This window comes from Athene noctua, chromosome 1 (assembly GCF_965140245.1).
Source record: "Athene noctua chromosome 1, bAthNoc1.hap1.1, whole genome shotgun sequence".
Lineage (NCBI taxonomy): Eukaryota > Metazoa > Chordata > Aves > Strigiformes > Strigidae > Athene > Athene noctua.
The window spans coordinates 58,660,597-58,804,775 of record NC_134037.1 but is presented as its reverse complement, the minus strand read 5'-3'; the positions used below and the strand labels follow the sequence as shown (position 1 = coordinate 58,804,775).

The window sequence follows — 144,179 nt, the reverse complement described above, 5'->3', positions numbered from 1 at the left end:
TCCTTGCTGGGTCACAGCAACACCCAGACTCCAGAAAACATAAAGATAATGAGAACTGGGGCAAGAGTTAATGGGATAAGAAAAGAAATTAAGAATTGAAAATACAGAGCCCTAAGCTTTCTAAATGAGCTGGCATAAGTCACAAGATGGGGTACTGCAGAGAAAACTAGAATATGTCTTTGAGACTCCCCTACATCATATCCCAGAACACAGTTTCTATTATCAGAGTTTTTTGCATGATGCAAAGTTCATTGTGTCTTAATGAATTGTACTATTTACACTCTATATGAAGTTAGGCTAATAGCAAACTGCTTTATCAAATAAAGGTTTTAGGAAGCAACTACCTATGAAACAAATGAAAAAGAAACCCAATATCCCTTGAAGCGCACTTTTTTTTTTTTTTTTTTTTTTTTTTTTTTAAGAATGGTACATTACAAAAATGTTATTGCTGGACATAAAGTTGTTCCAAGTTTCTGGCAATCTCAAGCCCCTTTACTTCTGTGAAGCCAATGAAGAACATTATTTTCCAGATTACTAATGCACAGTTGCTGGTCCTTGAAGTCAGGCTTGGTCATGCTAACATTATTATTCATCCCAGGTGGTGCTGATATGAAAAGAAATAAAGGTGGAATGTTTATGAAAACGAATTTTCAAATTGGCCAGTAAATGTATTTAGCACACAAAAAGTTGATAACATTTACTGGATCACAAAAAGGCAAAGTAAAGCTATGAAGCATTAATAGACCATACTTAAAACTTTCCAGCCCTCTTAAGAGCTGAAACAGGACTACCATCATTAAATGACCAGTGAAATGTGAGCAGTAAGATAGACTCGTAAAAGAAAACATCTGATGGTGCCATACCTCTACACGTTCACAGGAGAACACTTCAGAGACAGAGTAATTTAGCAACTTGAATCCTTGTGGTCTTTGTTCAAAACTCACTAAAACCCTTTTGAAAATGCATGAATATTTCTATTCAGCTAATGGTGATTCTACACAGTCTTTCAGGGGAAGAAAGACTTCTTCGTGTCTTTAATCTAGCAAAGTTCTCATTAAGTTCATAGGCCCATAAACCACTAGGTCAAAGTTTCCCACTGGCATTTTATCGTGGCCCTGATTCAAAGCCACTGAACTCAGTGCAAAACCTCCTGTTGACTTCATAAGCTTTGGATCAAGGCCCAGGTGGCTACTCAGTGGAGTGTATAAGAGACTTTCTAACCTGAAAAAATGATCTCATTTATAAACAAGCTCTCTTTTGGGGAAATCTCACGTTTTCAGTGACTATTGAGAGTCTTTGGTAGGTACAGTTGGTACGTGAATAATTAATACCATGTACCAAGGTTGAGATTTCTCTGTCAAAAATATGTATGTCTGTGTACTGTGCAGGGAATATGGGGCAACTAGGAAGCAGCAGACCTCCTGTTCACATATGCAAAGAGAGTCATGTATGTCCCATACGCAAAGAGAGTCAGGTATAAAGCCTGTTATGCAATTTGTCTATGGAAGAAATACCATATCTGATGATTAGTTAAAGAAACTCACTGATGCAGCAAGTACAATGCATTGGAAAACAAAGGTAGAAAATGATAACTAAGTTAACTCCAAACTTGAAGCAGAGGACATAATTTTAACAATATTGTGATTTGCTGCATAGTGCTGCTGCTGATCTTGACATTCTGTTTGTGTGGATGCATAAGAAATAAATCTTGGTTAAATCCTTCTAAAGATAAGTGCAATCAAGATTTCATTTTTGATGGCAGGTATGTCAGGAGTCTGTTCTCTGAAGTCATTCTTTCAATTTCCTATTTAGATATATTAAATGCATTCCTGAAGAGGCAAATGAGACAGCTTCTGAAGAGAAAGCATGGTATTTGTGGTGACACACGTCTTTCTTCATGTCAGTGTTCACAATTCATGAAGGGAACCAGCACTATTTTTTTTTTTCTTTTAATGAAAAAATAGTAAGAAGGTATGAAAAGAGCAGGTGGTTCAAACAAAGGAGAAATTCGGTGAGATACAAGAAGAAATTTTATCTGAGCATTTTTCCTGAAATTAATTACTCTTAAAATTTAAGGTAAAGAAACACTATAGTGTAGTTTAGTCAGATTTGCTATGTTTCAGTGTCCATTAAAATTCTACCCTAAAATGAGAGTATGAAGCCAAATATTTTGTATTTAACCAAAGCTGAATGTCTGATGAAATCTATCTAAAAGAAATAGTTGAGACTGACTGCAGTTTATTTATGTAAATGAACTGTTCTTAGCTGATGAAATTAGATGAAGCACAGATTATACAGAAACAACATTTAAAGTTTATTTTTCCCTATGAACAACCAACTTCAAGATTAGAGAACAACAGTGAACACTACTTACCTGCACTACTAAAACCTATAATAATTATAAAAATAATATTTTAAAAAATGATATTATAGTCACTTATGAGAAAATGAAACAAAACAACAGATATGCCCTGACATATATAAAGGAATTCTTTGTCTCCCTGTTCATGTCTTCCAGAATATTATATGATGCATAATCCACAGGAGAGTACAGATGTTGGAAGACAATTTCTTGGGAATTTTATCTGCATGTGATTTGTAAAAGCTCAAGATCTGCTACTAAGGAAAAGTATTCCTATTTAATAGCTTACCCAGATGTCAGTGGTTAGATATGTACCACAGTTGCATCTTTTAGAGATGTTTTCAGTTTGGGAGACAATGATGCACACTTTTAGAAATTCTTTGCTGGAATAAAGCCTTTTCTTAATGGTCCTACTGAAGTCCATTCCTATTTTTAAAACTTCTGAAACTTTTAAATGTAATTCCAAGACTCAGTCATCTAGGAAATTAATGCTCTGATGATGTGATAAACTCCTCTGAGCTGTAGCAGTTCCATTTGATTTACTTTAGCTGAGACAATAAAGAGCTTTAAATTAAAACAATAAAGGTAATTTTATTTAGACAAGGATGATTCTTCACAGAGCAGTGTCTCTTAAGCAAAGAAAAGTGGAGAATTATTGTTTGCAAGACAATATTTTTCCCTTTGTTTCAAGTTCAGTGATAAACCAGTAGCCTTCCCACCTCTTTCTTTTGCTAGGGTTAATATTGGTTAAATGAAGGTGAGTTCAAGCATTTAAGTGAAGTTTGTTAGAAAAGCAACATGTTGCTTTTCATTATTTGAGTGGAGAAGTTGGGTGTTCTGTTATCCTTCAACACAAACAGTTATGACTTGACTGACAGAAATACGCCATAAGTTATTGTTAAAAAAAAAAGAAAAAAGAAAAAAGAAAAAAATGCTATGGCAGATGTGACAATATGCTCTGTTCTGTTGTTTCACTTCTTTGAGCTTGCTCTTAGAACTTGACAGTGAGGCACTCTCCAGAGCTGCTTTCATGCTGTGAGAAGGATGGGAAGAGAAAGAAATAGTGAAGCAAGCTGTGAGAGTGTAGTTTTACTTTTGAGTACACGAAGGAGCCATATTTCTGAATATCAGCACTTACACATAAGGATTACAGTTCCACAGTGTATAAATGGGGAAACTTTGGATGGAAGTCTCCATATTGTCATGTGTTCTCCTCAGGGCAAGAATGTTTTCACTCTTATATTTTGACAGCCAAAATAGATTTGCTGCAAAAGAACAGTTTGTAGACTTTTCCATTTTAATTGAGCTAGAGCCTAAAATGAAATCTATATCATTTCCTTGTGTCTTCAGAAATATAATTTTGAGGGGTTGGTGTAATCCTGGATTTCCACACAGACTTCAAAGTCCACATCAGGTTACCAAGATTTCATCTCCAGTATTTCCACAGATTGGTGGACTGGTTCTTGCAAAAGAACAAGAAACAAACACAGAACAATAAACAAGAAACAAGAACAACTACATCAAGAACTGCTGCCACTGCACTGAAATGCTGACCTCATTTGAATGTGTCTTTGAATTATGAAGGATCTGGACATCCACTCTGAAACAATCTTACATCTGAGCATAGATGAGAGCTCTAGTACCTTACAACCAGTAACTAGGAACTGCTTTGCTCTTGTCACTTAAAGGTGCCAATGACTGAGTCCCTTTGCAGAACAGCTGGTGCTGATAATACATGTAGCTATTTAATATAGACAAAATAGTCCAAGATCTACAGTTCTTCTGAGGGCAGGGAAAACCATGGACTCGTCCCCCAATTTTATCCATACATGTACAAATAGCATTGCTAGACATACATCTGTACAGCTTACACCCTGAAGAAGAACAAAGGATACAGCTTCCCACTCACTTGGTTGCTAAAAACACCATCAACAATTGTATAGAGGACACAAGCTCCTTGAACTCAGGTCTTGGCAAACAATGCAGTTCTTTTGTTCGTCTTTAACTGGACAACTGATGCAGAATGTCTCCTATTATAATTTCAGTTGAGTTTTACTCTACAAAACAGAAACAGTTTTTCTGGATGGATGGGACATTTCTTACAGACAAAGAGTACATTGAGAGTAAATTAAGCACATCTAATTGGAGAAGCGAATCTCTCAGTTTCAGAAGACTTTGGTCTCCATAAATAAGCAGCTCTTCCCATGCCAGAACTAGCAGTATCATAACAAAGGGCTTCTTATGCTTTGTACAAGCTAAATGCCAGCAGTCCCAATATGATTGCCACACCTTTTTTTATCTAGAATGGATGAATACAAACCCTTTACACTAATTCCTTTTCCAGTTCTTGTCACTGTGGTTGGTACTTATACACTAATTAGTCCTTTAGTAACCTTACCTTTTATAGTTCTGCAATTCTCTCAGATGCATAGCACAATTTGTCTTTTAGAGTATGGGCAGAAGCAACAGGTGACATGTTCCATTGGAAAGCAATAGATATTTGCTGAACAATTCCAACTGAAGGTGTCACTGGGCAGAACAGTCAGTCTTAGACTCAGAGCAAAGTTGAATCATGATGTCCCCTGTCAAGTATTTTTGGAGAAGGGTCTGTTACAAATTAAGTTCTGTATGGAAGGAGGTTTTTCTATTATTTGTGATGATGTCTCACAAACCAAGTCCTCAATCCTTTAGGCTGATTTCTTTGCAAACATAAGACAGAAGGCTGATGTCTGCTTTGCCAAGCTTTATAGTCTATATACAAACCAGAAATAATTAGTGCGTAAAGGCAGGATGGCAAAGATGCGCAAGGTGATAATGAGACAATGCATGTACATGCCTAATGCTAGCATATAGCTTAATGTGCTAAAAGAACCATATTCAACAGAAATCTAGTTATATTACTTGTGAGAAATACTGTTGTAATTAAGATTACATTGCTGTGTGTGAAGAGGTTTCATAATAACATCAGCTTCACGTAAAAGGACTTTTAGGTTTTAATTCGTCATTAAAGCAGATCAATTTCAAAACCTCACTAAGCAGACACTTAAAAAAATTGTGTTTTTAAACTATTAGATTAACTTAATTATTCAGTGACACTCCATTCTTGCATAATTTTGGCAGAGACTTTACTACTCTTGCTTTTTTATTTTTTTACTAATAAAAGAACTAAAGAAGAAAACAATGATCACATTCAAACTGAAGAGCCAGAGGCAAGAAAAATAAGAATTCAGGTTCTCAAACCACCTTAATCCAGTTCTACTCTGGTATCCCTTTTTGGGTGAAACATGACCAGTATGACTGAAGATAGGTGTGACAGAGCAAGTCCAGGTTCTAGTCCAATATTTTTAAGAAAGCATATCAGTTAGTGTCTTGAAAACATGAAAACAACCCTGCTTTGCTTGTTTGTTAAATGTAATCTTTCTTCAATGAGGCAAGGGATTTGTGACATAAATGTTCCATGGTCATGTAATTAAAGCTTTCATTATAAAATGAGGAAGATGATTTAAGGTTGCATGGGCAACCCCCACACTGGCATTTCCTAACTCGATTTTTCTCCCAGTATTGTACAAAAGATACTTAACAATTACAACAACACAAAACCCCCAAAAATAAAACCTTGAGGCTGTATAGTTGCAGTGGGTCTTATTGTAAAGTCAGAGTATGCCTAGAGCTATCTTAGTCATGACAATTATTGTCTTTTCTCAGAGGTAATTCTTGGCAAACATTGGCTATACAAAACACATATTGTAGACATAAGTTGTGGACTGTATCTAAGCACTGACACGAGATTTTTTTTTTTTTATGTCTCTTTCCTTTCACAGCATCCTTAAAATATAAAGGCAGATGTCATGATGTCAATCCAGTTAGTTAAACATGGGTGTGCTTTGCCTTTTTAGATGCCCCGAGATACTCTGCATGACATTTAGATGCTAGTGCAGAAGGACACAGGTCTTCCACACATCCTGTGTCTTGTCTGCCATCCGGCTGTAGATGTCCTGAATAACCTACAGCATCAGACACATCTGTTTATGGAATTTTATCACACTCTATGGGTCTGGATTTACACAGTGACTTGTTTTCATTTCAGTGAAACATTGACTGAAGTTTCCATGGCAAATCACTACTATTCCATGTGTGACTTCCTGCATATATTATAGAATGACAAAAGTCACCAAGAAGTGTCAAGAAGTGCTCAAACTTGTGAACACACCAGTCTCTGAGCAAAGAGAGGAGTCCAAAGCATTTCTCTGCTATTGATAGACTGGGTGACGAAGTCCAAACTGCTATATTTCCACTTTCACTTAACAGCTCCTTTCTAAATTGCTCTGAGCTCAGGCTATTGAAACATGTAGGACTTTTCTTATAGAAAATAGCCCATATTTGGGAATATGTGAAAATATTGCAGACCAACAAGTTAGCACATTACTCCTTTACGAGTGAGGACAGTTAGCTCTTCCAGGTAACTGTAGATGGTGGAGGGGAAAAGGGTACCAGCATGCTAACTGAGGGTTTGCCAAGTTTTAGTTTTCTCCTTTTTGAGGAAAGAAATGCAAGGGATGGAAATGGTGTGAGTAGAAAATGCTTGCCAGAAGCCAGTGGTAAATGAAGCTCTGGCTAGAGCCAATTGTAAAGATTTTTTTCTGGTTTATAAAACAGTGAATTTGGACTCTGGGCTGCCATTCTGATTGTCCTTATGAGGGTGAGCTGAGCCAACAGCTTCTTGTTTTAAAATATCTTTTCCATAACTAACAAAATCCCGCATAGTTTCTCTAGAACTGTTGCTGCAGACTGATATTAGTGGTCTTGCTTTGAAGTTAGAAAACATGGAAAACTTCTGTCAGAGCCAGCCTGATGATGTGTTTGTGCTTTGTACTGTTGTTCAGCTCAAGATGTCACTCCTTGGACTGGCCACAATTGGCAATGCTGCTGAAATTGTGGATTCAGGTCTCCACAGAGAACTGACCTGAAAAGCAGAGTAAATTAGGTCTTTCAAAGATCCCTCCTGCTTAAAGTAAGTGAGTTTTGGAAGTACACTAACCTACTTACCACTAGCATGGGGGTCTCTCTTGTTTTGAAATCTTCCATGAGGATGTACCTATAAAGTCAGATTTAGGACTACCTCTGATCGATCTGAACAGCAGAGATCAGTAATAGGCAATACATATTAATTTCCATTCTCCTTGTCCAAGAGAAGTTGATTTTTGGGATCATGTTTCCAGAAACTGGTGAATACAGATGCTAGTCCACAGTAGAGATGCAGCAGAACAGAGAATATAGAAATTGTGTGTGATTACGACTGCAATTATATGTACATCTCAGTACTGGGTAGAAGCTATTTAGTCCACAAGGATGGTGAGTTAAACCAGGGCTGCAATTTCATGAGGGTGGATAAATTGACTTGGCAGCTCATATGTCCCAAACCCTTCTGCTCCTCTTCCTGCTCTCTGCTCTCAGCTCCCCATGCTTATTGTGCATCAGCTGCAGTACTCTGACTGACCACTAAATCCCTATAATGGAAGGCTCAGAGAAGATAGATATTCCACATATTTTTTACTGGGAAGTGGGGTTGCCCAATGTCATGAGAGTGAACATACAGGCCCTGGTAATGGAATCATTTCTGTATTTTAATTTAACTTCATGTTGCAATTTCTATACTGTGCTTGTATTGTGTTTTCAGTACACTGTTGTTTCACTGTGTTAAATCAAAATACCATGTGAAGTGTCTTCAAATAGCTAAATTTGATATTAAACATTAAACCCTCCTTATCTGGAACATGTCACAGAACCTAGTCAGAGTGTATGGGACCTTGACAAGCAGATTTAGCAGACTTAGCTCACTGACTCACTGATATTGCCAAAAAGTACCCTTGCAAAAAGAAACAGATGATTTTCTGTCAACTCAGTGATGTTGAGTTTTCTCAGGGATATGTTTTATTGGAGTTGTGAGGCAGTGGATGAGGTGGAGGAAGGGTGAAGGCAAGGAGAAGGAGGAATAGATGGGGAGAAAGTAAGACAAGTCCCTCTGGCTGTAGTGATCAACTAACTGATTCAGTTGCTTGTGAAATCATAGCCTAAGGTTTTATTTTTGAGGGCTGACTGTGCACCCAGGCATTTTCTGTTGGTATCTGGTAACTTGAGATAATTGGAGCCCTAAATGTTGAGCCCCAAAACAACATCTGCAGCAGGTATAAGTAAAATATGGCAGAAAGTATTGGAAAAGTCTTTGCAGATCATCAATCCCATCCCTTTCACAGCTGAGCCTTGTGAAAACAGAACATTCTTGAGGACAGTTACAGTCGTATTTGCTCCTCAACAAGCAGATGTTTACTCCAGAAGTTAAAATATGGACATTCTGAGTTCAATCATGTGAGAAATCACAATGATGCTCCCAGCTCTCTCTAGAGACTGGTCATTCTGGCAGAGTCACGTCCCCTAAGCTCTCATTTGTAAGTGCGAGACTAATACCTCTATTGTGAGTGATTAAGTCCAGACATGGCCTAGAGAATGAGAAATAAAACAAAACAAGTTGATGAAAGGGGCATATTACATTGAAGTGTATTAACTAATAATCGTCCAGCTTCTTGATTACATTTTATTAACCCTGGCAGTCTTTGTTGTAAAGGCACAGTTCTTAACAGCACTGAGTGCTCTAGACCCACTGAAAAAAGTGTGCAAGCACGTATTAGCTACTGGACAAGTACTGTTGTGCTTAACACATGTAAAATTTCTTCCTAAATATCTTACAGAAAAGCAGATGTGAATCATACTTTGTAACAATGTAGTTGTCACCCTTGACACAAATTCTTTATAATTTGTTTTGTTTTTTCTTTTACTGCTTCTAGATTTGTGCTGGTGAATGCAGAATCTTTCTGTGTGCATTGCATTTGGCATTTAACATTGAGTAATCATAAGACACTAACCTCTCTATTCCACCATCACTGCTGCTGCTGCTGCTGCTGCTGCTGCATTATTCTTTGTTCTATGATGATTTTGATGCATCCTTTATATGCAGCTCCCTGGGATCTGTTGTTCAACCTGCAGAGCTTCATTTCCTTTTCCCCTGTCCCAATTAAGTGACTCAGTCTTAATTCTAATTACACCAGTTAGTTTATGTTTAATTCTAACAGCCATTGCTAGTCCTAAAAAAGTCCAGGACAGATGGACATACAGGTTCCATGATGTTCTTGGTTTTCAGAGGTGGGGAGCCACTACCAAAGTGTCTTAAAAACACATAAAACATTTTCCAAATCTAACAGTAGCCACACCATTATTATTGTCCTAAACTGTTCCTAAAATGTTCCAGTTACAGAGGTAGAAACAGAAGTGTGTATTGTGGGCTGCTTGAGACTTCCTCTTTTCCCTTCATTTCCCTTTTAATTATGAAAAAAAAAAAAAAAAAAAAAAGGAATACATTAAAAGGAATAATTCCTTTAATCACTACTTCACTGCAATAATTCAGACCACAGCTACCTCATATTATTTTAATCAATAGTCTTCTGAATAGGAAACATATAAAGTACATATAACATTATAGAAAAGGAAGAAGGGAAGGGAAGGAAAGAAAGGTACTAAAATACCTTCAGTAATATTTTCATAACACTGTGTTTAGTCATAAAGCTCACCAATAATTGTTTGTCATCATCTCAGTTAATATTCTTTCTTTCCTTGAAATGTTCTTTGTAAAAGCTGATTAAAACAGAATTATGAGGCTACTCTATTTAAGTTGTAAGGATTAAATTAAAGAAAATGAAAGCTCTGCTTTGCAATTGTTTACCTTTATATCTATGATAGAAAAGATATTTTTCTATTTTAAGTTCTGATTGCTAATTTAAATTCTGAGTATGACTATCTGTTCCTTTTACTGACAATATTTTACCATGCATAAAATTTTCATAAACACAGTGGACTTAACCAAATTCTGCTAACTGAGGTAACGTAAGCTGGCAAAATATTGTGTGTCCTTAAATAGAAAATAGATTCCTTTAACAGTGAATAAAAGAAAGGATTCAATCAAATCCCATCCTTCTTTCCTGAATGTGAAGGAAGCTCAAATCAGCCTCCAGAAGTAAGGTTTGTAGTTTGTTCCTATTTCCTTAATAGAACAAATATGAATCTTGGCGCAGATCAGCCATAACTCTAGTTTCTGATCCAACTATGTGTGGAAGCATACACTTAATTTCAGATTTATGAATAATCCCATAGATCTCATAATTCAGGGACTAAATGTGGAACACAGTTTTGTGGGTCAGGTGTATTCCCAAACTGAATAAACAAAGTCCAAAGTAATCACCTGCTTTTCTTCAGAGATGAACTAAATGAAATGTATGGCATAATAGATTCTCATAGAGAAGCTGAAAATCTGCCCCAAGATGCCTAACAAAAATATATTAACAGATAAAAACATATGTATGGATGAAATGACTACACGAATTAATATGAAACAAAGAGTTATGTAAGGGGCAATTTGCCCCACTATGTGCCTGGTGTAACAAGGTTGTGCTTATTTTTTTTATTCAGTTTTCTTTAAGAAAGTAATGAAATGATCTGGCAAAACACATTTCCAGACAGATCTCTTTTGGAATGAGTCTGAAGTCCTCTGAGAGGGGAGACAGTGCAGCCTGAGAATTCTGGTTCCCTGTCTGCTTTGGAGGCCTCCTTGCATTCCTTGTTTCCCACTCAGAACAAAATTTAAAGATGCTGAGGCAGCTTCTTGCAGTCCCTCTGCCTGAGAAGGAGGGAATGTGTGCTTGAATCCAGCCCAGTGGACTCAGAAGAAAATCACTTGCTGACTTCAACAGTCTCATTAGATATGACTTGTCCTCCACAAATTAATAATTTATCTGCTCAAAAATCTGCTGCCTGAAAGTGAGAGAGCTCCCTGATACTTAAGTTGAAATAGTTGTGGAAAAACACTGGGTCCATTCCCTAGTTCCATTGAACTTGATGGAACACTATTTCCAAAGCAAGTCCATGGTACCTGGGTTGCATTAGTGTGTAGTAAGTTTCCTCCTTTCAAGGAAAATTTGATTCTGTAAACCAGGACATTTGAAAATACAAAATATGTCAATGAAAATAAACTTTTAGAAGAGTCTAAATCTGACTAATTGAACTCCTCCCATGGCCCATTAATTTTTATGTTCAAGACTCAGCAATTCTGCTGTTCAGCTGATACCAGAAACAGAGAGCATTTGAAATGTAACGAGAGGGTGCTTTTAGGAGATTTCCAGACCAATGCTGATACAGTGGATCCAAATCTTCATCCAAATCTTCATATGTACACATGAACCAATGTGTTTGGACAAAGGTCCACTACTTTTCACATACAAGTTTCCCTTTTCCATCTTAATCTGTCTGTGAAGCATTGAGAACAGAACATATGTTTTAAATTAATAACTTGACCATTGTTATGAAGCCAGACTATATAATACTTATTGTTCTTTCCCCTACTCTCTAAATTTTGTCTTCCACTTTAAAACAGCAGTTTCTTCTGTGAACAGCAAAGTGAATGAAGTCCAGTTTCCTATGAACTGTCTTTTGTCCCATGGACACTTTGTTAGTCAAAGACAGCATACGGAGATATTTATATGTGGTCTGGTTGCTGGCAAGTGTACAGTTTCTGGCCATGAAACTCTGGCCAAATGGAGTTAATTCTGCCTGCCTTTCTTCAGTGGAGACACTAATTTGGGCCTTTCTCCCTAACCTCACATTTAGTTTGAAGGAATTTTGAGTCCTGCATGCCTTTTTTAAATACATTGCTCAAGAGGTTCAAAATACTTTTGAAAATAGGGGTTGCAGGCAGATATCAGATAAAAAATATGGTTATATCTTTAGAAAGTTACTCCCCCTGCTCCTCACCCAAAGACTACTAATTTCAGTGGATTACACAGGTATAATTTCTCAGAGGGTTATTGAGAATGGGCAAACCAGCTTTGATGGCAGTTACTGGAAAGATCTTAGTTTGTTTCCAAGAGATATGAAGGAAGTCATAAGGGGAAAGAAATCTTTATTTTTCCTCCTACTCTCGGCAAAAATGAAAATTTGGTGGAATTTAGTACAGCCTGTACCAAACCTGTTAGTCTGCAAAATCAGCCTAAACATGGGATAGTGATGTGTTTCTGCTGTTGAACTGAGCTGTTAAGAGTAAGACTGGTGTAAAGAGATACAAACCACTTAGCAGCTCATTCCTTTCAGAAAATGTGTTCACCTACCTTAGCTCTGTATTTCAGATTGGACTCTGTTAGCTCTGCATGTGATCTTTAAACATAAATACTTTGGAAGTATGCTTCAGTATGCTGTGGCAGCTAAACAGCTTCTTCATCAAGTCCAGTTGAGGGAATTCCACCTCTGGAGTCATCTGGCAGTAAGTCATTCATGTGCTTAAGGTTCAAGGCTTCCCAGGGAAAACCAACCCTTTATTGCATGCTACCATGTATACTAAAATAAGCCCATGAAGAACAACTACACTTCTTTTTTTCTGATTGAAGCCATCTTCAAGTACCGGAAGAATTATTATGAATAAAGTTTGAGACCAAATTTCGTTTCATGTACATTTAATTTCTAACCTTCATGATTTTCAATGACTCTTTTTACTTCACCGCAGTGAAGTCTTTCTCTAAGCTTCCTAATTAAACAAACTCTAAGTTTTGTTGGTCTCACTGTACCGGAGAGCACAGTGGCAACAAGTGTTTGCTGGGATAGCTGAGCAAGGTTGTTCATGCACTTTCTCAGCAGAGACAGGACAACACTGAGCTCTTTTGCTTTTAGTACCTGAACAGTACCTGAATAGGTATATATATCCATTGCACTGCTGACAACAGCTTAAATATTAATAACGTTTCCAAATTGTGGAATTCGATTCAGGATAGTTTATAGATACTGAATATTATAAACTAAGGTAATGAAGATGTCTAGTAACATCTACAGAAAGCCCAGCCAAGCAGTCACAGATACACTTCTGTCTGCTTTTTCTTTTTCCCCCAAGCAGACCTAAATAAGAAGAAAATGAGTTAATTGACTATAGGGAGGAAACTGGGCTTCAACAGAGTGAAGGTATGCATCAGCTGAAAATTCTGACTTCTGCAAATGAGTTATTTTATAGGGTTAGGTCAGAGTTTTCATCAACACAACCATATTTTTGTCAATCACAAATATTTTCCTATTGATGTTAGTCTACAATTTGTTCAGAATTTACTAAACAAATAATAATAGTATATCAAAAGAAAATGCTTCAGCCTAACTTCATTTTAGTCGGTCTCTATTCCTCCATGTTTATGATCTGTTTTCAGATTCAGCTTTACATTTGAGACATAATTTGACCGTAACTTCTGACAAAGAGCAGTGTTGGGCCATAGGCTTCCTATGTCTCCACACTAATACCTTTAGGTTTTTATCCAAGCTATGACATCTCTCTGTGCAATGTAAACACCCTGGTTATCAAATTTTCACTGGTGTATCAGCATTTGGGAAGAATTTGCAGTTCAGTGGAAACGAGCAATTCTGCCTGAGATAGAGCAGGATCCAGCTCACATGACCTTACCATTGTCAGCTTTGGTGATGTAGCCCACTCTCCGGCATGTCCTCTTTACCCCTGTATGCCTTAATACAGAGGTTTTCAGACTTCTAACACTGCAAGTCTTTATGTAAATGAAATAGGTTATATGAACACAACATTGAAGGGTTCTGACGAAAATCCTGTTGTAATGCTTCACATTTGTGCAAAAGAAATAGCTGTTTTTAGAGAAATCACTGTTGTGTATGCTACAGGGGTGCACGTGTGAAAACAAGGCAGAAAAAAAGTTAATCTAAATGATGGAGCAGTTTATAAGATGGGAGCACTGGGAAAAGAGAACTAAAATGGCAGCTTTTCATGAACCATAACTGAACACTCAGAGGACAAAATAGAAAGATTATTGTTTGCAGATGTGATTGTGGCAATAAAAGAAGGACATAATAAACTGACAAACAAACCAACCACTCTTATTTAAAATTGCTACAGAATTCCTCAATAATCATCCCAAACACTGCAGTGTACAATTGTCATATTGATAGGGTAATTACAGCGACTCTTGTAGTAAAACCTTTTGAGTAACTATGCTTTGAGAATGTTATTGCAGGAAGTTTTAGACTGTTTTAATAGGGAATGAACCAAAATAAAGTGGTATGGATAGACTGGGAAAGCAAATCAGTATAATAAAAAACAAATGCAAAGAAATGTTGGAAGATAATCATGAATCGTTAAATATGTCCACATTTTCTCTGGAGAAAAAAAATTACTGGGTGACATTCAAACAAACGTGCTATGCTGAAGAAAGTTAAACCAGTACAATGGGTCAATAAGGAAAATAAAGGTACAGTTGTACCATGTGCTATCATAGTTTGGTTAATCCAATATAAGCTAGTACAGGTAATGGTAACTGTTAAGATGTTGTATCAGCTTTAGCATATGCTAGTAACCAGAGTATGAGCTCTTTAGGAGATCTAGGTCAGTGGCATAGGTGCTTTCACATGCTGGCCTCATGGTATCTCATCTTCTGCTGTTCTTACCTGGACCAGGATTAGACTAGCCATGGCAGACACCTGCCACAGTCATCCTTAATTTTGCTGGACAGACATAGTTTCAGGGTGTAGTTCTTGTCACCCATAGTTAGCTGTCTGAACTCTAGGGATGTAAACAAGTAGTTTAGGTTCCCTCTTTAGTCAATGGAGAGGATGTGTCTTCCAGAGAGTGATTCATTTTATCCCAGAACAATTGTGCTGCTGGGGAAATGATCCAGTTGCCTAAATATAGGAGCTCAGTACCATTTGAGGTGCCCTACAGTATCCAAAACATCATCATGGGGCTGGCAGGCATGACACAGGACTTATGAGAAACCTTGGCCTTCTGGACAGTCAGTAGCTGAAGGCCGGGTTCCTATGGTGTCTAAACCAGCACTAGATGCCTATGTTGAGGCAACTGAAGAAATCCTGGAGTATAATTTTTCTTTAGCCAAGGACTAGTTAACAGGAAATTCTGTGCCAACAGCACAGCACCATTTTAGATACAAAGGAGCTGTTTGTTTTCTAGGGGAGGAGGGAAGAGAAGTTTTTCTGTTGCTAGTTTTCTGGTTTATTTCCAGGAAAAAAAAAAAAAAAAAGGAAAAGTTCAAGACTGAAGCCTGTCCTGAACTACACTTTGTCTTGCTGTACTCAGGGTGAGGAACAGACTACAGAAATAGAATAGTTATTGTGAGAAAAGTATTGCTGTAGAACAGATTAAATTAGATGGCAGAAGTTGGGGGAAGGAGAGTGTTTGACAGAGTGAGAAGAAATAAGGAATTCAGGTGTGGCATTTGAGGCATAAAGAGTATGTCACAGCTGAAACAATGGGAAATTCAGTCTTGGGACAGGAAAGATCTACAATAAGACCCTAGAAAAGACAGAAACCAAGATGTGGCAAAACATCCAGTAAATCAAACTGTCAGATTAGTGCCCCAAATGGAAACAAGAAATCAAAAAGCAAAAGTAAATTTATCAGAAGGAATAAAGATTCTTGGAGGAAAGCCCCTATCGGTCAGACCAGATTTTGACAAGCTGCTTGAATTCTACAATATATTATTTAAGGCAGAATAGGGACAACAACAATGCAAAAGCCTATAATATGCCCTTGAGGTGGCCAGGAAAACCACACTTATTTCATCCTTGGTCCTGAAAGTCTCAAGAAAGACCTCACTGCATTTCCGAGAAGGGCATTAATGTTACAATCAATAGCTAAGATAGCTAGCATGGTATGAGCATGCTGTGATAGACTATGAAGGCTAGTGCTACCACATCTCAAGAACTTCACTGTACACTGGCATTTTCAGATTCTCCAGTGGGTAACTCTACTTTACCCACATCAGCTGAGGTGGTATGATGTGATTATCATTCATATTATTAATTGCCTGTCCCAAATTCTCAGATGCAGATATGGGTCACAATGGATCTGTCTGGAACAATCATGTTCTGGTTTTTATGCAATGGCAATCCAAGCATGTTTGTAGGAAGGTTCACTTTACATGACCCTTGCTTAGTAAAAAATCAGTATGGCAGGTCACACTGTGCAGTACAGACATAGCTTAACTAAATGTGAACTTAAGGTACAAAATTGAATCTATAGTGGACACTGTTCATGATGCAGGTTTTCATAAACTTTTTTTAATAATCTTAAAAGTACTTTGACAACCTAGAAGGTCATAGGACTCCAGGCAGTGATTAGGGCCTTAATTAGCTACATTTGTAGAAAATTCAGTGTGAAAATAAAACTATATGAGAGAGAAGAGAGTTCCTCCTAGAACAGAGGAACAGAGGGCAGAGATCTGAATTTTTTTAAGGGAAATGAAAATGTGTTTTCCACCTTCCTTGAGGGACAACCAAGGAAGAACTGTTAGAAGTAATCTAGAATAGAAAAGTCTCTAAGCATAAATACTTATGCGATTAATTATTTGGAAACTCAATAACAAGTGAGAATAAGAACAAAAATCCTTCTTCACTAGAAAAAACTTCCTGTTTCATTCTCCAGCTAGTACAGTTTTTAAAAAGATAACTGGCAATTTGGAAATGCTTAGGTTTCCGCAGCTGTGAAGAACCCAGAGCACAGCAAAATTATGGACAAACCTGTCAGGAGAGTGCATTTTCAGAACTGCATCTGCTGGGGAAAAATAGATGCTCTAAACCAAGAAAGCATTAAAAAAGAATCTTCCCTGATGGATACTAGCTGGTACTCCTCTAGCAGCTGCAAGACACTCAATATTCCTTAAGTCATCTACATCAGAAAGCAGACAACCATATTCAAGGCCTCTACATTGCAATGGATGTCTGGGATATGAAAAATCAATAGAGCTTTCCTCTGAGCCTCTAAACGATGTGTTTAAATTCCCTGATGCAACTAAGAGCAGAATCTAGTACTGCATTTTACTTAAGTCTTTTACTACCAAGTGCGACTTGTACAGCAGTTATTACATACGGCTACATTTCAGTGAGAACACTGCTTAATACACTATTGCAAATTGTTATGAGGGCCTCAGTAATGAACTGAAGAGAAAGACCTAAGATAAAAAACCAAAATGAGTGTGCAGCAGTACATGTTGGCCAGAGCTTGGATCTAGTTACACCTTCTCTTTATGGCAACCTACCTGAAGACAACTAAAAAGACATTTTTTATTATAATATCTAATAGGATAATTAGCTTTATAGACAAAACTCAAAGGGATTAGAACAGATAGAACAGGAGTAGGAAGTGCTTATAGCTAACTTTTCCCCTACATACTCTGCAAACAAAGCCCTGCTTCCAGGCTTAGTTTTAATTCACTCAGCGACTTTCTGAGTCTCAACAAACTCTTACCAGTCCCCTCTGGTCTGGTCTGGCCAGGGAACAGACCAGGGAACAGCCAGCCAGACCCTAGAGCAGATTAAAAAAAAAAACAACCCTCTGGGTACCAGAGGGGCCTGGGCAGAGTTTGCTGTGACTCAGAAAGTCAGTGAGTGAACTAAAACCATCTGTTGCCTGCTGTCACTGCAGTCCCACTGCCTCCCTCCATGAGGAGCAGGCTCCTGCTCCCCGCTGAGACTCTTTCCCACTCTTTCCCTGTCTTTCCTCCACACATGGCTGCCTCTGCATGCTTTTCTTCTCCCTGCTCTCCTCATTCCCCTTCCCAAACCAGGCCATGTGACTGTATGCAAAAGAGTAATCTCCTTCCCTGTGGGCCCACCTGGGTCTTCCTAAATAATCATAACACAAGCTGAGAGGCCAGTGACCACCTAGCAGTGTGTCATCTCATGCACTTACACTGTTCTCAAAGCCCTCTCTCAGCCTCTCCTTTTAGCCAATGTTGGGGCCAAGAAAAAAAACGGTTCAAACTTTGCTCCAACCCAACATAGCGAGTCCTGCCTATATCCCAGGCCAGCCCTCACAGGTACTAATCAATCCGGTACTTTAAACAGGACACAGGAGATATGAGGCATGTCACCTTTTTCCAAGTCAACACACAGATGAGTGGCTCTGACACTGTGACCATCGCTACCATCCCAATATATTTGGTGACTTCAGTGACCTGGCCATGCTGAGTTTCCCCTATGATTGTTGCAAAAAATAATCTGTTTTTAAAGTGGGACACCAAAAGCAAGATGCAGTGTACAAAAAATTGCCACATAAGTGAGGCTTTTTTTTTTGATTATTCAGTCGCTCATTGTTTGCCAGCATGATCTTTAGTGTGTGTCCCAGTTCGGTATTGGACTCTAACAGAGCTGGATTATTAAATCCAGAATTAGGAAATGTACTGATTCCAATTAATGTGCATTTTCCTTTGTTTTAATGTCTCTCTTCTATCATAAATTAAAAGACCTGCTGCTTCTCAAGATCGGTTCAGAGGTATTATGACTGGTAAAACATCAATTAGTAAAGCATACCTCAATATACTCAAAAGTAAGATATTCAGTGCAATATATTTATTTTTTACACCATTTTATAAAGCAAAACAAAAAAGAAGGGAGGGACATTCAGTGATGCAGTGTGCAACGTGTACATTGCTTTAAAAATCATTAAATAAAAAATTAAAATTACACAGCAACATTGTTATATTTGCTAAGAAGATAGAGAGACACAAGGGATAAATAAAGCCAACCCTCATTTTATGAGAATTGCAGCCTACTTGTTGCCACTGAGGATGACATTTAAATTAGTCTGATTATAAAGTTTGTTACTTTATTCCTCTCCTGTTCCAGTATTCCCTTATAGTCCTAGTGCCTTATGCACCATGCAGACATATGGTGAGACTATGACCATACCCTAAGGATTTAGAGCCATAAAGAAATTTATGTGCCTACTTCTCACAGAAATTAGTGCCTAAGAGGGTGGTTACGATGGCCTGGGTCTTCTAATGTAAGTCGGTAAATCAGATAAGCCCCAAAGGAACATAGACCCCTAATGGTCTTTTGCCTCACTCCCACCAACTGGAGCAGGGTTTGAGAGAGAGGAGGAGGCTGCAACAAAAGGTTCCTCTGGTGGATGGGAAGGTGTGTCAGCAGCACTGGGGCAGAAAGATGCTACTGTGTAAAGCCACAAGCTGACTTCAAAATTTGTTTCATTTTTTAAGTATGTGGTCTGTGCCATTCCTTTGGATACTCCTGCTGTTACAGAAAAATCTTATTCCCATTTTACAAAGCAAAAGGATTCAATATTCTGCCAAGTGTTATACATGAAGCCAATGGCAGAGCCAGAAAATGAAGGTATAACTTGTAAATTGCCATGTGGTACCTCAAAGAGAATACTTTTTTTTTTTCTATGAAGGTAGACAGCAAATTGATGAATAAAACAAGCTTTATATACCACCAGAGTACCTTCACTCCAATATTAAGAACTTTAAAAGTGTGCATTAAAATACTAAAAGAACTTAGACAAAACCATACTTCATCATATAAAACCAGTTTCGTACACACTGCAGTGTATAGATGTATATCTGTGTCTGTGTGTGTGGTAGAACATATTATTTTAACTGGCAGGAAACTCATAAAAAGAAAAGCTTTGGGGGTTGACTCAAACTTGGAGTGCGCTTTAACATGCTGGTGGTACTTTATGAAGAAATCTCAAATGTATCCCATGTGTTGCAAATGCTTAAGAATGGGCTCAAGATGAGCTTTTGTATGTCTGAGCCATACAACTATTTAAAAAAATATCTTCCAATATTTAGAAGGAATTTTTAGCAATATTTAGAAGTAGCACCTTTTTTTTTTTTTTTTTTTTTTTTTAATGTCATTTTTGCAGCTTGAATACTGGATTTGAGTTTTCAGTTCTGTCAAAGAGAGAAGTGAAAAAACCCAAACCCTTAACAAATAGTTTCAAGACTATTTTCCATGACTGAAATTTTTTTTGTCAGAATTTTTTTAGAACAGCTGAAATATAATTATTGTCTTCCTTGTTTTAGAATATTGGCTTTCCAAAGGTGTCTAATCCATCCTTGAACTAAAAAAGGAATATGTCTTCAGAGGCTTTGTTTCTTTTTTAGGAACAATAATGTTTTTTTCCCCTTTCCACCACCATTATTGTATTAAGTGATTGCAGGTTTCTGGGATGTGAATAAAAATGTACATAAAGAACTGCCATAACTACCTGATTGTTCTCCAACTGTGTGAGATCAATATGACTTGAAGTAACTTAGGAGGTGAACTCCCTTATTATCCTCAGTAGTCCAATTCCATCCTCCTAATTCTCCTCTGCTTTTAAAACTGATTTCATTCTTTCTTCATCATCTGATCTCTTCTGCCTTCTCTGTCATATTCAGAGGAAATCTTTATCGATGGCTACAGTATCATATCACATCATCCATTAGTTTTTCTCAAGTGACTTTAGAAAATGGTTTCAACTTAAACAGGATATTTCAGCCCCTTGATATCAATGAGAGTTTGAGAATGATAAAGTTTTGGTCAAAGCACAGGTATGACCTATGGACTGAGGAGTTTAAATGCTTCTTTTATGTTTTAATTACTGCTTTCTCAAATGGAAATTGAAAAAACCCAAACTTATCCCTCCAATTAGTTGCTTCTCCCAAGCAAAGAAACATTAGAAATAAAACCCCAAACAACTTCCAAACAAACACTGAACAAACCATGAAAACCTTAATACTCCTACTGCATTTTTCTAAATTGAAATCACCAGGAAGCCTAACTGCACACTTTTTAATATTTCAGCAGCAGATGCATGACCTTTTGTTGACAAGAAGCCTGATTCTGTACGTTCTAATTTTTCAGTAGCTCCACAGAAGTCCATAATCATTCTCTTTGAGTGCATTAGGGCTGAAAAAGCAACAGGAATCTGTGAAAAAATCAGATGGGTATCCAAGCTTTTGGTGGGACCGAAGGAACATAAGCTGCATTTTTAAGTCTTTAACTGAATTTTCAAAAGATCTTGTGACTATTCAATTTCTTCTTCAGAACATCTGTCAAGCAGCACACTCATGAGCAATTCAGTAGTGAAATAAAAGATAGCAGCACTCTGAACTATGGAGTTTAAATGATGATTAAGAAATTCCTGTGACAAAGGATTATGAACACAGAAACAGAAAGATCACTTGTGTGTAGAACGTGGGCTAATAGAAAAATTGCAAGGACTTACTATCAACAATTTTAAGTCTTCCTTTTCAGTGACTCTATAATTCAGTCTTTTTGTGATGCTTCTGGTTCTTTTGGAAAATAATTAGAGCTTTACGATGGATAGTCCAAGGAGTGCAAGTGAAAAGCCTATGGTTTGGCATCTATTTTGCCTGATCTATTCATCTAACCTTAGCGGGAACAGGGTTATCCATCTAGAGGTCTTCATTGTTTGTATAGGAAACACAGGTATTGACACCAGGACTGCCTCTGTAGGTGTTTACAACCTGAGCACATACAAGATACCTAAGTCAGAGTTCATTTTATGAGCTCAGCACAAGACTATGTGCTTGCTGGTGTCCTTGACTCTCATAGGTTTCCCCACAGAGCTGGCAGTAATATTACAGTTTCTTACAGTTATCCCTGCTCTACTCTTACATGCCTGTTTAGATAGTCTGGGGAATATAGGCTGGCATCCCATATTGTCTATTATAAGATAGAGTGCCCTCTTACACATTCTGTATGGTAAGCCTGAAGCATGGGCCTTTGTTACTGAGTTTTCTTGCTAGATCTCTATGTTTCTCTTACATTTCCAGGACTTTGATTTCTGTTACTCACTATGGGAGCTGAGCTGGAATCCTAATGATAGCAGTGCCTGTCACTCTGCTATATTCATTTTCAGACCTTCCTGTGCTGTGTAAGTGTTATTGTTTAATTGCCCATTTCCCAGTGTAGCCTGATTTTTTAAATTAGCTTGACATTTTATGTGTTTCTTTTACAGCTCATCTCAGCTGTTAATGAGCCCTTTGCTAAGTGTCTTCAGTACAGATCATTATAGCTCTTTAGTACTGTCATTTGAAAGCTAATACCAATAAACAGAAAAATTACTCAGCAGGAGGCAGGTAAGTGTGCTATGTTCCCAATTTTTAGTTTGAAAAGGTTAGGAACTATTCAGTGAAAGGAAGCTTTTTTTTTTTTTTTTTTTTTTTTTTTAAAGTTAACAATAACCAATTAATGTGATTTGCTCAGGTGGCCATTATGGGTTGTCTGGGTGCCAGGCCTGCATTATTCCAGCCCTGAAAGGCCCATGCTGATACAACTCGAAAGATATCTCTAAAATGTAGGCTAGCCCTCTCCCTATGCTAGATACCATGAGCAGGTTTTATTTTAACATCCTTCTTTAAACCTAAATCCTGTCAAGCGAAGAGTATCACATGGAATAGGAGAGCCTAGACCTTGACAAAGGTTTGAGCCTGCCTTGGTACATGCTGAGATCTAAGGAGAGAGACTGCCAACCAGACTAGGAAACTGTTTGAAAGCTGCCAGCCTGACCCACAGGTGTTTACAGAGGTTATCTCAGCTGCAAACTCTGCTTCTGAAAATAGGGAAATCAGGAGTTTCTTATAGCAGGGTTTTTTGTTGTTTTTGTTTTAATTTTAAAGTTTTCATCCATGCAAGTACATTTCTCTAGATACTCTTGGAGCCTCGATAACAGTAGATCTGCGGACAAAAATAAACAAAGCCCTGATCGCTTTTTCATAGGCTATCAAGACTTACAAGGGCACATGACTAAGAGAAAAGTGATTGAACTGCTAAGTCTCTAAGGAATGATTCATGATTTCAGAAGAGTTGGATATTAACTGGAGAAACCTTGTGCAAGGTCATAAGTGCAGATGTCTTATGGTAGTGATTCTATATGCTTTTCTCCACAGTATCTTTAAATACTGTTTTAGGAAACATCGCAAGGCCAGGCCAGTGACAATTTGACTGTGTTAACTAGAGCTCCAAGGCTGTGAAGCTACAATATTTGAGTCCTCTTGCTAATGTTGGTAAGAACAACTAATAAAATGCCTTTCAGTACAAAAGGCAGCAAGAGCTTAAATTGAAAAAAAAAAAAAAAATCTGCAAGGTTCTGTAAAGCAGTAAAAGGTTGAGGACTCTGGCAGGATTGTTCTCTACTGATAGACAGATAACTAAACTGTAGTATGAATACATTAAATTGTACACTGAATATAAAGCAAACACACAAAGATTAACAGAACTGTAATTATGAAAAGTGCTGACCTGTGAGATAGTAAAAGTATAAAGAGACTGGATATTCAGGAGAAAAACAAAAGATATCAGTAACACAGATCAGGAGCTACAGAACATGACTGTGTAAAGTAGGCTTTTTGTAAAGTAGCAGTCAGAAGAATTTATTTTTTGCATATAAAAGAATGGCCAAGAATGGTGGAATGACAGCATTTTATAGGCTGTGACTAAGTCTAAATCAGTGTAATTCTCCTTGTAACACTAAGACCTGTTATAAAGTTAAAATAGAGAGATAAAAAGACTCATGATAAAAATGCTGGTTAAGAAGAGAGTCATGAATAGAAAAGCTGACTACTGTGGTACAGTACCAGAACTCTCCAGAGCAAGTATTTCTGCTACATTACCTTTGAAATAAAACAGGATTTTGAAGGGGGAGGCCTGGTATTGTCAAGGCCTGAATGACTTTTAAATAAAACAATGCTTGGAGTAGTACATGGTGCTGTGATTTTAAGAAAACAGATTTGTTTCACAGCAGAAAGCTGAAATGTTTGTAGAAAAAATGATAATAAAAGTCACAGCTTTCCAATAAATGAAATAATACTGCATGGAGTTACAGAATATTCTGGTTAAAGGCATAATGGCAGTCCTGGTTTTAAATTATTAGATGCTTCTATCTGAAAACATGTGTTTGGGAACAATAGTACTGGCTCATCTGCCACTGATTTTAATGGTGTTATCCCCATTAAGCTGAATAGCTGGTTCTATTGATTTCAACAATCCTGGGAACATAACCAACCATTCAAACCTTTAATGGTCCATCACAGTTAGAATAGTTATGTTTTGTAGGTATATGCACAGCTAATGGGAAAGCTGATGGCATAATGAATGCTCAGATGCCAACAGTAATGGAGTCACCAGACATCCACATTACATGAGTTCCACACAGCATTAAAAAAAAGGATGGCCTTATAGAAGACAAGAAAAATATAGGGTAATTTTCAAGTAAATTTGTGTCCTCTCCATCATAAACAACCCATTAAGACAAAGTGATCATGCCACTTATTAACCCCCTTATTATAGATCTCATTGTCACATGAAACATGTTAAGATATATTTTACAACTCTGATACAATCGATTTCATAGATGTACAGATTATTAACAATATTACTAAATATTTTTAAGGGGAAAAAAAAAAAAAAAGCCTGACATTGGAAAGTGTGCAGCAGTCCCTTGGAGGGAGAAAGTTACATTAACAGGATCTTTCAATTGTTCTCAAGCATTAAAATTCCAGGAAATTCAGAGATAAGTATGCGTTTAAGAAAAAAAAAAAAAAAAAGCATTTAACAGTATAAAAATGAAGAGGTAGGTCATCTGCACATACTTGTCTTTGTCCTGAAGTGACATCATGGTTCATTAGAATGAGACAATAAACCAACAACTCCTTAAAAAAAGCAGCTAATATGCCATTAAAAGTCAGATTAATTTAATCCTAATCATTGTGAGGAGTTTCATTGCACTGCATAAATGACATCTTTTACTTTCTGAAAACATTACAGAACCTTTAGTTGTTTAAACGATTGTTTTCAGTTCTGTAATAGAATCTTGTGCTTGAACATGGATAATAGGTTTTGATATTATTGTTCCCTTGATAGAAACTTTTAACAGAAAGAGAACTGAAACAGTGGTGGTTTGTGAAAGGTTATGATGCATGGAGCCAAATCCTTATCGGGAGAAAACTGTGAACCAGCTCCCTTGGTTTTAATAGATTTGCAACAGCTGATGAGATGGCACATGATATGGAAACATCACATACTTTCAAAGACTTTTGTGAGACATAAATTATCTTTTACTAGTGCTTGAAGACTTTCAAGAGAAGGAGATTGCTAGGAGAATCAAGTTGGTAAAACTGAGACTGTGGGTTTACAATATAGTAAATCATACTTAATGGCTTCTAGAACTAGTTTAAAACAGGTGTAACTACACAACAGAAACGGATAAAACAGTATAAACTCTATTTGCCAGTTCTGGTGTGTTCAAAATTTTGTGAGGGACTGTCATAAGTAGCTTCTGTGCTGGATCATGTATCATCTGTCCAAACTACTATGCCACTTCAGGTATTTGCTCTATCACATCCCAGCAAGAAACAAAAGCTTAACAATAACATGATCTCTGTATCAAATATGCTGGCTAATTCAACAGCAATGCAGTCCTGTGCCCAAGATGAATCTAGACTACCTTTGTATTGCTGGACACACTGACCTAGTTTAAGGATAGCAGACCCATGGCTGGAAACTCAAGGTGGGGTGGGAATACCTCATGATGTTGAATGGAAGTGGAGCAGCCACTTATCAAGTAAACCCACATGCAGCCAAGTAGGGTTAATGCAATGCTAACTCAGATTCAGGAGCAGGTAAGCCATATTATGCTGCAAAGCATCTGTCAGGAGGCTTTGATCAACATCTGCTCCAAGGCAGAAGCTGAAGTGGCTCTGCAGTGCATTTTGTAGTGCTCCTCATGCAAAATTTGCCAGGCTGAGTGCATCTGTAACCACAGCATGCCCTGTGCCTTGTGATTGCTTACTGAGCTGCTGTGCCATTAAGTAATTTTGATCACCAAGGCTGAAGTACAATAAACATCAGAAGTCCAAAAAAACCAACCAAGCAAAAAACCACACACAGATAGAAAAGTTGCTGGTTACTCAGAATATTAATTACACTGGATGAAAAAAAAAAATGGGAAAAACTGACCTTTTACAGAGAAAAATACATTTGGTTGTTAACAAATTCTTCTGAATGTTGCCCGTTCTTCAAAATTTAGATTAAGCAAATGAATAAGAACCATCTGTTCTTCTAAATATTCTACCTTCTGATAGGGTGTTAGTAACATATATTTAAAGAGATCAGAACATTGTTTCCTTTGAGAAATTGGGTTGTATACAGGATCCACTGTTTTTTAACTCTCCAGCCTGATGTGGTTCCCTGGAGACTGAAAGCCAACACCACTGTGTAAGTGGATTTAGGTAGACTGTCCTTTGGTAAGCATTATGGATTTTGTTGCCTTGTATTACTGATTTAAGACAGGAGTTTTGAACAGAAAGTTGTAATAAAAAAGCTGCATTGTAATCAGATCTATAGCAATTTATAAACAGCACATCAGAAATGAGAGATTTCCCACTACTGACAGCCCAGGAAATTTATCAGTTTGTGTAAATGTGGGTGCTTCACAAAGAGCAAAACACAGGAGAAAGAAGAGAGATGGAAATCAGTTCTTCAGCCAGAATTTAATCTTCGAGGTCCTCCTTCCTCTCTGGGTAGCTCTATGTTTGCAGATTTACAACAATACATCACCGATTTAGGAACTCAGACTACTGCTGCCTGTGGTTTGGATTAACAACAGATTAGAGTGGCTCATGTTTTCTTAAATCTGATACAAGCTTTATCAGAAAGGAGATGTTAAGGAGATTAGATTTAGCTAAAGTCTATTAAGTTATCTAAAAGGAAAGTAGGTTCCACTGTAAATTGCTGAAGGTGAAGCAGGCAAAAATTTGTTAAAATGAACAAACAAAAGAGATATAACTATCTTATACAATGGGTAAATGTCAAGGATGGAGAATCAGGTGTAAAACCATCCTAATGTACACAACCTCACTCCTCCCATCTACTGGACAGGAAGGTTCCCCAAGTCCATAACCATGTGGCGGTCAACCATGAGAGTCGCACAGCAAGAAGCTGAGGAGCTTTTTTAGAAGGAACTTAAATATTTCAGCTGATACTAACATTTCATGGTTTAGAGTATTGTGAAACTGAAACTGTGTTTCCTGTCAGTGCTGTCTGATAACTGGGACAGAAGAGCAGAGCTTAATGAGAAACATTTTCTTGATACATTTCCTTGAGGTTTCTTAAAGTCTTTAATGAAAAGCTTTTATCTATTTTTTGAAAGAAAAAAGAAGCATGGAAATGAAAAAAAAAAAAAAGGAAGGAAAACTAAATCAGAGCCCCTCTGAGAAAACCCCAAAGGACACTTGATTGAATTACTTGGATGCTAAACAAGAAACTCTGAGTCAGTGGCAGAAGAGATTTGGAGGAGCAGCGTTAGAGCAGTCTTGCTTCTGAGTCCAGTCCCACCTTTTCTGTGGGGAGGGGCCTGGGCTAAATCAGACTGAGCAAGACCTGGCAGTGCAATGCTCCTTATCATCTCCCAGTCCATGCCCTGAGAGCAGCTGGTGAGCACAGTCTCCCCTTGTACCCCCAGTTACAAACCCACCTTCATTTATGCCTTTTCTATCTCTGCAGCTACAGGTGGCCAGTGCAGATGTGCCAAGAAGATCTGGCTGGACTGGTGTAAGCCAGGTGCCAAGTGAGTCGCTGCATTGTTGCTTTAGTGTTTTTCTATTGCTATATGCTCAATGTGCCTGCAGAAACCTCACGTCAGCCTTGTGCCAGTTCCTCGTTTCCAGGCAGAGACGACAGGGGATCAGGCCTGCCAGCACCTCCCATGTCCCCTCACTGCACCTTGACCTCTCAGCTCCTTCCACTGACCTCAAGGGCCTCAGGGGCTGTGGAAGCAAGGCCGGTACGCAGAACTGGTGTGGGCAGAGAAGGCATGCATTACCCTTCTGTCAGGAGGCTCAGGGCAAAACCTGTCACTTGAGTTTGGGCTGTATGGCGGGGTGTTGCATGGCAGGGTGTTGCATGGCGAGGTGTTGCATGGTGGAGTGTTGCATGGCATGGCAGCCCGGCGTGGCCGTGCGGTGTGGCTGGCATAGTTGGCACAGTGTAGCTTGTGGACCCTGAGCGCTGCCAGGCTGTTGCTGCCTGCAGCAGGCGGCCTTGCTGAAAGAAAAGGTTGAACAGGATCCCGCAGAAAGTGTTGCAACTCATATTTGGTCCACAGTCAATAAATGAAAACATAATAGAAACCAGAACCTATGAACAAGAGCATTAAATGAAACATGGGTCTAAGGCAATAGTCCAATACATATTTAAGAGCAACCTGCCAAATGGTGTTTTCAATTACGATCATTTTATTTTGTATTAAAGTAGCACCAGAGGTCAAGTGATCCAGTCAGGCCTGATGCTCCTTTCACTGCATTAGATGTTGTAGAAATGTGTAGGACATTTCCCTGATGCATTTGCTAACTAAGATGAAATAAAAAGTAGTCTAAAAGAAATATAGCTATTCCAGTATTTAAGTCCACGGCTCTGCAGAGTGGTGCGTGTTGAACAGAGATCCACTGACAGGAAATGTCTTCCAAATTCAGGACCAAGCTGAATGATATCTCTGGAATATATTGTCAATGCTCATGCATTATTTCTTCATTCAAGTTTCAGAGGAGTGTTTGACTTCTACTGTGAAACCATAAATCACTGTCATTCTTGGCATCTCAGATGTTTTCCTGAGTTAAACACAATGAGTTTCCTCCAAGGGAAAAAGGAACAGTGTAAATAGTGTTTAAAATGTGTTACTAATTTATTGCAAGGTCTTGCTGGATATAATTAATTCAAATGGGTTTCTATATCCCAACAGGAGACATACATCTTTTAGTAATACCTGTACTTTGAGACCCCTGCACAGTATGCATGTATCTTACACCAAATATTCTCAATAGATCTGGCAGATGTATTTTAGCTGCAGTGGCTGTGAATAATGGCCCAGATTTTTGTTGTCTTTATTCATTAGTCTGTTAGGAACTACTTGTTATTGAACTGAAAGCTAAGAGCTTTTCTTGCCCTTTTCTTTCACTGCAAATATATTTTAAAGCAAAACATAAGAAAGAAATATTTATAAAGAAAAATAGTATTTACAGTGGCATAAATTGCTATGGCAGACTATTTTTGGTGGTAATTATAAAGAAATCTTTTCTACCAGACTTTTTGTATTACTGCCTGTAAATATGATAGTTTTCTACTAAAGCACATTACTAGAGCTACCAACTTTGACAGTTCTTTGGCACATTTTGGAGCAATTGCTTTAAGAAAGAAAAATAACTACCTGCTTTCATCTGACCCACTTCAAAAAATGTCATCTACACTGTTCACTGAGTTGTGGCAGACCCTGTGGCTTCGCCTAGCAGTGCTTGTTCTACAGCCTCTTACCCATGTTACTACTTCTTATCTCTTGGGGTGGGCTATTCCAGTGGACTACTTCAGGTTTTAGCTTTGTCTTTAGTGCCAAGCAGACTGCTGTTTTTACAAGTACTCTTATCAACTCAATTTCTATTGATTTTTGAGAGTACTGTAACTAGAGGTATGGAGTGTGACTTCCATTCTGCTGGAAATTTATGGGTGTGATTTTCTTCTTGTTGCAGACAAGGGATGAGGAACAGATTTTCCTTTCTTTGCTTATATCAGGGTTAATGAAAGCATACACTTGAAAGTGTTTTGATCAGTATATTATAGAGCCTACTATAGTCTGACACAGTAGCAGTCTCTTTTTAGCTGGCAGGTTTTGAAATGTTTGTGAAAGCCAATGTATTATGGATTAATATAAAAGCAACTTCTGCACAGCTTTCTATCATAATAAATATGCTCAAGGAAACAAAGACTTAGTAACATCCTTATTTTATTCCATCTAGCAACACTGGAAAGGTACTACTAAATGTAACGGTTAAGGTGATCCAGGATTCTTGATTTGGGCTGCTGTGTTCTGTATTTCACCAGACATGAGTCCTTTTCTGCACTTAACGTTTGAGACAGATGGATTTTTGGCATGTGCAGCTCATGATTTTGAAATCTCTACTAGAGCAGGAGCCAGGATTTTGTTTCTGAAAAAAACAACAAAAAACCCCACCAAAAGAAAAACAGGTGAGCTTCCACCTCATCTAGCTGAAAGTGTTCTACAGAGCATCTGCAATAATTATCAGTCACCAGTCAAAGTGTGGAAAGAAAAATGAGAAAGGCCTGGCATGTCTGGGCATGTAAAGCGAGAAGGGGGGAAAAATAAGCAAAGTGAACTTCAGGATTTTGAGGGGAGAATTAGGAGAACTGGAGCTTCTCAGAAGAAGATGAGGTGCTTCTGGGTGCAAGCAACTCAATGATATGAAGAGCCGGCTTGTTGTGTGGACAGGTCTTTGTTTCCTGTACTGATGCTGTGAGCAGAACTGTTGTTCCCTCTCTTCAAACTCATGCCCTTGCTTTTCTGTCACCTCCCAGCCTTCTTCCCATCTTTCTACTCCCTGTTCCTCTTTGCTGTTGGAAATGTTATGAACTATTTTTTGCTGGTTCTATTCCTAACATGGCTGAATGTAAGAAAGTAATTTAATATGTCTGAATGAACCAATGAGTCTAATCATATGCAATTGTCTCACAGGAGGGTTTTGTGGCTCACAGGATGTTTGTTAAGTGATTTCTGGACCCTTCAATGAAAGATTTTTTTCTAAGTGTCATTATTTTTGTGTAAAATAATGCATTTCCTGTATAGTTAATTTTAGAAAGGCTCACTCTTTATAGTTCCTCATTATGTCATTTTTATTTTAAAATATATAAATATTATATCAAGAATATGTGTGTATGCATACATTACTTTTAAAAGCTGTTGATTTTCTTTGAGCCAAAAAGAAATTAAAACAAAACTTCAGAACAAGTTAAAATTTGCTATTGCTAATTAGTGTTCATATGTTTTTGGAAAAGAATGATAGAGTCTTTGCTCTGAAACCTAAAATGAACATCTTAAAGGAATGCCTTATTGTCAGTAGAGAGGGAACTGGTTCAGAATGAAGCATCAGTTAAAGTTTACCCATAATAATTTTAAAGATATATTCTCATGATCAAGGTGTTAAAAAGCATTGCATTTGCATTTGTTGTGTACATGTGTTTGGAACAAATCTGGCCTGTGCTTTAGGATATCCAGTCATTATTAGCCTCTTTTGCACACTCATTCTCTGAAGCATTAAAGATGTGGGGTTTAACTCTGACATTAAAGAACTCAAATATGAGATCAGTATTCTGATGTGAAAGTTTGTTTCTGCAGATCTATTAAAAATCAAATAGTTTCAAAGCAGAGTTTATGAGGGCTTGAGTTGCACTACAAGTTTTCTGACATGTAGTAAACCACAAAACATCCATTTAATTTGTGAACATTGATGGGCTGGTGTAAACTGGCATTGCTTCTTTGATGTTTGTGGAGTTGTGCCAATTTACACCAGCTCAGGAATCTGGTCTATTGTTCCTGCAAACATCCTATGACATTTTAAATTATCAAGACGATCATCTTGCAAAGACAGCCAAAGTATTAGAATAACAGTTCCCTGCCAAATTCTCTTGGGAGACTTGGCTTATTAAAAAAATAAATTACACGTGTTCTTTTTATATAAATACAAATTTCTTTCATAAGAATGCATGATTTACTAGGAGGTTGAAGCCATGATTTCCTAGTTATGGATGTAACTTCATGAATCAGAAAGGGAGACAATGTTGTCCCATATCTCAGTGAAGCAAGGGATGTTTGCTCAGACTGTTAGGATATAAACAGTTTTAGTGTCCTCAACTAAAGGCATCCAAAAACTAATCTCAGCTTCTTTGGTCCCCTTTTAGGGGTTTCTCCTTGTCTTTTCCAGCTTTTCCTCCTCATCAAGGGTGCATGTAAAAACATCTGAGAAGTAAAGAAAGGCAGCAAGTATTTAATCTTATGTTTTCTGTCCCTATCTTTACAGAGTTAACAGGTTTTTTACTATGATGTCATGTTTGATCTTGAAGCGGATTTCAAGCAATCCAAATGAAAATGGATATTCATTTAAGAGAGTGGAAAGATATCAGAGGGTACAGAAATATTCTACAGAGTGCAAAGCAAGTACCCATGGGACATTTGTGTGTGAATCTCAAGGGTCTACATATAGGATGATAAGTGCCAGTAAAATTTTCTGTGTCCAGTATTAGCTGGAGCCTTTCAGAAAGATGGGAGAAATGAGGGGAAAAATGCTGAAAGCTAGAGCTATATCCTTTCTCTAAGTAAAAATAAGTTAGGTTGATGGCAAAAGTGAGTAGCAGTAAAAATTCAACCTGAGAAGATTTAATGTGCCCAAGGGAGGACACATGGATATGGGGAACTGGTAGTAATGAAGCTTCAAGAAAATCTATAAAACAATGTGAAGATATTGCCAACTCTGCCACAAGGCTCACAGATCTGGTTTGGCGACAAATTTTTGCTAAGGCTTTTTCACATCACAAGAAAAAATCTAGTTTTTCTAATAGAGGGAGTCTGTAAAAGGAAAGAAAAAGCAGTAGAAAAAAAAGCTAAAAGATTAACGGAACCTTTTAAAAATAACAGTATCTGGAGATACATTTATGTGTTTTGGGTATTGCTTTATTAAAATGGTAAAGATCACGACAGATCTATTTATCAAGAATTCAACCTTGGAGAACCTTTGGTGCAAGAGAATATTAATCCCCTCCTACATGCATTTATATTCATTTTGAGTTTATGCAGATACAGACAAACCTGGAGGCCAAAACTGCTACCCTGAAAATGAAATTGCACCGACTGTTTCACTGTTTGGATGTTTTCCAACTGGCAGTGAAATGTAATTTTGGTAAATTCACTCATGTTTTTGCTTCAACATTTTTCTAGGAAAAAACTGTCTTGCAGAACACTAGAGATGAACATTTTTAGGATTCAACTTGGATAAGCGTCATGCTGGACAAAGGAACAGTTAGCCAACATAGTTCTGGGAAGCTGGTATTTTGCTGGAAATCAGTGGAAACAGTCATTCATGGAAACATGTCATGGAGAGTTTGCTATTTTAAGATTTGATTTGATCTCAATATGGGTTGAAAAACAACAGTTTAGAAATTCTCAGATTTGGAGAATGGAGAATGGAGAACTGTATGTCATTCCATTGTCGTGGGGTCATTATATATTCGAAACCCTGGAGATATTAATGGAACTCATTGTCTTGCAGAAACTGGACAAATGAGCAGCCAAAAATTTGGTGGGAGAAGTAGACAGAAAGTCATGAAATTTTTGATTAACCCCTCTTTTTCACTCCTGACCAAGTTTGTCTAAGTGCCATAGAATAGCAGCCACAGCTACCTTTGGGAAATGTTTCAGTTTTGCTAAATCATTAACCTCATTTTGTGCATCATGTATATCATATAACAATACACCAGAAGCTGGTAAAGATTGTATGGCTGTATGACAGAGATGATTCATTATCACTGTGATGTCGTAGGACAGTGGCAATGGCAAATAAAGAGCCGAGCTGAATAAATTCTTCTCCTCCTAAATATTCAGTTATTAAGACCTTTGTCCCTCAAACCCAGCTGTAATTTTTTTTTTAATAGTCTGATGTTACTGAAGCAATATCTGGGAAACAGAAGGATACATTTGAACTGACACTGATGCGGGTTAACTATCAAGCTGACGCTTGGAAGGAGACACATGTAATGCAATTAAAGGAATGCCCAGATGAACAGATATTTTTGATAAAAGCTATAGGAAGTGCATATGAAAATGAGCTCAAACTGTACATAGAGCAACATTGTGAAAGTAGAGAACTCATCAGAGACTGATATTCTGTTATTTTAGGTTTGTGTTGCCCTATCTACTGCCTGGAAGAACTGGATTGCTGGTTGACTCAAGATGACTGAGACCTGGATTTGGAAATATTTTGACCTGTGATGTCTCTAGAGCAGCACCATTTCAGATGTTCTCTGTCATTTCAGGACACCTCAGAAATCACGTTATGTGTTTGGGTTTACTATTTCTTGATAACAGAGGAAGGTGGGAAAGCAGTAAGTGAACTCTGCCTGAATTTTGTAGACAGTTCTCTACACCACTGAATATTTAAAAGGAAAATTTATTTGCCCCCAGATCTTTATTTGGCCCTCCTCTGTTTTCCTTGTTGGCTAAAATTTGTTAATTTATTTTAGAGGAAGACGACAAGGAGGATTGTAATGGAGTTGTGAAGATTTAGCAGTAAACTGCTGAGAGTGTTGTATTGTAAATTTCTAGAGATAAATATATGATTTCATTGATTGTATATAAAGGAATACAATGGTATTATTCTAGATTTCTGATCAAACATCATGTACTTGCCTTAACGTGACAAATCAGCATGTATTTCAGACAAAATATATACTTGTGAGATAGTATAGTCTAGCTTGAACAGGATAGGAGAAATCCTTTCTGGCACCTTGTAATGATCATCTAATTTGGGGAAGAGGCTTGAAAAAGCCAGCTGAGGCAGGAAAACTAGAGTCACAGGAAACAACTGAAGGTTTATTTTGCAGTCTGAGACACCTATTAGGTGCAACCTCTTAAGGCAATAAAGCTGCGGTTGTTTTGGATTTAAGAGAACTGGATGTTGCTTACTGATCATAAGGCCATTCAGCACATACTTGGTGTTGGGGGGTGATGCTCACCCTACTGAAGTATGAAGTGAATTATACTTCTCACCCTGTGCCTGCATTTCTTCTGTTCTTAGGCACCACTACCAACTGTACAGCACATAAAAGATTGCTAAGATTTCAGATACGGTTATCCAACTTCATGCAATGTTAACTTCCTTCACTAAGTGAGAGACAGTTTTAGCTTCTGACAAGAAGCGTTTTGTAGCATTGACCAGATAAAACAGTGGTTTCCAACCTTGTTCTCAGATCATTAATGTAGTGTAAATACAAATATTATAACTTTGGTGGGAAACTGGGATTCTCTCAACATCATAGCTTCACTTACAACTGTAAGACCTCCTTTGGTTGTAATATATTCACTTATTCTCATACAGACATGAAACAAAAAATACAGTAAACCAGTTTCCATTGTAAGCCTAATTATGGTTAGCTATCTGTATAATGATGAAATTTGTTATGGTGAGTCTTAAAGTTAAGAGAGAGAAATATGAACTATTTCTGACTTTAAACAAAATGTAGAAAGTAGTAATTCTTAGCAAGCAAAATTCTCCAGTAATACCTTCAGTGATTTTTTTTTTTTTTTTTTTTTTTTTTAGAGAAAGTAGATATGACTCTGTTATAAAAATCTTTAAGTGGCAGTTTCTAGATTTCCTGCAGAAATCATAGAATCTCGTAGAATTACAGAATAATAGAACGGTCTGTGTTGGAAGGGATCTTAGAGATCATTTAGTTCCAACCTCTCTGCCATGGGCAGGGACACCTTCCACTAGACCAGGTTGCTCAAAGCCCCATCCAACCCGACCTTGAGCAATTCCAGGGAGTGGGCAGCCGCTGATTCCCTGAGCAACCTGTTCCAGTGTCTCACCACCCTCACAGGAAAGAATGCCCTCCTTATATCTTATCTAAATCTACCCTCTGTCACTTTAAAACCACTACCTCTCATCCTATCCCTACACTCCCTGATAAAAAGTCCGTCCCTACCTTTCCTGTTGGCCCCCTTTAAGTACTGGAAGGCTGTTATAGGATCTTCTCGGAGTCTTCTCCAGGCTGAACAACCCCAACTCTCTCAGCCTGTCCTCATAAGGGAGGTGCTCCAGCCCCTGATCATCTTCATGGCCTCCTCTGGACCCACTCAAGCAGGTCCATGTCCTTGTTATGTTGGGGGCCCCAGAGCTGGACACAGGACTCCAGGTGGGGTCTCACAGGAGCAGAGTAGAGGGGGAGAATCCCCTCCCTTGACCTGCTGGCCACACTTCTCTTGATGCAGCACAGGACACAGTTGGCTTCCTGAGCTGCAAGCGCACATTGCTGGCTCACAGTCAGTTTTCCACCCACTAATACCCCAAGTCCTTCTCCCCAGGGCTGCTCTCAATCCACTCACTTCCCAGTCTATATTTGTGCTTGGGATTGCCCTGACCCATGTGCAGGACCTTGCACTTGGCCCTGTTGACCTTCATGGGGTTTGCACAGGCTCACCTCTCCAGCCTGTCCAGGTCCCTCTGGATGGCATCTCCCTTCCCTCCAGTGTGTCACCCGCACCACACAGCTTGGTGTCATCGGCAAACTTACTGAAGGTGCACTCAATCCACTGTCCATGTCTTTGACAAAGATGTTAAACAGCGCCTGTCCCAACACCGTCCCCTGAGGAATGCCACTCGTCACTGCTCTCCACTTGGAAATCAAGCTGTTGAATGCAGCTCTTTGAGTGTGACCATCCAGCCACAAAGGAACATTACAAATGAATTTGTAATTTTTGAGCATCCATGTTCTTGGAGTGATTAAGTGTATTCTAGTGATAAATAGGTTTTCTCTGCCTCCTCTGTCCCTCTGCTGCTCTGTTAATATTGCGACTCACAGGATTATAGAATCATAGAACTATTTAGATTGGAAAGGACTTCAGTAGGTCATTTGGTTCAAGCCCCCACCCTCAAATCAGGGCTTACTTCAAAGTGAGTTTTTAACAGGCTGCTCTGGGATATATTGGCACTCCCTGTGCGGCATGAGAGAATTCTGCTGCACAGGTGGTGACTGCATATAGCAGCCAAAGAGGTTTTTGAAACCAGCTCTGATTCAGTGGGCTCTCCTTTAGCAAGGCTTAGTGATCAAGAAGCAATTTGCAGCGTAATGAGAAAAAAAAAAAATGTAAATCACACAGCATTTTTGCCTAGAACTTAGGTTACATCAAATCAGGTTTTGAAGAAAACTGTATTAGGAGGTATGAAGGATGTCAGGAAATGTAGTGGTCCCTGTTTTAAATCCTTCTGGAAATTCTTGGAGAGAGTGTGCTTTAAATGTCTCTGTCTGTAGGTCAGCAAAGGCAATTATATAGACTTCAGCGGACCTGTGATGTATGTGACCACTTTCTGTTGAAAACCCTGTTGCCCCAAGGGGCCACTCTAGCAAGCAGTCTAGCTCTAAAAAAGAAACTTGAAGCATAAATCGCTAACCTTCAGTGAACTGCACAACATTCCATCAATAAAATCCAGCTATAAACACGGGGAAAGGCCACGTCTTTGATAGATTCCTGAAATGATCGCAAGTTTCTTTTTACTCCTTCCTCTCGCTTAAGCATCTCAGAAGGTCAAGGTGTAGGTTACTCTGACTTTTACTTTTAAATGTTTACCCATGTGACTTCTATTTTGCTAGGGCTATTTACTCATTTTTTCCTGTGCCTTCTTCATATGCTTTCTCCCTTTTTCATAAGCTTAGTTACATGAGCCCTACTATCCCCTCACAACGGGAAGCCACCATGAAGCCCGTGTAATTTTTAATTCAATTTAAATTCTTCTTCATGGACTCAAGGGACTATTACACAATGTATTAGTTTTACTCACTGAAGGGATATTACTTTCCTTATATTTATTTTTTATTTTATATTCCTTGCCTTCTCTCATTCGTTCACACATTTCACCTGTCCTAATTATTTTTAAATCTAAAACGATGTGGCTAATATAGGTCTTTTATGTCTTTTCTGTATGTGTGTCTATATCAGACCATTTGTTAAAGGAAAAATGTTTGGCTAAACAAGAATAATGTTGTAATAAGGGTGGAGTAGATTTCTTGTTTTTAAAAGTTCCTTCCAAGATTTTAATCTTCATTTTTACTCCAAATGTTTAGCCAAAGAAACAAAATAAACAGAAAATCCCAAAGGGTAAAACTGGTGTAAAACACCAGCAATATTCTTTTTGTATTTGCTAGATACAGAGCTGTTCTTAACTGAATTTAAAAACCAGGTCTCTTCAGTGTCCACAATTTATAATACTTCCTTGTTTTTTCCATTAAGATTTAAGACCACAGTGATTGTGGGAAAAAACAAATCCAAAACAGTCCAGATCCTTCAGCGTGTTGTATTGTCTTTATACCACATACGCTTTGCCTACATCAGTAATTACACATGACCTTAAGGTCACCTTTAAGCCTGCCTTCACTAACGATCTGTAAGGTGGATCCCATATAACCCTTCCTCAGAAGTCCATGCTGTACCTGGAGGCTCTGTGGCGACCAGATTTGTATTCAGTCTCTTTGGAAAATATGCCTATGTACAGGCATGGAGCACTGCAAGTCCGTCAATAGCAAGCCCACGTCAATTTTGCTGTTGTTTGTGTTCCTGTAGCACAGATAAGCCTAGACAGACAGACCAGAAGACCACAAATGGTTTTCTAGGAGGCCTGAGAAAGGGAATCTTGGAGATACCTTATTGTCATGCTCTAAGGGTGAGAACCAGAATGTGGTTGGCCTTGGTGAAATTTGGGGATTTATCTGGGAATGGAAGCCATGTAGCTGGGCTAATTTTTCTGAGTTTAACCTTGTTACTGGTTCTCAGTAGCAAAAAAACCTGGACCTTACAGTGTCTTTAAAGTTCAGAGAAGACTTTGTTGCAGAGGTGAATCTTGCAGTGGTCCAATGGTCTCTGTGCCATTTTTTTTTCCATCTGCAGCCTATCAGTGAAAAGGAGAAGGAATTAGATGAAAAGGAACCCTGGAGGAGTCATCTCTGAAATATGCTAGTCTGTGACTTTAAATGTTGGCCTCATGTGGACACTGCTAGTTGGGGAGCTTTTCTCAGGAATGTTTACTGAAAGAGCACATTTTAAACTAATAGGGAGGAATACTTGCCAAGTGGAAGCGTTCTTACCCATATCTTGTGACTAATGCATCTAATCAAAGCAGTTCAGTTTTCCAGTCTTAGATAATGAAACCAGATGCTCTTGAATAAACTACAAAATATTGCAAAACAGTTTTCCTGTTTAATTAAAATTATAAACATTTTCTATTAATATAAAATTCACTAACAAGAAAAGAGGTGGGATTTGGCTGCTGAATTATTTGTTATGGAACTTTTGTTGTGTTTCAGATTGCAAGGTGGTAATTCATGACACTACTGTATTATTTCAGAACCAACATAAAGGGTTTACTGAACATAAAAGCTAAGCAAAAAAGGAGCATTTGTCTTCCTATGCTACCTGGCAATTTTTCTGGTAGACCTAAGTAACAGATTACATGCATATTGCTTAAATTATTTTTCAAATGCCAAAGGGTAAACCTGAAAGTCTTTTGGCTTATAAACAAAAGACCAAGGAGTAATGTTGTGAAAATTTAAGAGTGAAAAATAATGGCCATGTTTTGTATAGAAATTTTATAAACATGCCTACGAAGATCAACTTTACCTAAATCTTTTCTGAAGTCATAATCTGGTCCTAGCAGCATATATGATGAAAAGCTAAGTTTCTTCTAAGTCCATTAATACAGTTAAGCAAAAATCTTTCTGAATTCAAGTCAGAAAGACTCAAAAAACTTACACATTTTTAGTCTTTTGCACAGAAAGACTTTCACAGTTTTTGAGATCTGGTTGGCTGTTATTTGTAGTATATGGTATGTTAATAAACAGAAATCATGTGGTTGGTTCTTTTTCTGAATGTCAAGTGGAGAGGGTGTAATTTCCTTTAAATATTATGAAACAGAAGGGAAATGTGAAATGTCCCATTTTAACTGATCATGTAGGTTTTCTGTTGATGACTATTTTGATTAGTGAAAAAGTAGTTAGCTGAATGAATGAGTCTTGCAGCCTACCATCAAAATAATAATACTTCCAAATCACATTTAAATTTATTTGCTGATGCTTTTACATGTATTGCTTTCATTCAATAGGTCAATCACTTTGGTTAATAATGATGTAAGAGTGTGGCGTCGTTAGATGTGATTTAATACCTAAGTTATATGCTATTGTTTCTGTTTTCTGGATGAATATCTGTATCTCCTAGTTCATCAGTCTTGAGAAAAGACTAGATTTAAAAAGAGTTAGATATGGCGGTACCTAACTTGTAGGTGGCTACAACAAAATATGCAGCACTCTGCTTGACACATCTTTCTGTACCATCAGTTCTTAATCCTTCTAGATTAATTACTTCCACTTCTTATTCCCCTTGCCATATGTGCCCTCTTCTCTGGCTGGCAATGCAGTTAATCCATATTGTCTAGACCCAGTTCTTTATCCCCATTCTTCCAAATCCTTAGAAGATAAACTTGAGCAAAACTGTCCCTTACTCTGTCTGTTCTATGTCACAGTTTTCCCAGATCTGCACAAATATGTCTGCCCTACTTCATATCTGACTAAGGAACTTCATGGACATAAACTACTATTCCATTTTTTACAATTGCCTGCAGATATCTCCTTTGGATTTGAAACACAGAAGAAGGTATCTCTGGTAAAAATGAGAATGTGAAACAGAACTACTGTGTGAACTCTTCTTATTGATTTAACTTTTTTAATCATGCTGTTTATAGTATTCATAATTTATGGACAGATGGTTTAATCCAAATTAAGATGAAAGACTACTGTTCAAATTTGTTTGTTTTTCTTATAAACCAGTCATCTGTCTCACAATGAGCCTCACTTTAGAATTCAGCAGCCAGAAGATATAAAATCTGGAGTCTGGTGTTCTTTTATGATATCTGCGGGTCTCATGATACCTGGGTCTTCTGGACAGGGCTTTGAGCAATCTGGTCTAGTGAAAGATTTCCCTGACCATGGCAGGGGGGTTGGAACTAGATGATCTTTAAGGTCCCTTCCAGCCCAAGTCTTTCTATGATTCTATGATTCTATGTATAAAGAAAAGTCACCAGAAAGTATCTGAACTTCATTTGAAAAATAAAAAGCTATGCATAAAAGCTCTAAGTGCGGAGTATGGTGACAAAATTAAAAGACAGGCAAACTCAAAGAGATGATCTTCATATAAGAAAACAAAACCAAACTTACAGTCAGCATGTGGTTACCCCAGAATATAACACTTCATCCATCTCTTACCCCCTGTCATTAAGTGGTAATGTTTTTCCCCCCACTCCCATTCCAGTCATGCCAGAGTTAAGTTAGTCAGCTGTTTCCAGCTTGTCATATTCTGGTAGAGAGTTAACAACACTGCTGACAAGGAACACTTGAAAATCATTAAAATTTATGACAAATTAAGGGATTCAGTGCAATTAGTGAAAATTATAATTTTATTTTAAGATGCAGCCAGTGATTTCTTGTGATGGACATGGCTGACGGGTAGAAAATTATGCCTTCAGAGTTATTTAACAGGAAAGTCTCTGTCCACTTATAGAGTTTCTTACAGCCACAGAACTGATGAGACCGCCTTTTTGAAGATCCACAAAACTCTTAACAGAAAGCTACATACCACTTAGGTGGAGTTATTGGAAAATGATTCACGTTTCAGGCTTTTATCAGGATGCAAAGGGAATCTACAGTTGCATATGCAACAAAGCTTATATATTGCTTTTCTGGAAATGTCTTAAAGGATACACCATGGGACAGATGGCTTTGTATGGATAATGACAGCTTTCAAATTTAAAGTAGAAGTGAATTTAACATGGCCTAAAGTAATGGAATTAGTATTAGCAATGGAAGCAGCAGTGAGGAATATTGCAAGGCTTGTGCTTAGGACAGAGGGGAAAACACACTGGCTTAGTAAACAAAATGTAAAACATGGTGGAAGAGTCTCAAGTTCCCAAAGGATTTTTCTTCTCTAGAAGAGCTAGCTCACTTTAGGTGAGTAGGTATATTTTAAATGGCCTCATATCAGAAATGCATCCAGATTAGGCATTCAACCAGCAAATGCAAAGCAGTACATCAATCATCTTCACAAATCAATGAGGTAGTGTACAAAAGGCAGTGGGAAAAGGAATGAGTAAGGAACTTTCTTATCTTGGGAAAAGACATATATGCCTTAAAGGAAGGAAAGTAGAATCTTGCCAACTAGTGACACAGATAAATAATCAGATACCCAAGATGTGAAGACAAACACTTCAGTTACACATTTATGTATCAGTACACATGGAGTATATGTATCACCTGGTCACAACTGTAGTACTGACAAAAAAAGTTTTTTAAAAAAATAAAAATTATAACAATAGAAAATATTAAATATGACATTATGTATGAATAGATAGAATATATGTGTATATATTTATATATAAATATATATGATATAAATATATAGTATAAATATTAAAATCTATTAAAAAGCTAAATTTAAAAAATGCTAAAATATAAACCTTAAAGAATAAAAAGACCAGAGTCTTATCTAGTCCTTGTGTCCAAGGGAGCGAAGTAAATTTCTTGGCAGAAGGCTGCTTGTAAGAAATGAAAGTGAAGCTGGGGCAAACTTTCAAATGAGATTCTACAACACATTGAAGATGCACGTTATTTTGTTTTTGAAAAGGGGTTAATGAGTTGTAAAGATCAATATTTACATCTATGCCAAGACATATGAATACAAAATGGGCTCTTAACATCCTCAGAGAAAGAACTGAGGTTAAATAAAAGATGACAGGCCAACATCATTTCACCATTGTAATAAGCTGAATGAGCCTCCTCTATCATTAAGCCAGACAAAACTATCCATATATGAAAGGGCTATATAAAAGCTAGTAACTAATGTCTCCATGTTAGATAATTACTTTGTATGTACAGAGGACCTGCCAATAGAGTTGGAAGCTGATTGTAAGAAATATATGTTATAGACATTCATAAAGGTTTGTTTATATTGATGCAGTAAGTTGCCAAGTGAACTGTAATCATAATTTTCTAGAAAGGTGATTTAGCAAGTGGTATTAATATTCTAACCTCATGTAGAGTTAATACTGATAAGGCAAGGAGGGTATTTCAAACACCTAAGCATTGAGGCCTCCTGTAAAATAAAACACATGCCTAAACTACAAATACGGGCCTGGATGGCAGCAGAATGGGCAAAGGGAGCCTGTCTTGCAGAACAACAAAAGGATTCATGTTTCCTGAACATAACATCTAAAAGCATGTGTGCATTCATTTAACTTTTATCACCATTTTTGCCCATGTGCTCTAGCAGTTTCAAATTATTTACATTGCTTGCTAAGAAAAAGAGACATGTTTGGTATTGAAAAAGAGAGCCAAGTGTTTTGGAGCTTCTTAGACCTTCCATGCTACTCATTTATTATGAGCAAGAATTTGTCTGTAGTGTAAGAGAAGGGACAGTTCTGACCCATAATGTGACAGCCACTGAGGAATAATAAACTGGCAGGATAGAGTTACTGCCAGTTGGAGACAGAAAGTCTAACTGTTATCTTTGGACTTAAAAGTGCCTCAATAATTGCATGGGAAGTCTCTTTACCATTTGGACAGATCACAAACCACTTGTGGGTTTTGCTAGTGAAAGTCAGTGCCAGCCATGGCAGCTGTCTGGCTGTCGCATTGGACTTTGACTGGAGACTTCAAAACATTTGTTAGAGTGCCATCAACAACTGCTGTTACAACAATATGGGAATTCAGAGTGCCTATATTATTTGTGAAATACGTGAGGTAGATGCTGATGAAGGCTTCCTGAAGAAACCTTGAAGACGACACCTCTTTCTGAGAGAAGATCATGTTATCTCCTGGGTGAGGGTAAGTAATTTAAAAACATTCCAAGTGGAATGAATTTGAGAGATTTGGGAGCAAAGGACCAAGAATAAATACTGGGAGTGGATATATAGTGTAACACAACCATCACTATATCCAGCGAGGAAGAAATAAAGTGCCGGTAGCATTGTCAGAAGCATGGCCTGTTAGTCCTTGCATAAGTCCTTGGCTTGGGTCGGTATCTAGTGGCTGAACAGAGGCGGTACTGCATGGTCAGAAATGGACACTGAGACATCACCATGGCTATTGGTGAAAAGCAGAGACAGATATTGACTATATACAAATTTTCTCAAGAATACTAAATCTCCAGTTCAATTTTATTTGCTTTCATCCATATTGCTCATTGGCAGCTGACCATCTATTAGAACCTGCAAAGAAGACATAAAGGATGCAATCAATGGGAGGTTAGGAGATCTGGCTGAAATTTGTCTGAGATGCAGAAAATGGGGAAAAAAACCTGCTTGTATTTATTCCAGCCTCAATCACATGCATTAGGGCACTGTGATTCCAGTAAGCACTGCAAAACCCAAAGCTGCAAGCATGCCAAAGACAGAGAACTGGACTCAAAGGCCTTGTTTATGCCAACATTTCCAGTCTCTAGCAGCAGATTGCAAGTATTATTCTAAATCAGTTGCAAACTTAGTTATTTACAAGTATACATCAGTGATGTAAATAAAAAGTGGCTAGATGAATTTAAGTGCTCAAAGTAACATTATCTGGGCTATTCAGAGTATTTTGAGTACATTGAGGACATTTTCCATCTCTTCCTTTTGTCTTGTTTATTCTGTAGGAATTCTTCTCTCCATCTATGTCTGAAATAAAGTGGCAAGGTCCAATGTGAAGTATTGTGAAGGGACAGTCACCCTTATTTTTCCAGCCATGCTTTTTTGAAGTTGAGAGATATGGTTTTCTCAGATAAGGCCTAGACAAACAGCAAGTCCTTGGTGGTCCTAAACAAACCTTTAGGCCACTTAAGACTTTGCACATCATTAAGAACACATCATTTTCTGTTTGCAAAGCATTGCTTGATCTGCTCATCTGTACTGTGTAGGACATAAGGAAGCATGCATCCTTGTATGTGTGTCCATGCACATTATTTGCTTGCCTTTTCCTGCATGTGTAAGAGCTAGATCAGAAATGTTTGAGGACCCTGGTGGTTACTGCATGACTCACATGAACCCCCAAGAGCCTGCTTAAATGCCATCTTCTCAGAGCTGTTGGACAGAAGCACACAGGCAGCCACTGGAACAGGATCATTGTTGGGTTTGGAGCTTCTTTGTTGTTATCCCATTGACCTTTTAAGAAGAGAAAAGTGTAGAATAGGTATCAGTTTTGAAAATGAATAATGGTCTCGGCCTTTAAAGACTTATAAGATATGCATTTTTTAATAGTGTTTAGAAAAGGCAACAGAATACTAGGACTTGTTGATTTCATGGTTCTGCTCAGCTTTCTTTTTTATTTTGCATCCCTAGACATTGAGCTTTCATTAAATTTCTCATGGGCAAGAAATGCATAAGGTAACATTACTGCAAAAACCAGTGAAGATCTGCCCAGAGAGGGATGTTTTCCTGAGCCATGGATTTTGTGTCTGCTGCATAGCAGAGCTGTTAGAAAACAATTTGGCTTGTGTCTGTGTGTGCATGTACATGTGGGAGAATGCACCACTACTTTGCAACCACCCCCTCCTATTGTTGGCAGTCTGACGGTAATGTCACTACTCGCCCTCCTCCTACAGTCATTTGGCTGCGGTACATGACCCACAGCCACCTCTGGACAAATGCAGGATGTGTGTGGCAGCTGGAGGATACTAAGCTGTCAACTTCCAGGCTGACCTCTGGCAGCAGGAGCACATGGGCTTGATGCTAGGTCTCTTGCTGGCCTCTCATATGGCAGGTTGCCCATTTCCTGAGAGTTGTCTGCAGCTGCCTAGCACAGGCTGATGCTGCAGAGGCCTCTCTCGTTTCTGGTTGATGAGCTCCTTAGATTCCGTTTGGACTGGAAGAAATCTTCATCCCCAATATCTGTTGTTGGAATAAATGAACCTACGGCTGGTAAGAACCGCTCTGACTGAAGGGGCTGTTTTCCCATGTGCTCATCTATTTAGGTGCTGATTAACATTAGTTAATCATGACACTTAGCACTGTGTCATTGATTCTGACTGTCATTAATCCTAGTGGCTTTATCTATCTATTTATTTATTTATTTATGGCTATTGAACTTACGGTGCCAATTCTTTGCTGGATCTAAATGGCCTCCTATTTTTTTCTTTTACACTGATGGTCCATCCAAGTAAAACCTCCATCACTCTCAGGCTGCATTCACATTATTTTTAAAGTCATGACTGTGTGAAATGGAAAGTACTAAACCAGATCAGACTGACCCAGTATCCACTCAAGTCAACAGAAAACATTAAACCAAGTCCATTTCGGATCAAGCCTCAAATGCAAGGTATTGTGACTCCTACTCTTTGAGGTCTCCAGTTTAGAGGCTTTTAACATCTGTTTGACTTGATGTTAATTTAATAAACTAGAAAGATGATTACCTTCTTCATCTAATAGTCTCTGCGGTTTATGTTTAAAGATCTCTAGAAAAAACAGCACTGATTTTTTAGCTGCCCACTCTTAAGTGATGGATCAGAAAATTCTCATTTGAAAATCAGGAGGTATAAGGAACTTTTATTTCCCTGTTTGAGTACATTCAGACTTTTTTTTTTCCTTAAAAAGTGGTTAGACAAGCCAAAGTAAACTAAAGCACCAAGGCAAAGGACAGTTTCTTATTACTGTGTTCTCTCATGAAGTTATTTATTCATGATATCTTCATCAGGAATAATAATTAAGAAATGTCTTCTCTCCCAGCTTTGTTACAAAGATCTCGAGTAACACTGTAGGTTTTCATTAAAAGAATGCTTTCAGCTTTTTGCTTTGCTCCTTTTTTCCAGTATACTAAAACCTGTCTGTAAGACGCCCACTAGGACTGAGAAAAAAATATCCTTTGTAGGCAGGTGGTCTTTCCTTGAGCATTTTCTGATTAGAAACACATGTTCATGAGTGTGAGGAGGCTTCTGTAATGGGAGAGTAAAGCGGAGGCCAAGGAACGGGTTGTGCTGCACAGGCAATGAGGTTGAAGCAGATCAGGTTTGTAGTGGGGTTATTCTGCACCTCATAACACATTTATTTTTAATTTGATCTGTTGCAGTTCTCTGCTAAGTACTCCAAGTTATGTTGATAGCTGACAGTTTTTGAACTGGCCAGAGCATGTCCCCTCACCCTGAAAACCCTGGATACAAGGATACTGTTGCAGGGGCTGCATGGGGACTCCCGTGGCGTGTCAGCAAGGTGGACCAATGCTCCAGGAGCCAATGTTTTTCTCTTTGTTTTCCTAAATCACAGTGGCCATATCACTGTGGTTGAGCCATATCCATGTACTTAAGTGGGAAACACATTTTCCTGAGAATAAAAAAGTCTCCTCATAGTAACAACTGAGTAAAAACAGAAAAAAGAAAGTTCTCATTCAGTCAGCTGGTCAGCCTCTCCAATGTTGAGATTGTATCAAAACACCAGCGTGTAGGGGAGCTCTCAGGAGCCCTGTGAGCAGGGTCTTGCACCAGGGGAGGTGGTGACTATACATGAGGAAAGGCAGAGGGGCCTGTGCTTGTTCCTGCATTACTACTGCTGTACCTGCTGCTCTTCATCACCTTCTCACTCTGAACAGCCTCCTTCCACTGCTCAGAGCCATCATCACCATCACGCCATTTCCTAGCACTAAGAACAAATGGAAGGAACTCTAAGTTGTGGGGAGAGAGAGTACTGCTGCTCTAAGTGGCCAGAGGCAGCTGTGATGAGCCAGGGGAAAGCACTCAGAGGCTAAGAGGTGTTGAGCAGAAGGGCGGCACTAACGAGGACTGTGTCACACAGACACGGGAACTTATAGCTCTGTGTCTAAGATCTTCATTGAAACAATATGAGGTCTTGGCTCTTCTCTTCTTCCTCTTCAACCTTTCTTACTTCAACACTTGGGTTAAAACTTTTCAGTAGTTCCAGTCCTCAAGTGCCTTCTCTCTGTGTGCCAGAGACAGACAAGCTTTCCTGTAGTTGATCAGGAAAGGATCAGAGAGTGCCCTCACTCACTGTTGCATAGAAAACCACAGGATGCTCCCTGAGAAGTCAGAGGCACACATGGCTCTATGAAGCATCGAAGGGATTAATTCAAAGGGCATTTTCTGTTAATACAGTGAAGAAATAATATATTGATATATTGGTGGTCAAACTCAGGAGCCAACAACTCAGCCAAAGACAGACTTTGTGGCTTTCTGCTTTCTGTTGCTGCAGTGCTGACTTGGAGATGTACAGACCCTGAAGCACTGCTTTCTACCACTTGGCAATGCTTCTTGGGCCATTTAAAACCTAACAATCAGTGGAACCTCCTCGATGTTGGCTCTGTACCATCTTGTCCTGGGTGTTATATTTGCGAGACATATGAATTAGCTATTTTTCCCTTACTCCAGCTGAGGAACCCTCTTTGGCTGATGAATTCTTAGTTGTCCCTAATGTGCCAATATCTATCCTATTTCCATTACTGGGGCTGCACAAAGTACATACTTCAGGGGAGAAAATGTATTCTGATATCAAACAAGTAAGTTTTAGGTGACCAATAATCAAATATTAGTAAACCAAATAATCGTAATAGAACATGGTGTATGCTATTCATGGAAACAACACATTCATTAAGTTCATGCAAGGATATTCTGTTCTAGTCAGTAGCAAAACTTCCATTGACTTCAGCGGGAACAGAACCAAACTCCTTGCATGCACCATCAGACAGTTACAACCATTTATTAATAAACTCCTGGTGCAGCTGGGATGATGACACATTTTTGTTGCATTGCCTGGAATAAAGTAATAATAAGCTAAGAAAATTTTACTTTGCATTCTCAAATTAAATGGGCTTTTTCATTTTGTTTTGTTACATATTTGCAGGATGTACTCCCTGATAAAGGGTTTAGTTTCCATTCCATCACACAGCAAAATATACTAAAAAATTGACAGACTCTTGGTGAGTCATGAATTTTCAGTGCAGCTGACCAAAATGTTTCTCATAAAACAGCATAAGCTTTAAGAGCACCTGTTAAAACTAGACTTACAGTTACACAAAGAATCCAATGGAACAAATTTAGGAACGTGCCAAAATTTTCATGGTTGGTTTCACACTGAAGAAAAGGCTTAAAATTCTTTTGTTGATTTAAGGTTAGTCTGGAGAACGTATTTAGGCATTTAATGATGTAAATAGATGCTCTGTGAGATTTTGTAAAATGTCCAGCTGTCCTAACTGAGGATACTCAAAACCTACTTTAATCACTTTCTTCAAAGTTTGGAGAAACAGTCTTCTAGACTTTCTGAGTATCTCTGGCAATTGTGAGGCCAAATGACCTTTTCAAGCCAAACAGTGTCTTATATGGAACGCTAGTAGCCACCTTAGTGCTAGAAAGGGTTTGCTAACACAAACAGTGACTTGGAGATATTTCCTGTAAATGAAAACACAGATATGTCAGCTTGACATTCACATGATATATCCACAGTACATTATGTATTTACTTATTTGTAAAACTGATTTGTGTATAATTATTCCAATTATTTCTCCATGAAGATTCAGACATCACACAAATTGACACAAGACATGCAAAAATTGAAAAGATTGTGAAGTTTTAATTTCAAAGGTGCAGTTAATTACTTGAACATAGGAAAATGCAGTCTGCGTTTGCAGGCATTTTCTTTAATTATGTGATTATTTTGCATTTCTTGCAAAGAATCAAGCAATAGTCTGTGCAGCTTCCTTGGACCTCACAGGCTTTTTTGGAATTAGATATTAAATTGTACTATAAAAAGCACAGGTGTTTAATTTGCAAATACTAAACAGATGGTTCATGGATTTATAAACACAGACCTCCTGCAAGAGATGCTCAAAAATTAAGGTTTGGTTCATATGCATCCCATAATTTATGCCCTTGCAGCAAGGAAAATATAAACAGGATCTTCTTCTCCCACCATGATCAACATCACTGCCAGATACAGACAGTTTTGGATGGTTTTTCTGGATAATCTTTAAATTCCATCTGCCTGCAGGAGGACTTCCTGACCTGCAGGGTGAATTTTATTAACACTGATTTCTTACGAAAGCAACAACCAAAAACAACCCACCCCAAAGCAAAACAAAAATACCTCCCTGTCTGCAAGACAGGTGGAATTATGAGTCTCTGAGACTTTAGCATAATGAAGGCATTTAAATACAGCTAACAAATAATAAACAATCCTGACTGAACCTACAGGTAGGAGCCGAGCATCATTTTCCTAGTTCCCCGAATGCCTTGCTCTGGGCATTATTACAATAATATTGTAATTAACAGCAATTAATACAACAACAATGATGGCAGTAAACAATTAATGTTCATGAGAGCCCTCTGAGGCATACTGGCGAGTATTTAATGAGAAAATTTACTTGGGCAGAAAAGGCTCTCCCTTCCTCCATCACCATCCAGTTGGCACCATCCTTTGCAGCATGTAATGCACAGTGCATGAGTAGGGGTTGATGTTCTGTGCAATACTATTTCCCACCCTCACTGAGGTTGCATCTAGCCCCTAGTATTATCTTAAAGAAAGAGGAAAACTAGGCACTTTTGCTTGCACACGGCTAGAAAGAGAATCAGAACTGACAGATCTTACCGGTCATTCTTGATCTCAAGTCTAAGTCACTGGACCCACATTGTAGGCACTAGGACAAAGTCCACTGAATTCAATATAAAGGTACCTCCTGGTTATAATAAACTTTGAATTAAGCCCCAGCCTGATTTAAGAATGAACTTAATCAGTGGCAGAGATATGAATAAGCCAAAACATTTGACTCCCATATTTTGTTCATTGGACTGCCCAGGAGGTTTCAGTCTCTATCGGACTACATTCCAGCTAAAAAACTTCAGGCCTAGAAATGAATGTTGGCAATTACCCTCTGTAGTAAAAGCTAAGCAATATCATGAGTTATTTATCCAGCATAAAACTATTATGAGAACAGGTACCTATGCTCTCAAATCTGAAGAAGGGTGTAAATAGCTCCATCCAGTACTTTATTATTTTAATTGATATTTTGCTTGTATTTTAAAACACTTAAAAGAAATTAGCAAGTAAATAGTATACAAAGTTAATTAAGGATGATATTACTTGCTTCTTAACAAATGACCCTCTCTATTTCCTGTACCTGCTTAAAATACTAAAAAGCATTGAAATCTCATTACACCAGGATTTGGTAATACTGTAATGAGAAAAATATTAAATACATGGCAGAAAAAGGAAGCACCTGGACTAAGTTTGCTACCATGACAGTGAACAACAGAATCATCGAATAATCTGTCTGCAGGGGCTGTCTGGAGGGCATCTGGTCCTAGTCCTTGCTCAGAGCAGGGTCAGCTTCAGAACTGTGTTGGCTTGCTCAGGGCCTTGACCAGTTGAGTGGTGAGCATCTCCAAGAATGAAGATTCTACAGTGTCTCTGGGCACCTGCTTCAATGACACATACACATTTCTCTGTAAATACAAGCTCACAAGTGAGTATAATTTCAATTAAAACATTTCAAAAATAATTGGAAGGTCAGAAATAAAATTAACAGCCCTAATGATGCAGTGATTTAGAGCACTGGAAAAGTCTTTAAGCAACACTACTAGTGCTATGACAGAAAAACATCCCATAGACAGGATTTCACTGCTGATATGAATCAAGGTTGTGGCATCTGGAAAATCCACCATATGCTTCCCCCCTTCTCCTTCTCCCCTAGAAAGTGCAACGGTTAGAATTTAGAAATGGTTAGTGGTTTGTTGGGTCTTTTGAAGGAAGGATCTGTGCCAATTTTTTCACTCAGACTCTCTATGGCTTTTACTGTAAAAGGCCTAGTTTGTAAAAAACACAAGTACTCACAAATCTAAGTGATGTTGGAGTGGCAGATACTCAGCCCATTTGGAAGTCGGGCATTATTTCTAGTTGGATGACTTTGCCTGAACTCATGGGCCTAGTCTCAAAACACTACAGATAGCATTGTCAAAAGCATGGGATTTTTTTCAATCAGTAGAGGAAAACGTAAAATTTGGAAAAGTATTTCTGACTATAATAACCTGAAGAATCCAATTTAGTGTAAAAATGCATCAAAACGTGGTGGTTCTTCAGAGCAGGAAGATGAAAGAGTAAGTCTTCAGATGCCAGGGTACAAGCACACAGATGTTTTCTTTATTCAACCAATTCACAGTTAACAGCATGTAGTGCTGTAACATTGCAGCAAAAGATTTTCAGGAGTCTCTAGGCATTATTTGGTTTTGATAATTTCATCAGATCAATACACAGTAACAAACGTACGGTCTATACAGACATGTAGCAATACAGTTATATGTCATACATATTGTAGCATAAACTATGGGTCTTTCCAGAATAGTGAACTGAAACTCAGTCTACATGTTCTGCTGAAATGACTAACCACAAAAATGAAGACAGACATACAGTTTCACTCTACATGTTATACTATAGCAAATGCAAAGTAATGTTTTCTGGAGAATATTTATTTCAGATACTTTGGAAAAGTTATAAGGGGAATAAAAAAGCAAGGTCACAGGTTTGATTTTAGTCTAAGTTAGTGCAAATGTACTGATACCGACAAGACATTAATCTTGCGATATGCAGAAGAACATGGAAATGCTTGGAGATGCAATAAAAGAAAGTTTGAAAAACAAGTCTAAGTCACAGCTAACCAGTTCAAATACAATCAAATGGTGATTATGCTTATCATTTGTACATGAAAATATATTTCCCATCTTCACTTTTTCTTCTATTTGCTTATACAAGGAAACTCAAGTGAACAAATGCTTATTCACAGTAACTGTAGACCACAGAAGAATCACAGTCAGAAAAATATTTTCCTTGAAAGCTCTTTGGTGGTTGTTTGGAAACATATTGCTGTTTGCAGTGTGGAAAAGGGAGAAAGAAGCATAAGTTTGTAGGTATAAAGAAATTTTTAAAGGATCACTCTTTTTTAAAGTATCTCCAGGTTTCTCTTTCTCAGCTTATGTCCTGCAGGAAACTACGAGAAGTTGATGACTAAGATATCTAAAATTAGACACCTTTTAACCTCATGTTCTGAAACCCCAAACATTGTTATTAACCTTGTAGCTGGGCCTTGTCTTTTTTAAAAAAATGTACATGTTTGAAGTCTCCTTCTGGTTGTATAAACTCTGCCTGGGGAGGAGGACATCGGGCAAGCGAAGATTTCAAACAACTAAATAAGAACAAAAACATTTACAGAATGTAAATCCTTGTGGTTTTTTGCCTCAGTAAATAAAGCACAAGACTTTCAAATGTCAAAATTCAAACATTAAACAAAAAATTGTGTAAATTTACATTATAAGTCATGCACCAGTATCATCTAATTACTGTGAATAGCAACTTTATATCTGCTGTCTATAGTACAGCAATACTACTGAAATGTAAGAGTGCTCCTTTTGCTTTTCGACAGTGCTATTTTCATGTTCACGAATTTCCATAGAACAGTCTTACTTGACATGGATGTGCTTGCTAAATGGGAGTGTGGTGCCTGTAGCTTTTTATGTGTACCCTCTGCTACAGTACTGGATGTACCACCCTTTATTTTTAAAAAAAATAATTAATAATCTAAGTATCTTCCAAGTAACAATGATAAGATTAGCATGTTTCAAGGTTGGCTAACTTGAGGTTAGCCCAAGAAAGAAGGGAATGCATGCAGATGGTGATTCCTCTCATTTTCTGTAAGCGGCTCTAGAATCAGTCTCCCCCTAGAGACAGCAGGCTCATCCCCGTGCTTCCACAGCTACCCTAAACTCCAAGCAACAAGGGACAACTGTGAGGTGGCTAATGTCAGGTGGGGCTAATCCTGAAAGTCTGTTTACCCAACTGAGTGTACACTAAAGAGAAAGGGAACTTGGTACTGAGCTGAGTTTGCCTGCCAAGCCCCAGTCTGTGGCTGGGGATCGTGAGGGATGCTGTGGCCAGCAGTAAATGTGACAGCTCACTGTTGTACACCCGCTTCACCCCAGCACTTTTTTTTAGTGGCATCTGTCTTGGCACTCTTGTGGGCAGAAGAAAGGTAGTTATTTTATTGAGGAGGGTGGGCCGAGCCGCTTGCCCCTGCCTGGCATCAGTGCATGCCCTGTGCCCCGTGACAGTGCTGTGAGGCTGCAGCCGCTGCCCTCCGGGTGCCTCCCGCCAGGGAAGCCTCCGCTACCTGATCCAGAGCTACACCTCTCCTGGCCTGACACGAGCACCCCAGTATGTATCCATGACAGGGCAGGCCAATGTCATAAGGCCACACATCAGCTCAGCAGGGTTTATCTCTCCATCACTTTGAAAGTCGGGGGCAGGCAACCTTCCTGAGGACTCCCAGCCAGCTGAGGGCAAGCCAGTAGCTCCAGAGGAACATCAGCATGTTTTTACATTACGCTTCTCCATCCTAGCATTTCAGGGAGACACAGACCGGCCCCTTATTGTTTTGCCCCATGCAGCCTGCAGTACTGCTCTGGGTTGCTCTTTGCACCCGCTGGCTGTGTGGGAAAGCAGCCATGGGAGGCTGGGGATGGGGGCAGTGGCATTTCAAACCTTGCCAGTGTAATGGCCATGCAAAGCAGCCATTTTCACTGTAACTTACTTTCTACAGCTGCGAGCAGAAATAATTCCTGGGAATAAAATGTTGCAAGATTTCTCTTTTTCCTCCTGGATGGAGGACAAAGGAGACAAATTCCTGAGAACGTGGCTGTGAACTGCACATGCCCCATCTTGCTCTCTGGATGTTCAATGCCTGTGCTCCCTGCTCACCTGAAACTCTGAACTGCAACATATTATAATCTTCTCATTAACAAGAAGAAAGGCCTGGGTTATTCCAGTTTTACACCTGCACACCTCGTTTAAAATGGCAGTAATATGGTGATTAATCTAAGCAGAGTGTATTTAAAGTGGCTGATATGTTCTCTAATGATAGGCCAGGCATATACTTTTTATCACTTATCTGTATCTATCTGCAGCTCGTTTAAATTCTCATGCACAATGCTCTCTTTACTAGGAAATATATTCTTATCTCTTTTAACGCTGTGTAAATATCTTCACTTTGTGCCAAGTTATGTCTAATGGCTCAAAGCAAATCTTTACCTCACGTACACTGTGGTAAAATCTTCCTTTCTAATAAAATAAAAAATTAATAGCATATTTGCCATCAAATTTATATTAGCAGGGATAGCATGCAAGGCAGAACGAATTACAGAGCTCTCCAAACTGTAGGTCTATAAATTAATAATAGCTGACTCCAGCTGTGTTTGCACTGCTTCAGACTCACTGCTACTGTTTTTATTCCAATAGGTGGTGCTGTGTTGAAACCTAAATAATTTTCAAGATTTATGCTAATCTATATGCCTTCCTTGAAATTATTATCAAATTACTGTTCATACAAATTCTTACGTACAATCTGAAGGAAATGTTCCTATTTTGAACTATAAAAATAGCCATTGCTAGAGGACAGTTATAGGCAGTTCAGTGAATTTTACCCCTACTTGCAGAGGGGGTTCGGGTTTTGTTTTTGTTTGTGGGTTTTTTTCACCAGCAGTTGTTCTGATCATGTTTTTAAAACCAAACAACATGGGATCCCAGGACAGGAACATTCTGTGTCAATGAGGTCCATCCCTTGTTGTTACTTGTTGCTCTGTCATGCAATCCTTGCATGAATTTCTAACAACTAATCTTAAAACTTATTGTTCCAAAAACCTAGTCCTGCAAGGATAATAAATCTTCTAATCTTCATCCTAAATTTCTTCATGGCTTGTTTTTCCTTCAGTGGTGTCTATTAAGAAACAGCATATTCTGTCCAGGCCTGAGACTTACTTGACCTAGCAATGCAAAATTCTTTTAATCACCTTTTTCATTTTCACCAGTCTTTGATTATCCCTTCACTATGCTGATTCTAGCTCAAGCTCATAGTTCTTGAACACAGAACTGAGCACTGTATTTCACACTGCATCAGTAGTTTACAAGACAATCGTGCATGTCTTAAGCTTGTATGTCTTAACATCGTATCTCTTTTTTTTTAAATGGATGCATCACTCTACAAGTTCATTGTCATTCTGCCATCAACCTAGACCCAGATCTTTTCATCTCAGTGCTTGTTTCGGATTGATTATGGGATAAGTTCACGGTGGTGGCTCTACAACTTGCTCTGTCAAACTTCATTCTGTTGCAATGTCACGTCCACGAGTTCTTCCTGTTTGCTTCCCTGGTGCTTCCCAAATTAGTGTCCTCAGCAGATTTCATCAGAAAATTTCATCACTACACTTCTTCCTATTCTGACAGGGACAAAAATACATTAACACCCTCCCAGCCACAAACCCAAGATAATTCCAGTAGTAATTCTTGCAGCAGAATCCTCCTTTCAGATGAAGGTCTCCATACATTTCATGTTTCCCTTTTTAACAATTACTCAACCACTACTCTTCTTCAAAACTAAAATGTAATTGAATTAATTGAATCATCTGTTAAAGGAGTGGAAAGATAGAAGTCCCCAAAGCTCCCAGTGGGCTACTTTTCTGAGGCTTTGAAAAATGTGGTTTCTTTTAAAAACTCCATTACCTCACTGTAGACTTGAACTGTTTTTCCTGGAAGTTGATGAAGGTTTTGTCATTGATTTCAATTGTACCTTAGGGTCTGATGCCGTCTCCAAGGAAATAAACAACAATTCCTAAATGACTAATGAGATTTGCTATGCAGTTCTGAACACAAAGAACATTAGATACTTAATTTCTCTTGATTTAAATTTAAAAAACCTCAGCTGCTACCTGTTTGCATCTTAGAAACAAATAGGTGCTCCCTCTCCTCCCCATGTTTTGTAAAGCAGATCTGAAGACTCTATCATTTGCAATTAGGTAACCAAATTAATCCCTGGAGTTTGTAGGACGTTTATGTACAGGATCAAATCCATGTTTTTTTTTTCTTTTGTTCCATGTTGTAATAACCTGTGCAGTTTACAATGACATCAGTGTTTCCAAACATTACTGCTTTGGCTTAAAACCTATATTCACTTTTATTTATTCAAATTTGTATTAATGGGATTTAATAAATTAACTTTTGAAATAATTAAATTAATTAACTGAATTGTGCCTCTATTTCTGAAAACCATATTCTTTATTTTAGGTGAGAAAATGACCAGCAGTTTTAGAAGTTAAAAGGTCTGGATAGCCCAAATCAGACTTGTTTTTTAAACTGTTGAACATGCATCTTTTAAAAAGTGGGTACCCTTAGGTATCTCTTAAAAAATATGACAGTCATGTTACTCTGAAACACCATAATACAAGTTCCTATTTGCAGTTCCAAAATTTCACTTTGAAGATGCTACCTCACTAAACATCATTTGTCATCGCTATTCGGTGGCCCTGACCTAGTTCATAGTGCCTTTATGTATGAAACAGCTGCTCTGCTGTTTTGTCTTTGTTTCTGCACAGACATAACATTTTCTCTTCTATAAGGTACTGGAAAGTTACTCTGTTGTTAGCATAGTTTGGACTCTCCTGAATGTTTCAATGTTGAAAAAAAAAAAAAAAAGACGTACCTGTAGTTTTAATAATAAATGAAGGGGGTTTTAGTTTTCTTGGCAAAGTGAAAGTTATCCAGTTACAACTTAATGTGAAAATAATAACTGGGGGTATGTGAACAGTGGATATATAGTAGGAAATCTGTGGGCTAAAGTGTATTGTGCCTGACTGATGCAGGGGTGGGAAATTAAAGAGGGTTAGAGGCTTTCAGTCTTGCTTCTATCCATGCACAATGAATTACCAAAAGGTCTTCCTCTTTGTGCATGCTGAATAGGCTGATTGCTGCAGTATTACAGGGAGTGTCACTGTCTCCCCAGAGAAGGAATTAGGGAGCATTTGCCTACGCTATACCAGGAGGGGAAAGAGGCCAAGAGCACTGTTGGGAAGGGAAGCACAACTATGGGTACGGCTGAAAGAGCTTCCTCATTTGGTTCTACAGACGTTCCACCCTTGAAGGCTCTTAGGTACCTAACTCTGCTGAAATAATTGGAAATTAGTAGCTTAAATAGCTTTAGGGATTGAATCCATATCTTTGGGAGCTTGGGAACTTGGAACATGGGATTCTTTCACCTACTTCATCTAACACCTGGATCTTCAGTTTCAAGGACGTAAGCTGACTAAACCACAGTTTTTTGTGTGAAGGGAAAAACTAGATTTTTTGATTGCTGTTCATTTGTTATTCATCTGAGCTCATTAAAAGTTAACCTAAGGAAAAAAAAAAAAAAAAAAGGTTCTCATTACTAACTGATTTTCATAGAGCAAAAGCAGGAAGCTCTGGAGGAATCACAAACTGGGGCAGAAAGGTTCCTCACCCAGACAAGGAGGTTAATATTTGCAATGCACATTAGGTTTCCACCATGTGACACCACCTGGTCCTACCCTGATTGCATCATTGCTGGTGTAGGGAATGGGACGAAGACTGTTCACAAACCACCATTCCAGAAGACAGTTGTCAACATTCCCAAAATGTGTTTATGAGCATTAATAGTATTAAGTTCAGTGAATCACTAACCAGAATTGTGTGAGCAAAAGGGTGAGGCTTCAAGAGATCCTGGCCTCCAGATGAATCAGAAGTTGGCTTCATCTGGCCTTTTTGCTTCCACAAACATGAAAGATACAGCAGTGCAATTATTCCTACACAGTCCTTTGGAGTAGTACAATTCTGTGTGCTGAAAACCCCCAGATCAGGGCTGAGTTCTGGCAGATGCCCATGTGGAGGAGTAAAGCACTCCTAGATAAGTTTGTGCATGAGCAGATAAAACCACTATATCAGCTTACCCCTGTGCCTTGCATACCCATGTTGCTTTGTATTCTTTCTCCGTCTTTGCAGCTCATCAAGGGTGGCACAAACTAGCTGGAATAACTGGAATGGATAAATATCCGGCTTGCTAGGACAAGTAAAAGCTCATGCCTCCCAAGACGGGCTGCAGGGAGCTGGAATGCAGAGCTTCTTTCCAGATCTGAAAAAAGCATTTCCAGAGACAATATCCACAGAGAGCCTTGCATATTAATAAGTAAAACATTTAAGATAATTGTGGTCAGATTTTTTAATTTAAATTTTAAGAATATATTCTGTTTTATCTACTCAGAGAAAATAAATAAATAAATAAACAATAACGGAAGGATGGTTTGAACTTTATTTTAACTTGAAATTTCTTTAGGCTTCTTGTATGTTACATAGGTCTCATAATATCATCAATGCTTTGCTCTAGTAAGGTGTTAGTTAAGGGACATTAATGATAAGTTTCATGTCTTTCTGATTTATCATGCATACATGCATGTTTTAATATTGATGCACATTTGTTCTCATTTTTCTTGGGTTTTTAGTGTTCGATTTATAACATTTTTTTAACTGTGTCCATGTGTATAGTTCTCATATATTGTGTATTCATCTACAGTAGCTGCAATATGGGAAGCAAGTGACTGCTGGCAGAACAAGTAGTTCCACTCAAATTAACCTACCATATCAAGGCAGAGCAGGGCAAAAGTAAAATCTTCCCTGACATCCTTCGTTTTTAGCTGAAACTAAAACATAGACATCAGAGAAATATACATATCTGAAATTCTACAGTTATGTGGTGTAGGGTCTGAGTCTCATTGGGATTTAAGTCATGCCTTGGCCATGTACTTTTCCTCCACTGAGGGTGAATTTTGCTTCTATGAAACAGAGGAAAGACTAAGCATGCTAAGGGTGTAATAATGATGTGTTGGCAAAGCTGACAACTGTTTTGTAGGTTATATTCTCTTTTTCAGTTTAATCATAAATACATCCTCCTGGAGTATAACACAGAGCATAGAGAACGCTCTTTCAGATGCAGACTGTTATGAATAAAAATAATCAGGAAAAAAACCTAATTAACTTATGTCACTGCTATGTGTAGTATTTGTATTTCTACATCTCTGTGATAGATCAGTTTAAGGAACAATAATTAAGGAGACAATTATGGACATATAGCTTAAAGTGGTAGTGACAATGCTAAAGTAAGTTATTTTCATTTAATAATATAAACATCACCTCTGTCATTACAGTCACTGTGACATGCAGTAAACAAAAGCAAAAAAAGCTAGGTTTAAAGTGCTTGGGGGGAAAAAGGTATGATCTTCAGTTTTATGAAAGAACTTGTATTAGGGTTTCTAGCTTTTTTTTTCTTTTTCCCAGACAAAAAAAATAAAGAATATAAATAAAAAGCTGCAAAGTAATTCCAATCATGTCTGTTATTACAAATGAAGGAATGAAGGGTCTATTATTTATGTGGGTCTGACAGATTTTGACTGTTTGAATAAATGTGATTTTAAAAGTCACACTGTGTAAACCTTCATCTCAAAGAGGGGAACTAGTTGGGGATTTTTTAATATACAGGTTTCTTGACAGTGAATATTTTTGTTTGGAAAAGAATTAATTACATGGCAAATAATGTCACTTAGTTCCTTCATAGGTTCCCAATAGGAAGTAACATTGACATAGCTGTAGCAGTTTATTATACTGCTATAATTCTGCTGGTGTATCCGTGTATGTAGGCAAATGATAAGGAAGAGTTACACTCCTAAACTGCTTTGAAATTAATTCAGAGATGATTGACTCTCCATCAAGACTTGGTAAGTCTGAGCTATGGGACTTATAGCACATAGTACACTAAATAAGCAAGGCCTGGGCTCAAAACTTGGATAATAGGTTAAAGTATCCTGCTTCTGGGTCCTAACATGTCTGTTTCTTTAGGTTCCTAACAGCCTAGTGGATTTGTGTATTTCTTTCAAATGCTGGCTGATTGAGACTGAGTTGTCAAAGGACTTGCTGCACATCACATCAGATCCCCTTGTCATTAACAGCTGTTCAGATCTGAAGTACCTCTAGAAAAATGTTGTTTAAATAGCCCATAGTTTATAGAAAACTGGAATTTACCAGAAGAACAAGAGCTGGAACTAAAAAAAAAGAATCTGGAGGAAAAAAAACCAGAAGTGCTGGACAATGAGTATCTCTTCCTGTCCTGAGACCAGACACACGAGTTGACATCCATCTCTTCAGGGATCACCCTCTTCCCATATGTGTGGTAGAATATGCCCAGTCACCAGTGTGCAGAGAACTGTGTAGTGAGGACAGGTGCATATGTACCATGCCACCTAGGCATACAAACCATCTGCTAATGCAGTTTCAGGACACAAGGCTTGGTGTCACATCAGTGCAGCTGGTCCTTCTTCAGCTGTCTCAGAGTTGGGGCAGGGTGCAAGGTGTCCTGGGGAGGAAGGGCAGACTCAGTCCTGATCTTGTCCTTGGCTGTCTGCTGGTGGTATGGTTAATAAGAGAAGGGGTGATCCTAGCTGAAGTCTCTTTGGTGAAATTGTGTTTCTCTAACAGGACTGTAGCAGGGAAAGGCAAGATGGGTCTCCTCAGCCCTTGGTGACATACTCTGGGGACAGTGATGTTAAACCAGCTGTGGGAGAAACCTGGGAAGGTCCTTGGAATCAGAACTGCAGACTGGAGATCTCCTGAAGTGGGTTGCTTTTCTTGCAGCTCTGGCAGCTAGAAGTGAAGAGACAATGTCGATGTTCTTTAAGTATGCAAAGGGCATCCTGCTACGGGATGTGTCTGGCCAGGCTACAGCTCTGCATTCAGGACACAGTGGGAAGCAACAGCAGCGGATGGCTATGCCATTCATAGATCCCAAGCCAACATCTCTGGTCTGTGCTGAGCCCTGAAACACCATCCCATCCTTTTCAGGGCTAAGCTTATGGTGAAAGCAAGGTAGGACTTCTCAGATGAAACACTCCCTTTTTATTCTCTACAAATGGAGATCAGTATATGCCATAGAATTTATACAACAGTGGGGATTGTAATTCATCCTCGGTGGCCTAAAGGAGAGTGAAACTTCCCATTTGCCAAGCATCAAGCAATCTTTTTCCTATAAATGTTTTTTTTTTTTTTTTCAATTTTCTGGTAGTTTCAGATAAAATGTCAGAATATTTGTATACGAAATTAAAAATGTTAGTGCCATTATGTCATGAAGCGTTTGAATAGTTATAATTACAAGAAGAATCATTCCAGCACTAATGGGTAGAGTGCAATGAAAGGACATTGAGAACAAATACATTTTTGAAACTAGAGTTTTGCATGCTTATAAATGCGGATTAGTGAAAGATACTGTTGTCTCACTGTAGTTGAAATTAATATTGAGAAATTAATTGAAAAGAGTATACAGAGCTCTACAGCTTTTAAACACTGTAGTTGAAACAAAGATCAAGGTGTACAAGACTGTATAAATCATTTAAAAAAAAATGTGTACAACTGGGTGCTTTCAATATGCTAGTGCTACAGAGCTAGTCTACATATAAAACATGTTGGATATTCCCGTACTGTATCTCAGTTCATAATTAAGTACAGTAAGTGTTGCAGCTATAGGAACAGGGTACTCGTTTTCTTCTGGATGGTCAGATGAATCATAGCAGTAATAGCTTCATTGTTTGTGGTTTGAACTTTTAGAGTCAAATCCTGTACCACTGAGATCACAAGAAGCCTTGTGTATGTCTTTGGGAGAACTAAATGTCAGAAAGATTAAAAAAAAAAAAAAGATATCTGCGATCCTTGTTTTCTCTCCTGTGCTTCATAGTTTTTTTTGGTTAAAGTTATGACGCTGTCACAAAAACAGTGGCCGACATATAGGAATATGCTTCTATTATCCTTAGGCATCTTTCCTGCAGATTGCAAAAGTTTGGTTTTGTTTTCTCTACGTGCCTCAATGCTTCTGGTTCCATCTGGAAGCGGACATCAAAGCTCTGCAGTCCCACGAGCAAGCTAGCACTTCTCTCTTGAACTGAACCAGGAAGCGCTGGAAGGCTTGCAGAGAGGCATGCTGTCACAGGCTGGGAGCCAGGGTGCTGCAGAAACTCGTCGCTCCAACTTACTTCAAGGAGCACCGGATCATGTTTTTGAAGATTGATGTTTAGGTACACCATACAAACCTACCTGGACATCTTATGGCCTGGTTTTGTACTCCATCATAATACATATGCTTTAGAAGGAAGGGCCCCTTTTCAAGCACAGTATTATAGTAATCAGACAGAAAGCAGAGGAGAAGCTCATTCAAGTTAACTGGCAACATGCTGTGCACATTATGAGACCTCACTTTCAGTAGACTCATAAATTCCACAGTATTTTGAATGGGGCTGTGTTGAAGAACAAAGCAAAATAGGCTGCCTTTAAACATGATTCGGTTTCTGCGCTTCCCTTCTGTGAAGGTTGGTAACTTCTGAATTAGAGTAATTACTACAGCTTCTGGTTTGCAGCAATTAGTCTCCTTCCTGCTTTAAAATACACAGTATTGAAAAGGTCAGGACAGAAACAGAGAGATTCTCTCAGTGTGTAGCTGCCCACATCACCCTGAGTGTCTGCACACATATATGTCTAGCTATAGATGTGTATTTATCTTTATAGAAGGGACCAAATGTGAATATCCCTTTGAAGTTTTTCAGGAACTCTTCAGAAAATGTTTTAAAGATGTACTTAGCCAAACTTCTACATCATTTTGTGCTTAGGAACACAGACTATATGCAGCCACCATTACTCTTCAGAATGATCCCTTTTTAGAGGTATAAAGAAACATAAAAGATAAGACATGGGCACAAAACTGTATTTTGAGAGTGAAACATTAATTTACCTAACCAGTTAATTTCGATTCCTTTGCTACAGATGCAAAGATAAAAGACAGAAAGTTTCATCTGATAGGTAAGGGCAGAGCTGGGTGAAAAACAGCTTTTTCAACTCAGTCAGGGTTTGGATTAATGTTGGGACTGTGAGCTGAACTAACAGCTTGCTGCTGCCAAAAGGGGGAAGTCTTGCTCTCTGCACTTCCCTCCCTTCTTTTCCTTAGCTACCAGTCAGCCACCCCTGCAGCCAGTGCTGGCATCCCTTTGCCCAGGAGAGAAGCCAGTTTACTCCCTGGCAAAAAATATATTCTTGTTTTTCTTTTGGGAAGGTGAAGGGACTGGTTTTTACCTTTTTTTTTAACCCTTTTTTTCTCTCTTTTTTTTTTTTTTTTCCCTTTCTGTTTTAGTAAGTCGAATGAGCTTCCTCGACGGGCAGACAAGTGCTAGATCTGGCTGCTGGGGAGAAGGAAGTGGGGAAGATGGGAATAAACAGATGAGATGGATGCCGGGGGAGCGGGGTCTCCTTCTCCCTCTCTGTGGTGCAGAACCATGAGTTCAGCTCTGGCCATTTAAGAAATCATAATTTTATAACACAAAGGGATCAGAACAAACAGTTTGGTTTTGGTGGATCCAAATCCTAATTTTTTGCACAAAGCCAAATTATTAAAGAAAGTCAGATCTCTCAAAATACTTCCTTTCACATGAGAAAGACGTATTTGTTCTCAAAGAGGTTTTAGGTCTTTATTTTTGAATGAAATTAATACAGAGCTTCAGATGAAATGTCATCTAACCCTTAACATAGGAACACTTGTTTTGAGACTGTCAGAACAAAAGATTTTCCCTTAAATTTCAATTTTAAAGTTTGGCAGATTTGGTACAAATTCAGGAAACCAGATGGCTTGGCTGAATTTTGTTGGCATCTCCAAATAAAAATTACTTGAAAAATGTAACTGAGATCAAATGCATCTTCTGGCGTGTGCTCATGTGAGGCTGCAAAGAACTTGTGGGGAGATGCAGGGGCTTTTGGGATCTTTGTAACATTTACCTTCCTCTCCTTTGCTGTTCTCTCTCTGATTTATTTGAAGCTGACTCTGGGTCCTGGATGAGAGTTAGTTGAAGTCCAACTAAGAGCTAGTCTCTTTCCAGATAAAACAGAGATTAAGTACCTGCTGATCTTGATTGCCTGTATAAATTAGAAATGACTCCACTGAAATTGGTCAGTTGATTGATTTGGCTTTCCTGATTCTTCTCTCTAGTATGCTAATACTTGGACAAGCCAGTCAGGACCAATCCCTCTCTGTACTGGACGTGGTACAAGTATGTGGTGATGGACATGCAAACTCATGACTGATTTTCTGTGAATTTTGGCTGCATGCAGTGAATGTCTGCACTCAAAAAAATTGGATTACAAAAAAAAAAAAAGTTAATCCCATCTCCAGACTTACCTGTAGCCCAATACAAAAAGAACAAAACTGATCTGTCTGAAGGAATTCTCAGTGGGGTGTATTGTATTAACTTCAAATTGGTGTTTGCCTGAAACCTTCTGTCCCCGAGCTCTGGCACAGAGAATCTGTATCCTGCAGCCAGGCTGTACCCTGTGATCAGACAGGGTCTTTGTAAAACTCTTGAAGGGGGGAAGGAAGCAAGTGCAGACATGTGACTTAAAAACATTTTTACTTTGTTTTGAAACTGAAGTGAGGTGATTATTAAATTTGCCATGAGTCATCTGGCATTGCTAACTTACCCAAAATTGTGTATAGCACTTTGGTCTTCAGTTTACCCCTTCTCACTCCTCCATACCAAATTTTCTGTCCTCAGTAAGATGGGTCATTTTACTCAAAAAGGGACACTACTACGAAACAGAACCTCCGAAGCCCTGTGTCACTCCTTGGCAGCTTTTTCTCCTGGAAAGCTTGGCTGATAGTCCATACCATGAGAGGAAGGATTAGAGTCTTCCCTCACAATAACGATGTAGCTCAGGATTCACAAATGGCATCTGGCCTCACAGAAGGCAGGGAGATACCTATTACGGAGCAAACCTCCACTACTGCTGGCGATGGTGCGTGCTGCCATTACTGCTGTGCCAGTGACAGCACCAAGCAGAGACACCGTGGGTACCCCTACTTATTCTCCACTGTTACTGATGAAGGGCCTTCTGTCATTCAGTGTGGATGTACTATTTTCCCTAGCTTGAATGCTTACAGGATCTCTTTTTCTCTGCAGGTCCTTCTCTTGAGGCTAGTTGGACATCGGAGCATTGGTTGCATCTTGCAAACATGCAGCCTCTCGTGCTAGGAAAAGGTTTTAGCAAGACTCCCCTGAGATATGCCATTTCATATTCCTGCTTCCAGGCTGTGAACATCTTTTTCTTTCCTGCTCTCAGACCAGAACCTGACAGTTAATGAGCTGGGCTTGGGCAGCCTCAGACTCTGCTCTCCCAGATGCAGAGCCACACAGGACAGAAACCTCCAGCACTTGCTCCAGAAGAGGTTTCTAACTTCTTCCTAATCCCAGCCTACTAATAGTGATGTCCAAGGGCCCTGGTAAACATCTTTCTTATCTTAGATGGCAGACCTAGGAAAGAGATGGAAGAGTACTGTAAACATAAAATGGGATTGCAGTGCTTTAATTCAGTCCAAATACCTCTAGATGAGGCTGTACAGAGCCTGCATGTCAGTAGAACCTTCAGTTTAGTCCGTCAATTCATAGATTATACTTAAAGGAACATTGTTGCTGAGGCCCTGGTGGCCTAAGTATATAAGGGAGGATTTAAGATCTGCAGAAAAAGATCATATTTTGTATTAGAGCAACAGATATAATGGGAAAGAACAAGTTTTTCTTAAACGTCTTTTGAAGGTATCGATCCCCATATGAGCTGGTGTGCTGAGGTCCACTGAGATAGTTAATTTTCTTCGTAACAGCCTGTGTGGTGTTATGCTTTGGATTTGTGAACAAAACAGTGTTCATAACACAGCCATTTTTAGCTATTGCTGAACAGTGCTTGCATAGTGCCAAGGTCTTCTTTGTCTCTCATGCTGCTCTGCCAGCAAGTAGGCTGGTGATGGGCAAGAGATTGGGAGGAGACACAGCCCAGACAGCTGACCCCAAAGGGATATCCCCTACCATGTAACATTGTGCTCAGCAACACAGCTGGGGGGGAGTTTGCCAAGGGTTTCTGTTAAGCTGAGACTGAATAAGCAACAGTCAGCTGATGGTGAACGATTGCTTTTGTATCACTTGTTTTTCTTTGATTAGTTTTGTCTTTATCTCAACCCATGCATTTTCTCACTTTTACTCCTCCGATTCTGTCCCCTACTAGGGCTGACACACAACAGCTGGGTAATGCGTTCTTATTGTGAATACGCAAACGTCTATGCCTTTGTTACTCAGAGATTAGGCTGTGGCATGGCTCCGCCAAGGATGAGGATGTGCTGGTGGAAGCATACCTGAAGTGTGTGTGGAAAGTGTTCAGAGGTGTTTAAGTCATTCAAAACTTTGGTCTAATACATTCGCACCTCCCACTGCATAAACTGAACTGGTACAATCAGGATAAAAAAGAAAGATCTGGGGGAGGAAAAGGTGACAGAGGAAAAGGTAGGCATATCAAGCAGGGCAAACCAAAGTAATGCGGTTTCTCTGAGGAACTATAGCATGGCCTGTAAATTTCTGAATGATGATTTCAGACTCCAGGGTAATGAGGGACTCTCCAGTGGTTCATTGCCTGGAGAAAGCAATTCTGATACTTCTTTCATTGCACAGCTGAGACCAAATGAATTTGTACGTTTGCCATATACAGTAAAACTGGACACTCAGAAAAAAGCATCAAGGTATTTATTTGGAAAGATACCGGCTGTGACATAAAGCTGTGGTAGGTTGTCTTTCCCTTTCTTGATCAACAAGGCCACTTGCTAAAAACTGAATGCTGGGAGGTGATTGCAGGCTCTTCATGCCTTATGTGTATCCAGACTCACCAATTAACTTCTCCAGCAGTTTGCTGCCACAACTGACCTTGGAAAATGAAGCATTTCCGTGTTTAAGAAGTGCTTAGAGAGGACTCTTTGCTGCCGGTTCCACCTGCCAGGGAGTGACATCTGTATAGCAAGGGAAGAAAAAAGTCCACATAAATTTTGGAGCTTCTGTAAAAGCCATTTCTCTCTTTTCTGACAAGCTGCTTTTCCTCCCATCTGCATTCTCCGCACAATTTTTTCTCAGAACCAGGCCCCCAACAAGGTATTGTTTGAAAGGGATAAACATAGTGGGGCTGGATTGTTAAACATTTGACAAGTGTTTGTGATATTTCACAGCTGGCATATAAAATACCTTGTGGAAGGACAAGGCTTAAAGCTTGTTAACAGCTCTCTGTGGAGCGAAAGCCCCGTGTTTGTTCTGAATTTGGCTTCCTCTTTTTTTGGTCAGGAAGATATTCCCAGGTACTCAGGGAAGGTTACTTGTAATTTTTTCTCTCCTTCATCCACTGTCTTTTTTAACACTTGACCTCTTCCCACAATACATGACTCTCATTCTGCAGCATCTCTCTCTTCCAATCCTGCTTTCACTCTGACCCGGGAAAGGGTTCAGATCACACTAAGGCATGCTGAAGTGCAAAACCAAGTGTAGTCAAGAGAAATTAATTTCTCCAGCTGCTCTCAGCCATTCTCCTCAGTGTTGGTGCTGCTCCAGTGCTGACAAATATAGATAAGGTCTTGTGTCCTTTTAAGTTGTCTTATTTTTCTTCAGCTTCAGCACTGGCAGATGCATGCTGTGCTTGGTGCCTTGTTGGCTTTGGAGCCCTGCAACCATATTCTCTCATATTGATCATACTTAACAGTTCTGCAGTGCATCACTTCAAAGCCTAGGTATTAGCGACTTGTAGAGGACAAATGCTGTCACCTGGTTTGCCCTTCTCCTTCTATACTTCTTCCTGCAATGGGGAGTAATCAAATTCCTCATAAACTGAGCAGGCCAGCTCCTTCTGACTTCAGTGGTCATGGTGCAGCTCTGGATACACATTGCAAAGTGTCATGTAGCTCAAGAGCTTCTGCTCTTTTACAAGGACTGCATTGACTGATCAGCCAGAAAACTCTGCTCTTACTCCAGCTTTTGTGGGCCAGGAACAATCTGTCCCTAAGTCCTCTCCTGTGTTTACGATTTGATAAGATAGAATAGTAGACGGTCAAAAAAGGAAGTTTCCAATGAGTCCATATTTCCACATAACTGGCACATGGCAAGTCCTCTGCCAGAGTGTGCCTACTAGCCTGCTAACAAAATGAATCATGAATGTGGATGACTTGAGAGTCAAATATTTATGGTGGATCTGAAACAAAAATGTCCAGGCTTGCTGCCATACAGAAAAAACTGTAAAGCCTTTTTCTTTTTTTTTTTCTTTTTTTTTTTTTAGGTTTTCATGAGTGGAAGCCTAAAAACATACAGTAATTTAACATTTGGGATTTGGTGTGAGGTCATGAGCACCATGAAGGTTTCTTCTTAGTTTCATTAGCAGCAGGAATGCTGCAGAGCAAGTGGTTTCCTTGTTCTCAGCATGCCTGCTATTAGTGCCCATAAAGTCTCTGAAATAACTGCAAGGAGATAAACCTAAGACACAATTTTGCTTCCTCCTACCCTTCTATTTTTCAGGCTGGGCAAGAATCCTGTGGTATTTTCAGTGGAAATACTGAGAGACAAGTGCTTACAGAGGGATTTCCATCAGCTACACCAGGACAGGAACATTGCTTTGGCTATTTATCAACAGAAAAAATAAATTCTAATATCCATGCCAGTCAAAGCACTTGGCGCGGGGCTAGATTAATCCGAGAATCTGTGTTTGTGGGGGCTGGAACTGACACAAGATGGATTTGCTCATTATCATTAGCACTTTGTTTGCTATTCTTGACAACACAAAGAAGGCAGGGGTCATGTACATAAAAAGTCTAAATTACTGTTCATTTGGACTACACGAGCTTCCCTCTTTCATTCAACAAAGCTGGCTTGCTTTTGCTGCTTCTCTGCTCACTGGCAGAGTGTCAAGGTGGTTGATATGCCTTAGACAGCCATGTACAAAGGCAAGGGCCTTGCAAGAGGCTGCGTGGACTCTGTGGGCTTCCTCCTGCTGCAGACAGGCTGGGAACCCTGCAGCATCACGTGCTTTCTTATTAGGCTAGAAAACAGATCAGAAGACTCAATCTCTTGCTCACTGTGTGTCCCATAGAGGAGATGACTGATGGCAATAAATAACATATCAACAGACATAAAGTTGTTTTAGTTAGTAACAGGAAAGTAAGACAACTGGAAATTTTCTACCATGAAGAAGAAATTTAGGAATTGTTTACTGTTGTCTTTTTCGGCATGATCCTGTGGTAGCTTAGAAATATGTGAAACAAGCAGAAGCTTACCTCCTTGTTCCTTTGGATGGCTGCTTAAGATATATTCTCATTTTACCTGTGCCTCTAGTGCTGGAGAAGGCATTTGCAAACGGCTTCTATCATTTTAACAGGTGACCCATTTTCCATGAGATTTACTTAGAGGAAAGCCCCAAGAAACACAGTCTTTGAATAGGATAATACTACAGGAAAATCTACTTCCTAAGAAGAATTTATAGCTTTCCAAATGGCCCCAATTTAAAAGAAATGAAAAGGGAGTATGGTCTATTGGCTATGGAATGAAATTAATGCCAAGGAAATCCTTTCAGTAAGGGCCTATATATCTTTCAGTTAGTTTGGGCTTAGCTTTCTGTCAATGTTGTCTATTTTCCAGCATACTGTGAAGACTACAAGATATATGAGACAGAAAACTTGTAGGAAATTTTGGAATCAGAGTACATGCATATCACCTTTGCCTGTCAATGCATGTAGTCTGAGAGTCTATGCATTTTAGTTTTCTGGTGTCTAATAAGGTAACAGCTTTGAATAAAACCTTTCCAGCTGTTGAAGTGCTCTGACTGCCTATTGCCATTTGTGGATTTTCTGGTGTTCAAAAGCAGCTGAGATTTTACAGTATCATTTGCCCCAGTGGAAGTACTAATAGTTTTTGGGGGTTGAGGTTTTTGTTTTGTTTTATTTTTCCTGCAGGGCTTCAAGGTTTCAGGACCCTTACAGAAATATTTTGACTTTGAAACTTCTATTGCTCTCCTGATTCAGCCTAGAGAATTAAAAAGGATGGAAGGAGAAGGGAAAAGTGACAGACTAAACCACTTTGATACACACAGAGACATGTGATTCATATAAGCTTCATTTCCTTAAGAAACAAGACTGAAAACTGCTGTATCTATACTTGGTATTATTCTATAGCTGGCAATGCACTTTCAGATTCCAATAGTAATGGCAAAATTAGTAGTATTTTTATTAATTTTTTTGAAGACTTCCTCCACCTCTTCCCCTTCCCCTAATCTTTTTTACTATTTCCTTTAATCCAAAAAAAACCCACCAATAATCTGTTCACCATCCATTTATAAAACTGATACTGCTTAGAAAAAAACATGGGGTTTTTTCCCTGTTTGATTTTTCCAAACTCTCTTACATCAGCAAAAAAACACTGGTTAAGGAGAAATTATCCTAGGCATAGGCCATGCCAAAAAAAGTGCAAGGTACCTTCTCATCAAGGAAGCATCCAGAATATATTAATTCCACCAGGCGTAACATGGTCATATGACATTTGACTAAAGCAGACAGACTTTTCAGAGACTGAAGAGCTAACAAATATAAATTCTCTTGGCTTTGATGGATGAACTCATCTGCATGACAGCACTTCTGGTCCTCCTGGGTCAATCCTCAAAGATATTAGACTGCAATATTCTATCCCCTGTTTTGTAAGAACATTGTGTGAAATTAACTTTGTGATATTAAATAAGGAAATTAATACAACCATGAATAGATGAAGGCAGTGTGTACAGGTATATCATTTCTCTATGGGTTTTTTTTAATTTTTGTTTTGGATGCCAACATCTGTTGCTGTGAAACAGCGGCATTAAGCTTGCAGGCTTGGAAACTGATGCTCTGGCAGATCTGTCTTCCCGAGGAGAGGCAGGGACTTTAGTCTGTGGCTGCTGGTAAGGTCGGAAAGCAGCAGAGGTGGGATTCCGCTGCACTGCATGGGGTGAGGGTCCAGTTCAGCAGTGAGGGAAGCTGTCTGCAGTGCAGAGGTCAGATATTACTGCTCAAGTGATGAAAAACATTTTGCCTGTCTGTGTGAGGCACAGACATCTGGCATCAGCTGTTTGGAAAGGCAGCCCTAGTTTTCTTCTCCCACTGTGCTCTGTAAGTACAGGTAGCTGCAGTGTGACTCATGCATGTAACAGGAAAAGCCATGTCTGTTACTGGAAGTTCAGTTATTTCTGGGTTGCAGTGTAGCAACTGTTTAACAGAGAAAAGATGCAAGGTAGTTAGTAGTGAATGGAGTTACAGTGACTTTATATGAGCTGAAATTCTGCTGCTTAAAACAACAAAGCACCACAAAACCCTAGTTCCAGCTGCTGGAAGGGGAAGAGGCAGAGGAGCATTGTCTGTTCTTCTTCCACAGAAGTCCCTGATGCAGACTTAAAACATTTCTTGGGAGTGAGCAATACAACTCGGCGGTTCTGGATATATTAGTCAGCGGTTTAAAAATTCAGTAGAAGAGCTTGCCATTTGTTTGTTAATCCTTAAATTCAACAGATTTTCACGCTGAAGTTCTGAGCAGCACACGCAAAACAGTTAGGGAGCAACATGGCTCTTACCAGGACTCTAAATTTGGAGACAAAAATTTGTTTTAAATGATATTTTGTATTAGCAAGGGAAAAAAGTGTTTCTGGTCTGAAATTTTATATGTCAACTTTCACCTCAAGGTAATGAAAACAAGCTGAGCTATAAACTCTTCAAAACTGAGGTTTATGGAAAGGCTGACAAATCCTTTACTGGAGTGATGCGGCTGGGAGCACTTTAAAAGATTCCCATGAAGCCTTATTGATCATGATCACACACTCCCAAGCACTAACACCAGGAGGCTGCAGGCAGAAGGCGTGCTGTTTTCAATTACCATGCTGTCCCAGTGGCATGTCCGGCTGCCGGAGCCGTTTTAGCGGCTGGTCATCTGCTGGGCGGGGGCCCCGTGAGCAGCCTGAGGTCAGTGTGCTTCCTGACTGCCCTATGGCCGCACTGTGTCCCGTGTACCCCCGGCTGGGCCAGCAGTCCTCTGCCACATCACTTCTTAATGAAGGATCTTTATCCTATTCCCATGGGGAAGTAGGTTGGTTTGGGAGAATGTGAGGAAGCGGGAAAAGAAAAACATACCACTTTTGGTTTTCTTTTTGTTGGAATTAAACATCACACATGGATCACCTAAAATGAATTGGCTTTTAGTGAGAGGATATGGCTTCACTTCTCAGCCTCTTCCCTTTGGGTTTCAGCATGAAGCCATCTGACATTGGAAGCACCAGCAAGAGCCGGTGATTGGACCTCAGGAAATTCACAGTGGTGTTTTTGTGCTTCTAAATGAGCAATGCTGTTGCTTGTAAAGGCCTGAGGTAAAATCCTGGCCCCACTGAAGTCCTTGGCAAACATCCTACTGCCTTCAGTGGGGCCAAGATTTTACCCCGGGTCCTGCAAGCCATTAGTCTTTTGAGTTTTTAATGGGTCCACTCCTGCACAGACAGACTTCTCTTGTAAGAAAGGGTTAGCTAGATTGGCTTGAATACTACACAATTTAAGACTTAAAGGAAAGCAATTTTGTAGTGAAATTAAGGGACTATAAAAGGAATTTGGCTTTAGACAACTTGCTTCTGTTTGGATTTGGATTAGTCTGCAATCTCCTTGTCTGTATTTAAAGTATATGTCCTTGCCAGCATCAATAATCTATTTTCCTTAGTGCAAGTGAAAGGCTCTGATGGCTCAAAGGTGTAGTCTGGTATCCAGTGCTGCCCTGGATTTCTTCTTTGGTTTAGGAATCAAGCTACAAATAGTCAGAGACTGCATGCTGCTCCTTAACATTTATGTGTTGCCAACAGTCGATTCATTGACACGTGGGCTGACACACTCCTCCTTTCCCGTCGCTCTGCTTCCAGTCTTTCCTATATTTTTTCCTGACCCTTGAGCTGATCCAACTCCCCAAACCTTTTCTCTGCCCGTGGAGTCCCTCCCAGCCCAATCTCAGCATTCATTTGCACTTGGACTGATTGTGTTTTCTTTGGCAAAATTTATTTTATCCTGTCCAGCAGCATATTAATCCTCAAGCACTTTCTTGAACTTTTCAGGTTCCCTCATATACCTCTCCTTCCCCCACCTACTCCAAAGTAAATAAATCAGGACTTTAGATAATGCACATCAAATATATCATTCCGCCTCAGGTCACAGTGTCATGTGCAAGTTAAGCTCAGCAGGACTAGAGGTTGAAGGTGGAGACTGCAGAGAAAGCCAGGGAGGAGGAATGTGTGGGGGCAGCCATCACTCCAGAGAAGCCCATAAAAGACCCAGCAGTAACATTAGGAGAGACTGCATGGGGGAGCCCAGCTCCTACTGACATCTACTGCTGCCTTGGGGGAGCATGTTCTGCATCCTGCCAAGGCATGCCTCCACTCGTACTCTCCCAGCAGCTACACTCTGAAGCTTAACTTTGTTCCTCTGAAGGCATCTCCTCCTCCACCCTGTCAGAAATGTCTTTTCTTACTTCCCCCCCCCCCCCCCCCCCCCCCTTCCCAGGCAAGGGGCTGCATTTTTCTCTTACAGCAATTCTGCTTATCCTTGGCTCATGTGCTGAGTTACAAATCTGGAAAGTCTTCCTGGACTTCCCTGCGCCTACATACGTGCGAAGTCTGAGACAAGTCCACCAGGCACTTGTCTCCAGTGCTCTGGCATTAAGGACGCAGTGCTGCTTGGAGGCTGCCTTGCAGAAAACACCTAACCCTGACAGTCTGTGATAATCAAAGATCCTGTCAGTGTCGCGCAATGTAGTTCATCACAAAGTTTTGCCAGCTCTATTCTGTTTTATTTAAACACTGTCTTCTAAGTGGAAGGAGGGTATCTTGAGGGGGATCTCTGCTATGAAATCCTTGCTCAGAAGTGGCGTAAAAGGAATGTTTTCTTGGTAAAATTAATGAATTATAAAGAAGCAGATCCTACTGTAGTGGCAAAGGACCATCAGTTACTTCATCTATGTTAAAAATAATAAGGGACTTTTTTGTAACATCCCAGACGTTGCTTCTTTTTCAATGTGGGTAAGCATAATTATTCAATTTGGCCTTGTCTGAAACAGCCATCTGTCTCCTTTAGTGTTCCCAGTGTTAACTAAAGCCACTGAAGCCTGTGCCTAAGTATGATGGAAAGTTCCCCCATGCAGGAAGAGAAGACTGGGCGAGAGAGAGCTGCAAAGTGTGCTTCTGATGGAGCAGCTAGGAACGGCAGGAGAAGAAAGTTGAGGACCTTCATCCATGGGATCCTTCATGTGTTTAAAGGTTGAGATTTAATTACTACAACACGTTTTTCTGTTATAGGAGAGTAACCCATCCTGCTTTAACATCCTAGTGGAGATACACCTTTGTAATTTTGCTGTCATGGAAACTGCCTGAGTTCCACATAAGCAGGGAGTATAGGTGTGATTTTACAGAGCTGACCTGGTACAAATGACAGGTGTTTTTTCTCTGCTAGGATTTTGTAACATGATACTTAATGCATGCTAATTTATAACCTCCCACCTTTTGACAATGAAGGAACATATGGAAAAAAATATAAAGCCAAATAGAGTAATTGCCCTAACATGAACTGAAAAACTGGAGTGTAAACAACCTATTGAACATGGAGAATAAGTATACCCATTTACGTGCAAAGAAAATTTACTTTTTTAAATGCCTCCATGCTAGTCATGCAATAAAACACATTTGAGCCTACCTCCAGCAATGATCACCAGTATCAAAGAATTCCTAAACATTTATAAGGAAGCTTAAAAAGCATCCAAAGATTTCTGGAGACCAAAATAAGTAAAACATACCACTACATCAAGTCACAGCTTCTTCAAGATTGATTTTGAATGCATTAACACTCTGTTCTCTACACAGCAATACTCTTCCCGAAGAACCCAAAGCACTAGACATCCAATAAGGTCTCTCTGTGTAGCTATTTGCACCTTGGCAAACCAAGACAAAGTACCTAATAATTTGTAGTTTACACTGACAGGCAGTAGTGTATGAAGATTGAAGAGAATTATGGGGAGTTAACTTCTACTCAGGAGAAGGAAGGAAAGAATACTGTATGTGATTTGACCTACTATAATATGTGTGAAACTGTGGGGGGGGGGTTTTGTGTTTTTTTTTTTTTTTTTTTTAAATGACGATTAATCCATTTTGGAATGTGCTCATTAGACACCTTATCTTAAAACCTTTCCTCGTGGTGACAATATTTTTCTTGATGATTTCAAATGCAAGGGAACAATGTCAAGACCTCAGTGAATGTTGCTGCCACTAATAGACAATGAACCAGGAAGAAAGGTAGTTATCATGAACCTCCTCATTCTCCCCATTTGGTCAAGAGTTTTCCATCACTGCTGTGTTTGTTATGGCAAACAGGGAGGATGACTGATGAAATGATGCATGTCCTGGCTTACTCTACAGCTGTCTGCTCTGCTTTACTTGCATTACCTACTTGTGCTGCCTGCTGTACTGTAGTTATATAGATTATATGACAAGTCAAATTTGGGTTGAATGGAGTGCTGCCATCTCTTGGTTATTTTAGGCAGATACACTCACAGGTTGTTTTATTTTCCTGCCACTCAAGAATGGTATGAAGTAACATAGAAAAACAGCTACTCTGGATTAAAACATTTAGGCACTTAGGAAACATAATTGTGGTCTTTATATATTTAAGCATGGAGAACAGAGTACATTTGCTGGTGTATTGCATCTCTGCATAACTTCTATTAAGGGTTTTTAACAAAACTATAAACCATGAACAGTTGGAACAGTTTGTATATCATGTGAACAACATGAAGAAGGGAAAGTGATATTTTGTATAGATAACTGTAGGCAATAAAGACACTAAAATGCATGCATTGAGGAGTACTGTATTAGTAAGACATGCCTATCATACTATTCAATTTCAATCATGAGAGGTCGAATTATTCATACTCAAGATTTGTCAAATAATTTATTTGAAAATTCTTTTGCAATTACAAATATAATTTTCTTTCCTTCTTATTTCTGTGACTGGAGCCAAAAGACTTACTGTAAGTACTGTCATGATAAAAATCCAAGGCCACCTTCTTCCTAGACCTTTCCATGGTCAGAGACCAGAAGTTCATAACCTCCCTTTCTCCAATAATAGCAGAAACCAGATGTTTGTTGGCTTGGTTTTCCTTTTTTAATTGAAATATGGGAGAAAAGAAAGTCTAGTTGAATTCAGAATAAACTTGAGAAACTTTCACTACCACAACTTCTCCAACCCAAACCCCTGCCACATTGCAAAGAAGACAACGTATGACAAAGATTTTGAAATAATTAATAATTCAGGAAATTAGTATGTAAATAGGGACATGTCCACTACGAATAAACACCAATATTAGAAGAACAAGGGATTAAGTTTATGATTATTGTTATTATACTCTAGATCAGGGTGACAGCTCCACATGGTCATCCTACAGCTCCCTCAGGTAAGAGCTATCAGAGGCTGCCTGCCTCCCACCTTCTGGCACTGAAGCTGGGGAACTCCTCAGAGGAGCAGAAGGCCCATAGTCTGTTTTTTTGGTGAATGCTAGGGATAGAATTTAAAAGCCGTTGGTTTTCTCAGTGTTCCTCAGCACACCACCATTAGATCTGTAACATCATCTCTCCTGACATGAGGATACAAATCCAGTGGCAAATGCTCAGCAAATTATTCCTTAGTGTTGCCACGTGTAGGATGGAAAAACACTGACTGTTGTGCAAGCACAGAGCATTCTGTGTCTGAGACCCGGAAAAGCCTCCTGGTTAGGATGTAAAAGTTCTTGAATGAGCCAATGTCATTGTCTGCTGTTGCTCCTGCTCATCCCACTGCTGCTGCCTGTCCTGGCTCCCTAGCAGTCCTGTGCAAAGAGCATGAGTTCCCAGCAATGTCAGGGACTTGAACTACTTTGGTTCCTTTGTTTGTTATGTCTTCTGACACTTCTAATATTAGGGTACCCCCAATATTCAGCAGCAGCCCAGAGGAGCGGTTTAACATACTTCTGAAAACAACCAATCCTAGCCGTTGTCAAAGAATGCTCTTCAAGGAATTTGAGTGAAATGAGGGGAATCACACTTTGTTTTATTTAAACTAGGAAATCATCATCTGAGAAACAAAATAAAGTGTTTAATGCTAACTAATTGTATGAGACATATTCCAGTCTTCATCATTATTTCTTCCACCTCTGTCCTGCAAAGACAGGGAGAGAGGAATATGTCTCTTGTTCCTTATCCTTCCTGTTCCCTTGGGAGCACTTGGGCACCAGTTTCTGGTTCTCTGAGGAGCTTAAGAGGTACTAAGTTTCTCATTTTACAGTGGGAGCAGGAGCATAAATCTGCCTGCTCAGAAGCTGCTCAGCAGAGAGGTCACAGTTATGGCATTGCTATTGTTCCCTGAGGCATCTTCTCCCCCTTATCAGCTGGTGTCATCTCCATAGCTGGTGCATGGAGCTTGTGTGCTTCATGTCAACTTTCCAAACTCTTCTACCTAAAACTTCACCTCCGAGCCAACCTGAGAAATATGGCAACTTAAGGCCATCTCCCAAAAGCAAGTATGATTCACCTTGGCTGCTGCATAGTCTACTCATTTTAACACTCTTGATTCCTTCCTTTGTCCTTAGGCTGGCATTTGTGGATTTTGCAGGTTTGTTCTTTTGTTTACTTTTTCTTTTTGCATTTGCAAGTGATCACTTCTGCCTCTAGACAAGATTTCTAGCTGTGTCAGCCAACGACCAAGTGGCTGGATAACTTTCTCTTGCTAAAGGAAGATCATCTAGAAGGGTTATGATTGTACTATGTTTACAATGTTCGGACACACTGGTACAGTGTCTGGAAAAGTAAGCTTTTCTTGTATAGTTTTCATTGTAGTAATCATAGAAAGAATAAGAAGTAATTACTGGTCTGAGTTTTAGGGTCACTCCTAGTCCTAGGCAAAGCACTTGACTTTCAAACAGCTATTTCCTGACAAGTTTTTTATACATATTGAGAAGTGAATTACAAGGAGTGGCCTCAGTGTCTCATATAGTAACAGGCATTGTGGAAGAGGTTCCTGTAACATGTTGCACATATTTTGAGGCAGCTGCAGAAATCCTAAAGAGGGTGTTATATGGTGCTACTTTTGCCAGTTTCTCTTAAAATACAGCTTTACTTTTGCAGGTTTTTTTTTCACTGTAGGAAATGCTATGTGTATATATACATACACATTTTGACTGTACATAAGCAAGGAAGGAATGTGTATAATGCTAAAATACTTTGAAAATTATGAGATGACAGATCACAAGTAGGCTTAAAGCATCCATTACTGACTGACTAAAAAAAGCAGTTCAAGGCACTCCCTCTGAACAACCCTTTATCTCCTCTGACAGTGGTGCTGACTGTGAACACTATGGAAGTCTCTGGGTGGCAATTTCCTGGACAGCCCTGGAGAACTTGCTGCATTTGAATCAAAACTTGAGTGTGGGAGGTAGGGTGGAGGAGGGAACAGAGGTACGTAGTATAGCTCCACTTAACTTCATAGCTATTCATCCGCCAAGGCAATGACAGCATATTAAAGTGGCAATGTGATTTCACAGTTCTAATCTGGTTTATCATCATTTTTTCCGAGTGGTGCCTCAGAGAGTGAGGGAGGGGAAATACACATTAATACTCTGTGTTGGTTCATGACTAACCATGTTCAAAATGTGCAGTGTTTCCCAGAAGTGAGGGTTTTATGCCTTACTATCTTTTCTGTAACTGTACAGCATTATCTACAACGGATATACGGAGAAGTTTGGGGTTTTTTAACATGATGAAGATGTGCTTATTCTCAGGAAGAAGTGATCCAGCCACACAGAAATACAGTGTTCTCTGCCTTTCTGTGCAGGAAATGTACCTTTACTTATGAAATTCATGGTTGTGTCTAAACCCATGGATAGTGTAGAAAAGGAAATCCATTTAATAGGGCAGTGTTGGAATAATGTCTTCCTGAGTGGATACATTTGATCAGCACTGTATGGTCTATCTCAGGATAAGTGACAAGATAGACTAAGGCAGGTGTGGGTTTTGGCTGAAAACTGGTGCTTATTTGTGATGGAAGTTGTTGATAAATGGTTTGCAGTGAGAAACAGATCTATAGCTTTAGAAGCAGATATGATTTGTTTATCCTGTAGCCAACACCCTCATGCTCAGCTTGTCAACTGTCTTTTCCCTGTCACAGATAGTTGGAAATCAGGAAGACTGCTTTCATGGATTGACTGTTGTCAAGCTGAGAGACAGTGTGTTCCAGATTTGTGGCTGGCTCAATCAAGCTGGTATTAGTAGAGCTGTGCTCATCTTTTGACCCTCTCAGTTTTGTAAAAAAAAGAAAAAAGAAATATTCTAGCAACACAAATGCAATGGATAAAAATGGATTGTCTCTAAGAAGACAATGAATAAAAAAAAAAGCAAGCTGTGCATAGCTGTGGATCTTGAATGAGATATAACCAGAAATCTTTAGAGGCAGCAGTTAGCAGAACAACTCCAGTGCTACTTCAGCGTTAGGAAAGGACATTTCTAAAATAACTCTGGAGCTCTTTCATTCTCCTCTGTATACTTGGAGTTCTGGTAGCTAACAAATGTTTATTAGCTGTTTGTGTCTTAATCAGTTGTAATAATGAATATCCTACTAACTAACTTAATCAGAGTATTTTAAAATAATTGCAATTGATGCTTGAAGGCCAAAGTATAGGAAGTTGAGACCTGAACAGAGTAGGATCTAGAAATGCCTGGAAAACATGTTAATGATAGTAAAGGGCTCCTTATCACATAAGAGTGTAGGAATATCTGTGGCTAGGAGCTGAAACTAAATCAATTCAAATTAGAAATAAAGCACAGTTTTTGAAAGGTCAATAAAATTAACTTTTGGAACCACTTACCTAAAGAGAGAGTGAATCGTTTAGCCACTTGACATCTTCAAATTGAGATAGATGTCTAAAATCCATGCTATAGTTCTGCCACAGCTTACTGGATCTGATGTAAAGTACCACGGTAAATTATTCTATGACCTGTATTATGTGGGAGGAGAGATTAAAGCATCAATATGGTCCCCTTTGGCTTTTTAGAACTATGAATGTACATAGATACAAAGGCAAGGAGGAATGGGTTCAGACATTTGTGAACACTATCATCTTCCCATAAAGTGTAAAGGAGGTGGCATGACTCTACAAGATAGAGGATGAAAGTGGAGTTCATCTTCTGAACACTGGTGTTAGATTCAGAGGTGAAGGAAAAGGACCCCTGTAGTGACCCTTCGTTTTATGTTCTCCATAGTCTAGATCAGAGCAATAGAGGACATCTGAAGGCGCTAGTAGATGATCACAGGTTTGACTGAGTTTAGAAGATACCTATATCGGCTTTGAGCAACTCAGTGTTTTGATTGAGATGCGTGCTTTTAGGATTTGTATGTTTCAGTTTAACTCAATCAGCAACTAAAACTATTAAAAAAATATCTCTACAGTGTTAAGACCAGCAAGATGTGCTCATGGTCCTCAGTGACTTTCATTCATACTGAAGAGAATATAAACCAGAAGCCTCATGCAAGTGCAGATCAAGCACTCTTGTTGAAGGGTGAAGCAATGCAGAAGAATGAACAGTGGTGGTGGCCTCACTGGTGAGCAGATCCCTGTTTATTTCTTCATGATGCACTCGAATACATTTAAGATCTAATTAATAGATTATTCTAAATTTAGGAACATTTCAAAAAATTTTAGTATATCTAATCTCTCTTTTCATACCTTTTCTAAAGCACACAAATATGTGCTCTTTCTCTGTAGTCTTCAGTACTTCAGCCAGCCCTGACTTCATTCCAACACAATCTGGGTTATAGTGCTAGATTGATAAAAAGCAAGAGGCTAATCATGAACAGTGAGTGAAACAACTGAGTGTTAGAGTTTCCTGTATACCCAGACTGAAGATCACGCCTGTCTTTCAAAGACTGCTGTAGGCACAAATGTTAACAAATGTTACTGACACAACACAGGAGGTGATTTCCCTTAACATTACCACTGAGTGCAGAAGAAATTTTGCAAAACTTCGCCCAGGCATGGTGAATTCTGCAAAAATGTCTGCAATACAACTATGTGCACAAAAACATTTTGCCCTGTGGAATGTTTGTATGATCTCAGATTTGGAAGCAGACAATGAAGGCTTTCATAAGAAGGTATTGCACTGTTTTTAAGCTGGGATACTGATGATAAAGTGGAAAGGAACATGTACACCATTCACAGAGGTACAGAAATGTATACTCATAGCATACTGTGGTGCTGCGCCACTAAATGTGATGGCTGATGGATCATATGTCTGCAAGGCTAAGTGGGAAGCTGAAGCTCATTATCCACCCATCCACCTGTCTAGTTTCATGGAAGCTGGTATGCTTAGGCCCCTGACGATCTTTTCTCCAATTGTATCCCGTCCAGTGTCTGTATTCAGTCTGGAACACTGCCAAATACAAACAACTTCATCTTAAATACAGAGCATATGTGTAGGGTCTCACCTGCTCTGTGTGTCAGTGCTATCTTATTCTCACTGGCTACCCAGGCACTTTTACCACCTTTGGAGTGCCTCTAGATCTGCTGCTTTGCAGTGTTTCTCTGAGCGATGAATATGCAATACTGGTGCCAAGACATTATGTCTAAGGAGTGTCCTGACCCCAGTGTGAGTCTGGGGAGGTGAGAAAGGCTGACAAATGCTGAATAACTACTAGTCAATAAAGCTCTGATGTCTCAAACAGCAGAGAACAAGTCTAAGAAAATGCTTTGAGGGGAAATATGCAAGTAAAACAGACAGGAAGGTTTGGTAGTTTAAGAACTGAAAATAATTCAGGGCAATAGCAGAGTCTAGCAGACAGCTAAGGCAGCATGTGCAGGCAGGAGATTAGCCTGCAGTGATGGATAGGAGGGAAAGTTCCCTTTGGCAGCATCTTTTCTCCTACAGTATCACTAGCACAGAGGAAAGGGGTGGAAGGTAGATGTCCATAACATTGCATCCTTAGATTTATCATTCTGATTTATAATCATTCCTTACATGATTCAAGAGAATACAAGGAAGAAAACACCTTCAGCCTATGTGGAGAAAGGATAGAAACATGTCTATTTAAAGCCAATATTAAGCTACTACATTGCTGTCTCAACAGAAGGCAATAGCACTTTAAGGTATAAGACAGCAACATAGGATTTTTAATCCACTTTGGGATGAGAAGTAGGATCAATAATGAGGATTGGTTCTGTGGTGTAGGCTGGATAACTGTAGATTGGAAACTTGTTTAAAATTATTCACCCATTTTCATAATTTCTCCAAGAGGTGTAATTGAAAGGAATAATTACCTGGCAGTCTGAGTCAGCAGATGACAAAGATGATATGATAGCTTGTTGGTGGCCCATGAGAAATAGATGACAAATACAATTTAAAAAATCCTGTTTAAGTTGTGCAAGGAAAAACCTTTTAAATCTTTGACTTGGAAAAGAAGTCTTCTTGCTCTTGAATATTATTTAGGTATTGGGAGCTCTGTCTTTGCCAAATACAGCTACTGCATTCAATATACAGCTAATCACTACAGTTTTCACTTATCTGTGCTGTGGGTCTTGACGTTTTTAAAGTCCAATGTTGTTTTCTTTTTGCTAAACAGTGACTCCAAACATCCTTTATGTGGGAATGTTATTTAAGCAAAACAAATATTATGTACATGCTAACAATTCACTAAACGGTTTCCCCTTACCTTTAATGACCTGTTGTAAAACACTTGAATGATTCATTGAGGAGAAAATCAAGATAATGCAGGTCATTTTGTAAACCCAAAGATAAGAAGCAGCTTTTTCATCTCTGGAATAAACAGTATTTAAGCACTGTGTGCTGTTAGTCCTGTGAGAGTTCAGAAGTGTTTGTCATCTTCCCACTACAAAAGGTCTGTTTCCATTGTTTTATAACTTCTGCCAAAATAATTACTCTGAACTGCTAAAAATTAGCAGAAGGAGGTCTTAACCCAGAAACAGTCACTTCAAATTCAGTTTCAATAACCTTGGTTAGGCTGACTTTAGGGCACAGGAGGTGAAACTGCTTGCAGACTTACAAACACCTTTGATTTGTTTAACTTCAAAATAGCTTTGAATATGCATTTTGCACATTTGGCAAACACATACATTCTGGGAGAAGAGGAAGGCAAGACATCAGTCTAATCACAGAAATGCTAGGCTTTAAACAATACCTTCTCATTTGCAATAATTATTATTTTCTAGGGTTTTTCTTTTCAGTCTGAAAAATTTGTTCTTTGTGTACCGCATAGGAAACAGAACGATTCATATTATTTATTTTTAATAAACATACAAGCCTTTAGGAAGTCAGTGTATGACTGACAGTAGGTGCCTCTTCAGTTCATCTTGGCAATGACCTATAAGTTAACAGCTGCATCCAGTGCTCACTAAAGTTACTGGAGGGATTTTTACTGATTCAGCAGACTTTTGTTCAGCCTTGATGTGACTTTGACATTTGGCACTGAAGACAAGGCACTGATGAAACAATCGAGATCAAACATGTAGACACTTCTGTGAAGGTACAGTTAAGAGGAAAGCGATGTAGTCTTTTTATGTTTGTGCCTATGGGAGTACTTGTCCTTTTTTTAAAGGCAACTTGACATTAACACTTAAAAAGCAAAACATCACGGGGAAAATACAGATTCCTACAAGCCCAGGTCTCAGTCATAAGGGTAAAATTTGGTTATGGACAGTGGATTCCTCCTTGGGCCAGTGCAAGTCATTTGCATTTGACCAGTTTCTGAAGGTTCATATGAAAAATCAGCCATGGGAAAGCCTTTTACTTAACCCTATAACTGCTCATAATATCTGTGGAAGAGCTTGTCACTTACACAGACTTTTGCTTCTTTTAATATATTTTATTTCTTGGATACATGATCCTTTTAGACAACACCTACCATGTCAAACACTCTGCCTGTGCATAAGCTGGACAAATACAGAAACTTCCCCAATACTACGCATTGTCCTCAAGAAAACTAGAAGCAACAGGTTGTCTCCAACAGAAAAAGGAAGAAATTACTTTCCTACAGACAAAGGAATGCAGGATATTAGCATAGATGGCATTATACGGATGATACCACTTACTGGCTATTTTGTTGCCAAAAAGATCCAAAGCATCTAATTAAGTTTTTTCCATCACAAGAGACAGCCACTGAAATATCCAGTAATTAATGCTGTGATCATACATGCTTCTCGCTTCTGGACAGGAAGGACAGTGACTCCTTACCAGTTTGGGAGCTGCTACAGCAAAGATGAGTGCAAATTTATAGCATCTTTGAGCTTCCCTAGAAGCTCTTCTATTATTTGAGACAATCATATCATTATTCTGAAAACAAAAAGGAAATGCTAGCCAACTGGAAGTACAAAATAAGACTCCCTACATTTTGAGAAAAGAATAGAGGCTTTCAGATAAATTGCTTTTCCTTGCTGGGCCCTCTTTTGCTGTAGTTAATTATGAGTGGCATATACGAGAAAAGGCAAGCCAGTAAGAAAAGTTTACAGGCAACACTAAGGAAGCGTCCTAATTCCTCTGGGCATTTTAGCATATGTTGTACACCACTAACCATTTGTTTTCTGAGTGATCTCACCAGGGCACCAACAATGTAGATGTCTTCAATGGATGCTTGTTCAGGCCTAATAATTACAGTTTAAAGAACAGTTAGCTATGCATTGTCTCAGTTAAAATTAAGACATACATTTTGTTCCCACAAGAGATTTGACTGTGGATTTTTCTCTACTGAGCAGTGTGTAATATAGAGTACTGACAAACAATAGGAACCTGGAATTGAGACATATGTTTTAGAAAATCTAATATGGCTGAACAACAAAAAAATATCTTTTAATGTCACAAAAGTCACAAGGCAGCAAAACCCAACATGTGTGCATAATGAATTACCAAAATATGTGAGCCTACTGCAAATAACATTTAATTCCTATCAAAATAATTTTTTTCTTATTCTCAGGGAAATTAGAATAAGTTAGTCGTGTATGCAACTCTCTGCAATTTAGACATGCCTTTGCTATAGGGAATGAGAGCAGAAATAGTGCAACAAGATATTCAGTTGAACAGTTGCTTCCTACAAAATAGAGCAGAAAAGGAGCAGCTTAAAAGAAAACGTAGTCTGCTCAGAGGTAGCTTTAGTTAATGAATAAACCCTGTTTCCACCAGTCATCTTGGTGAAGGCAAGGATATAGAATTAGTGTAGGTTATGTTACACCTGTCATGGTCTCTCTATGTGTTAGGTGTTTGCTCTATTGACTAAGCTCTCTTTGTAGTCCAGTGAGACAGGCAGAGAGAAAAGAGCATCTTCAGAGGGTGACTTATTCCACACATTTTAGATATGCTCTTCACATGCAGTGAATCACCTGGTGCTCTCTGTCTCTGACAGCTAGCTTGAACGACACCTGGTTCTTTGATGGTTAATTTGAAGTGTACTCAGTGTCACATTCACGGTAAAACTAGGGTGCCTCTAAAGCTGGGCCAAAGTGGCTGAGTTTTGCCACTTGTTTCAGTAATCCCAAGGTTTAACAGCCTCTTTGTGAGAGTGCATGAAAGCATCCAACCAGGGCACCACTCAGATGGTACCAGGAGGCTCGAGTATCAGAAAGCATTAACAGCATGGTCTGGCCGTGCTCTGAGTCTAGTCCAAATGTGATGGTAACAAATAACAACAAGGTGATGCAGTGGCATGTCCTGATTCCTCCTGCTACTGCTGCTCAGAGGACTCCTGCTGATCTTGCTGCGAAAAGGGGAGAACTCCACATATGGAGTAGACTACAGGAAGAAGCGGGAAGAGAGCTCTGCTTGGTCCTACTCCTGAGCTGAAATAATCCCAAACTGACCTCCTGCCCTAGGGCCCATCATGGCTCTGCCTGTGTGGGCAATGTTCATGAAGTTTGCATTCCCCAAAATGAAGCTTTACCACACTGCATTCGATACTGACTTTGCAAAGGAAAAACACAGTCACAGACTCACAGAATCATCATCTAGGTTGGAAAGGACCTTGAAGATCATCTAGTCCAACCATTAACCTAAAACTGACAGTTCCCAACTACACCATATCCCTAGGTGCTACGTTGCTCCTACTCTTAAACACCTCCAGGGATGGGGACTCCGCCACCTCCCTGGGCAGCCCACAGTCCAGTAAACATCAACAGGATTCAGTTGTCTCAGTTCTATGTATTCAGAAGCTTTTCACTATTGAGAACATCAGCCCTCTCAAACAAGATGTCATTCCTATTTTTTACAAATTATCCCTGTGTAAATGTTTCTTTGCTATTTAAAGCAGAGGTATATTGGGAGAAGAGGGAGATCATACAGTACATTCTCCTCTTTTTTTTTTTTTTTTTTTTTTTTTTTATGTTATGTTAAGTGTCCTCAGTACCAACGCTGTATTTTGTGCAATACAAGTATCACATAGATGCAAGTTTACTAATTGTTAACATTTAGGCACTACTAACCACCCATCATAAATGCTACCAAATACAGTAAATTCAGTGGAAGGGCAAAGGAAAAAAAATGAAGGTTGTCCAAACATATAATTAAGGTCAGATGTGATGTAACTTAAAATGTAAAATATTCTTGTATCTAACACTTGATGCCACAAGTTTCTGGGTATGTTACTGATAAGCTATCTATTATTTAGAGTTATTAAGACCATAACTTTGGACTTCCTTTCTCTTCAAGATGATAGTATGGAAAGATTAAAAATTCTGATTTTTTAATTATTTTTTTCCACAACACTTAGTGGCAATCACTTGAAGACTGCTAGGAATTTTGCTGCAGTAAACCATCTGGCAGATAGATATATATGTTCTGAACTGTTTACAGCTTGAATCAGTCATGTTACAGAACTTGTATAGTGAAAAGAACAACTTAAGAGGCAGAAATACAGCTAATCGAGCATGCACTTCCTTGATTATTTTCTATGAAGGCTTATTATAGGTCAGGCTGTTGTCATCTTCATTAGCTACTCTGCTAGTGATTTGCAAAGGCAGAACCCAAAGAAATGCAATGGGTCCTTCAGAAACTATTAAATTGCCCTAGCAGCTTCACCCGCTGGAAATGATTGACTGTATATACTAACAAAACATTTTAAAAAGTAATCAGAAAGCTCTGAATTTATTAGCTTTTATTTCCATTGGGATAAAGTTGGCAATGACATTACTGTCCCAAACAAAGAGGAATTTTTTTATATATTTTTATTTTGGAGATTTTTTGTAATCTCCTTACATATTTCTATCACTCTTGATTCCTGCTATCACTGATATTAAGGACTCAGTGGTCTGAGCTATTTTTTATCTCCAATTCCTTCCTGAAAATTTTTGCAACAAAGATCAGAGCTATAGACTTTTACAGCTGCCAAAATCTCTGGTCAGCCTTAAAAATACATGAGACCATCTCCCATCCAACAGGCACCAGTCTGAAAATGCACACAATGCGTACTGGAAAATTCCCATCTCTGCTTCTACCTACTACACCGTATTTCCTAAATCTAAAGATTGTGAGGAATTTAGTATAATCTGGATCTGATAGCTACAAGTCATTATGTCTGTATGTATGAACCATCTGAATTCTTTGGGCTGTGCACTAGAAATACAGTGTCAGAATTTGGATTCTGTGCATGCCAAGGTATTAGTTTTTCAAGAGGAGTTCTCATCCAGCTAAGTGACTATAGGAGCTGACTATTTTTTAAATTTTAAAAAATGCAACAGCTTAATACACATATAGACTTTACCCTGCCAAGAATAAAAATCAGGTGTATATATAGTTGAATAAATAGAAATGCTGGCAGGCCATATTGTCTTAGAGCATCTGGGAATTTTACTTTTTTTTTTTTTTTTCTTTTTTTTTTTTTTTTTTTTCCTTTCTTCCAGATAGAAGCTGGTAATTGTGCTAAGGCACATTTCTTATTTCTGACTTCTTATATTATATTCTTATTTGTAATATTTCTTGTTCTGTCAAGAAATTAAAACCATGACAGAAGTAATTCTTATATAGGGGGAAGTACATGGTGGATTCATCCTCCCTCTGTGGAATACAGAAGTGAGATATGAAACTTGGGAAGAAGTGTTGCTGCAGGGGTTTTGGGTGTGAAATGAAGGATTATAACTGGAGAGAGGTGCCTAGCTCTGAGACAAAGCACAAAGCTGTGGCTAGATGACCCCAGATGTGGAGCAAATAAGGAACTCCTGGGTATGAAGACACTATTCTGCTCAGATAATAAAATCATAGAATCACAGTATAGTTTGGGTTGGAAGGGACCTTCAAAGGTCATCTAGTCCAACCTCCCTACAATAAGCATGGACGTCTTCAGCTAGATCAGGTTGCTCAGAGCCCCGTCCAACCTGACCTTGAACCTTTCCAGGGATTAGGCAGCTACCACCTGGGCAACATGTTCCAGTGTTTCACCACCCTCATCATAAGTTTCTGCCTTATATCTAGCCTAAATCTACCCTCTTTTAGTTTAAAACCATTACCCCTTGTCCTACTGCTACAGGCCCTACTAAAAGTCTGTTCCCATCTTTCTTAGAAGCCTCCTTTTAATATTGAAATACTTCAATAACGTCTCCCTGGAGCCTTCTATTCTTCAGGCTGAACAATCTCATCTCTCTCAGCCTGTCCTCATAGGAGAGGTGTTCCATCCCTCTGATCATTTTTGTAGCCCTCCTCTGGACCTGCTGCGGCAGGTCTATGTCTTTCCTCTGCTGCAGATGCCAGAGCTGGATACTCTGTTGTGATCAAGGCCTGAAGCACTGAGGTCTTAAAAGGCTCCAGTAACTAGAGGTTTTCTCTGTTCCTAACTTTTGCATTGACTGATGAATTTTTGTCACCCTGCTCCATCTCTGGAATTGCTTCTACATTCATGTTTTCTGTCCTGCTTTCTCTAATTCTTCTCCCAATGGCTTCTAACCATGTGTCCTCTTGAATTTGTCCATAGGGAACCAGCCTGAGTCCATAATTCTCACAGGGTGTGTGTGAGGGAGCACAAATAAGCAATATTTAAGAACTTATGGTCTCCAGAAATCACACTCTGCTTAAATTAGCAGATAATAACAAGTGTGAACAGAAAAGGGTGAACAGAGTTTAAGCTTTGAGAAGCTGAGTTTCTTGATTTTTATAATGATGTTTCTAAAACAGTTCTGGGCAAAAGCTGATGTGTCATCCTGGATCCCATAATTTTCTAAGGGCATTTCACCAAGAGTCTCAATAGGAGCAGGAAATGTTTTGGGGAGGAGATCAGAAAGTGCCAAGAAACATATCTATCAATGTCTGTCCAAGATTGCTTGAATGATAAGAAACATTTGGCATCATTTCACTTGATATTTCCTGGAACATCAGTTTTGTGAAAAGAGAAGATTAAAAAAATTTCAAAATTCTTCTATACACAAATGACCTAAATAGAAGAGTGTGTTTGCACTGGGAGGATAGATGGTGCAATACAGGACTTGGAGAAACTGGACACGTTGTATATTGAAATAGTAGTCCTAAGTGCTAGCCAGCAACATTTTTATCTGACTTCTTTCTTGACATAAACAATGAGATGTTATTGGGTTTTTGAGATGTCAAACCACTTTCAGGTTGGCGTAAAATCACAAATAGGCTAATTATAATTTTATTTGGTGGAAAAACTCTGCTGTCCCTGGAACCTAGGTTGTAAGAAAATCAGTTAGTTAACATAAAAGATTAAAAACCTTAATTTGGTGATTTGCCATTTTAGTCAATGCTTGGAACTGAATTTCTTATACACACTAGATCTGTGAGAAATGACTCTTGAACTTTATTCAAGAAGATCAAAGAAAGGAACTGGAATTATGACAAACACTTGTCTGTTTCTTTCTACAATTGTAAGAATCTGGTAGACTTTTATTCCTCTGATCATCAAATAAGGTTATGTCCTCTTTTTCTCTCAAAGAGCTATTGCAGAAGTTAGATCTGAAACTGAGATTTAACAAAGTAAAAGCCATTCCCTCTATATTACTTTTCTGAAATAAGGCTATGTATGCTGACAGAAATCAAGCCAGGGGAAAAGACGGTGCCAAAGCTACAGCTAATATTCAAGTCATCAGTAAAACAATTTACTGAATCTGTAAGCTGTTGTTAAATGAGAAACAATTATCAATTGTCACTGTCTAAAGAAATAAACCATTAAATAAGATAGGCTACTGAATATGCCTAGTAACAGACTGAGGACATTGAAGATAAGATTGACTGCCTATGAAGGCAAACCCAATAGTACACTGGATGGTTACAACTTGCTTATTGAAACATCACATCCCATGAGTAGTGTTGATTCAAAAAACAATACTTAGGATGAAATGCTTCTTGTTGTATGATGTCTTCAAGTGCTATTAATAGCTTTTCTTTCCTATATTAGGTTAAATGAAATAAGCACACTTTAATCTCTGTCAGGAACTAATTTTCTAAGTTTTCTGAGTTTGCAAGCAGTTCAGAAGGATCTAAGTGACATATTTTAATTTTGCAAGATATTTGAACCCTTATTTTACAAATAACTTTGATAAAGGCATCACTTTTTCCAAATTGCAGCTGAATTCATTTGTCTGCTGGATCCTTCTTGCCTGTTATTCACTCTCAGAAGTGAATAGCTGGAGCTACAGCATGCAGGTTACCTTTCCTTCGTTTCATCATTAACAAATCTAGGCTTGCCAAAGCCTATTCCTGCTGCTTTTCTCACTTCATTGTGCAGCACAGCTGTTTTAAACTTCCTAAAAGGATTCAAGGCTGATCAGCTGGTATTTATTGGCTTCAGGGAGTATGCTAGCGGTACATACTTTTGATGCTTAAGAAAAAAGCAATGTTTGTTATTAAACAGTTTTGGAAAATGTTTTAACCACATTTAAGAGGGTGACAAATAACTGTGCTTTAAGAGAATGAATTTTAAAGAAAGTTTCTTTCTGTTTCCTGAAGGAATGCTTCTTTTGAAAAGATCAGATTCATAAACTTCTCAAAAAGCCAGTACAGCAAAAATGCTTTTGTTACTTCACCGGCTACTTGAGATTTCTTTTCTCTTTTCAGCAGTTCCCAAAAAGAAGAAGAGTGAATAGATTTTCCCAAGTGGAACTTTTTAACTTCTGAAAGGTGAAGGAAGAGGGAGCGCAAAATATATTGTGTTCAGTAAGCTCGAAATTCCAAAAAGACTTTCAGGAATCTCAGCTAAGCAAATGTAATATCCTGGAGCATCAGTGGTATGGAGCAGCAATGAAAAACGAAAGCTGAGTAGTTAGAATGAGGCTTACTGACTCTTTTTACCAAGCTGCTTCTCATGTTTTTCTCAAGAAGTCAACAAACTTTGGAGAATCAGTAGAAGTTTCTTCCCCTTTTGCTGTCTGTTGGTTCTGGGTTTTTTAACCAACAGTGCCAGTGCCACCTATTCATGGTGGACTTCAAAAAAACCCCCAAAACATCAAGAAAATAAAAAGGAGTTAACTATTAGTCTCATTACCCTGGATACATATTCAGTTCAAATGTTAGACAATAAAAAGAAGTCGTGTCATACAAATGCAAAGTACGTGGGAACTGATTGTCTGTCCTAACTAAATCTTGATATCACCTGAGAGTGTGTTCAGTGTTTTATAATGTTAACCTTGTGTGTTTTTTATGACCTGTGACTTCTGTTCAGATGAAGAGAATACATTTTCTCTTTACGTTCCTCAGATTTTTTCTTTCATATCCAGCATCTTGTCGAGTAAATCTTTTCACACACATTAAGAAGTGCAAGGCTTTAATCTCAGTTTTTCATAAAACCAGTAATATACAACAGAAATTATGAAAATCCATGGGTCTAATACATGACTAGTTGACGTGAATAACTCAGACAATATGCTACTCTAGGACCAATGTGTAAATGATTTTCATGCAACTTTGGGAACAAATGAAAATGTTTCTTAGTCAAGCCTTATAGCAGTCTCTAAAATATAAATGATGCCCCTTTCTAAGGGATACTGCAGTCAAAATTAAATGACACATCTGAGGACACTGTGCACTCTCAAATGTGACAAGTAGTATAAAGTATGGGAAAAGAACGATTCAGTCCTGGGACAATGCTCCTGGGTGTATGCACATCACACACCACTCCCTGGAGGTTTTCATCTTGTTCTCGGAAAACTCAGTAGTCCCTGTAGGGCAACCACATTTTGGCAGGGAGAAAGGGCAGAGTAATTTCTGAATTTCCGTTATTAAAATACTGCAATATTTTTTCTTTCTATCCCAAAGAGAGCTAGAAGAAATAGGGGATGTAATTAAACAAGAGGTAAAGTGGTAAAAAAGGAAATCTGATATTAAGCCCTCTGCGCTAACCAATGTGAAGGTCTAGCCTCTTGGGGTTTTTAAAAGAAAAAAATTGCACTACCACACTGGGAAACAAACATACATTTGCCTGTCTCCTACTTGTAAGAGACAGGAGGGGGGACTAGTTATATATAAATTATATTATTCTCTTAATTGCTTGTTTTTAAAAACATCTTGCTAGCATACTTCTGACTATAAGAATCTGTGGAAGGTCTCTGGCTACTTCAAATCCAAAATAGTTAATGTCACAATTACTGGTTCACAGTAAGTTCATTACGTAGTGATAGATTAAATAATTTCTCCCTTTTTAAAAATCATGATTCACTTATATTTATGTAGCTCCAGGCAAATACAAGAACTTAAATGAAAAACCCAGCCCCAAACCCTCTTCTCTCCTGGTTAAAATTGTTCAGCCTCAGTCAGCCCAATGGTAGAGTGGAGTTTTTGTGACCATTTTAGGCAGGAAATTTTTGCAATAACATAATTTTATTCTAATTGTATGAAGCAATCTGTCTAGTGTGAAACTAAATGTAATTATCTAGTATGTCTATGAAACACTTGAACATGAAACAGTTACTTTTATATGGAGTACTTTAACTTCAAATGCAAAGGGGATCAAAATATACTTTCCTGATTGAAATCCCCCATTTTTTTCCACAATACTTGGTATCTTGAATCTATCTTCCTCAACACAAAAATGTAAATCTTAAATTTAAATTAAATGTATCCTTTTTTTTTTTTTTTTTCCCCCTCAAAACTGGTTATATTTCTTACCCCTACTTGTACTTTTCTTTGGGCTTTTACAGAGAAAGCAAGAAATAGACTTCCAATTTTCAGCTTTAATTTATAAATGGTCAGTTTTCTTCTATTTATTACTGTGCCAGCATTGTTTTCCCCTCTCTACTATTAAGCTGTTCATATTTTATGAGGAAGAGTCACATCCCTTTTTAGCCTTTGTTTTACTATATTAAATAAGCTAATAGTTTTCGTATGATAGGTTTACTCTTTATTTATTTATCCTAAACTACAAATTCCTTCATTATATGTATAGTAAAAATATTTTCTGAAAACCCTAGGATTTATGTTTTTTTTTTTTTTCAAGTTTATGGAATACTAAGAATGGAGTAATTGTTTTTCTCCTAAATGTTCTGATATGCTAATGTCTTTCTTGTTGTGTAGGAATTTGGGAAACTAATGTGAAACAGTGATTCATACAGATGCTCCTGGGTATTCCTAATTTGATTAAACTAAAGGTTATCACATCTTTTAACAGGTTTTGTTGTCGTCCACTTACCTGCAATGTCTTTTACCCCAGTAGCTGTAGAAATACTATCTATTATATACGCTCAAACTTACTGTCCATACAGTAGTAAAAAATTCACCTGTGCAACTAAACTCTCTCCACACGTTTCGGACAGCTTTAAAACAAACTCTTTGAGCACAGTTAAACCAAAAAGTCATGCTCTTAAGTGTTGGCCTGAATGAACTACAGTGATTACAGTGCCCCGAGTACGACACATTGCTCAAAATCAGATCTGCCAACATAACCATATATGATAGAAAAACAGTGCTGTATGGTTTGCTAACAATTCAGAAAAAATACCAAAATTTCCAGAAAGTTAACAAATAGATTATTTATTATAATGATGAATTTTGTTGTGATGATTTACCTGCTTTTAAAATTTTTTTCTTAATTGCCTGACATTCACCTTGATTTAAGTCTTGGCTTTGTAGAAGTGCTTAGAGGTTAAAAGAACCTATAACAGATAGTTACTCAAAGGTATATCCATATTTTGTGCATGCTTATTCAGAAAGATTGTTTCAGAAATCTCAAAAAAACTCCAAAACCCTTCTGTAATTAAGCCAAAAGTTTCTATACCTAGTCTGACCAGCTAATATAGATTTCACTCTCTAATATCTTACATCCCAAGTGATCTTTTGCCTGATGTTAACAAGATGAAAATATTTGTTGCTTATAATGAGGGTTCCTGAAATAATGGATTTTCAAATAGAAACAAATTATGCTTTGGAGAGGCCTACTTAAAAATAATATTTGTTTTGTTTTTCTAGCAGACATAAAAGTATTTTGACCTTGAAGAGAAGAATTAAATAAGTATATAAAGGTTTACTTCAATATGAAATTTCATGATTACTACTATGGGTGCATAAGCATAATTTGTCTCATACTATATTTGAGTATTGAGTCTAAACGTTTGTAAACTAAGTAATGTGAACATTTTAGCCTTAAGTACAGAAGACAGGAAATAAGGCCATGTTCTCCAATACGTACAAAAGCAATCGCTATGATGGGGGATGATTAATGCAAGTTAACATTGCCTAACATAATGAGATAGATACACAATTTATATCTTGAAGCACTGAAGCCAGGGATGTAGTTTACAAGTTTATGTTGGAGATTTAAAGCTTACAGGTAAAAAGAAACATTTAGGGAAAGAAGTAATTGTTTTTTTTGGGAAGAGATCTTTGACATCTGTCTTCTACCTTGCAACCATACTAGAGAGAAAGTGTGTAATCTCATAATAAGGCCTACAGGAGCTGTTAAAAGTCTGTCTTTATTAGAAAATTTATTTGACAAAAAGTAATAAGGAGACTTAAGTTTATATTTTGTTGTTTTACTATGAAAACATGCTATATGTAATAAATATATTACCTTTCATACTTTTAATGTGGTTATTTAAAAACAGAAATCAAATTGAGCAGTAAGTATTTAATGGGCCTGTTTTTATCAGTGCATTTTATCTAATAATTTACAATAATTTATATGACACTGTGTCAGTAGTTGGCATGGCATTTTAAAGAAAAACTTGACATCTGGCATAGGCTGTACTGAGTACTGAGGTTTAATGTCAAGAAAGATGCAATAAAACAGAGAAAACTAAAAAGAGCCTTTCCCCCTTCTAATAAATCCAGACAGAGTCCTGTTTTTGTTCCAGTGACATCAGAGCATTGGACCAATACCAAGTCATTCTAGAAAATGCCTTTAAGAAACATCTTTCTTCTCTCTGCAGACACAAGATGTAAGAATACAACTTATAAGAATACATTTTAGTACAACAAATCAAATAAATAAGCAGTTAAACATTTTCCCACAACTAGAATCAGAACAGCTTACGCTGTTATTTGATTTATGGGCTTGAACTGAAATTTCCTACAAAACAAGCCATTGTGTCTACTTTTACAAGCTAACGAGCAGCGTGTGACTGTTTCTTCTATTTCTTAAGGGATATAAAAAGTCTCATTTAAAATACTTTGTTTATTGCATGTCACATTTCATTCCATATGTGCTTATGCTGGGCTGTATCATATCAAATTGACTTTTAACTACAACATAAAACAGAGCAAGAAAATAGGCTAATATCTAGCAACTTCTCCCTTCAGTTATGTGTGTTCCCACTAGATATTAGTGTTAATTTAGTTTCATCTATGTCTGGAGGACACCTTTGCGTGCATTTGTTAAGAGTCAGGCTATACTCATGCAGCTTCTGCTGGCTTCAACACAAGGGCTGAGACAGGTACCACCCCTAACACTCGTGACTACTCTCCGCTGAAAGTTATCAACCCCTCATTTTCACACAAAGTTTGCTTCCTAATTCATTTTAACCAAATGAGTTGGGTTACAAAAGACCTGTTGCTTAAACTGTTGATTTTCCTGAAACACTTTATAGGGCTTTCAAAAATGCAATGCAGCTGAAAATGATGACTTAAAGGGAAACAGGGAAACAGGGACACAGCTGCCTCAGTGTGCTAGTAGTAGTGTGCTAGTACAGATGTAGGCTATGAGGGAAGAGGTATCTAAGAGATTGTGAATGTCCATTAGGTACACAAGTGCTTCAGAAATCCCATCATATCCATATTTACATAAATTAACATAATTTGTGTTCTGATGCAAATACTTGGGAATATGGTTATGTTGCGATATTTAAATATTTTTGTGAAGAACCATGAAGGTTCATTGACAGACAAAATTAATTGAAAAGAGTATCATTATCCAGAACTTTATGCTGTTTTCCACAGCATATAAGGTGATAACACAGTGCAAATATTATGTTTTAAAAACTGTCTTTAAACTTTGTTTTTTAAATAAAGGAAAATAAACCCCTTGTACCCTAAGAGACTAGACAATGGGTGCAAAACTTTCTTTAACCACATTTTTTTCTCTTTTTTGGTTATTATTCAACTGGACGTTGCACCAGGCTAGAGTGGGGAGTTTGTCTGGGTTTTTTAAACAAGTGTTTGTTTGTGTGGGTGTAAGTATTTTTATTGCCACAGACCCCATTCCCCATTTCACAGTAAGATATTTCTTGTCCATAATTCCATGGACACTCCTTTGAAATTGCAGTGGTCTGACAGCAAAAACTAACATGAATTAACTGAGCTTTAAATCGACCCCTGCCAAATATGGAAGTTATCACCAGTGTAAAGGGATTCATATATCACTTGCACCATACGTTCACTGTTTCACACTGGTAGATGTCTTGCCTTACTTTTTTTTTTCTCCCATAAAATGTCTGTGTCAATTTGCAGTTCAAAAGAAACCACACTATTAGGATTCTTTGCAGCTTGTCTTTATTTTTTGTTTTAGACTAACTAGTGCCTTGCAATACAGAAAAAACGAATTCCAGACATGAATTCTGTACACACATGTTTTTCTTATTTTTCATTTATATTTGCTCTTTCTAGTAATAACCAGTTTTTCTCTTTAGAGGTTCATCAGTTCACAGGAGATTTTAAGCTGTTAAAGACAGGATGATGCTTAGAAAGTTTATATACAAAGATGTCTGCTTCCCAACAAGATCATACTGATCTTGGACTAGTCCCCCAAATGGCTGTCACTATTACCGTAAGTGTACTAAGAATAATGACAAGCATATTTCTAGTGGTTCATTATTATAATTTTGAAGGGTAATCATCCCATAATAAATGTGGCTCATCCATACTGCTACCATGAAGATAAAAAATGATCTTACGTGTACTTACATGGTCTTGCAAAATATAGGGTCTGAGTTCTATTTTGTTCCTCCTTTCAAAATTAAATAAATTTGGGAAAAAAAAAAATTCACAATTTTCTCTATCACTTGTACATCCATAATATTATATTTTCTATCAAAGTTCAGCCAATTATAATTAAACTAGCATTAAACAAAAGGTCATTCCTTCATAACACAAGCCAACCCCAGAATGCTAACTATTTTTCCTAGCCTAAAAAGTTCACTGAATTCTTCCCATTCCAGCTTCTTCCAGACAAGAACAGAATTAACCAAAAATGTCCAAGGAACTAAGATTCTGAAGCTGTGAGTAACTGAAAAAAGAATTCTTCAAACTGGATGAGTGAGCTTAAATGTCATTGAAACATATGGTGAAACAGTTTTCATGATGCGCCTGATTCCAAACCCATTAAGGGGAGCTGTTCCACTGACTTCATTGGGTTTGAATCAGGCCCTATAAAAGGTGCTTAAAAAATGCTTTTAAAATCTAGTGCCAACTAGTGGGGGCTCCTTTCCAAATGAATGTGATTTGGTTTGTCCAAGAAAGTTAATTTATACTCGATTGGACGCCCAGTTTCACACATTCAAGTATTCCTATGCACATTCTGGGTTAGACCTTCAGCTGGCATGTATCAGCATAATTCCATTAAGGTCTATATGTCTGTGACAATTTACATCTGGACCATACTTTTGGAACCCATGTTCTAAATCTTTGGAGATTTTCTCATCATGCTTCACTGCATTTTTCTTGTTTGATTTTTCAAGTATCGGTTGAAGCAAAACACCATGTCCAGGAAAACAGCTTGAACTGAACTCCTTTCTATACATGAAAAAAGACAATGGAAATTATTTGAGAGGCACCACATATGGAAAAAATTTTCAGGAGAAATCTGGATATCAAATTTTCTCCTGTAAATTTCTTCTTCCATGCAAGGGAGATTGTTAACAACCTTAAGGCTGCAGCCTTTTTTGTGTACACTTTGATGAAAATATCGGCCACTCCCTTCTGATTAGTCTCACCAGAACAGATCTCTGACAGGAGCAGAGTCAGTCAGCAGTGTGTGAACCTCACATCAATATCAGATTGTTGCAGTGACAGATAAAAGCCTTGTATTGCAGAACACAACTTTGCTTGCCTTAAGTAGGTGGGTTTCTCTTTTGGTTTTTTTTTTTGTTTGTTTGTTTGGTTGGGTTTTAATTCAGTACAGCGTTAATCAAAACATTGACATACCATAAAAAACAATAAACATTCCTTTTCTCTTTTCCAGTTTAAAAATATGTCTAGACAAGAAATCAAAGCAGATCGTAACTTTTGGAAGCTAGTCCCTGACTTGTTCTAAGAAGAAGTAGTCTCATAAATATACATCTGCTTTATTCTTTACAAGTTAAGAAGCAAAGGAATAGTAAAGAGATCATGAGTTTGAAACCAAACAAAAATTCCTGCTGTCTTAGTTATTTAAAGTTCAAGTGTTAAAATTGGCTCAAACAAAAAACATGTTGCCATTGCTTATTACAGTTTCATATAAAAATATAGAAGAGGGATGGAGATGGTACAGTTATGGGATTTGTCACATCTGCTGATGTCACCAAATTGCATGGGGTTTGGCAGAAAGCCCTTCATGTTCAATAAGTACCAGATTTAGAGTTAATTCAACAGGAAGATGCAAGTCTCACAAAATCAACACTCTTCAGGTATGTATGATAAAATGCCTTCAGCATTAGAAGTTTAAAATGTGTTTGCTGAAAATTCACTTAGATACAGGTTCAGAAAACTTGTGACCAAATTGTATGTGTTTGACTATAACTCAGTCAAAAAGGTGCTTGACTTATTGTGATAAATGTGTATAAATATATTTTCTCTCCTTCTGGCTTAATATTAAGTATGTTAAGTAGACTATGTTGGAGTTAATTATTTACAGACCTTCAGTTTTCTGTCTGGAGCAAATAATTACAGCAATCTAATTTATGTGTATTTTAAGCTGCAAAAAATGTAATTATGACATTGATAAGAATTTTCATTAAAGCAATTTGCTTAAACAACACGGAGAAATTTAAGAGTTGGGATGTGTTTGTATTTCATGGAATTATTTGGTGAGAAATCACACAGAAAATACCTTTAAACTATAAGCTTACAAAATATTTTAAACAAAAAATACTTTAATAAAAATAAAACAAACTTGCTGGGAGTCACAGTATATGTAGAAGTCCCCTGTCACTCTGCACAACGACCCTTCTCATCCCTTCAGACAGCTGTTTGCTTCTATACCCACTGCTCCAAGGAAGATATTTGTTTTCCCCTCCACCGATGAAGAAATGCAGTGGGCTGGGCTTACCTGGCATTTGATCATACTTCATGGCATATTAGTCCTTCAACGGGGAAGATGGGAATTAGTACAGAAAGTGCACAGTGCACACACACAAAGAAAAAAAAAAAAAAAAAAAAAGGTGGCGTAAGCAGGTTTAGAAAAGGAGGTTTTCTGAATAGCTATATAGCAGACCTAAAGGGACCTTAACTACCCCATCAACACTGAGGAAGGAGACCCCTCTTCCCATACAAAGTGACCCCAAGTCAGGACAGGCCAGCTGTCAGTGTGAGTGAGGTAAGACAGCAGTGCATCTTATGGTAGATGTTTTCCAAGCAGATTCCTGATGTGTTAGGCATTTTCAGAAATCTGAGCAGGTTTTAAACAAATGGTATAATTGCATCTTAATGTATTTTCCATTCAGTAAATTTGGTTTTAGATTGCTTTCTAAACATAGAAACTTTCATTTATACTGTCTGCCTGTATACAAGGATATGACCTACAACTCCTAAACTCACCGTTGTCAAGCAGGGTAAGTTTTTTTAATAGTGTCTCTTTCCTCAGTTCCCTTATTTGTAAGGCAATCGTGGTATTTCAATTTATTATTCACTTAGTCTTACAGTAATTGAGTTTCTTGTGTTAATCTTCTCCAAACACTGCACACTGTCTGACAATGCACTTCAGTGTGTCCTGACTTACACTTATGAACAACACTTCCACTTAAAAAGTGCCTCTGCTGAAATCACATGTTACTTCTAGCTCAATCCTTATTATTAAATACAGTTTTGAAATAAAACTCTGGGCAGTGCTTTTTCCTTTGTAAAAAATTTTCTCTTTTTTTTTACAGTTGCTCTCTACATTACTAAAAATGGTTCTGAGCAGCTAAATGGGGAGAGAAAATCACAAAACACTGAAGAGAGTTTTGTAGACAAAGATAACCCCTGGAAACTGTCTGGAAGTAAACCTGGGAATTCACGAAGGTGTGTAAGGCAGGTGGAGGAGATCTGAAGAAAAATGTGGTTGGTTTATTTGTTTTTTGTTGTTTTTTTCTTTTTTTTCTTCATATGATATGTTGGAGAGTTTCTCAGTAAGTTGAGATGTCTGTACCAGTGCAACCATTGTCACAGCCCCAAGGACCTGATTTTCAACCTGCCAGCTCCTTTATGCCCTTGCAAAGTTGTACTAACATATATACCTTCACATATCCAGCAGTGCAAACACTTGCACCCACACTTGACCTGCTATTCAACACCATCAGCACACCAGTGGGAGATCTGGCATTCAAACATTCACTGTGATGATCCACACACATAATACCACGTGTTTGCGCAGGTGTTAGTCAGTCAAATCTGTAGCCACATGCATATGAAGGAATAGTTTTGTACACATGTAGCTTCAAAGGCCAAGAAAAGACTTGGCTTTAGATATAGTCCTTACTCCTTCAGCACTAACATAATTTCGTTTACTTGCATAAACTTAATTGATGTCATAGTGTGGGAATAGAAAGACATAAAACAATTGCAAAATAGTTTTAAAAGTCTTATAATGCATGCTGGTTAGAAACAGCAATATGCATTTTGTCTTACAAAGCAGTCTGCCTTTTTCATCTCTCTATACACTTTGGGACTAAATAAACTTAAAAATCCATTACATGACTTTATAAACAGCTCACTTAAAACAGTGAACAAAATCACTCTGAAGCTGAGACAAGTCAAGACACTTCTCATCTCTTACAGATTTACCTAGTATGTACTTTATGAACACTGGTTGTTGTGTATGTTTTCTTAACTCTGCTTAGTAACAAGTAATACTATTTATAATAATAACATTTTTGGTCTACAGATGAACCTTCCTGAAAGGAAATAATGTTTTTCAGCACCGCAAATGAGCTCTTGAGTAGAAATTAGTTTTCAAAGGGAACTGCAGTTCCAGTCACACATCCACCTTATTATAAACACCAGCCCCACCAAACCCAAACTCTACATCTAAATAGCCTTGCATTTCTTTAGGGAATGGAAGTGAGGGTCCAGATGAAAATGGAATGCAGATCTTGGTATCAGTGTCATAGTTTTCATTTATCTCTACTTAAAAATGTTTTCCCTGCATTTATGTAACCAGTCGGTTGGTATTAGCCATGTGAAATGTGTACTCCGGCCAAACCAAACGACCCAAAAGTCTCAGATCTATTTTCCCACTGCATGTTCAATTTCAGTGTAACTCCAGTGATTTTGAGGAGAAACTTTCCTACAGGGAGGGGAACAATCCCACTGTAAGTGATCAACTCACACACTCAGGTGTGTATTTGGAAAGAAACATGTATGAACATATGAACATGTATATATGTATGTGTATGCATTTCACATGCACATACATGTGCTTCTGTGAGAAGCTGCTAGAAGCTTCCCCTATATCCAACAAAGCCAATGCCAGCCGGCTCCAAGACAGACCTGCCACTGGCCACATATGCACAGAGAAATGCAAAGACTGGAGGGACTGGGAAAGAAAAAAGAGGACGGGGGATTGGTGAGCTGTTTGTTTCTTGCTATGTACTGTACAGCTTGTAATTAGTAAGAAAGAAAAGGATCAGAAACCTAGATGTTGGGATGACTCAAGTCTATATGACTGTGCTGATTATAGATAAAAAAACTTTTTAATGAACATGCTTTTATTACCATAGGGGACTTTTATCACTAGATAGAGGCTAAGGAAAAAATCCTTAGATACTGAAACATGTAATTAAACAATCAATTTGTAAATGCATAAAGAGGAGGGCCAACAGCAGACTTAAATTTGTCAAGAGCATATAATGTTAGATTAGTTTAAATTCCTTCTTTGAAAGGGGGTTACTGATCAGATGAAGAAGTTAGAGACATGAGACACCTTGACTTTAGTAAGGCTTTTGACACTCCCTTTGATATCCTATGAGGAAATTTGAAACATATGGCCTATAATAAATTATTACAAGATATGTATAAAGCTGATCTAAGGGAGTACTTAAAGATAATCATCAGTTATTCAAGGCAAGCTAGGAAGATATCCAGGAGGAGGATGAACAGTACATGTATGAAAATAGTTTTGTGGAGACCAATGTGATACGAAAACTATTATAACTCAACAAAGAATTTTGACAATGGGAAAACTCTGAAGCATTTTCTATCATCACTTTCTAGATTAAATATTCTGCTTAGAAAATGCTGTAGTTTCATTAACATTTTCTAAAATTACTTTCACATTTGAAAATTTAGTATGTCTTAAAACATTATAAACCATTAAAGAATCATGTTATGTTGCATTTCTATCATCCAAACAAAAATATTTTTCTCCATAACTTAAAATAAATAAATTTCAGAGGATTCAAATGTTGTTATAACAAGACTGATTGTCAGTTGGTTTTGTATCCCTAAGAAAAACAGAAGAAATAATCCGTTTAATTTTTAGTGAGCAAGAGATGGATTAAATAGTAAACAGGCCTTTGTAACTATGCAGAACACTGAGCACTGAAACAAGACAGATAAAAATATCATTAGTGTTTTCTGAAAGATAGATCAGAAAACAAACAACGAATGTGGATGGTCTCTCTGTATCATTCCACCTTTAAGTGAAAGCATGAATACAATGACATCTTGAGATCCTCTTGTCCAATCTTGTATCCCTATTTAGTCTTTAGCTTCCTTGACAGTGAATGAACTGTTGTCAAGGGGTTTTGCTGTCACCATCCTCTCCAGGGGTATCAGGATTAGAAGGTAGACTTCATGATATTAAGTGTACATCCTTTGGGTCAAGATCATCATTTACATTTCAGTTACAGCAAAAAGCTATAGATACCTGGTGCAACAGAAATGTTTAAAATTAATCAAGCCTTGTTAGTTACAGAGATGGAAGTGTTCAATACTGGTGTCTTGACAGGGTAGAAAGAAAACAAAAAAACAAAAAACCAAGGTCCTGAGAGACCTCATGGGTAGTTAAATGTTAAAAAACGTTCTGATCAACAATGTTGAGTTTCTCTCTGTACACTAGCAGTCTCTTCTGTAAACGCCCAGAGCATTAAGCAAAACCCTTCAATAACTGGGAAGTTCTATATACAAGATATTAATTCATTAAAGCTGGAAGATTTTTTTTTTTTTTTTAATCAGACAGATAGCTGTGCCAGAACTAAGAGAGAGAAAAGATGAGTATAAAGGAGACTGTAGCTTTGTAGCTACATTGTGATATACAGTATAAAAGAATCAAGTTCAGGATGGCTTGGGGTCACATGATAGGAACTGGGCTTTTTAGTAATCAAGCAGACCCAGGATTTGAACAATGAAGCTGCAGGGTAACAGTTGCACTTAAAAGCATCAAACAGATTCAAAGATTTGGGGGGCTTTGGCTTACAGTGAAACAAAATCTAGAACCTTTTAAAAGCTGTCTAAATTTAAATGCTATATTTATGATCAGCACCTTGTGGAAGTCTATACTTCTGTGTAGAGGAAAACTCCTCTTTCCTCCTTAGAAAACAAAAATTGTCTACCATCATTGCTTGCCTCCAGTTCATAGAATTATAGAATTTTGGTTTGGGTTGGAAAGGACATTAAAGATCATCTAGTCCCAACCCCCTGACATGTGCAGGGACACCTTCCACTAGACCAGGCTGCTCAAAGCCCCGTCCAACCTGGCCTTGAACACTGCCAGGGAGGGGACAGCCACAGCTTCTGTGGGCAACCTGTGCCAGTGTCTCACCACCCTCACAGGAAAGAATTTCTTCCTTACATCTAATCTGAATCTACTCTCTTTCAGTTTAAAACCATTATCCCTCATCCTATCACTACAATCCCTGATAAAAAGTCCCTCCCCACCCTTCTTGTGGGCTCTCTTTAAGTGCTGGAAGGCTGCTAGAAGGTCTCCCTCAGAGCCTTCTCTTCTCCAGGCTGAACAACCCCAACTGTCTCAGCCTGTCCTCATAAGGGAGGTGCTCCAGCCCCCTGATCATCTTTGTGGCCTCCTCTGGACCCACTCGAGCAGGTCCATGTCCTTGTTATGTTGGGGGCCCCAGAGCTGGACACAGGACTCCAGGTGGGGTCTCACAAGAGCAGAGCAGAGGGGGAGAATCCCCTCCCTTGACCTGCTGGCCATACTTCTCTTGATGCAGCCCAGGACACAGTTGGCTTCCTGAGCTGCGAGCACACATTGCTGGCTCACAGTCAGTTTTCCATCCACGAATACCCCCAAGTCCTTCTCCCCAGGGCTGCTCTCAATCCATTCTTCACGCAGTCTATATTTGTGCTTGGGATTGCCCTGACCCATGTGCAGGACCTTGCACTTGGCCCTGTTGACCTTCATGGGGTTTGCACAGGCCCCCCTCTCCAGCCTGTCCAGGTCCCTCTGGATGGCATCTCCCTTCCCTCCAGTGTGTCACCCGCACCACACAGCTTGGTGTCATCGGCAAACTTACTGAAGGTGCACTCAATCCACTGTCCATGTAGTTGATAAAGATGTTCAACAGTGTCTCTGTCTAGTCCTATTTGTTGAATTCCAAAAGGTATTTGACCGAATGAGATCAAGAAGAAATTAGAGGGAGACATATTATGTGTCTGAGTAACTTGGCAAAGAGTTTGCAGCTAATTGAGATATTTTACTGGCTAAGATGCCCTGGCCTGTTGCCCAGTCATCAGACTCCTTGGAATAAGCAGTAAGATCATTAATGTTCAAGTTTAATACCAGATGACCTTTGAACGCATCTTTTTCTGAGAATAAAGAGAATTGCCTGGTGCTGTAATATGGAAGAGTGACACTTTAATTCTGTTATTTTTCCTTTCTTTTCTTTTTGCCATGCACTGCTTTTTTCTTTTTCTTTTTCTTTTTCTTTTTCTTTTTCTTTTTCTTTTTCTTTTTCTTTTTCTTTTTCTTTTTCTTTTTCTTTTTCTTTTTCTTTTTCTTTTTCTTTTTCTTTTTCTTTTTCTTTTTCTTTTTCTTTTTCTTTTTCTTTTTCTTTTTCTTTTTCTTTTTCTTTTTCTTTTTCTTTTTCTTTTTCTTTTTCTTTTTCTTTCTCTTCCTTTCTCTTTTTCTTTCTCTTTTTCTTTCTCGTTCTCTTTCTCTTTCTCTTTCTCTTTCTCTTTCTCTTTCTCTTTCTCTTTCTCTTTCTCTTTCTCTTTCTCTTTCTCTTTCTCTTTCTCTTTCTCTTTCTCTTTCTCTTTCTCTCTTTCTCTTTCTCTTTCTCTTTCTCTTTCCCTTCCCCTTCCCCTTCCCCTTTCCCTTCCCCTTCCCCTTTCCCTTCCCCTTTCCCTTCCCCTTCCCCTTTCCCTTCCCCTTTCCCTTCCCCTTCCCCTTTCCCTTCCCCTTCCCCTTCCCCTTTCCCTTTCCCTTCCTCTTTCCCTTTCCCTTCCCCTTCCCCTTCCCCTTTCCCTTTCCCTTCCTCTTTCCCTTTCCCTTCCCCTTCCCCTTCCCCTTTCCCTTTCCTTTTTTTCCCCACAGATGACCAACTGACCTGTAAATTGTGATTAAATAATTTCTTTAACAACTTTAGTGGATTTCTGAGCTTACTCATTGCTTTCATGTAGGTACTGTAGGTACTCCAGACTTAAAACCCCCAAGATCTATTAAGACTTTTTCCTTTTCTGGGTTTTAGGTATGAGTTGAGGATATAAAAATCAACCAATGATGCATATGCAAGCCATATATGTAGACTTACATTCCATTGTTTGTGATCACTGTTTCTTTAGTCTTTTTTTTCCCCATGTGTCTGCCAAAAATACTTTTCAGTATTTGGTTCTTCCTCCTTGTTATGCTAACTATGATACTGTAAATACTGTTCAGAGATTCTGGTTGCAACAGTATTACAAAGTGCTAAGAATATCACCAAGTTCAATACAGACAAAACTCTGAGCTGATTCTTTTAGCTGATTTTTTCCCTTGCCATACTGGTTTCATAACCAGGGATTCTTTTTTCATGACTCTTCCTTCAGACTTTGAAAACCACATTCCTCCATCACAATTAGATCTGAGCAGCACAAAGAACAATGTTTTTTGTGTACTTATTCTTTTAATGTCCGCTGTCTCCTTCTATAGAGAATCCTGTGCTAAGGAATCCAACACACATTCTCTACAGTCTGAAGTAGCAGCATGAGGTAGTGATCTTTCTTTAACCTACAGCCAGACTTCATGCTGTACCTGTCCTATGCATTATTTCAGTCAGTAGAGTATTCCTAGTTTAAAAAATTCAGTTGTCTCCATAATGACTTTCACAATTTCATTTTCTTTGGCAAACAGGAAATCACTTTTTTTTTTTTTTTTTTCCCCAACCAGCTCAATGACTCTTGAATGCTTGTTTCACATAATAGGTGAGATTCAACATGGCACTCAGTTTGAGATGGACTTGAGCTCTTCTGGGTAATGTGGGTGCAGAACCCCAGACCCTCTTCTCAGAGGTGACTGACATGTCCATGGGGTTATTCTATAAGAAGGACAGGTAACATCATCATTTCTACTGATAAGCTCATGTAAAGTGATAGTGACAATGGTATCTGTAGTGATTCTTCTCCAGAAGACAGTGTTAGATCAAGTCCTACATGAGACATGGCAGAGTAGCACATAATTTGTAGATACTGATCAAGCTTGGGTGCTGAGTCTGCAATCTCTACCTGTCAGCACTCAACATTATTGACATGTGCAGGGGCAAAATCTCTAATGTCAATCTCTTGAGGAACATTAAAATTAAACAGGGAAGTGACAAAAGCGATTAAGAGTTACCTACCTATACTTCCTTATGACCCATTTAATGTTAAGTTGTGACCCACCTGTGTTGCCTCTGGCCCTTGGTAGCTAAGGACAATATCAAACTACAGACTTCCAAGAAAGGGAGTGGTTGCTTATAGTATTTGCAGATTGCTCAATATGTACCCTCAGAACATTCATGGATTATATCAAATTGGGGGAAATGGTCAATGCACAGGAGGGCAGGTCTGCAATTCAGAGGAACCTCAAACAGGTTGAAGAAATTAATGGGCTGACAGGAATCTCATGAAATTCAACAACAGGAAATGTAAAGTCCTGCAGCTGGAGAGGTATAACCTCATATAGCAAGCCAGTCTGGGGACAGACAGACTATAGAAAGCAGCTTTGCAGAAAAGGCCTTGAGGGTCCTCTTGGACAAGTTGACCATGAGCCAGCAATGCGCCCTTGTGGCAGAGGCAGCCAACAGCATCTTGGGCTGCATTTAGGAAGGCCATCACCAGCAAGCGATCCTTTCCCTCTACTAAGCACTGGCAAAACGCATCTGAAGTTCTGGGTCCAGTTCTGGTGTATTGGAAAGAGTCCAGAGAAGAGTTTTAAAGATGTTTAAGGGACTGGATGAATCACCTCATATATGAAGAGACATTGAGAGACATGGGATTGTTTAGATGGGAGAAAAGGAGGTTCCAATGGATCTGATCAATGTGTATGAGTACCTGATGTGGGATGGTAAAGAAAATAGAGAGACATTTCTTCTCAGTAGTGCCCAGTGGAAGGTAAAGAGGCAGTTGGCATAGAGGTTGCCAAGAAAGGTTGTGGTATCTCCATCCTTGGAGTTATTCAAACTCTGACTGGACATGGCCTGAGAAAACTGTTCTAGGTGACCTGCTCTGAGCAGGGGGTTTGACTAGACTAGACTATCTCCAGAGGTGGCTTACAACCTCAGCCATTATTTATGTGATTCTGTTTAGAGCTTCTCCGTACAAAAAAGAAAATTAAAAAAAAAAGAAAATAAAAAAGAAAGAAACACTGACATACTGGAACAAATGCAGAGGATAATTTGGGGACTGGAGCACAGGACATACATGATGGGGTTGAGAGAGCTGGGTTTGTTCAATGTTAGGAAGAAAAGGCTCAGGGTAGATCTTCTTGTTATTTCCAGCTGGGAGAGTGTGAGACATGATGGAGCCAAACTCTTCTCAGAGGTGCACAGTGAAAGGATGAGAGTCAGTGGACACAAGTTGCAACAAGGGAAATTACATTTAGAAGGAAAAAAATCACTATGAGGATGGTCTAATATTGATTTGAACCATTGTCTAGTGAGGTTCTGGAATCTCCATCATTGTAAATATTCAAAAATTGGCTGGACAAGGCCCTGAGCTACCTCATCTAAGTTGCCCCTATTTTCATTTTGGAATTCAATCAGGTAATTTCATAGGTTCCTTCCAATAACAATTATTCTATGATTCTGTATTTTTATGACAGCAGATGAACCAATGTGCATTGCTCCTTGATCAGAACTTCTTATAGATGGGAATCAAGATTTACTGGGAGTTCTTAAGTCTTGGACTTACTCTTTTCTATTCTCCCTTCCCATATCTCAATCAACACAAAAGACAGGTGTATTTCTGTCTCTGATTTTTGCATTACATAATTTTTTCTTTTTCCAGTTTCCTCTTTTTTTTTTTTTTTTTTTTTTTTTCCAGTTCATATAGGTGCAGTAAATATAGCTACATGTATTCTAATAAAGACTGGAAGTGTTGCACAGCAGTGAGGCCAACAGTCATGGAATCACCTGTATTTCTGCTAGTGGAAGCTGTCTTAACTCCCAGAACAGGGTGACGTTGTGCACATTTCATATTGGAGACTGCCCCTGCTGTGTTCTGACTTCAAACAAAGGAAATTATACTAGGAAAATATTAGCACAAAGAGGATAGATTTGTGTCACATAATAATTTAGCATTTCATGTACATGAGTGATATCATTTTAATGCAGGGAAGCATTCCTGGACATGCTAAAACTTATTAGCGTAGATTGTTCCTGTCTTCTTGAGTTTACTGGCATCAGGAACAACCTGCTGTGCATCCATTTTCTTGCAGTAGCAGACACTAAAAAGAAGAGTATTCCAGTACCTTCTGCTTGACTTTCTTATTTGAAATAAAGAGCCCAGATGAGCTCAATGTCTGCCCCTCATTGCCTGAACCTAGTTAAAAGCACAAAAACCTGGATATATAAAGGATTATTTATTATCTTCATTTTTAGAATCAAGATTTAGTTACATAAAGAGTAACTACTAATGGAAATGTCAGAAGTTTGAGCACAGCCAAGAGCTGACCTGGTAACAGCTGAGACTGAATCAGGGTTGTCTAGGTTAAAATAGATTAAGACAGTAAGGCAGGTGCAGAGTAGTCCCATGGGGCAGACCAGAACTTACAAATTTGATGCCTGAACAAGGTACTGTTTTCATAGCATGGCTCTTTTGTAGAGATAACAACTAGGTGAGATGACAATGTATCCAGTTCCCAGCACTCCTAGTTCCAGGAGAGCTTCATTGTTCTGGGATGATGTTGCATAGGTTCAGAATGAAATAAAAATAAAAGCTGATAATAGATAAGCATGTTAAATGAGATTGCTTGGGAGCAGATTGGAAGGAGAAGATTGGTGTAATAAGAATTTGCTTACTTATCAGTCTGATAGCAGAGCAGTAAGTGCAGAAACAAGCATGTATGGGCAAGCAAAGAGGTATCAGCTTCTGCTGAAGAATGGAGAAGGTACAATTTCTGCATGAAGAAGAACCTTAGGTACGATGGAGTCTGTCATGAAAACTAGAGTTGAAGGTTTCAAACTACCTGAAAGCACTCACTTCAAAAGCGAAAGGCATATCTTCCTTCTACTTTGCCTGTTTCAAAGAGGGATTGAGCCATTCTCTACCTCCCTGACAATTGGGGCAAGATGGTAAGCACTTGGTTATACCACAGTGTAACTTTTTCACTCCTTTCTGATAAAGCTGTTTCACTGTGTAAAAATGAACTGCATCGGAAGGAGACAGGCTCCAAAACCCAACTCATCTGAGCACAGGGTAGGAAGAGGTAAGGACAAGTGGGTTAGGTTAGACCACAATACCTAAATCTAGTGCTGAGCATCCCTAATACTAACACTTCAGTCCCTATTAACTGGCATTTCCTGTCAAGAAACACCCTGTCAGAACTGCTCACTGATTAAACTTCCACTGAAATCCACTGAAACTGTTGTCCTACAGAAACTGGAAATAAAACATTTTCTAGGAAAGAGGACAAGTTTTTCTATGCCAGTTTGTCTTCTCACTGCTGAGTCATGAAGAACACCTGAGTTCTTATTCTTTATTCTTTTTTAAGCACTATGGCATGGGCATTTGAAAAAATAGGGTGCTTTGTTTTGTGAATGTTATTTGGCAAAGCTGACTAATTTCACATAACTTTCAACTAGTTAACAAGGAATGTGTACCTCCAGGCACCAGCTTTCTGGGATGGGATAGATCTGTGTTACTCTCTAATGCTAAGGCTTAACTTTAAGGTTTGCCTAAACAATAACATTACTGTTCTAAAGATCAGGAGATAAAATCTTTATGGCACTGCATCCGATCTATCACCTTTGACAAAACAAAACATTTGAAAAAGGGATTTCTTAATCCTGAGGTGTTAATGGTTGTAAAAAGAGATACTGGAAAAAGAGTATGTTAAAAGATCATTGTGTTAATCAGTACAGAATAGTATCGAATAAAAACATGTTCTACTGTCTAATATGCACTCCACAATTTAAACTATTTGTTTACATTTTGTGTCTGTCTGGACAGTAAAACTAGTTTTCTCCCAATTCTATTTAGTGTTGATTTTTCACTTCCTGTCTCTCACCAGGAACTCAACATTGTTATCTTTGGTTTCACTGCTCTGCATGAGATGTTTAAACAGAAAGCCACAATATTTTTATTGAAACTTTTTATAAAACCAGTAATGAAATGTCTTCTGCCCTAAGTGGTTTTTTAAGCCACCGTGCTACAACATTTCCAGGTAAAACCCTAAGATGGCACCAGCTGTTGAAACGATTTTTATAGATGTGATATTTATAGTCGCTCTATAATTTACTTTTTGGGTATGACTACAAAGTGTACTGCCCAGTGTACTGAGCAGCTGGATTTTGGGACTTAAATAATCAGTCAAATTCTTCCACTGTTAGAAGTTACTCCTTGTGTATTAATGTATAAATGCAATAGCTAAAGCTGGTATTCACCTCCAAATCATATGGAAGTCATAAAAACTATTGCATATTGTCATACTAAGAAGCAGATTTACTATAATTCCAAACAATTGTTTCTGTTCAGCTTTCATCCACATAGAGCAATAAATACAAAGCAAGGGACTGACAGTAGAGTATACTTCATCTGTTTTGCATAATTTACCTGTAAACTGTTTGGTCTCACATTGGAAATATATTTTTGCATCACTGAGCTGTCAGGGTGGATTGATGAAAGAAGTCCCTTCCCACAGTGAATAAATTTCTGTTGCCCAGTCAGAGAACAAACCATCCAACCATTGAACTGTCTGATTTCATTTTAAAGATTAGAAAGAAAATATTCCATACTGCTCCAACTGCATGTTGTCTGTGTTGCAAGATGAATAGATACACTCTGGGCACTTCAAATTTTTCCGCTGATGACCAAGTGTTTCCCAATGGCATCTTAGCTATTTCAGTTTTTAAATCTTTGTTTGCACTGAACTTTATTCATGCTCAGTCTCACACATCCAATGAGTATTCTATGCAGGATACATAATTTTGTCTGATCTTTTATAATCTGCCTGCAGGAAATGCCCCGTTAGCAAACAATAAAAGAAAGATGTTTGTCTGAATAAGGAACAATAGGGTAACTGTGGGAAATAATTAGGAAAGTTCTACCAGAATTGTAGGAGAGCTTACCATGTGAATATAAGGAAGAGAATTAATCAGGAGTTTTAACCTGCTATGCTTTTCTTCTGAAAGACAGATGTTCCTAAAGGAGCAAAGAGCTGTGTACATCAGTGACACTGGTTTTCTTAGAGGTGTTTTAATCAACACAGCTGGCTAAACCTCTCCAGACTCTAGACCTCTAGCTGCTATTTCATATTCAGAATTTGATAGTAGCATCTTCTTGTCCATTTCTTCATTGTTTATCAGAAATAGTTGCTACCACAGAGCAATCTGTTCCTTATCAGATGCCAAAGCTAAAACAAATTTGGAAAGTTAGCATCTATGAATGAACATGAAGGAGATGCAAGGTCCATTTTATTAGGAATAAGTTTCAAAAATATGCACCTCCTTATTTTAGGAGATTTATTAATGTAAACTAAACTGAACAAATGACAAAACAAGGCTGTAATTGAGTATCTTGTTATATTAGGAATATATTGCCTAATTTCTGAGGCTTTTGTGGACTGAGGAAAAGTTATGTTGATTGTATCGTTAACTACCTTCATAACTATATATTAACATAGTGCTATTTTAAAAGGGTGTCATGAACATGAATATTGTACTAATGGCTAGGAAATATATTGCTCACTTGTCTTTGCCTGCTAGTGACACAATAAACGGTTATTGAATGAATAGGGAAACAAGCTGAATATTTTCTGATTTTTTTTTTTCTTTGTGCATTAGAGTCTATTCTTCTTTGGGCTATGAGTAGAATTATCAGTTTGAGGTAATAAGATATTTTAAGCTCTCAGTTTGCAAAAATTTAAAAAGGTAAACTTCCCTTTTTTTTGTTTTGTTTTGTTTTTCTTGTAGATTAGGCAAGATCTAAGAATTAAAAATGTAGATGAAAATTTTGTCTAGCAAATTAAACATTTTATTTTGCAGTGTTATATTCTTTCTGCTTTTTAAAAACTGAATGTTCCATTTCACAGTGGTATTTCAAGAGATTTCTACAGAAGCTGCATAATAAAAAATGCCAGTGGATAAAAAATGGTGGTTATATTACTTATGTGCTCAAGATAATTCTCAGCAATATTTCTGGGTAAAATATGCGATAAAAAATTATGTTTTGATAAAACTATATTTCCAATAACTTTTTCTGACCTATAAAAAAGAACATTCTGAAAAGCATATTTTGGTTGTGATACTTTTCATTGATGCTTAAACTGAAAAATTACAATGTTAGGAGAACAAAAAGTTATTAAAACAATGACACTTTCTGAATCTGATATAATGCATAGAATCATAAGACCAGTACTACTTGGTGGGTGAAAATTTTGTTTTTCCAGATGTAACTAATACAAATGTTTTACCAATGAAAGTCACATTTTTATGATGGGATATATGATTAGATATGAGCTAAGATTCCACTACAAAGCCAAATTTTAAATCCTGACCTCAGTGATGTTCTGATCCAAAGTCATGATTTAGTTTGCTTGGGATGATTTGTAAAAATGCCATCTTTGAAGATTGATCCACAGGTCACTGATTCTAATGCAAATACTTTAATTGATTTCCATCAGAAAGGAACACCAGACTGGTGAAACTACTTTGTCCATTTTTTCGTCATTCCAGCAAATTAGAAAAGCTGAACTAGTTCTGGTGTTGGAGGTAAACTGCGTGCAGCTCTATCACTTTTGAAGAGTTTGTAAGCACTTCAGACAACCAACTTTATCCATGTGGACCAGTAAGCAAAATATGGTCAGAGCAGAAAAATGTATTCTTTAAACTTTTTCTTCTTGCAAAGCTGTACCACTGTTGTCCCCTTGCATGCAGTGGTAAAAATATGAGGTATTAAATTCAGCTTTATGTTATGCATTATCATATATTACTGAGCTTGTAGTTTATTCATTATAATACCAGAGCATTATTACATACCTTGGATCTCTGCTGAGTTCTGGATTGAGACACAGGCAGTGAAAATGTAAAAGCCCAGTTTCTCACGCTCTGCATAAGCTATTGTTATAAAAACAATTAGTTGGCAAGACTAATATCTGGAATAAAATAAGTTGGATTCTTTGAACACCTGCAGAGGTATGAGGAGAAAGAAGATCTGTGATATTTTTTTTAAGTCCCGTGGAATCCTTCTAGTGCTAATTGTTATCCTAATCATGTAAATGGACACCTAACCGGGAGATGCGTTGCCTTTCTGCATTTTAGTGATCCTCAAAAAGAAAAAGATATATTGATTAAATCATATTTCAAAAAGATTATTTGTTTAGTTATCTAGCAGGCAAGAATAGGTAATTAATAATGTTAAGTCTAATATACCATTTACATGATATAGTTGAGGTTGTTTAGGACTTACTCATAACAGCTTCCAGCTCATGGCTAGCAAACGTGAATGTCAATTCACTGTATACACTTATTCAAGCAATAATATTTTGTACTATCTTATCACATTGATATTATCATCTTTCCTCTCGGCATCGCATGGTTTCCCATTATTCCATGCCCAGTTTCAAATGATGCATGCTATAATTATGTAATGCTGTATCATCATTTATCACCTGGGGCACAAACAAACAGTAAAATCTTTCACTGAGAATGCAATTAGTGAGTAAAGCTAACTGAGCACTTTCCACAGTGGTTTGCAAGTCTGATAAGAACGCCACACAATAGTAATTTAGGCTACTTGGCAGTGCATGATAGAGTTACTGTGAGCAAGGAACTGTTGATTTTGCATGAGGAATTTTCTTGTATTATAACAGATAGCTCTACTGTATAATTAATAAGCTAAACCTATGAAATATGATAGTTAATAGAGAAAAGGTCTCTCTCTCCTAATGGAGTTACCTATGAAATATATAGTAGAGAAACATTCAACATGGTGTCTGCTGATCCACAGCAGGGCTCGTCTGCAGTCTATAAAAACACCATCTGCTTAGCGTGGGGAAACCATATGCAGCTCACTAAGATATAAACTCCTAACCAGAATGTTCAAAGCTGTGTTTAGCCACACAACTCCCCATTAATGTTAATCGGAAGTGTATGGTTTTCATATATCCCTTTGAAATTTATATCCCATGAACTACTTTGAAACAATATATTCCCAAAAGCATTGACTCAGAAACCAGTACTTCTGAAGGAAAACTGTAGTTGCCATAATTCTGAACCACTGCAGGTTAAAAATGTGCACATTTTTTCTCCAAAGATCCATGCGGCACGCGGTTTAGAAAAGAGCAGTGTTTTTCAATTTTAAAAACAATGCTAATGAGACCTTTGAACAAGCATTTAAGAACAAATTTTTCTGCGTAAGTTAATGACAAACCATATCACTGGAAGAGGAATGAATTCTAGGGAAAAAAAGTCTTTTAATTACTTAGAATTAATGAGATTTACTCCCTTTAATTGTGACTGGACAGTTTTTGTTTTCTGCAAAGAGTGGTAGAGATGCTTGTTTGTTCACGTGGTGTGAACATACAAAGCATGTTTATACACAGAGGTGTTCTAATAAAGATGTTTCCATCTTACTCTATTGAGATTTCTTTGAGTTCTTTCTCTATTAGAAAACAAAATAAATTTTTAAAATCCTGCAAACTATGTAGTGAGAGACCAGCAACAATATTTTGTCATTTGGGTAAATAATGCTTTTACATTAACTGTGACTGTGGAATGGCTGAAAAACTAAATTTCACGCTTCATATAGTTGCTAGGACTGACTGATATGTGTTTACATGGAGAACAAAAGGGACTGTAGCTGTTCTTATTGCATGCCTTGTTCCTGATCACACATCAGGACGGCAGGCCTGCAACTTCACATTCCCTCTCTGTATCATATCTGGTTCACTCCATTCAAAACTGATGGTGCTTGCATTATAAAGCATTACAATAAGAGCTGAATGCTTTACTAAATTTTGCTGGCCTCTGTGCACAGATAAATGCCACTCAGAGGAAGACATCCATACACATCGAATGTGAAGAATAATAAAAGTAGGAATAACAAAGGTTAATTTCTCATTTAAGTTACTTGACTTAGTTTCTCCAGCTCTGTGTAAAATATTACTTAAGGCCAAAAGTAACATCTGTAGCCTATCCCTTAACTGCCATGTTCCTAGTGCAACCTTCACCTGCTTGAGTTAAATGAAACAAAAAATTATCTGTTCTCTGTGAAAACATTAGGGATGTAAATAAAACTGCTTCATTCAATTATTTTGTTTGCTCCATTCCCCCTCCACTACCTTGGGATAGGCAGGCATGAAAACTAGATGTGATAGGACCCCAAAGTTAAGAGCTTTGAATTTCCAGTTTCAGCTCAGAATATTTTAAATCAAGTCTATTCTCATCTGTCATTCTTACTACAGACTAGTTCAACAAGAGTAACGAAATTTCTGAAAATGCCCTGGGAAATGCCTCCCAGTTTTTCAAGTAGATTTTATTATAATAATAACCAAGAGAAAAGTGGTTTTTTTTTTCTTCCTGTTATGAGGAGGGAATATGAAAAGTACTTGCCCATGACAGGAATCTTCAGCATGTTGACATCATTTGCAATTCTTCTGTCAAGATTTCACTTCTCTCAATGAATACGGTGAAACAGCTCTGCTTGCTTTCTTTCAAACACACAAATAGCACAAGTACATCTGTTTTGCCTGATCACTGACAGCTCATCAATAAAAATTCACATTGCACAGCCTTTATCCAAATGAAGTGAAATATTTAATGTAAACAGAAAGAGCTTCCTTGACCTTGTCCCTTGCAACTTTGAGTGTTATTTTTATCCACTCCTAATTTTAAAAGGATAGAAAGTAAATAATCTAGGTTCAGCACAAACAACAAGAAAAATTAGAGGAAAGAAGGATATCAAAACCCAAAATCCTTTTGATGGAAGTGGAAAGTGTCTTCAGCCCCCAAGATACAGTTTGTTAACCCCTAACAAAGTTAACAATCAAGACGCTATAGGATCATTCGAAGATGGTAAGACATTGAGCACTTCCTTGGGATCATTTTATGCCCTCTGAAGTGGGGTTAGAAGTGCAATGATGGAAAAAGAGGAGGTGGTCACTGTATGGCAATGGTTCTGTTGCACACTTCAGCATTTGTTGGTATTAGACACATGGCAGCGAAGCCTATTGCAAATTGGCTGATTGTGATAGGATGTCAGTGTGATGCAACTCAAGATGCTGAAGATATAAACAACAAGCATGTAACTGCAAGGTCATTGTCAAGAAAGTATTTATCCTGCTATGCTATTATTGTTATTGTTTAACATATTTGTACTTGGATTTTCTTCAAGGCCTAATAAAAATTATAACTGGAAAGAAAGATACATTTGCCTTCATGTGCAATCCTCTAATGGGAAATTTTATCTGGACTGTCTTCTGCATAAAACATTAATATCACATTGTCTCTGAATTACAAAACTACTTTATTTGTTGCACGAAGTTTCAATATTGTGCATCAGGGAGAAAAAGAGGAAAACTCATTCAGGTTTCATGAACTGAGGAGAAATAATGTCTTTCTGCTCTCTTTTAAAATAGATTGCCTTGAGTTTTTAGAAATCTTCCCCAGTAGAAATTAAATTATCTAACAATTTAGATAATTACTGAATCCACTGAAACTCTGTGGACTTTAAGGGAATTGTTCTGGGTGTACACATAAATAAGTGAGATCAGATTCAGGTCCACTAATTATCCTTTGAGCTATTGTTTCAAAATTATATGCCCTTTGGGAACTAACCTAAGACAAAATAATTACCTCTGTGTGAGACTTCCCCAAATCTTGCACTCTGGACAGGAATATAGGAGTAGGGGATAAGGAGGGAAGGTGGTGTTTCACCTCTCTGTGCTCCTTGTTTTTTGGTTTGTTTTTTTTTTTTTTTTTCAGTTAAAGAGATGACAAAGGAACTCTAGAAGCTCAAATAAGCATGAAGAGCATCCAGAAAACTCTCCTTAATTCTTCCTTTTCCTATGGCTCACTTTCTTCTTAGCATAACTTAATATATATATATATATATATATATATATATATATAGTGAAGCATCAAGTTGTTGCAGTAATAGAGGCAATAAAAAGACCAAATGAATTCAGAGTGAATACTTACAAAATGAAGTGGAAAATATAAACTTCATTTATCAGTTTCCATTGTCATCTGAAGTTGCAGGTTCTTCATATTTTGCACTGATTTCTTTCTAGTGAACTGATCTGTATGATAGATATAGTAAAAAAATCTGCAGAACATTTCAATTGATCTTCAAAAGATTAGAACCTGGAAATGCAATAAGGACAGAATTTTAAGAGGATAAAGCAATAAAGGTCTACAGAATTGAAATGGATTTCTGCAGAAGTAATTCTGAAAACAAAGTATAAAATAATGATCTATAGCTACTGAGTTTCATTAGCCTTTTATAGGACTTTTCCATAATGGAAATCACGCTCTAGGACAGAGCACAACATAAAAGGCAATCTGCATTATCTCTTGTCATTGTCAAATTTTCAAACCACTGTGACTGAATCAGCTCTCCTTTTTCTTTCTGTGTGTAGCAACAAGAGAAAGGGAAAAAAGAAAACAATGTGTTTTCACCCAGTGTTCCATAGCCAACGCTGCTGACTCATTTGCAAGTAATAGGTGATCACATCCTGAGCCACAGTCAGACTGGCACTACCTTTCAAGCCGGCCTTCACAACTCAGCAGTGGAGAGGATAGAAGAGTCAAAATAAGGTAACAGTCAACCAACCAGATAAAAGATTAATGTAAAAAATAGAAGGGCAAGTATCTAAATATAACGCTGGAGCAGTGAGACAAATATACAGCTTTCGTAAAACTACTAAAACTACCTAGTTTGTTAATCTAGAATGGATTCTATCATACCCCTGGCAGCCACAGTTGAGAGAAAGCTACTTCCACCAGATTCTAGCAGGACATCTGTAAACCCATGGGAGCAACCAGTGCTTTAGCCTGAACTCTTGGTTCAATTGGCAGCAATGGTAAACGGGAACAGTGAGGCCAGTGTTTGACCTGACAGACTAAAGTCTATTAATGTTAATTGGAGTTTTTCCACTGATCTCACATATCTTCTGACACCAGCTCAGCATCAAATTAAAAGGAATCAAGCCTTATGGGCAGAACTCAGTGCATAAAACTGCTTATCTAGCAGTAGTCTTTCCCACCTTATAGGAAACAGAAATTATTATATTTCCAGCTAATCATTAGGAGATGATAACATTTCAATATAGCAGAATACATTTTTGTTTGTTTTTTCTTTTTCTATTTACCAACAACAAGCCAGCTAACTACGTACTATTTTAAAACTATGAACTGACCTGAAGAACGTCTGTTTGAATTCAGTAAAGCAAAACATCAGAAACTTTCACTAACACAGTTTCTCTATTGCAGAGACACCAAACATGATAAAGATCTTGAAATTACTGATAATGCAGCAAATTAGTTATGTCTGTCTATGAGGCTTGTCAGAAACACTATTGTTACAAGAGTAGAGAATTATCTCTGTGATATATCAGTATGGCTTTTGATGCTAAGAAACAAATACAACATTTCTGTGATTCATTCCACATAATGGACCTATCCATACTAGTAAATTAAAAGTGCCAGAGCACTGGAACAGAAGCTAAAAGTCAATTGTCTATATTGAGCTGTTGAATGGTCCTTGGCCTACTTTTTGCCTGAACCAACTAGCGCTCTCCCTAAAAATTCCCAGAGAAGGTTTGGAAGTTGTCATACAGGTTGATTTACAATGAATTCTGATCCTACACCTCCTTTTGTGTGTCAGGAAAGGGGATATGAAGCACATCTCAGTGCACAGTCATCCTGGATAACGTATTGCAAGTTGAAAATTAAAAGATGTACCAGTGTTGCAGCCAGATGCGCAATGTCTTCAACCAGTGACAGTGAGAAACACTGATACTTAACAATCATCAGGACCTTAAATTTATTTTGGTCTGCTATGAATTAGGAGTATCTGATAGTAATTATTAAGGTTTTAAAAAACTAGACTCACTTAGGTACACATGTCCCAGAAAACTACCCGGTCTGTCTTCAATATAATTTCATCATTGTCCAGATTTCCTATACTATAAAAATAATATTTTTATGACTTTCTTCAGGGTCATATTGCTGACATAACTTATTAGTTTGACAGACTGTTTTATAAAATAAAGTGGATCTAATTCTGCCTAGAACTCAGTGTTTTTGCATCTGACAGTGGGAAGCATTTGTCACTAACCTGACCCTTATGCAGAGCAGGAGAATCTGAAGCTCAGAGGGGTTAGAGAGCAGGTCAGCAGCAGAACCCAGAATAGATTCTAGGACTATATTTCCAGTAGTAAATAAAAAAGCCTAAGACCCCTCTCTGGCACTGAGGCCAGCTGGCATGGCTCATGTACAGCCTCAGATTTTATATCCTACAGAACAGCTGTATTCACACTGTCTGTTGAGAATGGTCACTGGACTGTACTAAACCCTCAGTTGTGTCCAGGCATTGCTTGGGAGGGTGCTAGCTGGCCAAAGTGGGTTATGGGCCATGCTGGTGACAACAATCTATTGACCACGAGACAGTGATCAGACCCATGCCTTGAAGCAGTTTAGTTTACTAGCAGAGGCAGAGACTGGTTGTCTGGTCTCCCACCCTTATCCTACAGGAAAGCTCAACTTTTCTCTAAATACTAAAGTGTGCTTGACTAGGTTCTTGCACAGGACTAAGTATATTATTTCAGGTAGGCCAGAGTTTTTAGGAATATTAAAATGTCTAACCCATGAAAAAATCTGTTAGAAATTCCTACCTTTTCTGATATAATTGTTCTTCACTAAGGATTTTTTTTTTCAAGAATCTGTAAATATATCTGATACTCAGAAACCATGTTATTGAAACAGACAATTATGGAGAACAGCTGGCATTTCATATACCAATGCAAATGTTGGGGGGAATGTTTTTTTGTAGCTAGACTGCTTATGATTTCCTTGCTGGCAAATAAAAACTGAAGTTTATCGTCTTCAATGGACAATGATGTGAAAATGGCTCAGCAATTATTCAGACCATGCTCTCATTTTCATTGATTTAAATCTGATGTTTTCAAATAGTTTATTGTGTGATGCAAACAGCATAAGCAATTTATGCTAAACAGAGTTAGAAGAAACCTAGTTTTACTGCAAAAAATGCTTCTTGTAGCAGAAATAAATATTTTAAAAGCTGTCACTTATGTATAGGAAAATATTTATATCCTCAGGTAATGCAGCATTTGGAAGCACCATGTATATGTATATTTGGGACATTCAGAGTGTTTTTAAACTGGTGTACTTTGAATTGGTTACGCATTTCTCAATGTTAACAGGAATTATGTGGTCAACTCCCCCCAGTACATACTGCACTAAATAATAGTGTCCAGTCTCTTCAGAGATAATAAATTAGATTTTATTCTGGCATGAACAAAATTTAGTTTTTTCTTTCAAAGAATCTTGTGCACGTTGCTTGTAGAAAAAGAAGAATAAGATAAAAAATAGTCCCAAAGAATATACTTGGATACAACCTTTCCTTGAAATTTTGACCATTAAGTTCGGGTTGTTGCTGAAAAACTGAAATGGCAACAAAGGTTCTTTGGCAAAGGATCTGAAGTGGGGAATAAGAAAGCTGAGGGCTTTGCAGTCAATACACCATCGGCCTTTTTTATCTGTACCACATTGTCCACTGAAGGAGGGCATTGGTTTCACTTTGATTAAAAGCAGATGTTAAGGCAGATGTTTGGAGTTCAAAAGAATAGAGCTCACGCTTATGAAATGCTTCCCTGTGAGGCACTCAGGGCTATGAAAACAGGTACAGAGTGTCCTCAGGTTCAAATTACAAATATTCTGTGCAGTGGGAAGAAAAAAAAAAAAAAAGAGAATACACCTAATACAATACTTCCCTATAGACAGAACAGTTTTCTAGGTTTTAAGACTGTCTGTATGGTCCACTCTGATTATATTTGTCCTGTTTGGTAACTGTTCAGAAAAAAACAAAAGTCTGCTCTGCATTAGTACTGTACCTCGTTGTCCCCATAGCCCTGTGGTGTCTGTGGGAGGAGGTGGGATAGGCAAAGATGACAGATGATGCTTCCAGGCTGGAGAAGGGGGAAAGAGCGGAGTGCTGTAACCTGAGGGCATTTGTCCTAGCTGTATTTTTGGTACTTAATGTCATGTACTGATCTTTTTAAGTAACTACTCATCTATACTAAAAAATCTCACTATTTTACAGAGCAGTGTAAAAGAGAATCAAATTGTTAAAAGAAGGAGAGCAAAGCCTCAGTATCATGATCATGAAGGCAGTCACAGCCCTGACTGTCCCTGCCCACCCTTTTGGGGCCTCTCCTAACATGCCCACAGCCCAGGAGCCCTTTTCAGCTCCTCAAGCTTCCCTCAATCCTGGCACTGTCAAGCCCCTGCCCCAGCGATGCTGCAGCAGGACCAGCCTTCAGTTGCCCACAGCCCTGTCCAGCTGTGGGCAATTGGCTCGGTCTGGCCTGTCCCTGTGTCCCCCAGCTACCCTCGCTGGACAGGTGGGACCTGTTGGCCCTGGCAACCCCTGGCCCCATCTAATGGGCTGAGGAAGCCTTCGGCATGTGCAGCACCCTGAGCCTCAGGGCAGGAGCACTGACTTCAGCAAACTAAGTGACTCTGAGCCCACCAGGCAGAGTCTGGCCACTTCTATACTACTAAACTCTGTCACACCTCTGAATCAGGATGGACTCATACAAAATGCCACTTGGGGAATGGTCCTTGGCCTACTCTGCCTTCCAGACCTTCTCTGGTAAGGTTGGCTGTGGTCTTCCAGCTGCACAGGCATCACCAGCTTCGAAGACGGGGTCTGCTTTTCAAAAAGCCCGAAGTTTTAGAGCTGTCATATTTCAGATCTTGTGGGCTTGAAAAGTGAATGACAGTTGTATGCCAGGATAGATTCCCTACTGGAAGAACGCTATGTTTGCTATAAACATGAACATTTGAAATGCTCCGAAGTCTTTGTAAGCAAACTTGTCTGGCATTATTTGACAATGCATATGTTTTCCATTTGCAAATAAATTTCTGACTGTCCCGCAGGGGTTATGAAGGATTCAGAGGAACAAATATTTCTTTTCCTACAATATTTTACCTCCTTTTAGGACAAAAAAGTAGTATAATATGAATGATTTTAGTTGTTTCTATAAATATAATTATATTGTACTTTATAAAACCTTTTATCCTTTTTAGGAACAGGGTAATCTGTTATGTGTTATATTGAAAACACATGAAGAGGGTCCTCAGTGGACAAGCTGAACCAGAAATATTTTTTGTTACGCAGAGTATTTTCTATGTAAGGAAGAGGAGGAAACCTGAAGGCAAGAGGAAAGGACACAGAGAGCTGCATATTCTCAGTATTTATCCAACAGCTGTGCAGAAGTTCAGAAACTTGATGTAGGCATATAATGTTCTACTGGGTTGTACAATCAAGAATAATTTTAAAAGCAACTCCTGACATTCCAGCTTCATAGATTTTCTCACTTGCTGTGAGTCTTTTTTGTACCTTTTACAATTCAGATCTATCTTACTGGATAGTAATTTAGAGAAAATAAAGAGAAGGTGGATCAAGGACTGCAAATTTAGGACCACCACCAGCAGGAATAACATGAAAGGTAAGATATCTCTGAATGAGAAACAGACAGCACATCAAAAGGTTAGAGAGAAAACCAGGGGAAAACGGAAACCCTGAAGTCAATGGATGACACGACTCCAGGTACATCAGAGACAACAGGAAGCTCAAAGAGATTGTGAATAGGTACTAGTCCCAAAAACTGCCATGGGTAGGGGTCACTAGAAGGACTCTTCAAGAAATGTTTTGGGGGACAGTTCTGAATGAGAAATAGGTTCGTCAAGTCCAGCTAGAAACAGAAGGAAGTACACCTGTATCCAGGGTAGAACGAGAGTATTTTATGACGGGCACATATATGGTAAAGAAGGTGAAAAGGCCTATGTGGCTTAGGTTGACAGTTTCATGGGGGAGCTGTATAAGAGGACAAGAAAGTGATACAAATATTTAATAAGAAATAATTTAGGAAGTCACTTGGGCAAAATTTACACTATCCTATTTCCATCCTGTTCTATGGCTGTGTTCATTATTACCATTCAAAATTTCTACTCCAACAAAGATCCATACCTCCTACTCCCAAAACATAGACGTTTCCAGAATGGACTGATCATCTACTGTGTTCCTCAAGCAGTTTTCCTATTTTTGACTTTGATTTATTGAATTTGACACAGGTGCTAGACCCTGAAGGTCTCAGTAAACTGACCTGTGTAGGCAGTGGGCAAAAAGCAACAGGCACAAAAACTATGGGCAATGAACCTGAGCTAGTTTCTCCCTTTATTTTCTCGAATTTATTACCCAGTTTAATCCAAAAAGCAATTTAGTCAGATGTGCAACATATGCGTACTCAAAGGCTGACAACAGTGTTATGTTGATAAGACATTCAACCCAAAATTTCACCACAGAAAATATCATCTGGATCAGGGGCATATGATACATGAGAACCTGACTGTGATTCAGCTCAGATAAGATGAGAGGAGGAAGACAAGTTGGAAGAAATTGATAACAGAAGTAGCCTCAGCCCCTCTACTGTCAGACCAAAGCCTTTCATAACTAAAATTTTTCACAACCTGGAGAAGCACCCAGGTGCTGTCTAATGACAATTCACACTAGGAGCTCAGCCAGGTATTATCAATGCTGCTGATTGGCAAGCTGACTTTTCTTCTTCAGTACAGAGGTTGCCACTGGTCTCTGAAACTTTGTCACCTCAAGATTAGGTTATTGCAATATATTTGTTATGAAGCTACCCTGTGAAACTCTTTGGGTTGGTATTTGCATAAAATGTCATATATTGCTCACAGAAATAGTTTCTTGCTAGATGTTTTGCAAGTGGCATCTAGACAGATTTTTCAGCCAAAAGACATGCTTTCTGCAAGAGACTTTTGTCAGATATCACTCTTACAAGTAATTTATGTGATGATAATTAATAATGTTAAGGATACATGAATATGGTTGAAATGAGATATTTTGCCAGTAGCTTCTCTGTGAAAGTATATTTCCTTCAACTTTGTTACCCACAGAAATCCAGTAGAGTAGTTTTTAATTTAAGAAAAGGAAACAGCATCGGGATGAGGAACCACAGATTTTTTAAAAAATGTAAGCAAACAGGGAAGGCAGCCAAAAGTTTACAGAAGCAGGGAAGTATCTTTTGAAGACATTCTATCATGAGCTCAAACTGAATGTGTAATGCATATCAAAAAGGACTTTAAAAGAACAACAAAAAAGAAAACAAATTGGTAAACAGCAGAGAAAAGGTGGCTGTGAAATATTTATTCTTCAAAAAATCAGTGTTGTATTAAAGCTAAAAGGAAATAATAAAATATAAACTTTGGTGAATTGAATGCAAAACAATTATAATATAGGTCAAACCAGATTCTTAGAATCAACTTGTTAAAGACATAAAAGTATTAATCAAAAGGGATTAATTAGAAAGTAAACATACCAGAAACTAGAAGCCTGACAGTCTGCAGGGTTAATAGATGGTCAAGATATGAAACCTTTACTCAGAAAAGGTAAGACCATAAGAGCAGAGCTAAATTAATTCATTGCATTCCTGCTGACTATGAGGAACATGAGGAAGCTCCTATCCTAGAACTGTTATTTCTGGGGGATGAGTCAGAGGTGTCATCTCGAGCAGAAGCAGCAGCAAAACCAGCTTAGAAAAATGTTCATTAAATGAAGACTGATGAGTCACAAGGCCAAGATAACAGTCATCCAAGATCTTTAAAAGGACTGAAATATTACATTGTCAAGTTATTAAATTATGTATACAGTCTATCAATTCTATCACCATCCATATAAAATAGAAAATGGTTTGTTCTTAAACAGGGACTCATATAGATTATAGCCCAGTAACCCTAATTTCTATACTTGCAAAACTGGAAAAATCTATCATAAAGGTAGACGTAGTAGGCATAGCTAAATTAACACAGCAGAAAAGAGTCAACATGTTACTTGCAATTTGTTGCTTCAAAGGCTGCTTGTGTTCATTGAGGAAGCAAAGAGGCATATACATGAGATCAGGTTAATACAGTGGACCTGGGTATCTGTAAGGCTCCCAGATCACCAAAGACTGTTGGAGAAATTAGGCTACCACAGATTAAGAAAAAAGTAAATCCTCTTATGAATTTAAAAGATAAGCAGGTATAAGATACTATTTAAAGGATGGGAAGCGAAGAACAGGGAGTAACCAGACAGATTTTCCCAGCTGAAAGACATAGAACTGCCAGTTAAAAAGGCAGATAAAATTCAATAAATGTAAACTGTGTACATCTCGTATAGTATACACTGTATGCAGATTCTTAATTAGATATTACCACTCCCCTCCAAAAAGAATCAAAAAGTCAACTTTTTCTGTGAGTCATTTTCTGGGGGGGGGGGAAAAACCCCAATGCCCAACATGAGCCAAAAATACAAATGGAGCCTTAGAAACTATTTGGATGTGTAACAAAACAGAAAACTAGACTATGTTATGGCATAAGTTTGGTGTGTCCACTTACTGAGTAAGTGGACATGAATCTTCTGTCTCCTTGCTTAAAATCTGTAGTAAAAAAGATACAACTGATATCAAAAGGAATAACAGTGGTGAAGAATGGTTGTATCATAGAAGTAAGCTACATAAACTAGGGCTTCCCAGTCTGGTAAAAGAAAGGGAGGCATTTGAAATCAATTTTTGAATTATGAGTTGCATGGAGAGAGTGATTAGGTAAAACTGGGAGGGATCAAAAGAGAAAGAAGTAGTTTTTTACAGAGTCCATAACTACAGGTTGCTGAAGATGATAAAAAGCATAAGTAAGTTCAAAAAGTGACTAAAAATTATATAGTTACTCTGTGCCCATCACAGTTTAGAGGAAAACGCTGTTGCAAACTCAGGAAGACCCTGCACCATAGATATCCTGAAGCTGGGAGGACATACTGGAAGAAGTACTAGCCAATGCTTCTCCTGCCTCTTGTACATTTTCTTCCAGCATTTAGCACTGGTCTTTGCCAGAGACACAATAGTGGGCTCCTTGCACCCTAACCCAAATGCAATACGTTCTTATGTACCCCAGCGGGACAGTTTTCTCCCCTTGTTTGGCTGATAGCCCATTTACACGGACTGTAATTTCCATACTAATGACAGAATAATTAAGAGAAAGATTTGTTTCTAATTTCAGAAATGTTCATTTTAAAGGTGGAAACTACTTTGGTCTTACACATTTCTATGCTTTACACCATAAATCTCCCTCAAATATTATTATTTTTTTTATTTCTCTGTACATTCCTCACCTCTTCTTCAAATAAAAATAAGTAAGAAATCCTTTAAGCTAACCATTTGCCCAACTAGCATTGTCAGGTTGGGTTTTTTTACATTTCTGCAGCAACAGTCAGAAATACATAAAAGCCACAGAATTGACAGAAGGGATCTAAGATGTGAGCAGAAGGTGTAAATAAATAATATCGACAACATGAAGTGTGATCAGTAAAAGAATCTCTCAGGATATCATATTTTATGGCCATGGTTTTTTACTTTTGGAAGTAAGTAAAGTAAAAGCAAGTAGAGTTGATATCTCTGGTCCTGAACTCATCTTGATGTTACTAAACATAGGAAAATAGTGACATCTCAGTGAATATCACAGCTCCCACTCCATAGTCTGAATTTTTGTGATGTGAGGCTAAGAGGCAAAGCCTGTTGGTAAAGGTTATAGAATGGCTCCAAGCAACGTTTGTATCCTCTGATCCTAAAATATTACAGCAAAAAAGTCAGTCTGTGATCTAAAATGGTGCAGTCAGAAGACGGTCCAGCACACCAGCTCCTTCACTTGTAAGTGGCTCGAGGACTTAAGTTACCAAGACTGTTCTCATGCCATCAGTATGACTGTAGACTAAACTGGTGAGAAAGTCTGCCAAGGACACCAAAAGAGAAGACTTAGTGTGAAAAATAATTTTGCCATCAATAGATACTCAGGGAATTGTGAGAATAAGTATCAGGATTTCCTCAAATGTCAACTATGAAATATTGTCATTTACATGTGCCTGTGCACATATAAGGTAATTCCAGGTGTACTTCTTAAGGCAAGATTTCTCTGAAAGTAAAAGGCACCAGAATGACAGGATTACAAAAGATGATCTGCACACAGAAAATAGCTGCACTTGGAATGATGAAATCTTTTTATTTTATTGCTACTAAAGGATGAGCTTACAAATTGTGGGTTAAAGCTGTGAGCAAGTGGACCATACCTTAAATTAATTGTTTTTAATTTCCTGTGGAGTAAGTTCATTACCAGGTCCCTGTGAATAAGTTTTGTTATTTAACAATTCATCTACCACCCTCCATGAGGCTTTGTGAAGCTGCAGACCTGAGATCATCCTGTCTGTGGACTTTGCCTTGTTCACAGTGGGAGCAAGCACCATCCTCATGACAGCAACTCCAGCTTCTCTAGTGTGTGTTAATTACATTTCCTCTTGTTCATTGGGTGGGAAGAATCTGTGTGCTTGTATGTTTTATTACTTGTTCTGGCCTATCAGCACATTCTTAACGAATTAAGCCTTTGGCTATGACAGAAAGAAGAGGCTAAAGAAAACATGAGTTATGAAAAGTAAACAAATTCATTTCTTTGCAGCTTCATGTAGACTATGAGTTTGGAAGCAGTGGACATTGCCTTACATTTTCCCCTAAATTACCACAGCTTTTTTCACATCCACATGTGAGGTTGGTGCCAGGTCTTCTGAATGTTTGCTTGGGGCCTGAGCCTGTTTGTCTGGACCAGTACCGCCATTTGACACCTAGGTCTCAGTCTGAGATGTCAGTTTCTAAAGATGATACAGAGAGGACATTCTTCATTAATGTTTTCTTTTTGGAGAGAACAGATGGGATATTTTGTTTTCCTAGTAACAGCAGTTTTTGCCAGTTAGTAGCAACAAAAAACTATTTACAGCTAATATCCTTTGTTTATTGTCCTTCAAGCTGATTTCAGGGATGTTCTTGATGGGCTTTTTGACTTCTCCTGACCCTGGTTGAGTGTTCATACTTATTTTGCCCAACGTCATTCCTTTGTCCTTTGTTTACCAAGTCATCTAAAGCTCTCTGGAAGGGACACAGACTAGTTCTACATGATTTACATTCTATTTTGGAAACTGTGGTCAGCTATTTAGAGGAAAGAAGGTCATCAATTGCATAAAATAGGTCATTTGACCCGAGTGGGAAGTGATGTGATGTAGTAAAGGATAGATGAGTTTTACACTAATTTGCGCAATAGAAATTTCATTCCCTTTTTGCATAAAAAGGAGCTTAAAGAGGAACTATTATAGGATAGGTTTGTTATTTGTGGGTAATCTTATTATTATAATTTAAGCTTCATTACATCTGTTCAGCAAGGGGACATAAAAACACAGGAACTGCCAGAGCAGATGAGATCAGTGATCCTTCCATTTGTCTCTTCTTCCCCTGAAAACAACTGCTTTAGAAATTTAGCAAGTAGCAAAGGTTGATATATAGGAGCACAAGTAGAAATCTTGCTTACCCTGTCAGTCAATCTTGAGAAGTTCGTTTTCATTTTCCAGTGCAGTGGTGTTGACTACTTGACCCACGACTTTCAAGAATGATTTAGAATAATAATTCCCAACCAAAAAAACCCCCCAGGAAACTCCATGCTGCTCTTCTGAATAAGACTGATCAGACACTTATGTCCAGAGGACATGTAACTAAATAACTGCTACCAGTTCATCACGAGCCACAGCACTCTGGCAAACAGGCAGAAAAGCAGGTGCCTGAACACAGACATCTAGTGACATTTTTTTGAGACCTTATGTTATTTGTCACAGGATGACATATGATCTTATGGGAGACTTGTATCTTTTTGAAATAGTTGTTGGAGATTAAGCAGGACATCCTCAGGAATATCACCTACATTTAGGTAGCTGTACGTCTCTCTTGCTGTAGGAGGCACATTACTGGGTTAAACAAATTAATATCCCTGTTCTTATACCAAATGTCATCTGGGGTAGGCATCAATGACACCACACCTCATTCCAGTGTTAGTCTGCTCTTCTTGGAAAGTGGCAATAAGTTTGGCACTATACGGGCATTTAGTCCCCCCTCTGGGAGAGTGCTTAAATACTTGCTTAATCATAAACATAGAAAGTCACAAACCTTTAAGTCTCAGGCTTACAGACTGATAATTAAGCTTGATTTTAAGCATTTGCTTAAGTGCTCTGCTGAATTATTATCAGTGTCCTTCATTTCACATGTTGAAGTCAACTATCTATCTGTAAAAACTGATCTTTTTAGAATGATAAAAAGACACATCCCACAATTCAATTTTCTACATGAGTCTTCAGAGATCATAACTTAGTTATGCGAAAACATTCTAAGAGAAGATTATAGTCAATGGAAATTTTAGTGCTGAGAGCATTAAACATTTGTGTTTTCAATGGAAAAACAGTGAGACTCAGCAGTTATGCCTTGATCTTGAGTTTTGAGGTCAGCCCTGGTCATGAATAATCTTTTAGTGGTCTTTAGATCAAATCAAGGTCAGTTTAACATTCCTGTCAAACTGAACATCGCAAAAACAAAAATTTTAGAGGGAAGGGTGTAAATCCACAAAGAATGAAACCAAGGAAAATGTTTGCAATAACCTTTGCAGGAGTGAAACTGCCTAACATTGGGAACAGTTCTGCATGTTCTACTATCATCACAGCAAGTCAGCAGAAAAATAATTGGCTGTTAATACTAAAGCACTGGCTTTCATATACTTATTCTACAGAGTTGTAGATTTGCATGTTTTTTAAGGTCCAGTCTATTTTACTTGAAAGAAGGCTACATTAATCATTTTGAAGTCAAGCAAACTCCTTTTTGATTGTTCTAATGAAATTTATCTTTCAGAATACCCCTTGAACAAAGCATTTGATCGTTTTCTCATTGTAAAGGTAACATTTCCATTATCCATGAACATATACTTGAATCTCTACTAAACAACAAACAAGGAGGAGTTTTGGAAGGTGCGAAAACTGAGTGGCTAATGGACACCACTGGGCAAAGGGAGAGGTCTTCCTGAGAGAGCTGTTTATCACTTGGCTGTAGATTAAACAGATGCTCCAGGAAGTGTTTTTGCAATGAAGTTCATGTTAGTCCATCATATTTATACTTCAGGATAATGGCTGTCCGCATATGAATTAATTAAATTAACATTTCCTGACCTTACTCTCTTGAGAATAAAGTCACCTTCAGTGGGTATATAATAAAACAAAGCAGTGTTGTTTTTTCCATCTTTATTTAAACAAACCTTTACAGAAAAGGTTTGATAGCAAATCTATGAATGTTTACCAGTTAATGAAAAATAAATTTAAGAGTCCCTCTGTAACACTACTAAAGTTACTGAGAATGTAAGAGTGAAATGTTAATTTTAAAGCTATGGAGCCAATGTACATATGTAGTGATTTATATGACTTAATTGTATCCATATCTATGTATAGGAGGAACAATTTACAACATATGTAGATACATGACCCATGAATTCATTTTTATGTGTTTAAATACATAGTCACAGTATTGCATCTAATTTTTCCATTTGCCACACTCCAAAAATATAGAACAAAGCAAACGATGGTGTTTGACTGCATATATCAATAATCATTCTATATGCCATAAGATATCCAAAGACTTCATTATTTAAAATCTAAATATCTGCAGTGGCTGGAAATGCATTCATTCTTATTGAGAGCTAAGGCTTTACAGTTTTAAAAATTGAGCAATATCTAAGTAATTTAAGTACATCACAAAGCATTTAAAGCATATCTTAGCACCATATTTTCACTCTGGCAAATTAAAAGCAGACAAATTGTCATTTAGCAAATTTATGCCACAAAAATGTATCTCCACATATACAGAATTATGTCAAATATCAATTTCAGGAATAAATTTGGGGACTAGAAATAAATTAAGGGCAACAAGAATGAGAGGGTCAGACCAAAGTCCCAGCTTTACATTAAAACAAGCAGACAAAACATTCAGCCGAACAAGTTTGAGGATCATGGGTGTAGTATGAAATGCAACAGATGTAAGTTTATTGATTATTCCAGAAATTTTGAAGAGGAAAATTATTTTCCATGTGTTAGATTCCTTTACCAAATGGATGATACACTTCTAAAATTTCACCTAGGGTCCAAGTCTCATTCTTTTAAATAATTTTTCACATCTTCTGTGATGCTGGTATCATGGTAGACTAGATGGTATCCTGAAAAGTGTAGGTAGAAGGAAGTGTGCTGTTCATGGAAGAAAAATCCTGTGTTCAGCTCTGCAAATGATTAAAATTTGAGTTCAACAAGGATTTTTTCATGATGATAAAGACTTGTCCATGAACACAGAATTGTTGGATGAGAGCCTGTGTTCTTAGTTCTTGACATTAACATTTCACAATGACTTTGAGATGTATACAAGGTTATTTGCACAGTTTGTGTTGGTATTTTTTGCTCTAAAGATTTTTTTTTTTTAATTGTCTCTGCAAAACTGAAGGGAAACTCTTTTAGATTGTTATTTACACCTTGATGAAATTCTGAATATTATTTCTATCTCTGAAAAGTTAACATTGTTAATGGTGAGCTGGTAATTGTATTAATTACTTTACATATCAGAATATGATTGTCTGTTCTTATCTTTGAACCGTGAGATGTCTCTCCTCCCCCTTTGTCCTTGTTATGTTCTTGGCAAAAAACACACCCCCAAAACCCCAGATCTTTTAGAACTTTTAAAACCCATTGCTGGTTACATTATTCTAAAGTAAATTTTAAAGTACCTTTTATTAAATAAAAAAAAATTAAAAATTGAGGCATTGTGTTTACCTTAAACACAGATGGAATATTCTTCCCTTTCTACCTTGTTTAACCCCAACTAACTGGCACTGTGGAATATGTCTGCCCCATAAAGGAATGTTTATTGAAATCAGATTACATCCAGTACAGCTCCTTAACCAAAGCAAAAGCAAAACTATATAGAACGATATGGCATATCTGGCTGGCAAAAACTTTACCTGCATTCTGTTTAAAAAATATTGGTTAAGATTTTCCCACTGGGAAGCTCAAACATGATGAGATCAAAGAGAAAACAGAATCCAACATAAGAGCCTCAGAAAGACTAATTAAAACTTCCATGCTCTCATAGAGTGAGCAGGGACATGACCTAAATGCTGTTAAACCCTGTAGGATTTTTTTCTGTGACATGAATGCTGGGTAGATCACATGCCTAAGTCCAAACTCTGTAGACCTTATACAATTTTCCAGGCACCAGTTCTGCACTGTGTCCAAACAATTATGATAAGCTATCAGATATCTGGAATGGATTATTCCATCCTTACACTTGCAAAAGCCTAACAGGATTTTGAATTATTGTGTGTGTTTCTGGTGCTTCATATTTCCTACACACTCAAATAAAAGTGGTACTTTAAAATATTTTTTTTTAATGATTGCTTTCAGGAGTCTAAAATTAGACACTCATGAAGTTTTCATAGCAGGAACACACAAGAATCTCAAACAATTGTATCACCATAAAAATGTCTCCCCACCCAAAACCTCTCCAAAGCTGAACTGAAGGTTCAGAACCTGTTCTGACATACACAAACTACAATTTGTATCGTTTTTTCATGAAACTGCATGCATATCTGCAAGGACAAAAGCTGGATTGTTGTTTTAACATAGAAAACAGGAAAAGATGATCTAGAACAACATAAATTGTGCCTAAGATAGACATAATAAATATTTTTGGTCCATGTCTGACCCACTAAAAGTAGCTACTTGGGTTTAGAGACTCGGTTTTCAAGTGGCAAGCCAGGTGAACTTCTGGAGCCTGCTAGATCTTCCAATGTCCCAATGTTTTGTAGATTACCTTTAAATGTGATGAAAGTTTGTGTGTGAGTGAGTGAGTATGAGTGTTTGTGTGCGCCTGTGTGTGTGGATTAGAATTTATCCTGCTTTTTTGAATAGGCAAAGAATTGGTTTTGAACTTCTCAGAGTTGTTGCCTTGTAAATGGTTAGTCACAATGTTAGGGGGATGTGAGAAAAGTATATTTTAAGATAAATAACATTTTTTCACCTTGATGTCAACAAAAGTTGGATTTTCCTCACAGTTTATTTTTTGGGTGGTTTAAGAGGATGTTGTTACACTGAAAGGTCTTTTTGTTAAGTAGATAAGAGAAAAATGGAAGCTTGCTATTGAAGAGCACAGCAATCAATTTGCAGAGGGCAGAACAATGGCTTTTGCCATCTGTGTGCTTGGACGTTCACAGGAGGAGCCTAAGAACACCCAGGGGATAAAGTGAAATAGGCAGGACACAGTGTGCTTTTTTCCAACCAATTCCTTGTACTACTAAATCTGGGGAGTGTCTAAGGGAATAAAGTATAAATGACTGAAAGACTTATATAAGAGTTCCTGGGGAATCAGACGACTGGCACATCTACTAAAGGCAGTAATATGAACCCTAGTCTATTCATTCCCTGTTTTAATGTTATTAGATTCTTAAATTATATTTTCATTAAAGGTATGTATATATCATTAAGAACTGAGCCTTAGCAAATCCAGCAATGGGCTAAGCTGAAAATCAACTGTTTCCAGAAATGTCCCATGGAAAGTATAACACTTTACAAAGTAAAATCTACAGTCGAGGAGATGGGAGGGGAGATTTTCTTGGAGGTCTTCCTTGAGGAATTAGGGTTATGTTGAGAGCGCGAGCCCTAAATCGTCTGATCCCTCTCATGCTATAATCTGGTAGTGAAAACAAACTCAGGACCACATGATAGGATTTAGCATGGATAAAATCTCAAATCTATTGAAAATCCTTTAGTAAATTCCTAGCAACAGGTCAGTATCATTAGGAGGGTTTGAACTTTTAAGAAAGTTTGGGTACAAGAGACTAAGAGTCCTGTCACACTTGGAATCTGCAAGTGACTAATTATCCAAGAATTGTGAATAAAACAGTGAACACTTATTTTCATGTTTTATTTTTAATTTAGTTGCATTGTTTTAGAAAAAAACAGAATTAGAAATATCCTGAAACAAAATCAGTTAATAATGGAGAAACTATTGTCCTCTGCTGTTTGCGGAGTAAAAGGGAGGAGGCTGAATGAAGACTGTAGAACTGAGTAACAGAATGACACCATGAAATGGGGCACCCTGGTGTCAGAGAGGAATTAAGGCCAGGAAAGTGGGAGCAGAAAGAAGACACAATAAATACCTGGAGTTTTGCCAATTGAGCTAAAGATGGCTAGAAATTTTCTGACAAAATATCTTGTCAAAATGAATGTAATTTTCTGTGTAGACACACATACAGTTTTGATAAAGATGGGGTTTCTGTTCAGAGAGGGATGCCTGGGAAGATCTAATACAAAGTTATTAAGATGTTCAATAAGACATAGCAAACAGCAATCAAGGTTTTTGTGGTGGTGGATTTGGAGCAAGGATTTGACTCTCACTCCTACTGAATGTTTCCAGGAGGCTGTGATGGGTGGGCTCTTTCATTAACGCCCTTCTGTGACTTTTTCTGCTTTTCAGATGGGAACGGGGGCTTAAGCTTTAGTGTTTCACACCCTAATGAGGGCTAGCATCTGTTGCTGGGGCTTTTGCATCTTGATTAAGTAAGTATCTACAGGATGAGTGAGGGAGTGAGCAAGCAACTCTGACTCTGTGACTTGCTAATAACATTTTTTTTTATTCCCTCCAATAATGAAGAATCAATTGTATATACAGAGTCGGAGAAATCAGAGAGACATTATGGTCATCGCCTCTCCTCTGAAATACCCTATCTGAGATATTGGTTCTCCAGTTCCTTTGCTGGAACAGGCTGGATAAAGTGTTGGTCTGTGGTATTTCAGCTAAGTGTCCTAAGGATATTTAGTTTAGGAGAGGTAGATATTATTTAATGAACAAAAAATTTGGAAAATCTTGAGTTTGTCCTGAGAAAGAACGTGGAGGTTTTTTTAACTCTTGAGAATTTCTATAGGACAGGTAAACTAGTTCTTTGCTTAAGACCATTCAATCCCACGGTTTGAACTGTGCATTCAAATAACTGAACTGCATGAGCAAACATGAGCCAATTAAAAACAGAGGATACAAAAAATGCTCTGTACTTTGGCATTTTCCATATGCTTAAGCAAATCAGGCATCTGTGCACATAATAACTGGCATGTGCACTCAAAATTCCAATGTGTTTTATTTTGAAAATCTATTCTTAAACATGTTTTTCAGAAACATATCAGAAGGTTGGTATCCTGGTTGAAAAAGGTTTCTTAAGCATTTCTTAAAACTCACTTGAAATAACTAAGTCTGTGAAATGAAGCTGGCAGTCTAACAAGTTTGGACTTTTCTGTATGAAATCACTTCCTTCGTCTGCTTAGACAAGCAGTGAAAGGCAAACCATTAACCCATTTAACAATAGTAACTTGCTTAACCTGATGCCTATCAGTTTTTTTTTCACCTTGAAGAGAAAGCTAATTGGCTGGACAAGATATTTTATTGGCTTCCCTTGTATCCAAGACCTTCTTCCAGCCTGAAGGTAACCCTAGATGCCAAAAAGACAATTTTATCTAATTTTTCGAATAAGGAAGGACCAAGTATGAGTGTCATGATACAGGCATCATTGAAACCAAGTTTTAGAACTGACAGGGAACTCTCCTGTTGTCATTAGTAGCATACATGGGGGAGGGTGCGCTAGCAGAATATTTTGTCTTCTCCCAGAAGCATGTGAACTCAGCTGTTGAATTCATTTTGTCACATATTAGCAGCTGCTTAGTGCAGAAAAGAATTTGGCAGTAGGTACCACTTCACAATCAACTAGAACTGGGAGCCAAGCTGTGAAAAAGTACCTCCAAAAGCAGTTTTCAGTGTTTGATTGCAGGAAAGAGGTACACACTTCTTCCTTACACTTTTACCTCTCCCACTCTCTTTAACCTTCCTGGCGAGAGGCAACAAGGTCTCATAATAATGACACAGAGATAGGTGATAGCATCATCTATTGGGTGCTATGAATTAGAGCAGATAAATGATTTAGTTGAGAAGGATTATTGCTGGGCATTTCCATATATGTTTGGTCCTTCACAACTGCATTGGGAAAGAACTTCTGCTCCAAATATACCTTCCTATTGTAAGCTTAAGCTGTTGAAATACAAACACATCTTCCTTGTTTCTACTGGGATTTAATACATAGAAGAAGAATTTTCCTCACATGAAAAATTCTGTTCTGTTGTCACCATGCATCTCAACAATATTTGCGTTATGTACCTGACTGCTAAGGAAAGCTCTGACAGGTGTCACTGATATGCTACAAGAAGTTTCTATACACAGCGCTACTGTTGGGTTGATTTGTTTTTCAGATAGGACTCTGAAATCCCAACAGGCCAGAGTCTTAGTGGGTGCAAATCAGGACAGAATTAGTCAGCTTTATGTTAGCTGAAGTATAGATCAGAAGATACTAGAGTATATTCCTGGGCTGTATCTCCTGATAGAGAGCTGATTCTAGAGACAGGCTTTAATTCTCTTCTTTATATCATAATACCTTTTAACATTGCATAGCTTATAAAAAAACTATTAGCTGACACAGCTTTGCTCATGTACTCAAGTGTTGTAAGCCTTCTTCATCTTCACACCTACTCTTCTGCTAACCTTCTTAACCACCAGCTAACATCTGCTAAATAAAGTATCTCTCAATGGGGTTTAAAGGAAAAGTTATGATAATGTATCAAGCTTTCCTGGAAAGAGGCTGTTACTACCTGGTAGTATTATACACACAGTGCTTGAAGAATGGAGGTTTTTCATCCCTCCCTCTTAAAGTAAATATGCAAAAGGTTCAGGTCATATTTCCATTTCTCTTTCCACCCAGTAGGAGTGTAAGAAAGCAATATTTCTATGTGGGGTGCTTGTCTTAAGCCAAGTGTTCAAGTTGGCTCAAGTGGAGGTTGTGTAACACATGTCAGAGGGATGCTTCAAGTTAAACACATCATCTGGTTGGATACAGAGTCAGCTTCACACAGATCTGTGCTAAATTAGGGCTAGGGTCTTGCCTCTATCATCTCCATTATATGCTTGCTCTACAGGAGACCAGAATGAAAGTTATCTTTCAAGGCAAAGTGCCCCAAAATAATAGATTTTTTTAGGAGAGGCTGAGAGTTCCGCAGAGGATGAAGTGCCAGGCCTGGGTTGTACCATCAGAGGTTCATTCTAGTGCTCTTAGTACTGCTTCACAGGATGGCTCCAGCCCCACTCCCTTGCACTTCAGCCCCTCTTCTCGACCTCTATGGATCTACCAGTAACTTGTTATACAAGAGCCTTTTGTTTTACTGTAACTTCCAACACCAACATGCAGAATCTTGCTTTTATTAAAAATGTGCTTTTATTTCTATTTTCTGTTCCAAACAATCTTTTTGGCATGAGGAGCAAACTCTGTCTCATCAAAGGAGAACAGAGTATAATACAATCCATTCTCATAACAATGAGGGGAGGCAGAAGGTGGTGTTTAGATATGCTTGTAACTTATTTGCTTTGTGTGCCACACATTCCTGTGGTTGACAGGATGCCAGCAGTAGAAAGAACACTACCTGTGAAATGAGGGGCTGCCTTTCATCTTGAGATCAGAAAAGTAGGGCTCGTGCACTATAGGCAGTTTTCAAAAGGCTTTTACTTTGTGCATGAAGTGCAACTCTACCAGTTCTGCCATGGTGATAAAAAATTGCTGACCGATGTGGGAGAGGACTGGGATTTAGAACACATGTTACAAGATTGCATGTAGAATTGTTTGCATTGTTTCCAGAACAGTTTTTCCATCAGAAATATCTATTTGTTAAAAGTCCAGTCATTCTGGGAAACAACACTGAATTAAAACTCTTGTTTCATAAGAAAACCTGAAAAACAGTTTTGATAAGGTTGAAATCCTGCTGTGGACTTACTGGAATAATATTTTATATTATAGCATTGAGAGTGAAACATATACAAATCAGAGTCAATGCTATTTATTTTCAGGAAGTTTCCTATTTAAATTATTTAAGCCATTGCCAGATGCTCCCCGAAAGGCTACCTCACACTTCTCATAGTTTCTTATGTCAGGTCCAGTCTATAAATGACTGACATTAATTTATGATCTCAAAGTAAAGGTCCCTTCAGGTGTCTGTTGTGCTTTGGCCATGCACAGTAAGAAATGGGATGGGTCATTTGTTGTGTCCTGACAATGTAATCCCAAGAGATGGAAATCTGATATCAACTAGAATGGTATTTCTGTTGTTTCAAATGTAAGAAAAGCTATTCTGGAGAATAGGATGCGATATGGTAAATGGCGATAGGAATCTGGTTTAAATAAGGACTTATAAACACCCAGGTATGTCTGTTTAACATTGTTTCAAAGATTTGTGTTTCAGTAAAATCAAAGAGCTCTGGACGTAAGACTACCATCATGAACACAGATATCTTTATGACAGATATTGAATAGATTTTGCATAACTCTTACTAGGGACATAATTTATGACAGTTGCAGGTAAAAAAGAAAGGGTCTGGGGTCAGAAGTATTAGTTTGGAAGGCTCTCATGTCTTAGATAGTATCTCAGATCCTCTGCTTCAAGGAGCTATCACAATTTCCTATTGGCCTAAGCCAGAACATTTCTGGCTTCCAAGTAATTTTTAGAGGAATTTATTTGCAGAACAGAAATAACTACAGAACGGAAATAGGCAGGTGCACAGGCATTAATCTGTGATGCCCTGATCAACCAAATATAAGGTGATGGTAGGGTAAAGCAGGAGGCACTGCTCCTCTGTGTAAGTATCTTGATCAGGTCAAAGACTGATAATATTCTGGTCAATAACTGAAGAAAGGAGGAAAAGAAGGACACTTTCCTAGACTCCCTTTGTATAAGGGTAGAAAAATGTCCCTGTTAAAGGAGACCAAGTAAGAACCCTCAATTTCTCTCTGGTGGAGACTGCCTTTCTCCATTGACATAGATTGTCTAGATAATTCTCCTTATGCAAAAATTGGGCTTTGAGACTGCAGACTAATCAGTAAGATAAATTCTTTTATTAATAGCCACTAAAGTTGTGGTCTAAATTACAGCAGGAGTGAACCTCTTGATGTCTATCTATGGCATGCCATCTACTGAGGACTCTGGAGCTTGCTGTGGGTCTTATGCCCACCCTTTTGAAACCATCTTTGGAGGTGATCAAAGGCTCTCTGATATAATATCAAATTGGATGTTTTGGATCTTTGTCTTCAGTAAACATTATAAACACATCTAAAGTTAAAGTATTCTCAGTATATACAGCACCAGTGAATTTTCTTACTTGCTGACTATAAATGTCAAGGAAAGAATCACAACTCAACAGCATTTTCAGAACTTGAAATGAGTTTATTCGACAAAAGGGGAAAAGGGACTCGTAAAGGATAGAGTGGTTCTTTGCTCTTGTATGTTGATAATTGGTGCCACTTCTAAAATAATGTCTCATCTCATCTTCTATAAAGCAGATTCATGACATTTTAGAGAAAGAAGTTGTTTGTCTCATATAACATCTCATATAGTGTGCTAACCTCTGACCATAGCAACCAGCATCTATTCTTTTTAATTTCCAGTGAGACTTGCAAAACAGATGAAATATTGTTGACTCCAGTAAGAAAAGGTGTTTGGAATTTCAGTGTACCCTTTTCTGAACAATTATGGGAAAATACTTAGTGGAAAATGCTTCTGCCTTCCTGAGATTTCAAAGATGGGATGTGAAGTTCCTGAAGTCTGTATGAGAAATTGTATTAATTACCATTTTCGGTTTGGGGCAATTGACAGAATAGTTTTCATTCAGTTTGTATATTGGTTATTTCTGGTAAAAAGCCAAAAGGAAACTGCTCACTACTGAGAGTACAGGATGTTGGCCAGAGACATAACTCCGCACACAAAAATTAATAATGGATGGATATGGGGTTGGGATGGATAGACCATTAGAGTCATGCACTTTTACCTAGCACTTTTATCAAGTGTTATTGGAAACAGCATACTGCTTTTCTCTTTGGTGTTTCACCAGTTTGTGTCAGCGTGCAGTCCTTGCCAGAGGAGACCTTCACCTTTGCAGGAAATGCATCATGCAGATGACTAGCAGGTTCCAGAACTACTTACAATTGAGTATCAGGCACACTGTGAGTCATCATGTAGCTGCGTAGTCACTCATGAAGAGAAAAAAGCCCAGAAAAAAGAATTTTAAAGAAAAAGGAATCCTTATTTTTAGAATTTAATTCTGACATTTCCACTTGTAGATCTTTATGTTTCAACATATTCTACTACAGAATAATTTCTGCAAATTATAGATCAATAAGATGACTCTGCAAATTTTTGTATCTGAATAAAACATAGGGTTATGTTAAATGCTGCAGCTATTATGCAGAATAGTAATATTAATAAGTAATATGAGCTAACTTGATTTAGTTATTTTTGTGAAGGCTTGCATGGAGACTATTGTACTCAATAGACAATTGGATTACAGGAAAGGAGTCATTGTAACCTCTTTCTTTAATTGACTGTTTATATGGAAGTCCTATTCCATGTCCATTTTTATAACTAACACTATTCATGTAGATAAACTTTTCCTTATCCTTCAAGGCTATTCTTACACATGGACCATTAATGTTCTTATGTAAAGGGTGGTCATTTTATGTTTATTGTATTCATTAGATAACAAGTGTCGTGTAAAACCTACCAAGCTGGAGTTTGTCCAAAACATCTTCTTGGGAGGAATGTTGATGTATCCATACCATTACCCCCAAAGTTCAAACTTGTCCCGAGACAGATTTTGCATCATTAAGTGGAGATTGCTCATGTGTTTGATTCATGACTGATCATAAGGCATGAGATATGCTCAAATGGGAGTCACATAATTCAATCCTGGCATCTTAAGATTTATGTTTGCAATGCTATGAAAGCCTCATTAACTTCCTCCCTGGCTTTCAAAGAAAAAGTAATATTTCTTTGGCTCAGGTTATCTTTGGAAGGAAGGCTCTGTCATAGCTGTTAATCAGCAGCCTGCCAGATATTAAGTCTGTAATACGTAGTTATATTTTTTAAGTATTCATTCAAAGAAATTCCTTCTCTTTCTAATTTTAAAATTTGTCAGCAGTTTAACAGAGAATATTCTGGATACTCTCACACACACATTGTATATTTTTCCTACATTTTTACCCCAAGTACTCAGGTCATCCAGTTTTAATCTCCCAAACTCTGACTTTTCCATTTGTGATCCTACAGTAGGAGTTCAGGTCAACATTCAGATTATGTCTTCTGTTGCCTTCAACGATTTAGTGACCAAACAGTCTGATTTCAGATTTATAACTCTGCTCTTACAGCCACCTTTATATTGCCATATACAGTTATTGCTTCATTATACCTGCTTCAGAAAATCAACAGCAAGTGAAAACAAAGAACTGTAATGCAAGGGTTGGAATACGTACACACACTGTTGAGACATGCATAAAAGAACCAAATTTAAGTGGAACAATTATATTTTATTACTCTTTTCTTTTCCATCCTCCAGTATTCTCTGTTAAGCATCTGTGCAATTTTCCCTCTGTGAATTCTCTTTCTTCTTCTGTATTGCTATTCTCAGGTATGTTGCTTGGCCTTCTAAAAGCTGGCAAATTGGGCTCAGAAAAACACATGGAAGTTCAAAGCTGGTCTCTACATATCCTCATCTCTTTGATCTGAATTCCTGTAAGTACAAGCTTTCCCAGAGACCTTCCTTTCCTTCCTGGTAGCTGACTGGAAAATACTGTGAGAATCCTCTTTTGCACTGCATTTCCAAGTTTTCAATTCTAGTTCAGGGTTGAATTAGCAAGTGAAAATATGTGAGGAAAAAAAAAAAAGTCTATGAAATGCTTTTTAGACATCATACAATATTTCCTTTTCAACTTGCTTAATTTGCATTCAGCTCACGCTTACAATTGTTCTTGTGTTCCAAACCATTTTGTCAGATATCTGAACAATTTTGTCTTCCTTTTCTCCTGCACCGTACAAATTAACAAATTTTCTCCAGTCTGTTTTTCTGCCTCTGTTTTGTGTCTTCCACCTCTCTCCTCATTCATAGAATTCCCTTTTCTTTCCTAGCCTTGTCTCAATGCTGGATCTCC

General features: G+C 38.1%; 1 long non-coding RNA gene across 1 annotated transcript; it reads right to left on the bottom strand.

The window, feature by feature from the left end:
- Nucleotides 1-67,474: 67,474 nt before the first annotated feature.
- On the bottom strand, nucleotides 67,475-119,225 carry LOC141968735 (uncharacterized). The gene is made up of 3 exons (XR_012634920.1): nucleotides 119,070-119,225; nucleotides 80,577-80,705; nucleotides 67,475-67,624 (listed from the first exon to the last, which is right to left on the bottom strand). It is a non-coding gene; the product is annotated as an uncharacterized LOC141968735 (long non-coding RNA).
- Between the last annotated feature and the right edge of the window lie 24,954 nt (nucleotides 119,226-144,179).